The following is a 144,179-nucleotide window of genomic DNA, read 5'->3' on the forward strand; positions in this document are numbered from 1 at the left end:
AACAATATCTCTCACAATAGCCATCTATAATAAAAAATTAAAAACATTAAAACATATAAACTTATAGAAATGAAATAAAATGGAGCAACTAAATAATATACTAACCTCTACAATAAAAGCTTACTAGAAGAAAGTGATTAACAAGCTCCTCTGTTTCACATAATTCAAAGAATGAAGAGAAATTGTTGTGAAGGTGTAATTTACATAGCACTAGTTGGTAAATTTATAGACTTTCAAAAACTCCTTCCTGTTTGCCGATTTAGGTGAGGATAGATAAAAAAGGGTTAAATTTAAAAAAAAAAATATAGGTAAAACTCCCCCCATTGCCGATTTAGGGGGGAAAAATTAAAAAAAAATATAATTTCTAAAACTTCCCCCATTGCCGAGTTAGGGAGGGTTAAATTTAAAAAAAAAATATAGGTAAAACTCCCCCCATTGCCGATTTAGGGGGGAAAAATTAAAAAAAAATATAATTTCTAAAACTTCCCCCATTGCCGAGTTAGGGAGGGTTAAATTTAAAAAAAAAATATAGGTAAAACTCCCCCCATTGCCGATTTAGGGGGGAGTCGAATAAAAAAAATTAATTTATTTGAAATCGGCAACAGGGTTGCCGATTTAGGTGAAAACTACACCTTCTTCGTAATATTTTCAAAAGGTGCATTAAAACCGTAATTTTTCGGTCAAAGTGCACCAACTGAGTAAATTTCCCATCATACAATAGTAAGTTCATATTCATTATGGTACTCTTGTAACATTTGTCCCATGGACAGAACAAGATGGAATAGGATTTTTATTCTATTATTTTTTGTTCCTTAGAGCGGATCAAAATATACATGTATAAAGTATATCAAACATAAAACAAAACCATATCTTTTGTTCCATCTATCCTATTCCGACACATTTACAAATTTTTACCTTGGCCAAGTGCTTCAAGCTAATGAAAGGAATCTAAACTCATTCAAGAGTGGCTTCAACAGTTGACACATTGGTTCAAAATTCCCTTCATGGAATTACTTGGTGACGGGCAATAAAAGATTAATGAATGTGTGTAGAACTAGAAGCAAAACCAACACTTGTAACAGCATAGGCATAAGCCAGGTTGTGAGTTGAAATGAGTGTGATAGTGATGGTTGATAATTCAGACCGTCCAAAAAATTTGCCTTTTCATTGGAAGTTCCTTCTGGTGTTACATTCATGGCCATGTTGGTCCCATTATAAAGTGTGGCATCAGCAGAGGCATAAATGCCTGTTTCTGCTGCTTCTTGGGTTTGGATATCAGATTCAGTTTTTCCCTCCTCTCCCTTGAAATCCTGTTCTGCTTTCTCATCGATGGAGTTCAGGGTGGTGCCCTCTATTGTTTTTGAGCTATCATCTTGTTTTTCGTTCTCTAAAACAATGTAATCATCACCATCTTCATCATCATCCTTCGTATATGTTTGTATGAAATTTAGGTTCTGTTGAGGTTCATCCTCTTGTGGTTGGGTGCCGTGGTTATCGGGCAAGGCTGCCACACACTCTTCCTCAATCTCATTTTCGTTTGATGATGAAGCCACACTTTCAGGATGAAAATCATCACATAACACAGTTTCCTGGTGAAGATGAATATAGTTTGGTGTCACCCCTTCATTATTGGTGTTAACGTCAGAGTCTGTATTCTCCTGAAATAAAAATAAAATTTATGAAATTTATCCAAACTTTTTTTGTAACTAGTACAAACTTAAGTGAAAGAAGAAGGATGAATTACCAAAATCAAAGCTTGGTTGATGCTTATATCTGATGACACATAGCTGGAGCAAACGCAAAAGTTAAATCACACAACATATATAAACATACAGGTACATGTTTGTAATCAAACAAATGACAAAACTTAAAGTTGTTTTCTGTGTGCTTCTGGTGCCTGGTCTATTGAAAATATGATACAGTCTATCAACACAAATATAATTTGTAACAATTAGAATAGCACTATGTTACCATGCAGATACAGCATCCCCATCATTGTTTGGTGTGACTCCATTTTCATGATCATCATTGTGATATTGGCTCTTGCAGTTGTCCACCAATGATAATTGTTGGGGTTTGGATTCAGGGTCAGTGACAGAAACCTTTGTCTTTGCCTTGATTCTTTTGGTTATAAAAGAGTGAAGAGAGGACACAGCTACATAACCTGCAACTGCCACAGCTCCACCAAGCACAAGAAGCCCTGCAATCCCATTCCCACCACCACCACCACTTAGGCTTCCCGTGAATATTATCTGGCTGTTCTTCCTTCCATCTTTTTTTCTCCTTCTCACCCTTTCCTCTACCATTGATGTGTCACACTGAGAGAGTAACCAAACAGATTCACTTTTGTTGTCTCACAGAAGAGATTATTAAGGCAGAGAGTTGTTCACCAGAAATTTGATGGAGCAATGTGAAAAGAATGACAAATTTCATTAATATATCCTTGCCATTTTCCATGTAAAATAAATGTTGGTTCAAAATTTTGTACAATTAATTTTACATTGATCTAATACTTTTGAGGAATGGAGATCTCTATTCTAGATTGTGTCTCCAATGGTATCGTTCAATTAAATAAAAAATTATAAAAGCATAATTATATTAGTTGGTGTAATTTGATTGGATAAAGATAAGAAGAGACAAAGTTTCTTGGGACATGTGATCTTTATTCACTTTTGAGTATATATCATTTTCTTTTACATGTGGCAAACCAAAATTTCAATACATTTTAATTATTTTTTAATTAAATAAAATGAGAAGTTATGAAACATTTTTCCTTTCATATCTAATATGGGAGGATTTAGTACCAGAGATCTCAACTTAGATAATTTCACATCCACTATAAAATAAGATATAGAATACCATTAAAATTGAGTATGTACGATAAGATATAGTAATATATTCATTTAGAATCTTTCTAATTAATATTCTTAGTAATGATCCTAATTTCTAATTATTAAATGAAAAGTATTGATTTTTAAAATTGTTTCTATAATATAAATAGTACAGAGGGCAAAATTGTTCTTACTTGAATGAGCTTCGGTCCCTTTGAATGCAGAAGCTCTTGGTTAAACATAAATAAAATGGGAAGGGGATGTTTAAGATTGTATAACATTAATAGTAAATTATGAAGCGTTCAATACTTTTTAGATTATTTATAAAGCATTGAAGGTTAAAATTGAATATCATAAATGCTGTAATTTATTTAATATTCACTCTATCTCCTTATTATTATATGGGTGGTTCTTTTATAAAATATTCTATATTTTTTATACAATATTTTTTTTCACTTGCTCATTTAAAAGACTTTTATTATTTCTAATTTTCTTGTTGTCATTCAAACTCTCATTTAATGAACAAAATTAAATGGTGTTGATATTATATTTTTAGTAATATATTCAGAAAGTCAAGAAAAATAACTACTTTTTTTGGTACTTAGAAATTAGTTTGAATTATATTATAATAAGATAGATGATATTTTATTGTTTTAAAATACTAACCTTACAAGAAATAGTATGAGTGTTATACATTTTTTTTCGTGTAGGTCAGTCTAAGTGGTAAATCAGTCTCAATATTGGTAAAATACAATAATTATATCGACCATGCAGTTATATTGAAAAAAATCGATCAAAATTAGTCATATTGGCCGATTTTTTAATTGAATCATACTAGTCAATTTCATTTGAAATTATTTTTTATGAAAATAATTTATTTTTACCAAAATGTTTGTTCGGGAGATCAAACGCACCATTAGTATATTTTTATACTTCTAAAACATGGTTTAACATCAAGCAATACATTTTTGTTTTAAAATTTTGTGTAAATAAAAGTCGTTATTGTCTTCTTTACTGATTTTTTCAACATTAATGTTAGTAAAAAATACATATATATTTAATTTCACTGGTATCGTTTTAATCAGCGAACCACCAATTGAATCATTATACCGATGCCCCTGACAAGTTTAATAACCGGTACACATCTTTTACTGGAAAATCTATTTAGTCCACCCATAATAAAGTTGTTTTCATACAATATTTCAAATCTCCATTTTTATTTATTTTGTTTATTTTAGAGAATTTTTATGTTTATATTTACCTATCTGGTTTATAAGTTCAATTGTACACTGATTGTTATTTTTTATTTATCATTATTTAATACTTTATTGGTTAATGTAATAAATGAAAATTTCATTACAATAAAATAATAGAAAAATTATTTTTTGCATTGTCAATATATCATATATATTATTCATATTTATTTATTATTAAGTTTTAAATATATATATATATATATATAAATAAAAATATATAGTGAATAATGCATGAAAACTATGTACCTAATCATTATTTATATACTACACTAAAAGCAGTAAACATTAAGGGACAACTTTTTAGAATTTTTCTGTTTTCACCTCTTTAACCAATCAAATATTACAAAATAATATCAACATATTAATTTTTGTTTTTAATTAAATCAAACTTTCTAATTTGCTTAGGACACGGTAAGACATGTGATCCCCATCCAACATTAATTGAATGAAACTTTTTATTTAAAAACGTTAGTTTTATCCTCACTTGATTGAAATTAAATCTTAGTTATAATTCTCAAAATATAAGATCACAATGTTACACTTTTGCTCAATAGTGTATTGATTCATATACTTATATTGATCTTTCATTTAAGTTATAATTAGGTTGACATTTCTTACTTGGTTAAGCCGTTATTAATTCATTTGCTTATAAAAAAAACATCTACATTTTTGTCTTGGATAGGAATATATGTCACAAATTATATAGTATTATTTTTTCGGTTTTTCTCTCATATCATTAATACAAGAGAAGATGAGAAGATTTGGGACAAACGTCATCTTCTACTACTTACCACAGGAAAATATAAACAAAAAATATTTGTGATCCCTAGATGATATGTTTCCTTTGAGAAAGGTGAAGAGTCAACCGCGATCAGTGATTACCAATTGTTCTTTGCTTCGGCTTTCCCATGTGTTTGTTCCCAGTTGCAGACTTTACTTTTTTGTTGAAGAACTCACCACCTCTAATATAATCAGATATGTTCTAGTGCTCTCTCTCCGCAACAAAACAGAAAAAGAAGATAACAAGATAAAGGAGCAGTTTATGGATTTTTTATAGAATTTAATTTATAATAACTCGTGAATCAAACTGTGCCTAGAAGTTTAGAGATTGAGAGGAAAAATAAGAGCTGAAGCATACCCAAATCTATTAGTATTATTGAAGAGTTAGGATATTTAATATTCTAACTGGAGCCACAGTACAAGATAGAAATTTCACACTACACCATTGTCGTTGTCATGTTGGAACCACACTCGATCTTATAAAATCATATTCCTTGTTGAGCTAATTGTCAACCATCCTTATTAACCATTAATATAATTATCCCAAAGTAAAATCTACACATTACTAATATCTCATATTTATTAGTAAAAAACATTAATCCAATCATCTAATTCCCTTCAGAGATTGATGTAGGTGGTGGTGTGGTGAAAACAAAAGGCCCCACAGTGTACAATTTCATGTTCTTGTCATGAAGAAGACGATAAGAATGAAGAACAGCACCACTACTCCCTTTGTTTACATCAGTGGCATAAATGCAATTATCCGAAGGAGATGCATCAAGGAAAGCCCTACACTCCTTTAGCACCCATTTTTCTGTGACCTCTAATGGAGACAACGTTGCAAGGAAATAACCCTTCGCGTTGGTTGCCTCACTCAAGAAAGAGTACGGTGTCGTTTCAAAACCATATTCATCAACAACCTCACATGTTATTCTCGTCAATGCACCTATGAATATGAAACAAGGAACATGTTATTATCTGATATATAATGTTTAATCAGTTTGACCTAGTTATGTGGTACCATCACAATACATGTTTATTAAAATTATGGAACCTAGCTCTACTGCCAGATAAGATATATATTTAATCATAATACATGAAACTGGCACTTAAGATTTTTATATTCATTCTATAATTTATTATTTTTTCCAAAATATCTCAATTAAATTAATTTAAGTTTTCAAAGTCTATTCTATAAGTTGTTATTTCTTTTTAGTTTTGAAGATTAAGTTCATTTTTTAATGAGACAGTTACGCAAATAAAGAGGTTTGTAGTACTTTTTTTCATTTTGAACCAAATTAAAACATATACTAAAAGTTTGAAATTTGATTGAAACCGGGAGAGTTGTGAGAAGAAATTTGTATTCGATGAGATCAAAACCAAGCATAAAATAAATACGGAGCAACTTGAGAAAATGGTGAATTTAATAGTTTTACCCTTAATAAATTTAGTAGATACTTTAATTAACTAATTAATTACCTTCAAGTGGGATGAGTTTAGAGCCAGATTTGCAATAAACAAGGCCTTGAACAACTATGTTTGTGGATAAAAGTTTTTCTTCTTGCAATTTTGGTTTCTCCGCATTACCTTTGGTGCCATAGTAGCCACTAGCGGAATTACCTGGGACTAACATGGATGCAAGAAGCATAGAAATCATAAAGAAGAGATGAATAGAGGCCATTTTCATTCCTAATGTAACGTTGAAAACTGGATGGGTTCACAAATTAAAGAGATTGAATGTATATGTCGTAATATATAGTATAGGTATATGGAATCTTTAACGTTGTGTCCATATAATTAAATATTAATAAGAAGTTGCATGTCGATAAAATATATTTATATAAGAAGTAGGAGTTTATATGGATGCACGATCATGGCCTGAATTGCATGTGAGAAACATAATTGGATTACTTTCTTGATTTGTTGTTACATTGTCAACTTAATATATTTTAAATTCCAATCTGATGATAAAATCAAGGAGGCTGCCTTAGAATTATACTTTTGGTGAATGATAAGGAATTTGGGGTTGTTTTGGTGAGAGAAATGGAAAATATTAGATTGGGGAAGCGCCACAAGCAAGAATGTTTGATAAGCTAGTGTTATTCGCCACTGGTTAGGAAGCTTGATAAGAATTCGTCAATGGTGGCCACAACCAACAATGAAAGGTTTTAGGAGAATTCTCTCAACTAAAATAAACATAAGGTTTTCTCAAAATTAAACTTGTTTTATTAATGAATACTAATTATATTTGAATACTAAAAGATAATATCATATTTAATCAAATGTGAAATGCAAACGAAAATCCTAACTAATCCTAAGATAATGCGAAGATAATGAAATTTAAAATCCTAAATTATCAAATAGATAAGATCTAATCCAATCTGGTTGGTTTGTTGAAAAGATAATGTTTGGCTAAGTTGTTAGTCAAAACAAATCTATCTTTACTTGAATCCTTGATTGTAGCTGTCCAACCTCTTAACGTTATCTCCTTTAATTTAATTAATTTATTCCTAAGTCTACATGAGGATGAATTTTCATTTATTCATAACAATAAAAATAACCTAAGTTTAAAATAGATCCTAAGGACATAAATGATCTTCCTTCATGTAATCTCCAGGGTCAATTGAGTCTTTTGTGACTTTCAAGATTGTTGATTTAGCTTTGGTCCTAGTCATAGGACCTTCATGACTTCTCTTTCTCTTGGAATCAAATGTTGCCCTAGGATGGTTTACATCATCCCCTCTCCCTTAAAGTGAATTCTTCCTCGAATTGTCTTCAATCTTAACTTTCTTTCTATTCGTGCCATAATCTTTCGAAGAATGGCTAAGTGTAGAAAAAATTTCAACCTTGGGGGTAGGAACTTCCTCAAGTGTAGGCTCGACCAACACCTTGGCTTTAGCCTCACTTTCCTTCTTTTCTTCCTCAATCTTAGCCCTTAGCCTCTTTTGATCCCCATGGACTTGTTTAGGGCTCAGAGGGGCTAACACCACCTTGTGACCATGGTGCATTAATGAGACTTTGTTGGTGAAATCATGATGGCTAGTTTTTTTTCATATTGCCATGGTCTCCCAAACAACATGTGGTTGGCTTCCATAGGGGCCACATCACATAAGACCTTATCATGGTACTGCCCTATGGAGAAGGGTATCATGACTTGTCTATCCACAACCAAATCACCCACATCACTTACCCATTGGAGTCGGTAAGGGGTGGGATATGGTTTAGTTTCAAGGTCTAGCTTTGACACTAACCATTGGAGTCGGTAAGGGGTGGGATGTGGTTTAGTTTCAAGGTCTAGCTTTGACACTAGCCTTTGGCTAACCACTTTAGTGCAACTACCTCCATCAATGATCAACATGCATACCTTGCCTTGGACCAAGCATCTCGAGTGAAATAGATTATACTTTTGGTCCTCTTCATGCCTCTTGACTTGGCTGCCCAAGAGTTCCCTCATCATCAAAATATCACCATCAGACATGAATGTATCATCATCACACTCATCTCCACTAGATGGTTCAGATTGGGGCTCAATGACACCATTAGTGATCACCATTATCCTTTTTGTATGACATTGAGAGGCAATGTGACCATGGCCAAGACACTTGAAACACTTCACGTTTCTAGTCTTCCCATTGGTCTCCACGGCTGGTTGGGTGGTTTTGTGGCTGCCCACGACCTCCTTGGCCATAGGGCTCTCCATTCTATGCTCATCTTTCCAAGAGTGTGACCTTGAAGTACTAGAGGAGTACTTAGACTTATTCCTCTTAATTTGTTGCTCTACCTTCATAGCCTTTTGTACTAGATCATCCAGCTCCACATAAGATTGCAACTCCACCACATCTTGGATTTCAAGGTTCAATCCATGAAGAAATCTAGCCATTGTTGCTTCACGGTCCTCATTGAGGTTGGACCTAAGCAAGGCTAATTCCATGGCTTTGAAATACTCATCAACTGTTTGGGATCCTTGAGTGAGCCTCTGTAGCTTGTTATGGACATCTCTGTGATAAAAACGAGGCACAAACCTCCTCCTCATTACTCTCTTCATCTCAACCCATATGTTAATGGCTACATCTCCACATCTCACTCTATCCTTTTGGTGCTGATCCCACCAAACCATAGTATACTCTTGACTTTCTTTTCCTCTGAATAGTTATGGCAATTAAAGACTTGTTCCATCTTTAATTCTCATGCCAAGTAGGCCTCTGGATCACTCATCTTTCATGTAATCTTCAGGGTCAATTAAGTCTTTTGTGACCTTCAAGATTGTTGATTTGGCTTTAGCCCTAATCATGGGACCTTCATGACTTCTCTTACCCTTGGAATCAAAGGTTCCCATAGGATGATTTCCATCATAATCATTCAATGTGAAGGTGCACTGCATCGACTATAGAAGCTTACAAATGTCTCTGTTTCTATTTATTTTTTTGGTTATCTCTGTTTCTATTTTTAAACTTAGTTTCAAACTGTGAATGATGTATTATTCTTTTTACTCTAGAATTTCGCTTCTATATATTCAGATTGCGAAATTTTCAGCCCTGTTTGTTTTCTTCATATTTGTTGTCACTCCGGACCAATTAAGTGATTCAATTATTCAAAATATTAAATGAACACATTGATATAAAACATGGTTTTAGATTTTGATTATAAGTTGTAAGATTATAAACTGAGAAAAAAATAAACCACTTATTTTTTTAACATACATGATTAGTGGGCTGTATGGGTGGGTTAGCACGGCCTTATATGATAGTTTGGGTAATCAATAAGATGCCTAATAGTAGTTAAAAGAGAAAAACAATTAAATGTTGCAAAAAATAATAATCCTGTGAATAATACTTTCAACCACATTCATATATTGCTTTTAAATATACACACCCAGTTTTAAGATCAATACGTAGTTAATAGTTGGATGCCATTTCTATCATTGAAAGACACTCATTCATATCTAACTTTTTTATAGTTTTAAACTTCAATACAAGAATACAACGTATTAAAATATATTGTTTTAGGGCATCAACATTTCTTAGATGATGTTAGATACATTAACCTTAATATCTATATTATATATAAAGAAAAATATGGTATAACTTTCACCATGGTGTAATTTTTACTTTCTATTTTGCCCTTCACATTATTTAATTTTTACAAAAAATCATATAATCCTAATTAATCACCACCAACACATTAATTAACCATATCTCTCACCTTAAACTATACATTATCATAAAACACACAAAAATTATAATATATAGTACATTGAATATAACAAATATATTCTAATTATAAAAAATAAAATATATAAAAAGTGAATATGTAATACCATGCAATATTGATCTGCAGGCATGGAGTGCCTATATACACGCTAGTAGTAATGGGAATAGTTTATAAAAATCGGCTTAAATGAGTCATTTTTTTGGGACCAATGCGAGCCTCTTATTTAAATAATTTTACATTATAATTGGGATGAATCGGTTTATTTAAGTTTAAAATTGGTGACTATGATAATCAAATCAGTCAAGTTGATAAAAAAATATTTTTTTTTAAAACAACCAAAATAACATTGTTTTGAGATACAAAAAAATGGTTTTAACTTGTTTATATTATGTTTGTTGTTTATTAATTTCTCTTATAATAAAATTGATGTTTAATTAAATTTTAAATTTATTTGTGGACCTTTGTTGCAAATTAAAGTAGAGTTTTTTGTTTTACTTTTAAAAAATCAGAGACAAATCTTTTTGGGTTTATATTTGCAAAAAAATTCAAATAATTATTCAAACAAGACTTAATTTATAAAAGTTCTGTAGAAAATATTAGTGATCTAGAGTGAGCATTCGAAAATGGCCCATGATAACCCTAATGATAGAATTTTAGAAATAAAAATTATAGTAGTGAAAATAGAATTGGAAAAGTTTTGGAGCTACACAACTTAGAATAATTTGCTTCTTATTTTGGATGCTTTACAAATGAAGGGTGAGTGCCTATTTATAGACTTTCTATAACACTTATGAATTTCTAGATGATTCCACAAGTATCTAGTATACATTTTTCTCAAGATTTCTAGATACTTCTTTAATTATAATACTAAATGTCTATAATAGAATATACTAGAAGCTTAGGATAATTCTAAATATTATGATGCAATCATCACTACTTGTTTCTACACAAGTGTGGAAGCTTCTAGAAAATGGGCATCAATATTTTATCACCTAAACCTAAAATGTGTATGCACTCCAAGACAAAAAAAAAAGTAGAAAATTGGAAAAGCTAGGTTAGTAGCTAGAGTAGTGCATAACATATTCTAAGAGAAAGAGAGTGACAAAGGAGGAAGATGGTTTGTCTAAACTTCAGAAGCATGTGGCTACTAGCGTCCTCAAGTGTGGGAGAGCCAAGGTTTTAACGTATTGAAGGGGTTTTCCATATAATCAAGATCTGATATATTTTTTAAATATTTTAAGTTTTTGTAGTAACTGGACCTCATTTTTCATATAGCTTGATTGATAAATAATTTAAATCTACATGCCATGATTGTGTCCTTTGCACTGAGAGGAGGATGAAATGCTTTAATTTACGTAAGTTTAAATCAGTTTGAGGCCAAACGTGCGAAGAACAAGGCAAGCTTGAGAAAGGAAACATGCTCGCAGAGAAGAGTCATTGGCCCAGGTCAGTTGTTTAATCATTTTAAATTATGTTTGTGTCTATAATGAATTTGTAAATCATTGCACCTGGCTATTTACTGCACTAGGAGGAATTGTCACTGAAATTGGGATGAAGCATTTGACCCTTTCTGCTTCTTCTCTAAAATGCTTAGGGTCCTGGAGAGAAACCATCAGGAGCACCAAATCCTCCAGCCGCAACAGCCACCCTGCTTGCCCAGTGAGTATTAAAATGGTTTGTTTACTCTATGGGTGAGCCTGGGTCGGCCGGGTTGGGACGAGTTAAGGGTCATTTTTTGAACCCAGACCCCATAAGCTAATCAGATCTTAAATATCGACTGAGTCAGCCTTTAAACCCAACCCAACTTTACACCCGATTAACTATAATGCACATTTCTCAATATTATTTATTATTATAAATATGTAAATTGACATATAAATGATAATGTATATCTACATTAACAATCATGTATATATGATAAAAAATTAGAGAATCAATGATACTTGCGACCAAAAGGTATCATTATTCTCTAAACATCTTAGTAGAAGCAGATACAAACATGTTGAGTGAGTAACCATGAGACGGGTCGGTTCGTGCTTGATCCCTACTCGACCCTAAATATTGATTGGGTCTATTTTTTGAACCCGAAGAACTTGGTCCTAGATCCGATCAAACTCGACTCTACTCGGGTCCGATCATGATCGGGTTGTTCACCCCTAGTTTACTCCATGCTTATCTCTTTATTGTGTGTTAAGTTGTGGCATAAGCTAACCCGCGATTATATTATCTTTTCTGTAATAGGATTTATTCCAAGTTTATCTTTAATGCATTTATTTCTAATTTTACCTTGTCTATTGTGTTCACTCATCAAACGCAACAATCTCATCTCTAATACATAAAGTCTATTCTTTACTTGTCATTTTATTACTCAGTCTCATATTACATCACAATTCTTATAATCATGCCATAAAACTTCCTCTTAAACTTGAGTAATACCTTCTTATCACAAATGACACCTGACACCGTTTACAATTTCACTTAAATTGCTTGAATCTTGTAGTTAACATCTTCATCATTTTTCTCATTGTCTTGAATGGTTGACTCAAGATACCTCAATCTAGTGACTTGTTTATGATATTATCCCAAATCTTCATTTTTATAGTAGAGTTTTGTTCGCATCTTGCTAAATTTACACTCCATATACTTCGTCTTACATCGATTTATACATAAGTCATGTACTTCTAAAACTTCTCTCCATAATTATGACTTTCCATTTAATTCCTCTCTAGAGTCTCTCCGTTGACATTATCATTCACAAAGAGTATGCATTTTGGCATTGCTTATTGGATATGCTTGCACATCCAAGAGTAAGATAAACAAGTAGAGGCTTAATGTTGGCTCTCGATGTAGTCTTGTGGTAATATGAAAATATTTTGAATCTTCATTTTGTGTTGTCAAGTTAGTTTTGACTATATCATACATATCCTTGATTGCTCGAATACTTGCAATGTAAACACTTTTCTTCTATAGAGCATTCCATAAAAGTTGTTTATGCACCTTATCTTACACATCTTCTAAATCAACGAAGACCATGTGCAAGTACCTTTGATATTTTTCCATCAATCGACATACTAAGTATGTAGCCTCCATGGTCGACCTCCCGAGCATAAAATCAAATTTATTTTCAATTATGTTTGTCTCGTGTCAACCTCCGCTAAATTATCCTATCTCATAGTTTCATAGTATGACTGATGAGCTTAATCTCCTATAGTTCTATCTCTTTCACTCATTTGATATCTTCTTAGACCCCATAATCTCGTTAAACAATTTTATCGGTCATCTAATGTCTTGGTCTTCTAAAATCTTTCAAACCTCCATAAAGTATATTATCCACTCCAACTGCTCTGTTATTTTCTATCCTTTTTAAAGCTTCTTTCACTTCTAAGTCCCAAATTCTATGATAGAAGCAAAGATGATGCATGTTACAAAAGATCCATGGCCTCGTTCTATGAACATCTCAATGTTGGCCAATGTTCAATGTACTTCGGTGATTGTGATTTGTGATCACTCCTGTGACACTAAACATTACATCACTACTGAAAATAATAGAAATAATAATTGGTTAATTGCATGGTTAGAGAACTAAGAGTTTTCTCCATTTCATTATTTACCTACCTCATCATTTTCCAAGTTCCCAATGGCGCTAAGTGCAGCTGCCCTAAATTTGAGATCTCAAATTTTTTTTCAGCCACGCGTATCCTCTTATGGGTTTTTTTTACACATAAGATTTTATCTCCAATTTAACTTAATGAAAATTACCATATACCATTTGCATCAACACTCATTGGTTGAGATATTAATATTTGATTTTAAATTTGTCGTTTCTTTAAATAAGTGACTTTCATCAATTACTCATTTTAAATATGCTCACAATTTGAATTTTATTTCAAATAATAATTGCATGCTTGCTGTTTCAAATAGACAAATATTATAATTCAGAAATCGCTTGAAAAATAAAATAAATGCAATAAATAAAATATTTTCCCTTTATTAACTTTGCCTCTTACTCTTATTACAAATTTGGAGGGAGCTCTTCTCTCAAGAATACCAATTTAAGGAATCAAAATAAGAGGTTACTGGATTGACACTTCTCAATCTAATTATTTGAAGTTAAGCATTATATGCCGATAAATCAGACTTCAGATGGGCCAAGCATTTTCTCTGGCACCACAAGATTGTCGAACTCTTCAGAGGTCAGTACTCCAAGCTTCAATGCCGCTTCCTAAACAATCATTTCAATTTTGATGTTTCAGCCAAAATTGGACATCCAAGAATAGCACATAGAAATCACTAAAAATGAAAGTAAAATGCTATATCCTTATATACATCATTAGTTCACTACTATTTGTGACAGTTAAACCAATACTAGTAAAAATTGTTCAGCAAGAATACATGCAGAATTATATGCTCAAATACATAAATTGGTTAAGAATTATAAAGGAAAAGGCTTGGTTGTTGTTTTAATCAAGACAGATCAAATATCCAAGACAAACTGAAAGATAACAATAACAAAGCACCATCACCTTAAGAGTAGTCCCTTCTTTGTGGGCTGTCTTGGCAACTAATGCTGCCTTGTCATAACCGATTTTCTGGAACATGCAAATTCAATTTATTTTCAAAGGAATGTAAGATTTACGAGGTGTCAAGAATAGATCATTAGAAACATACTGGGTTCAAGGATGTAACAAGCATTAGTGACTGCAACATAAAGGTAAAACAATAGTAAATTAGCTAAGGGATCAAACATTTGGTATATTGGCATGATGTTAGATTTGTTTCAAAGAAGTCATCAAATCACCTCATGGAGTAATTTTGAAATCCTTTCCCTGTTAGCTTCAATACCGCTGACGCAATTCTTTTCGAAGGAGGCAGATGAATCTCCTAGCAGTCTCAGTGACTATCAGAAATCAAAGAAGTATTTAAGTACATCATCTACTAGGTAACGCAGAACCAAGAAGGATGTAGTATCAAACTAAGGTTTTTGCTGATCTAATATCAAGAAATAAATCAGAACCATTTATGATATATAAATTAGAAACAAGACTGTGGATATTAACATACATGCAGGAGACAACTGGCAATCAGCGGTTTGTACACATTAAGCTCAAAATGACCATTCGATCCACCCACTGTGATTGCAACATGGTTTCCGATGACCTGTAATATGTAAATCATGGTACCAATTTAGAAAGTGCTAAAGTCACCATAAAATTAAAAATGCACTAACTTTTTACAAGTACAGATTACTTGAAAGGAAATACTAAGTCCCAGGCAAAGTAGAAACAGCTAGCTAATCAGTGCTCAAATTAGCCATAACATCAAAGTATGTTTATAAAATGAAGTGATTTAATCTCTACCTGTGCACAGACCATTGTCAGAGCCTCACACTGAGTAGGGTTAATCTTCCCCTGAAACAGAATAAGGTTGTGCTTCAAGTCAATTCCCAATTGTAAGACAACAAAATGAATAAATTATTGTGAGTAACAAGATAATGAACACAGCTACTGTCCTGAATCTTATTCCATATGTTGTCTCGTACCAATGAAAATATAACAACTTATATCAGTAACAAAGACATTCACTAAGCATGAGGTACTTACAGGCATAATGCTGCTTCCCGTTTCATTTTCAGGAAGAATGAGTTCACCGAGCCCGCAACATGGACCACTATAATAGGATATAATGTAGAAACTCAGGAAAGAATGTATATATATAAAAAATAATTAAAAGTTTTCTATCAGTTTTTTATAACTTGCAACCTACCTGCCTAGTAGTCGTATATCATTACCAACTTTCATTAAAGAAGCCGCAATTGTGTTGAGGGCTCCACTACATTCAACAAAAGCATCATGGGCCTGCAAAAAAGGAAAGTGTGAGCATGCTGCAAGCCAATATTTTTTGCTACACTTGAGGCAACATTAATGGAAGAAGTTAGTGGAATGGAAATAGCATGCAACAAATTGAAAACAAAGAAAAATAAGTTTTAGCAACAAACCAAGGCCTCAAACTTATTTTCTGCTGTGACAAAAGGCAGATTTGTTTCCTCAGCTACCGCTTCTGCTATCTTAGCATCAAACCTGAATATCAGAATACCAATATCCATAAGATCTCTATATAGAATGTTGTCCAATTTTGAATAATGGCAACCGTGAAAAATTAAAACACAGTAGTGAGAAATGGGCACACACATCTATCTAGGTAATATCCATTACTTTTTAGTATCAGATGATAGAAAGAGAGAAGATCATGGCTGATAAAAAGTCCAGATCAGATGGAACAATATGCCAAAAGGAATGAAAAGAAAGATGCTACCATACTTGTGTTGGTAGACCTCAAATAACAAAGTGGAAATAATACACTAAAAAATTACAAGAGGAAAATAGAAATACAAACATTAAGGTATTGGAAAAGCATACATACCCCTTCTTTGTATTCAATCCAGTCCCCACAGCTGTACCACTCTGGGCAAGCTGTTCACATAACATCTGTATTCAGTCAGAACTTCAAAAAACAAATGAAAGAACAATTAATTAATGTTCATATGAAGGTGTCTAACCTGATACAGGTGTGGCAAAGTCGCGATCACTCGATCAATACCATACTTCACCTGTCGATAAAGGAAAAGGTAGCGAGAAATTGCACTCCTCAAACTGTAAGATTTTATTATCTACTCAACAATGGTTAACAGAGTAGACAGCAAACTTACTTGTGTGGTATACCCACTAAACTCCTGTCCTAGAGTCAATGGTGTTGCATCTTGAGTATGAGTTCGTCCAATCTTGACAATATCTTTGAATTCAATTGACTGGTAAGATTGTTTATAGAAAGGGAAAATAAATTAATTGAGATAAAACAAAGGCAAAGTGATCAATGCCCTTTAGGAAAACAAGTACAAAGCCTTATACTTGATAGATTTCGAAAGAAAATCAACATAAAAAGCAAGAGAAAACTATAAGCTCAAAGTATGACAATATCAAGTTATCACTCAAAAATATAACCAAGGGAGTCCTCTTTTGGCAACATTAGTAAAAGGGAGGGGAAGCTGCATCTTGGTCATTCATTATATGAATATGAAAATCTAATAGTTCAGAAGTACTAACAATTAAAATCACGTGAACCATTAGATTTTCATAGAATGAAAGACTAAGATGTGACCGATATATTAATCCGACCAACTCAATTTTCACATTTACATTACAGACTTCAATATAGTGCTTAAGACACACGTTGGATATAAAATTATAAGGTAGAATCAAACCTTTGCATTTAGTGCATCATGTAAGGTTTTCAATTTGGGGATTAGCTTTGAGTTTATTTCCACCGCGGCTGCAATGTGCATTACCTGGAGGGAGGAAAGAAAACAAAAAGTTGCATGAATTTTTCTAAATAGCCAGCCAATTTAATAAGAAAATTGAGAAGACGAAATTGCTAAAGATGTACAAAAAATGCTTACAGTTGGGAATGTATCATTGGAAGATTGTGATCTATTGACATGGTCATTAGGGTGAACAAACTTTTCGCCACGCTTATGTCCAAGTATCTCTGATGCTCTGTTTGCAATGACCTTCAAAAAATGTATACAAATTTTCTTTTTAAGAATGGGGCCTTTGGAAGAGTTTATACAAAACCTATTTGAGCTTATAACTTCTAATCTTTTTCAGTTTATTGCAATAAGCTTATCAAGGAAAGCTATTAACACAAGTTCTTTTAATTGAATAAATGCTCAATTAAGTTGTTTATGTAAATACACCCTATGTATGTCACAACAATTATTAAATGGGTTAGCAAAGTTATGCATGTCAAAGTATCCATAAAGTTTGAATAAAATAGATTTAGAAATTGGAACTTATTCACACGCAAAACATTTCGCGGAAAATCAACGATCCGACACAATTGTTAGATAACAGTAGTCGGGTTCCTAAATTTAATGACGGGGATTCATTTTTTATGATATGTGGTTCTGTACTTCTGTGATATGAGTACATAGGACGCAATAAAAGATATGCTGAGTTGATAAGCCCTCAAAATACCATGGGTTAGAGACAGTTATGGATTTAGAACTTAAAAGGCAGGATGTGTAACATATGCAATAAAAAATTAAAATGTTAAATAAGGATGAAAATATTAATGTAAAAGTATAAATATATTTAATCAAATAAATTATATATTTCATAATTATTACTTGTATCATTTCACATTTTAAAATCGTTGATTAGTTGTTAATATTATTAAAGACTTTTTGCTAAATATAAGTTATTAGACAGTCATTCGTCTATACATCTTCTATTCGATTATGTAATCTATTTTTTTTAATAATTTTCATAGTTCAAAAACTTTCTACAGTAGTATTGCTAACGTTAAAATAAGATAAACTAATGTGTAAACAATGTGTTTTCCACTTTCAACCAACTTATCTTAAAGATTGTTGATTCCTTTCGAGGAAGCAAATTCATTAATGTTATGCATGTCAATGATATAAGTCTCAAGTTGATTATAAAAATTATCAAATCAGTTGAACATAAGTCACTTGGATAAAACTTTATAAATTTAATCAGTTTTTCATATCAAAACTAGAGAAGAAATCGACACTCAAACAATACATACAAAAAAGTAACTGAGTATCACCATGAAGTTCCTTAAGTTGCATATTCATAATATTATAAAATAATTCAACACAGTAATGATCAATTGTTTTTATGAAACATCTCATTTACAAAAAAAAAATTATGATTGTAGAGTTATAAATAAAAGTGTAATATTTATGCAATATTGATGTAAAAAATTATATATATTCACTACATCATTCACTATTTATTATGATTATTTTTAAAGAATAAATGATAATTAAATATAAATAGTGTATGATACAATAACAATGTATAGAACTTGTAAATTATTAGTATATACATTTTTCCTTATAAATAATATACATGTTTTTTTCAAAAAAATCCATGGTATGCAATTGCACACCCGAAACCAATGTAGTACCGTCCCTAGTTAGAGATATACTTAGTTGATATGTTCGGTATGTTTTTATATTTATATTATTATCAATGACTATTAATTAATAATATATTTTAAAATATTTAAATTTAATTTTCTTTAATTTAATTATATATTTAATTTGGGTCACCTGTGATCTAATATGATTAATTTCATATTCACTTAAGTGTATCACTTTGATTAGAAAAAACAATAAATAATTTATTTAAGTTTTTAGAAAAAATAACTCAATATTCTTTAAAGAGATAATCTTTTATTTAGATGGAGCTCATATAAGTAAAAAAATATATTGGGTTGTCTCATATCAAAACTCTAATTTCATTCTAATATCATATTGGCTTGTTATGAAGTTGCCTTATCTTCTTCATTACCCTTGTCTCTGCCATGATTGTTGCCTCCTCTTTTCTCCTTCTCCCCTTTTCTGTTTTTTGCTTGAGCAATCAACTTCCTTCTCAAATGTGGTTGGAGTTGCCTCATTAAAGATATGACGACTTGAAGTTCATAATAAAGAATATAACATGTCCAATGGTATTCGCTTGGGAGTGAATATCAATATACGAAGCGGAGTATAGTAGTTCTCAAAAGTGCGCACCATAAATCAGTACTCGCGAACTGATTTGCGGTTCACTAACCAAATTAGTGACTGTGGTTTCTATGTGTCCAAGGATCCATAAAGTTTGAATAAAACATATTTGAAACGTATTCATTTGAATAATATTCCTCGGAAAATCAACAAATATTTTCAAATCATAACACAACAAGTGGAAAATGGAACCAAACCTCATTTGCATTCATGTTACTTTGAGAGCCACTTCCAGTTTGCCATACAACAAGTGGAAAATGGTCATTTAATTTTCCCTCTGCCACTTCTTGTGCTGCTTGTATTACTGCTTTCCCAATGGTTGGATCAAGCCCATACTCAATGTTCACCTACATCAATATTCAACAATTCTTCATACGTAATTCAGTTATTCACTCATTGATGAAATCCACGTCTAAATTAACACATATTACCTTAGCAGCGCATTTCTTCAAGATTCCAAAGGCACGAATGATGGGTTCAGGCATGCGTTCACGGGCGCCACCAATATCAAAATTTTGCAGTGACCTTTGGGTTTGCGCACCCCATAATCTAATAGTGACAAGTAAATTTAAGTTAGATCAATAAATAAATAAAAATAAGGGATGACAAAATGAAAAAAGAAAGAAAACCAACTTATCGGAAGGGACTTGAATGTGACCAAATGTATCTCTTTCTTCCCTATACTCCACGTTGTTGTCGTTGGATGTAATGATATATGGAAGAGCACGAGCACGATCAAGAGGAGTAGGAGAATAATAATTAGCCATTAGTCAATTGGAGCACGTGACACCACAACCTTCTTGTTGGATAATTAAATATTATACATAAAAGAATGAGATTGAGCTACATTATTTGATGCATTTTATAGGCTACATTATTTGTTGCATTTTTATAGGCTAAGTGTAAAAATTTGATTCAGTTCAATTGTTGGTACAATTTACATATCAAATCGAACACAAAGATACAATTCAATTCACCTCAATTAACCCCAATTTTTATTACAATAACTGAATCAACTATTAATGAATGGTTCGATTCAATGTTTTTATGGTTTTATATTTATTTATTTGTATCTATTGAAATTTCAAAATGTACCACAAGATATATTGTTTGTCCATAAAATAAAAAATTTACTAGTAAAAAATTGAAACTTGTAATTGCTTGTTAATAATATAATTTAGTAAGTAATAATATATATATATAATATTAATATAATAACAATTTTTCAATTAGAAGATAGGTTGTAAATCATCATAATACTTAAAAAGTATCATATATATATATATATATATATATATATATATATATAATGTAAATAGTAACATATATAACATTAATATAATAATAATTTAGTAACATATATAACATTATAATTCCTATAAAATTTGTATATACTATACTTTATTTAGTAAAATTTATATATACTATACTTCATTTTTTAGAATTATGGTTACATTCAAAAACAAACTTTATTTAGTGTAAAAATCATCATAAATATGAGACATATTTAGAAAAGGGAATAGAAATTGAAAAAACTAAGGGAAAATGAAAGAAAAAAAAGTCATATTTATGAGTTATAATAAAATGGAGGGAGAACACAAAGAAAGGAGGTAATGTGGAAAGAGGATAAATATGATAGTAAGCAAAAAAGGGAAGAATCTAAAAAATGAAAGAAACATATGAAATATCTAACAAAAAAGGAACATATAAAGAAAATAAAATGTTAAGGGCAAAATGGAGAATGTTAGATTTATGAGTTATAAAAGAAAATAAAACAGAAAGAAAATGGATAACATGAAAAAACTGATAGAAAGCTAAAAAGGGAACAAACTAGAAATGGAAAGAAAGAAACAATAATGGAGGAAGAATATAAACATCATTATGTGTGTCTGATCCATTCCCATCTTTCTTAGCCACTAGACATGTGGCTAGAAACCATTGGGTAGCCATCTTCATTGTTCAAACAATCATGAAATCATAATCCACAATAATAGTGATCATTATATAATTATTGGTGCGGAAACCTGCCAAGAACTTCACTCCCTCTAGCTATAAGACCACCTACGACGACAAACAATTTTTTTATTCTTATTTGGATTTTGCATGTTATTTTATAATTTATATTAACTCACGTGAAATAAGAATAACATTTATTTTTTTCTCAAAATGACAAACATCATTCTTATTTGGTTCTACAACATTTATCTTTTTCACACAACATCTACTTCTCTCCTCACTTTCTTTTAATTAAGAACAACCAATAGTTGTTCTTATTTATAAACAAAAAATAAGGAAAATAAGAACAATACAATAGAGAACAAAGTAAGAATGTTCTTATTCTATTAGCAACTATATTGTCGCAATTGCCAACCATCATTGACTCATCATATACAATCATTGCACTGGTCAATGCAAAGCCGTCAAACACACTATGAAATCATGTGTTGTTGAGGCATCATTTTTAGCATTAAACAGTCATTGTGACATGTGGCAGATATTTTAATATTTTACTTCATATATATTATTTCTTATTTAGTATTTACCTTTTTTATAAAATAAATAATTATTATTCATTTAAATATTAATTATGATTTCTTTGTATTTATTTAATTAAATATTTAATAGATATTTTTACTAAAAATTAATATTTTTTGATAAAAAGTGGAGAAAAAAAATAGGATTTGATAGCACGGTTGTGATTCATGTTGTTCCTCTCCTAAGTGGAAAGGGATGTATGATTAGTGTCAAACTATTGTTGTCAATTCAATTTTTTCTCTATAAAAATTAAAGTATTTTAGGATTTGTTAGTATAGATACCACATTTGTCTTCTCTTCCTTCATGCTCCAAGCGAAAGTGATATATATAACCATTGTTAAACCTTTGCTATTAAGTTTATTTTCAATTTATAAAAATTGAAATATGTTAGGATTTGATATTACCATGCCACCTATGTCCTCTTTTTCTTCCTACTTCATGCAGGAATATAGTGAATGATCAACGTCAGACATTTGCTGTTAATTTTACTTTTATAATAATGATTGATAAAAACATCAATTTGTTCATATTTATTTTTTTCATTTAATGTTGTCACAATTTGATTACTACCTTCATATTAAGAGGAAACATTATAATTTATTATCACATTCACTTTCTAGCTATAGAATAATAATATCTCTTTATCACAAAGTATTATTAATTCTCTAACTTTTTCCTACAGAAATACATGAATTAAAAATATTTACATATTGTAAATATAAAATTATCTTTAATAAGTCACTTCTACCATTTTACAAAGTGTTCTATCGGTGGAGTTGATATATTAACTATATTTATTCATTACAATAATTACACATACTCCTACATGTAGATGTTGTGTATTGATATTAATTGCTAGTAGAAAGATGGGAGATAATAATGTAAGTTTCAAATAGAAAATTTGAGTTATTTGGTAATAATAATTGATAAGATGTTCTAATCAAAATATTAATATTGAATTTATTTTATTAATATATTCAAGGATGATTCTATTATTAAAGTTAATATATGTGCAATCCAGGATCGTGTCGGCCGGTTTAACCGTTAAACCAGTGAATTGATCCTTATACCGGTACGATATAATAATTATATCGGTTATACAATTTTACTGGTTATACAATTATACCTGTCAAAACTGACCAAAACTAATTAAAATTGGTCATACCAACCAGTTTTCAATTAAACTATAATGGTCATATCGGTTGGTTTTTATTTTAAACTAATTTTTAAGTGAAAATAAAAAAAAGTATTGGTTTTTTATTGATATTTCAGCATTGATATTAATATATTATATATATATATTTAATTTCGTCGGTATGCAGTTTAGTTAGTAAACCACTATATCAGTACCCTAATTAGTTTGATGACTTGTATAGTATTAATAACACTGAATTAGTCACTAACAATTGTATTTCATATTTATTTTTTTGCAAAATTCTCACATTGAAAAAAAGAAATAAAACCATTCATTTTTTTGGTACATCGGAAATAAAAAGAAACAAACTACAACAAAGATAATATGTCCATATGGAAGATATGAACCCCATCTAGAGGGACAGAGTCCCAATGTCTAACACTACAAATATTAGTTTGATTAATCTTGGACATAAAGTCAGCAAACATATTCCCCTCCCGCCAAATATGGTGCAATTTCACAGACCAGTCCTTCTTGAGAAAGAGACGAATGTCATCCACAACCTCGGCAACCCTCCCAAGACAAACATCCAAACCTTTCGAGAGTATATGAACCGCCTCAAGACAATCACTCTCCAGAATAACATTACTAAGACCCATATTCCAAGCTAGTTTGAGGCCATGCTCCATTGCCTCCAGTTCTGCTAAAATTGGCATGCCAGTACCAAAGCTAGCAGAAAAGCCCAAAATCCAATTGTCATTGTGGTCTCGCACAACACCGCCACCTCCCATCTGCTTGCTTTCTAGGTTACAACTTCCGTCCACATTAATCTTCATGGTTCCAATTTCTGATTTGCTCCACTTAATACTCGGAGTAGGATCAATAAAAGAGCATGTGCTCTGAATGCTCTAGTCCCTAAATTCATGATGCACCTTTTTGACGACTTGATCAACATCCCAAGATGTCTCCTCAAAGACTGCATTGTTCCACCACCTCCAAGCCCACCAAATACCTGCAAGAAACACACTTCCCTGCACAGAGCTAACATTAGTCCAAAACCAGGAAATGAAGGAAAAATCATCCCAAAAGATGGGACAGTTGAAACCCAATCGTCTGCACAAAGCTGTAGTGGTCACACAATCATGAAATAAGTGAATAAGAGCTTCATCCTTATTGTTACACCTATGACAAGTAGGGGTACTAGACAAGTTTCTCATGAAGCGCAAGAGATTAGTAGGCAGAGAGTCATGAGCAGAGAACCAACAAATAAATTTAACATTTTCAGGGATCTGAAGTCTCCACAAACGGGTCCAAGCAAAACTAGAATTATCCACCCATTCCTTATTCTTTAACCACCAATAACCAGAATTGGCGGAATAGCAACCCGAGGCATAGTTCTCCCATATCCAGCCATTTAAAGCATTAGGGTTCGTAAAAACCGGGATGTTATCAGTAATAAGAGGTGGGAGCATCGTATATAAACTCCTGAGATCCCAAGAATTGTCCTTCTAGAGATCCCTCACACGAATTTGAGTATCAAAGATGTGGACAAAATCCATCAAATTGCAAAGTTTACTCATACCTATCTAATTATCATACCAGAAAGAATAATCCATATTACCAAGCTGGAGGATAAACCCTTCTCTGAGTTCATCAGTTACTTTAATAATACTCTTCCAAATAGGAGAATCCGACTTCTTTTTGGGAGAAAACAATATTGAACAATCCTCAAGATATTTTCTTTTAAAATCCTACACCATAACTTATTACTCTGATGGATCATACTCCAACTCACCTTACCAAGGAGGGCATTATTAGCAGTGTGGGAGTTATGGATCCCAAGCACACCATTTTTTTATGATTAGTGATTACTTCTCATTTCACAAGATTTAGACTTTTCTTATTGGCATCACCACTCCAAATGAAATTTCTGGATACTTTATCAATCTCATTACACACACTCTGAGGGAGCCACATGCTCTGCATATTATAAGTGGGAATGGACGTCAGAACAGATTTGACAAGACATAATCGACCAGCTTTATTTAGAAGGCTCGACTTCCAGGAAGTCAAGCGTAACTGCATCTTCTCAATGAGCGGATTAAAATCTGATCTACGAAAGCATTCATTCATATTACATGCATATTTCCCCATAAACAAAAATCCTAAATCAAATCTCCCTTATGTAAAAACACTACTAAGAGAGTTAGTCCTATTATCTCATGAAAAAATATATAAACATTAAAATTATACTATTCATTGGATGATCATCAATTATTAGAACGATGGATAAATTTTTTACCAATATTATTTTTTAAATGACTTAAAAGGGCATCATATAATATATTAAAAATGAAAATTGATAGATAAAAACATTACATTTTTACTATATTTGTTCATATATTCCTTTCATTCAAAGTTGTCATGTTTGATTACTCCATTCATAATAAGAGGGAAAAAATTTAATATTCTCTTATCATTTTATAATCTAGATATAATTGCTAGTAAATAGAGGAAGGAACAACATCAAGTTTCAAATAGAAAAATTGAGTTATTTGGTAATAATAATGGATGAAGTGTTTTTTATCAAAAATATTAATATTAAATTATTAAACTGATATAGTATTAATATACTCAAGGATAATCTTACTATTAATATTAAAGTTATCATATGTGATCGAGTATTTTGAAGGCTAAATGTTCAAACTCTAAATGCTATGAACATGCATAGGTCGATAATTTGTTCAGTAACAATTGCATTTCATTTTTTTTGTAAAATGCCGACATTAAAAAAAATCATTCATTCCTATTACATGCATAATTCCCCATAAAAAAAATCCTAAATCAAAATTTGCTTATGTAAAAATACCATGAATGTATCATGCTTGAATATAATTAATGCTAATAGATATTGGTCTCAAAAAAAGTACAAATATTAAAAATTTAATATTCATTCAATGATTATCATCTATTAGAATGATATAAAACTGACCAAATATATATATATATTTATTTATTTATTTATTGGAGTGGAACTATCATTTTTTTGAAAAAATTAAGTATAAAAATGAGTGAAAAATTAAGTATCCTATTATATTTTGTTTGTTAATCATAGTTTATTATCAACAATATATATATTATATATAAATACTTAAATACTATATATAAAGGGAAAACATGATATAACTATTATGATATAATTTTATTTTCCTATTTTGCCCTTAAACTTTTTATTTTCTACAAAATAATCATGTAATCATCTCTCTAATGTTATAATAAAACAAAAAGTTATAATATAAAGTATCTCAATAAAAAATACAATATTATACTCAATACAAAAAAATCTAATTCTCCAAAATAAAAAATACACAATTTAAATAATTAACATCGTAAAAGTATGAATCTGAGCTAACAAACACGAAGTGTCTATCACCATTAGTTCCAATAATGGCCCAAATAGAAAAGAAAAAATAAACCTGAAATTTCAAATAGAAAATGTCGAGTTACTTGGTACTAATAATGGCTCAAATAGATTTTTTTTTATCAAAATATTAATATTAACATGATATTATCAAGGACGGATGATTTAAGGGGCAGGTGGGGGCAGCTGCCCCCTGAGTTTTTTTTACCTTCTTATCTTATGAAATATATTTGTTGTCCTACCAAGTGTGTTACTTTAAGTGTCATTTGTTGTGGTTGACCAGAAAAATAATTAATTATTAAACTTTTAAATTATAGAAAATGATACATAGAGTGACACCCTTTTTGGAATAAGAAATATATTTTCTTTAACTATACCTAAATGATGTCTTTATACAAAAACTAGAAACTCTTTGAAATTTAAATATTTCTCAAATTTGTAGCTTGATAAATAAATATTGTGTAACTTGTATGATTATTCTAAAAATTATACGTGATGAATCAAACTTTTAACATACAGATAATGATATTGCTTATAGTAATATATTTGATTTGAGTGCGTAATGATTTACACTTGATAAAAAGATTATGTATGTATTTGTAATATATATTCTAAGAATGCTTATATGTCATTTAATGTTGATAGTATATGTATTTTTTTGTCCAAATATTTTATCTTATGAATTTTAATGAGCAACAAAAGATTAGTTTAAAATGTCAATTTGAACATTTTTTCTTGGAGTCATTAGTCGTCATTCATGTTTGAAAATTTCTAAACCATTGTTAGTCGTATAGTGTTTTATTAAGTTATATGTTTTATCTTGACTATTGACCTATAAACAAAATTACATAGTAAGATAACAAATGAATTTCTTGAATACAACATACGATTTATATGAAAATGAAATATTTGAATTTTTTACTCTAGTTCAGTTATGTGTGTTTTTTTTTTAATTTTTCATTACTAAATTAGTTTTAATTGTAAATAGTAACTAAATATTATTGCCCCTCATAAAGTTTAGATCAAGATCCGCCACCGGATATTATAGTAATATATTCAGTCATAAGCTTACTATTAAAGTTGATAAATGCTAAAATTTTATGTTATGAATATGCTTAGGTTAGTTGTTTGATCCTTACCTATTTCATTTCCTACTTTTTCTCATAAAAATCTCATATTAAAAAATGAAAGAAAATTATCCATTGCTGAAAAGAGAACATATCTCCTTGAGTAAAAACCAACTATCTTTGCAATAAGACCAAAACAACTCATATTATCATCATTGCAACATTTTTAATATGGGTTATTCCATGGTCCCACATGACTTTTGAGTTATTCAAAGAACACAACCCGTACGTTCAATTTTTGATATTGCAAACATATTTTTATCCTACGTTCAATGTCACAAATGTTCTCCACCTCCTTGCCTTAAATCAATAAATGAAAAAATAGATTTGACCTGAAGCTGCAAATCAAAGCATTGTTACAACTTTGGCCCTTGCAGAGGCACTTTGGAGTTTGAAATTTTTACATCACCTAAAGCTATAGTGTAAGGAAAAGGAAAGAAGAAGAAAAATGTAATGGAGCCATAGTATGAGCACTGGGCATTATTGCTCCAGTATCTGTGTAAATACAAATTACAAAACTTACAACAACAAAAAACACTGCTCAAACTCTCTCCTGGATTAAAAAATGAAGAGAAAATAAAAGAATAAATCACCCACATGTAAAATAACATGTTTACTTTCTACTCCCACTCCCTGTCTTGCATTTCATGTCAAGTGGAGCTGGATGCTTTCCTGTTCTATGTAATACACCATTTGTTTGTTTCCTTGAAGGTGAAGGACGAAGAGAAGAATTGATACCATTCTTGCTGAAAATTTTGTAGGAATGCTATTAATATCCAAAAGATAAAATAGGCGGCTAATGCACAAGGCTCTTATAGTAGGGTGGTATGTAAATTCAGTTGAGATTTTTCTTTCAGTTTTCAATATCTATTTGGATATTAAAGAGTAAAGAAAGATCTAAAATGAGGACATAATAGGATGGAACAAGACAAAATATGATATTTTGTTATATTCTCTTTGGTTTCATCTCTTTCAGTGGAACTAAATTGTTATATTTTTAGTCTTTTGCATAGTTAATATACCATACATAGAACACAACCGGTATGTTAGGTCCCATCCTGTTTTTTCTCATGTCTATCAAAGCATATTCATTATTCAAAGAAGACCATTTTTGCATTACCTCAACTCTGGGCTTTTTGCTGACTTTGAGACAAGTTTTCTAGCCTTTGATCCATTTTCACCGGCTAAGGTGGTAAGTTTGGAATGATTAAGTTGCCAAAGTAAGTCAGGTTCTGATGAATCACTTGTTGCAGCATCAAGATTATCCATGCTATCTGACCCTGAAATATTAAACTGGTTGCCTGCCAAGAACATACTGTAGGATTGTTGTGAGTATACTTCGGAAGAATCTTGGAGATATTTCTGATAAAAAACATCAGATATGTGTCCATTATCTGTTTCCCAACACTCTAGCATGCTCTCAGTTTTGTTTACATCTAGCTTGTTAACCATCACCTTATCAACCCACTCCCCTGATACAGTTTCTCTATCATCCTCCCTGTATGTTGGTACAGGACTTTTAATTGGGGGCCACGATGGTGAATTTGCTGAAATCTCATCAAAATCAAAGCTTTGACTCTTTTGCCTCAACGTGGTATTACTGTGAAGCTGCAGGATCAATGGTTAAAACTATATCAGTGTTCAACAAGGAATAGCAATATACTAACAAACTTCGCAGGATCAATTTTTCTTGAGGAGTGATCACTGTATGTATGACTATTAGTCAAATATCATAACAGCGAGTGCTATGGACTTATATTCTCTCCACCTAATAGCCAAGTAAAATGCGGGCAATTATTTGCTTCTTTTGTTACTCAGAAGTCTAAACATCAAATGTTTTCTATTTCATGCATGAATTAGCCGGCCGGCAAAAGTTGAAAACAATTTGGGAATTGTACAATTAATAAAAATGTTTTTGTTCGAAAATCAAATATACCGAAATTGAATATTCAATGGGATTGCTCTTTTCTATTCATCAAACCCTTTGCAAAAATAGGGAAACTATAATTCTTTTATCAACAACAAGAAAATGAAGTATACATGCCTCTAAGTTGCCTACATCAACCATTGGTTGCCGGCACCCAAGATCACCAGCAATGTCTGCACCTCTTTGGCTTGCATGATAAGGTGATAGCTCACTAGCCTTCTTCGTCCTATATTTTCTAGAGCTGGCAGATGAGGAATGGTCTGGTTCTATTTCTGTTCTTGCCAATTCTGCCTTAAGGCTAACAATCTGAAACACAATTCAAAAGTTGAAGTGGAAACCGGAAAGATTCCATATGTTTATTAAGAAGAACTGGAGAGGTCAATGTTGAATATCAACCTGTTCTTTGAGCTCTTTTACATCAGCACCATCCTTGTTTACTCTTGCAGCTCCAAGTTCAACTGTAGCAACTCTTTCTGCAAATTTTAAGGTGCTAATTGTTTCTCCAATAGAATCAGCCTCTGGACTTATGTGAACAAACATAAGTGTCTTGGCCTGTCCTCCTGAAATAAACCCAACCAACATAATGAGCAGCTCAAATTTGTAACTCAGGAACATAAAAGAAAATATAGATATCTGAGATATAATTACAACTACTCTCTCTATTAGAAAAAAAAACCTCTTAAAACCTTACCAAGTGAATCTTGGAGCAATTGCGTGAGTTTGCTATTTCTGTAAGGAACATGTTGGTTTCTCTGAGCAAGGGAAGCAATGACATCACCCAAAGCTGAAAGAGATTTGTTAATGTGTTGTGCCTCTTTTAGTCTATCTCCTGTGGCCTCAGATTTGTCAACCCTCTCGCTTCCTGCCAAGTCCACCAGATGCATGCACCCACGTAAGAGAGTTCCAGATGTCAAGTCTCTTCCTTGAACATGAACAGTCAAACAACTGCCGAAATGATAATTTAAGAATCTGATCAGTAACTCCAATAAAAGTGGAAACATGAAAAGGGGTGGATAACATGACAATGAATAGGATGTACGTGTGAGATCGGCTACTACGGTCATTAATGGCTGTTGCTCCAACTGTACGGTTCCTTTGCCCCAGGTTCATTAGTTCAATAACATCTATTGCTGATGATACTGGGACCAGGCTTGCATCTGGTACGCTAAGCCCTTTGTTTGAATTACTACGAATTTCTAATGTATTAATTGGTTAAGGGCAAGCATCATCAATAAAGGCTGTTTTCATCTTAAGCTTAACCAATATTTAAAAAATCAAAGCAGAAGCTAATTATATACAGATTGTATAATTTTAATGTAGTTACTAGTAAAAGGATATCTTTTGTTTGTTCCATCAGTAACCAATAGATCTCTGACTTGCTCATTGTAAATCTCAATCATTTGAACTGACACGTCATAGTGAAAAGTTTCCTTTCTTTGATCTGCTGTAAGAAACAAATCACTTAGAGCTCTGTAATTTACACCTTGGCTATTCTCTGTGATCTCTTTCGGCCCAGTCTACATGTCAAAAACATAAATCAGAAAAAATATTATTAAACTTCTGATTTTTTAGGAGACAACTTTAAGTGTATTTACCATAGTGTAAGTTTTTCCTGATCCTGTTTGGCCATAAGCAAATATGCAAACATTAAAACCATCAAGAACAGACCTAATGAGTGGCTGCATATCAGAGAAGACCTCCACTGCAACAGAAGAAAGGAAATTTTTTCAATCACTCACTAAAATATGCGATCCTGGAAATAAATGAAACTGAAAACCAAACCAACCTTGGCCAGAAGATGGTCCAAAGATTTTGTTGAAGTTGAAGGATCTTCGTCCTTTCCCATTCTTTGAAGGAATATTAACTGTGATAGTTCCATCTTCTATACTATCCACAGTGTTCACAAAATTTGGTCTTCCAGATAAGAAGGGTCTTACTCGACAGTACACTCTAATACTTCCTGATCAAACAAAATTACACCCACCTTAGTTTTATGATAGGATAAAATCCTTGCAAGGGATAATGAGATTTATGCTTAAAGCTACCAGCCAATAAGTAATCTTACCTTTAAGATCCTGGATTTGATTATATAGTTTGCGGTTTTCTTCAAGAACTCTGTGATATCCAGAAGCAGCATGAGCTAAACCATGAATGTGCAAGCCTATAAAGAACAAACGGAAAATCAAATAAGATGCAGTTTAGGAAACAATAGAGTGAAGAACTTCAAATAAATTAAACACAAATTTGTTATGAAGATATTACCGAGATTGGAGAACTCCTCATGAAATTTCGTTTGCATGAACTGCATACCAGCTTTTGTGGTGTGAATTGTATGCTTTAGTTCCTACAAAAACACAAAGGATGTATTTTACTAACAAATTGAAAATTTGCGAAGTTAAAATGATTAATATTAGATCACAGCTGCTGTATACATGAATATCTCGTTGCTGTTGATCAAAGAGCATCTGCTTCCTCAGAAGTTGTCCTTTTGTCTCCTCATCATCAACATGTTTTTTATGGATGAATCCCTCTTTCTTTGTTACCATTGGAATCTTGTTCTGCACCTAATCAATTAAAAACTAGATGAGCCTGAGAACTTTCAAGTTTCATGGAATATGTTAAACATTAGGTGACCTACTATTACCTTTTTATCTTCCGTAACAAACTTCGATATAGATCCAATGCTTTGAGAAGCAGCAGCTCTTGAAGTTACTTTTGTCTGTAAATTTCATGAAAAATAAATAATCAATAACAGCTTGTCATGAAAATCAACTTAAGCATGAACAAATCCCCCCTCCCCCCCAACATTGGAGTAAAAAGCACAAAAAAAGACTGGTCAATCACCAAAAACTAATGATGTTACTATAAGGTAAAAAGTATTGTACCTGTTCACATTGGCTTGCGATGCGATGCTCAAATTCTTCTACAACCTTATTCAAAACAGATTCAACCAACTGTCCAGGCAAAAGAACAATATAACTATAAGCAAGTAAACTAAAAAACACTCACTATTATGGGTGTCATGATTTAAATGCTGTGTCTATAGATTACTGCAGCAGTGCTACATGGGACTCAGCATTTTTATGCAATTTTTTTTTGACAGAATAGAAATGGGCCAACAAAACTTTAAGGGAGAAGCCCAGTGACAATGTTAGACACCTTCACAGTTTTCAAATACATTATAAGTAGTAGATGCTCATGTACAATGTAGCACACTTATGCTCCACATGTCTAATTTAATAATTCTGATAAAATTTTGTTGTGAAGCACATAATAACACAATAGCATATTCCCTTACCAACGGAACTTCTTCTGGCTTCTTATCTAATAGAATTGCACGAACAAGCATACTCAAGGAATAAGAACCAGACTGCAATCGTAAAAAATCAAGAGAAAAAAATCCATTTAGTTATTCTTTCTGTTCAACTAGACAAATCCATAAAAAATATAACTAAAAAAATAAAGCTTACTGACCATTTTATTAGAGTCAACATCAGAGTTGAAACCAGCTAGAGATTTTTCAGTCATGGAGGAGTTCCTTGACAAGGAATTAGTAAACGGCTCTGAGTTTTTTCTCTCTAATGTTTTTGTAGAGGTTGTTGGTTTGATAGTCCCACCAAATTTCCACACACCATTAGCCCCAGTCTGTTTCCATTCACTATAGGATTTAAGGGCCAATGCACTGTTCACAACCCTGGCTGATTTTCCTCCCTAAAACATAACCAACAAATTAGCAGAAAAGCAAAACAATGAATTACTAAACTTCATAGTGTGTATGTAATGTTGCTAAATGCTAAGGTATCATCTGATGTTGATATTATAGAAAAATTGTTACATAAAGATGTGAAAAGTATCTGATCCTTTACATACTTGTTCAAGATCAGATGCCTCAAAGGTAGGAATTCCAATTTCCTGGATAGCCACCAAAAAGTTCCTCACATTTTCAAAATACTGAAATGCTGATAATGGTCCCTTATCAGGGATTAATGCAGAATCAACAGGAGTCTCCACAACCTTAAAGAAACATATAATATACATACATTAGAAAATAAACCATGACCAAGAAAATAGTAAATCAAATTAGGATCAAACTCACCTTGGGCACAGCACCAGGTTGAACCTTGTTAAGAACATTGCAGAGGATGATCCCACTTCTCAGACCAAGCCTAAACTCTTCCTCAGATGGCTCTGCTGGTAAATCTTTAGCTGCAACAACTCCAACCATTTTTCTCAGCCACCCTGCTGCATCATACCTTCTGAATGCTGCATTTTAAACATTTCCCTGTTGAGTATAATTTAAACATAACCCAGATAGCTTTATTACAAGGAATTGGCTTATTGGCATGCATCACCATCAGAGTCAGAGAAAAGGATTATAATTAGGCACATTCATGAAAAAGCTTTTGAATAGCATTTCAGAATTAAAATGCATAGAAGCTACAATTGAAAAAGCTGAATTTTGAAAATAACCCAGATAAAAAAACGGGAGATTACCAGCTTCTTCTGCTTTTCTAGACTCCAAATCAAGATCTTTGAGGCGAGTACTATGCTGTTGAAGCACATCCTCTACCACAGAAGACAATGAAAACGATAATGCCGCCATAACAAAAACACCACCACCACACACAGACAAGAGAAAATGTTCTACAAAATCAACTCAACAACAGAGAAGAAAGAAAGACAGAGAACAATGGTTGATGAAATAAAAAGTGGTTTTTTTCTCTTCTGTCTCTACAATGATGATTTTATCTTTGATGATGATGATGGTAAGTGTTGAGTGTTGTTGAGGTTTCTATCTTTTGTTGCCAATTCAAACACACACATACACACTCAGATTCTCTCTATTACTCTTTGCTTTTTTTTCCTCTCTATATACAGATAGAAAGAGAAAGTGGAAATCACAGAACACAAAAATGAAATAGCTCTCCCTTTTCTCTTTCTCTCGAGTATTCCACTTTATACTCTCCCCACTACTTTATTCATCCCGAGCCTATGTTCCAAACCTCTCTCTTTCAAATGTTTTAAACTTAAAAAAATTGATTTTTGACTCATTAAATTTATCTTTTGAGATGAAATGAGATTTTATAATACTATACCAATAATTTATTAGTACCACTTCCTAATTTACTATAATATTTCTCTCACTTTTGTTTAACTGGTCCTGCATTTCACCTCTGCCTTTTCTCCTCCTAAACAATTTCTAGACAAACCCAATTAATCACTCATAAATCAAGATTTGTTTATATTGATTAAATTGTTATTATCTTAAAATTAAATTTCAGGTTATATGTAAACAGATTTGTTTAAATTAATTAAGTTGTTATTATCCTAAAATCAAATTTGAAGGGGATAAATAAAAGATTTATTTAAATTTTAGGAACAATTTTTATATATATAAATAATGCAGTATTCATGAATAAAACATTTGAATCAATCCAAAACAAATTAATTTACATACCACATTCAGATTTAATTTTAGAATAATAATAATATAAACAAATATGTTAACAATTTATTACCTGGTTACCTAACTTATAACTATACACTCAAAGCTCATAATAGTAAATTAATAACAATATTGGAAGGGTATTGACTATCTTGGAGGTGAAGGGAAATTGGAAAATCTGAAGGCAGTTTTTTTCTAGCTAATTTGTGTTGGATATTTTTCAACCATAATGGTATTTATGATTGGATTTTTTGTTACAAATCCTAAATAAAGTGATAAACTACTTACTCCTAAGTGAACGTTTTCATTTTGCAAAGAATGATTGCCGCGCTTTCTTTATTTTTTTAAGATTAATTTATCCAACAAAAACAATGAATTTCTCATCAGGAAAATCATTGGTTATTTTGCACAAACTTGTTTTTTGTAGTATACTCAATTACAGTTCTTATTACACAGTTGAAGTTGTTTAACCAATTATAGTAACTTTAAAACCCAAAAAAATCACCAACTATATTATACTACAGCAACCAATTATGGAACAAATGCATATATGATATTAGTACCATCTTGGTATTTGTTAAGTGACCAACCATAAATGGCCAATGTTTTAATACTTTTATGTGCTCCATTGAGACTTAACCTGCCCTTATCCACCCACTAACTTTATAAATAAATCAACTTGTGTTCATGAAAGGTTGCCAAAGGATTTCGTAAAATAAAAAACTCAAATATATAAATATTGCACTATAAATAAATAATGCGTTTAGGATATGATCATGAGTCCATGACCCTCTCCTTAATATCTTTTGTTGTTGTAACCTCTTTAATCTACATTTCTTTGTTAAACAAATTTAAATGTACAATGTCATGACATGATGATAGTCACTTACACCATGATCATGGAGACGGCTACACTTTATTATTCTATATAATCTAATGCCTAATAGAATTTTTAAAAAAAATTATTGTTGAGGAAAAGAAAAGCAAGTACCACGTCCTGCCTAACTTAAACTTAGAATAAAATCCCTCTTTTGGGGTTCAAAATAAAATAGTCAGTTGCTTCAAAATTCTCTTTACGAAATTGGGATGGAGGTGGTTGTGTTTGTCTATTTCCTTAATGCTCATCCACAAAACACCACTTTGGTCAATCAACTTTGTAATTTAAAATCATCATTTTATTCATTGTTTGAATATACAAGAATTTAGTAGGTCCCCAGTTAAGGCTGGAATTTCAAATTAATAATTGTTTTCTAAAATGATGACCTAAGCTTGTAATGATAAGATGCTAATGTTTTTACTTTCACTAATATTTTTATTTGCATTAAAATTGAACAGAAGTAATTGGATTGATATTATCCTCCGATTATTTATATATGTATTATAAAATATATATAAAAAAATAAAAATAATAAAGATTCCATATTCGATATGAAACTTTTTGTATTTCTATGTTCTTATTCAAATTTATGAATAAGACTAAGGTGATAAAATCATACCTCCTTGTTTAGGCTCATTAATCTATGTATCTAAATAACATATTAACTAAGCCAACCTTTGTCATTATTATTAAGTTAGAGTTCTCCTTAGAGAGTGTCATATCATTGTCACTAGTCAGATCAAGCATGTGGCTTTCTTCTTATGAAGTTATTTAACCCGAACATTGAACTTAATAATATAGGCTTCAATGTTTTTATCATCATTGATGGAATGTTGTTGTTAAGTTTTCAAGTCATGAAAGTGGTATGGATAGACTTAAGAGAACTTACCACATACAAACACTAGCTTGAGCAAGCAAGTTAGCAAGGTTGAAATTGAAGCAATCCCTCACAATTAATTTCACATCAATATAGTAGTAAATAAGTATACTATTATGATAATAAATAAATAATAATCCATTGGATAGTAACTTCAAAATGAATGGGGTATGCACCAATTCATTTGGTAGACAGAATGTCTCTTTCGGTTAGTGAAGTTGTTGGAAAACACTTACCTATGTAGCCCACCTAGCCGGTGATTGTGTAAGGCTTCAAGTTTTAAATAATGCAACTAAAAACAGACATATTGCAATGTAATGCAACATCAGATCTGTGATCTTCTCCAAAATAATTAAGTTTGTTACATATGTTTCGGCCACCAGCAAAAGGATAGGGCATAACCTTTGCAAAGTTTGCACTAGAGTCCAATGGTTTGGATGGAGGCTATAGCTTAAAAAGTATATGCTTTTTAATAGGGTGAAATATCTATAAACTTTTAATGTATTTGGGTTATGAAATATATATTGAGATGTTTTGAATTGGTCTCTAGCTAGTCTTAAACTCATTTTATTATAAAAAGTTTCTTATCAACTATTGTCTTTTTGTTGTAAATTGGAGGATTTGCCGGCTAGATACTTTGATCCTCATGTTGGTGCAAACTGCAAGAGTGGTGATACTTGACGCCAACTTATTAATTAATTAATAAACTAAGGTCTAGACTCTATACTTGAGAGGAAGACACTGTTTACTTTTTTTGGAGGCGGGGTCACTTTTTAATTCAATCCTTTCTAATCTACTTGTTTATTGCTTATCATTCATAAGAGCTCCAAAGAAAATGTTGAGTCTACTTGTTAAAATTCAAGAAGGTTTTCTTTAGGGGAGTTATGAAGAGAAGAGTATTACAACAAGAGTTAGTTGAGCAGATATTTGTAAACAGGATAATTTAGAGTTTTATGAGTCCAAACACCTTGTTTAGGTTAATTTGGCTTTACTTAGGAAGTGCAAGCGGTTTATGTTGCTAGGTTTGGGAACTCAACCTCTTTTTACTTGACACAAGGGATGATAGGGTTGCACGTGGATGGGGCTGGGGGATTGTGGCGGTCTAAGCGAGATATTTTTCCGACCAATTACAAATAGTGACACATAAATTGATAATTTTTTAGAATAGAAAATGTTCACCCTTCTTCAATTTTGTATGCAACAAGGGTGTCCCAAACTACCATCTGAAGACTTCTAATTAGTTTGAAACTGAAACACATATATTATTTTGCAACAAATTATTTCATATATACTATACAATTCAAATACTTATTAGCATGCTTGCCAACAATGTGGGCCCTTCCTGGTTTTTTAGAATATTTTGATTAACTTGATAACCAAGTTAAGTATAGATTGTGATTACCCATATTATATTATAATATATATATATATACACACATATATATACATATATATATATATATATATATATATCATATTCAAAGAGGGGCACATAAGCATCTTAGGATGTCAATTAATATTGATATATATTAAATATATCACAAAGATGATAAATCTCTTTCTATGGAGTTCTAATGTATTTGTGTTCTCAAGGCTTTGAACTTGTGATTTTTGTTTAAAATATAAAAGTTCTATAAAAAGCGATCCAACACAATTAGTACATAATTATTTTCGTTAAGCATAATCTTGTTAGATTAGATTATTGTGGTATGTATGGAAAAAACTTTACCCATAGACATAAATTTCATTTTAGAGGATCTCTAATCTAAATAAAAAAAATGACTATTGGTTAGGAAAAGAAAACAATGATATGTTAGTTAATCTACACACTACTAATGAATCACCACTAGCCCTTTCATACGAGAGAGTAGGGGTGAGCAGGGCCTGATCCTACCCGCTCTTCCGGTACGGCCCGATTATGATTAAGCTCGAATATGGTCAGGTCTAGGGCCAGATTCGGGTTCAAAAAATAGATTCGGTCAATATTTAGGGTCGGGTAGGGACCAAGCCCGACCAGTCTCGTCCCATGGTTACTCACTTATCATGTTTGTATGTGTTTTTACTCAAATGTGTACAGAGTAATGATAGCTTTTGGTCGAGAGTATCATTGATTCTCTAATTTTTCATTATATATACATAATTATTAATATAGATATACATTATCATTTATATGTCGATTTAAATATTCATAATAATAAATAATATTGAGAAGTTTTTATTTAAAATAAATGTGCATTATATTTAATCGAATCTAGGGTCGGGTTTAAAGGCTGATCCGGTTGATATTTAGAATCAGGTTAGCTTCGAATTTAGGGTCGGATCCGGGTTTAAAAATAACCTAACCGATATTTAGGACTGGGTAAGAATAAGCATTAACCCGTCCTAACCCAACTCATGCTCACCCCAAGAGAGCAATAGACAAGAGTCCCTCCCCGGAAATATAAAACAAAAACAAAGAATTGAGAAAAGAAAGAGATAGAATCATAGAAGCGAGGGCAAAATTGTAAAGTGACATGGTGCATCACCGTAACGGTCGAAATATTCAAACAGGTGGTTCGGAACCAGAGCAATGAGGTTCGGAAGTATTATAGTTCAGTTAGTTAAGCCCACGTATATAGCAATCTAAGACATAACTCTGAGTTCATTCAGAAAAAAAGATTAAGATACACGAAGTGGGGTCATGGTTTCATACGTGGCGCCTAACTCTTGAACTGCCGGCAAAACGAAACGTGCTATGCAGTATTGCATTAAAAAACAAATTCATTTTTTAATGGGGAAAATTTCAATTATTATATAATCCACACTAGATGGACATAACGTGGAAACATAATTGTTAGTGCTATGTAACATAAAACAATTTTCTAAACAAAATAAAAAAAAACGTTAATTTAGATTACATATACTTATAAAATTTTGGTGCGACTAGTCCTGATAACGATGGATGAAATTAATCAATGAACAGTAAAAGCCTAAACGTTATGTTTAGATATTGTTAACCAGGTCAACACCCCATGTCTGATTTTATGAAATTCCAAGCCATGAAACATGATGATTTATTAAGCCAAAATTTTGAATTTTTCATGTATTGATTACGCCACATATTTTTTACTTTTGGTATTTTTGCCTATATTTTTAGAATAATGGTGAATATACATATCCAATAGTTGAAAGATATGATATATTTTTATTGATGAATTATTACACATTATATTCTTAATGGAAAAAGAACACAACATCCATAGAATCACAAGTTTTTTCCAGGTAAACACGCAAGGTACTTGAAAATTGCTAATCATTCTACAAAATAGGGTACAAAAGTAGTTAATTGTTTGATTGTAATTTGAAATGCTAATTAATCTAAGAAACAGTTATTATTGAAAGGTAAAAGTTATGTGTTATTGCTTTTTTCTTTATGATTTTCACATGTTAAGTGAGCCCAGGTGGTACCATAATACATGATTCCATTATACTCATCTCTTTGTAAGGTTCACATCACTTTCTTTATGGTGCCGAAATGTGCAAATTCAAGCTGTCACAATTCTTAAGATGGCAAGCCACATCATACCATGAAACCACATGCACCCTCATTTTTCTGGAAAGCAATGCTCTATTTAAGAAATACTCTCTTAATATCATAGCTTTTTTCTATTTTTTTCCTTTGAGATATTTTATAAACAATGATGGGTTTTTTTAAAACAAATTAAACCCATGTATTGATATGTTAATATACAATATAGAAGCTAATTACTAGGACCAGTTGTTTGACAATGTTGAAAGAGGACAAAAGTGTGAGCATTACTGCAATCTGGCTGGTATTCCTCTTTAGCCTTTTTATGATATGTTGGTGTGTAGTGTATACCTTTTGGCCATGATTCATGATCCATAACATGACCCTAGAAAATATAAGAACATTGTCACCTACTCTATTTCATCATAGCTGTGACTTTTGGAGGGGTAACTTTAGGCTGAAAATTCATTTTTGCTATCATAGTTAAAGCATTAATCATCATCCTTATTATTACTATCATATACTTAATATATTTCCATTACCCTTCCTTGGGAAGATTACACCAGATATGAATTGCATTACACACACAACATTCTAAAACAAAAACGATGTATACTCTAATCTTTACTTTTAAGGAATAAAAAGAGTTTGTTACGTTACCAAAATGTGGCTAGTGGTTGGGTTTAAATTCATTCTTTGAAATGAAAATAAAAGGTTAGTTGTATAATTAATTAATGAAAAACTAGATGGAAATGGTATAGAAAAAAAGTTATTCTATCTCATTCTTTCTCATCTCCCCCATAAGCACCACACTATGTAAAGATGTGGGGTAGCCAGCATTTCAAAAGGAATCATAAAAGCATAGCACTCCTGGTTGCTTTGATGGGGTTAGGCATTTTGGCCCGACCAAACTATGATGAAGGTTCAACTCAAAGAATAATGTCCTTCCCATCTTGTTCCTACATCAGGGCCCAGCTATCTTTTCCTCTTCTAATCCTATGTACTTGTGTAGTATGATCCTGATGAGATATCATTTAGTGTTTCACAAAATGTTGCTTCATGTCGTGTTATAATTCATTGGTCAAAAAATATCAAGTTATTAGATTTGTAAATCAAATAATTTTATAATTTTGTTCCTTGATTAATCAAATGTGAGGACATATGGAGACACAACTGTATTAGGGACGATAGATGTTTTTCCGATATGGAGATGTGGTAGGCCAATGGGAATGTAGTTTACCACCAATGTTGTATTCATATAATAAACTCTAAATCTATGGTTAGGAAATAACATTAACCAATCTTATGGATAATTTGATTGATGGTGAAATTAATTGAACTTGTTTTGTATGGTCGAAGTACTGAAATCTCATTTAGGTTGAGAATGCAATGCAAGAGTAGTTTATGATAACTTGGAGATCACTCACTCCCTATATGAGTCATATTCAGTCCAACAAACTTGATGCTCCATATAGTAACATGAGGGGTGAAGATGTTAAAATACAAAAGTAAGGACAGAGATCACATATTTCAAACGATGTCTCGGATCAATCAAAATATTACTTTCTATTTTTTATTTTTTTATTCATGTGAGAATATATGATTGATTAAACAGTATAAATGTCCAATCCTATAAACTTTTTGGGCTCTACGTATCTGGCACCGAGTGAGGGGATACGTTATTGAATTCCTTTGAGAAAATGCACCAAATCAGGATCCAATATACTTTTTCGCAACATCTTGCTTCCTATGTCACAACAGCATTACTGCACTCACAAAACATTTAGTCTCAGATATCAACTAGTGCATTTTATTCCATCTCCTTCACCTTATCTGAAATGAAAAAATAAATAAAAATCATGCTGATATATACGTCCAAGAAAGTTACAAGTAAAGCAACAGTAATATTTCCTTTCTTTCGTTCCTTTGGATGTGATAGAACATGACAAAAGAATCCAATACCAGGGATGTGTAAAACTTTGGATGCCAAAGAGTGGATCCTAATCCTTAGTCTTTACTCTTTAATGTATACAGTTATAACCCCACTTTATATTCCACAGTGAGTTGTCCAATTATGGACCATCATTGCCTTAATTTGCATAAGACTAAAAGTTAACTGTCACTACAGGGTTAATTCGAAAGCTTTTTATTATGTTGTTGAGAAGAAGAAAAAAAGTAAAAGGCTTTATTTGGTAGCATGTTCTACATTAAATATGATATATAAATTGAGTCAATTGTTCTATTGGGGAAACAGAAACCATCCCGGTCTGAAAGATAGCATGCTTTGCAAGGAAGTTTATTTAGACTCTGAGATAAAGAAAAACCTTAGTTTAGTTAGGCATCAAAGTGACTTTGATTATGATTATGGCAACTCAACTCGCCTAATAACATTTTGGATTGAGTTTTCTTCCTTTTGTAATAACAATTTTATCCAAAAAGCTTCAGTAAGTCCCTGTGAACATTCTTTCGGTTTTCTTTAATACCTGTTGTGACAGTTAATTGAATTTCCTTGTTGAAAAGAGGGATAAAGAAAAGGAATATATTGGCTAGTGAATTCTAATGCCAGACAGGCAGCCACAATAAAAATATATGAAAAAGAAATAGAAAATTGAACAACATTTTCTGACAAGGTGACAATCAAATCAAACATGCAATCAGTTGCACCATTCTTTGACACACTGTAGAACTTTCACTATTGAAGGAACATATATGAGTTTATACACAGCAATTGACCTATGAATTTAGATTCCTAGATGCAGCAACATGTTAGAGAAGTTTAGCAGGATCTTATCATTCAACAGTGTCAATATACCACTAACATCTCTATCTTCATTATCAGTTATCACTAATATATAACAACTATATCAGTCCACCTACCTACCAAGACAATATTGTACATCTTTGATGAATGAAACACAGCTGAATTTTGGTCTATTGGTGTGGGAAGAATTAAGAGAAAGAACAGGTTGGTTAGATTAGCTCATGTGTTGGAATCATTCTACTGCTAAATATTATAGACGACCACCATGCCATCGTCACAAAATAGGAGGACAAGGATCAGAAGGGAAGCGTGAAACAAGAAAACGGTTTATCATTTCAAAGCTGGTGAATGTGATTGCAGCAGCTGGTGTTGTCCTCAGTAGGTTGATGGCACACCCACGGTAAAAACCGGAAAGGCCCTCTTGTTGAAATATCTTTCTAATACAGTCAGTCGCACCAGAGTACCGCTTTTCTGAGTGGTGCCCTTGTTCTTGAAGTCTAGAACGAACAACCTGCAAATACAATACAAAAATATTTGCTACTTCCTGATACTTGATCAGCTCAAAGAATAGAAATAGGGAATAACAAATTTTATAAAAAGGATATTTCAGAAAAGTAAGGTCCAAATGTTACGATAAATATTTCAAGAAATGGCTTAAAAAATGCAGTGAAGTAATATTATTCTAAAATGCTTTAGACAATGAAAATAGATTCTTAACACTTTTTAGTCAACTGATTGGCAAGGTAATTTCATTCAAGAGGCTAAGCAACTAGAAGTATAAGGTGCCTATAATTATGCACAAATATCTCACCTAATCATTCATTCAATAACATACTTCATGAGGATATGTCAAAGTGGACGCAAAAATTTTGGAGACCGATGAAGCAATTGCAACATCACGTGCGCCAAGCTTTTCCATTGCTGTGTCATCTGATAAAAAAAAACAATGGTCATATTAACCAACTGCCAAAACTTTAAAGTTGTCACAAAGAACTAGAACATTCATTAACTTACCTTGTTTTGCCAAATAAAATTTTATTTTCTCATAAGTGGGAAACTGGATGGCAACATGACTGATACCAGCCAGAGCAGGTACAAGGCCACTTTTACGGTCAAGGATATGTCAGATGTCAATACATTTTAAATTATAAAGGATTATACATTGACCATGATGATCCATTCATGATAAGCAACACCAACCTGTACAGCCCTCGAATGCCCTCCTCATGAGAAATTCTTCTTAAAGCAGATAGTGTGCTCTTGTATGGCACAACACCAGGTCTCATTCCCTGGGTCTGCAATAAAATAAGGAAGCAACTTACTATGTGAAATATACACACATGCAATGATGATGAGATAACAGGGTAAAAGAAAGTCATGTAGCTTTAACAACTCCCCATCCTTATACTTATAGTAACAGTATAATACTTATCCCTATGATCTCTTCCACATCTGTAAACCCTTTCTCCTACTGTGATAACATGATCCACCCAAGGCAAAAACTTCTAAATTAGCTGGATTTTAATGAGTTCGTTATTTTTCCCATACAACGGATAGATGTTTTGTCATCTTGAATGGATGTTACACTGAAAACCAAACAAACTATGTCCAATTTGTGATGCCTTCATTGCCTTCTCATCCCATGACCACTTTTGATAGTTGTAGCAATTGTATGCTCAGAATGAAAAGGAAATTCAGAAGTATCTACTACCAATACATTAATCATAACATCAAAAAAATATTTTGCCTCAACAAACTCCTAATTACATATATTTTAAGCATTTAATGACCATGTGAATTATGTTAATTATATGTGATAGATTCATAGCATAAGCAAATTGAAGATAATAAATATAAGGTTCATCACGAACTTAAAAGAAACACACTTGGAGCCTAGTCTTGACAACCCAAAGTGGATTTGTAGCAATGGTAGTTGCAACTCCAGCCCCAGAAGCAGCTACCACATTAGCTCCAATTGAAAGATGGTGACTTTCATCTGCAGACATACCAAAGCCATTACAATTTGTACATTTATACAAATGGATATACAGACACTCAGAGGCAGCAGCAAGAGCACACACAGAAAGAATGAGATAAAGAACATGTTGGCAAGCTTAAAAATTCAACAATGAACTAACCAGTGGAAAGCAGGCTCTTGAATTGCTCATATATAGTAAAATAAACCTGCAGGTTTACAAATAGACACATTTCAGAATATTAATGGTGTACAACAGTATTCAGCTTTATAAATAGTGTAGACAAACTTAACACTACGGGCATATGGCATGTTTATTAAGGCTTTAAAAAGTGATCCTTAAGAAATGATTCTATGAGAAGCTGAAAATTTTAGCGTATCCTAAAAGCTGAATTTCATTTATTTTGGATACACATTTTTAGTAAAGTTCCAATCAAATAAGCATAAAATGTCAAAGGTAATTCTTTTATATAAAAAGCACAAGCCTCAACAATTGAGCTCATATGGATATGCAGAGAGGCCAACAAAAGGATACGACCAGATGGTAAGTTAAATAGACCAGGCAACAAGAAATTCCAAAAGGCATCAGCTTAAAGATCAAAAGATCCCATCAGTATGATTTGAAATTAAAAACCAGGGCTGATCATCACATGCAATAGCTCTACAGAATCACACTTATTAGTTTTATTAGGTTTAGCATGTACTCAATAAGTGTTACTCTGGTTAATATCCAATTGTTAGTTAGCATTTTAATAATTTTCCACTGGTGTCCGAAAGTTAAGTAGTTAATCTGGTCTATGTGTGTGCTATAGTTTGAGATATTCCTAATTCCTAATATACTTGTCTTTCATTTATTTTATTATTAGCATGTTATTTGGCTTGGGACTTGAGTACTATTTGACCCCAAGTTTTTATTAGTCCTATTTAAGTTATGCAGTCAAGCACCAAAGAATAATCAATTATCAGTTGTAAAAATTATTGCAGCAACATTGTTCCCTTGTTGATTGAGTAACAATGCAAGCATACCAATCATACTCTGGGTGTGATATCTAGGTTATTATCTACAACTTATCAACTTTTTTCTTCTTTCCTTTTGTTTCTAGTCTGTCCATATCTCAATCCAAAAGCATTCCTCCAAAACACTAGTTGATTCTTGGTTAAACTTGCCTTAGATCCATCAAACCTTTAATCATATCTTGCAGGTATTAGTCACCAGCCACAGCACACAACCAGCTAACCCCCTAATCACCACTCTCTTGGCCACTAATCAGCCTTTCTTTAGACATGAGACGTACCTTTTCAATCCAGCAATTTCCAGTCCTTATTTCTTCCAAAGAAACCCCAACCTCCAAGTTGTGAAATTTCAAGCCCACTTCTTTCCTATGCCATAATTCATAAATCCCATTAGCTTTTGTCCAATTCCTCCAATATCCATATAAACATATGGTACCTTGTTCCATATAAAGCACCAACTCTAGCAACAAGCCATATCCTACTTCCCAAATATGTGAGGATATCAACATCATCCATGAGCCAAATTATATGAAATTCAAGGAAATGAGTACTATGCTTAGTCTGTTATACTTCTCTCCATATCATTCTCAAACCTCCTCCCATCCTCTTATAGAGCTTCCTAATTGCACACCACCTGCACTAAAATATTCCAACCCGCATGTTACACATGCCTAGACCATTGTAATCCATTTTTCCTCACTTCATCTTCCACCTAAGCCAACCATACCCGGATAACCGCCCTGATTTACTATGTTTCTTTGTAGGCATATTTCATTGCTAATTTGATACCAGATACATAAGAAGATTCTACATATTGGAACAGAAATTAATAAATTTTCCAAGAGAAATAGAAGAATAGTTATTGAAAACAAGCATTGGCACTCACAGCCCAGTTCGGAAGTAAAGCCAACACAGTTGGGGCTAGCCCTCGGTACATGCCACGCAAACCCTCCCTTTCAAATATTTGTTCCAAAGTACCAACAATGAGACTGCCTGATAACAAAGAGAGCAATCCGGTTACAATAAAATATTGGGGGATGCAATATTCATCTCTAGTTGTCCTTGTCATTATATCAACAAATCTAACAACGATGACTCAAACTCTAAAAGGAAAATTCTTAACATAAGGTGCACGACTTCAAAAATGAATTGATTTTCCAATAAAGTAATAAACTGTATGCAAATAATGTATAATGTATTATATAAGAAGCACAATGACATCAACGCATACCTTTAACATTTGAATTACGAAGCTGAGGGGCCCCTTGAACCTGTAACCGAGTTTTGATAACATCTAAAGGGCAAACAAATGCAGCAGCAATAAATCCTGAATCAAATCAAATTATAAAAAATATATATTAATGATGAACAAAAGACTTTATAATGATAAAAGTCATTGGATTATAAGATTGATATAGAAGAAAAATGATACCTGCAGCAGCACCAGCGCCAGCATTGCAGAGGAAACCCTTAGAATTAGGGGAATGTGAATTGGTGGAATTGGACATGGTTATGATTGGTGATGGTGAATTGTTGTAAAAAAATAGTAATAATTGAAAAGGAGGAGTCCTCTATTGAGAGGGAGAGGACAAACCAGAGTTGCATGGAGTCTTAAGAGGGATTCGAATTCTGGTTTTGGTTGTTACTTATCCTGGAAAATGAGATTAAATTAGAGAGAAAAACTTCTATGAAACATACATACAATACCAACACCAACCAAATGTGTTTATGTTTGTTGGTGTTATTATTTACGACTAAATTTTAATTGGAAGTAAATTTTTAACGTGTTGTTAATCTCTAACTTGTACGTCTCTATACAAGTTTTTCTCTAAATTATATTAGATTATGGTTCCATGTGATAGAAATCACTTGGAAGGGTTAGACCACGTCTTCTTTCCAAAAACATGTGTCTTTACCTACTACTTTGATTTGGTTTAAAAAATATATTTAACTTAAAAAATTTAAGAACTTAGTATTTTTCTTGGCCAATTTTAGTGACACGTTGAATAATAATTTTTTATAGAAGATGTCATCTCTCTTTGAGACACGTCAAATTTCATTTCGATTCAGTTGCATTTCCTTTATTTTCTTTTTTTCCCTTCAAAACAAAAGAGAATGATTCACTTACTCCAATAATAAATTTTAAAAACTTACTCTTTATTTTTTAGTCATCAATTCTAGATGAATCTAATGATTTATAACTCCTTCCTAAAAATGTTAGTCTATTTCAATTTGTATCAATATTTTGGGATGTATTGGAGTGTTGGCTATCTTGTGTAGGCTTCAATGTTTTTTTTACTTTATTTCATTGTTTGTTTATGTTTGTAATGATTTATTTTGGTTATTTAAGCTTTACTGTTTATGTCTCGTGAGGATAGTAAAAGTTTCTACTTAATCAGGTGTTCATGTTTGCCAATTAAAATTAAAATCTAACTCGACCTGATGGGCTTCTATCACATTGAAAGAAATAAAAAACTTGGCTTAACCACGATATGACTATGAGGTTTTTGTTTGAACTTTAAGATGCCTTTATATAATCATAACTATATTAGACATCATATTAACATCTATTTTCTTGGACATAATTAATGCTCACAACAAGTTTGATTAATAATAGCCAATGTGGTTCTCAAATACTTTCAAGTTTCTTTCCTGCTGAATTCTACAAAATTCATTTTCTCATGTTAGACCGTAAAACCTTATGCAAAGGTGAATATATAGTTCAATGTCAAATCCCCAATTGAGGGTGAAGGCCATTTCGAGGAGGAAAATAGTCATTCCCGCACATCCTTCTTCTAATACAATTGTGCATAGCTACTTTGTAATAATTTAATCATAACCTATTATTGTTATCAAAATGAAAACTAAGAGTAAAAAATATCACATGTTGATGAGAAGGTGACCATAGAAAACATGAGATCAATGATAATGAATAATTAATCGGAGATAGTGTGCATCACAATAATTGATTAGAGATACCCCTTTCTTATCTATAGATCATTTTGTTGTGATGTTGCTTAGTAGGAGTACTCAATCCAAATATAAAATATCAATTGAATTGAATAATTAAAGCAAATGAATTTATACATCAATTTGCAAAAAAGACCTCAAAAATCTTTACCCCATAAAACTAGTGCCATGTGAAAACCAAATATTGATTTCGTGTTTTCTTCTGGTCTCACATTAACTATCATTACACCAAGGACTTGTTTAATAGTCAAGATAAGATATATAGGATAGTTTCTTCTATTTTGTTACACTCCAGAGTTTGGTGAGCCAACATAGTGATATTTCATCATATTAGTTAATATTTTTTTTTATCTTGTGGGAAGAGTTGTGTTAGAAATTAGAATAACAATACATTTCTTCTTCATCATACACCTCATACTTGAACACCAACACACTACCACCATTGTGATTATCACACTAATGTTATAATTACTTGATTTGCACAAACACCAAATAAGATAGGAGAGTTTATCATTCTCTTATAGATCCTACTTCTATCATGTTCTCTATCACATATTTTTCTTTCCATTAAACCGCCCCTAGAAGATAAATCACATTTTTAGTTTCATAATATATTATTTTTTTGGTTTCTTAATCAATGTTAATCGCAAACAAAACTAAATAAAATTATTTGGACTCTATAAGACAAAACTAGTTTATATGCTTGTAATTTATATATTGCAACCGGTTGAAAGATGTGAGAACTTAGTTGAACACTTATAACATTGTAGCAAGTTGATTGGATGAGAATTATCTAACAAATTAGTTGTACAATTAGTCAAAATTTGTTAAATAACCAAAAACATATAACAAATTGATGTACTATTAATGACATTTATTATTTGATATAAAATGTAAGAAAGGTGATGTTTAGGAATTATTGATTAATATAATATCTATGTATTATTAGAGTAAAATTTTATATATACTCAATATATCATTTATTATATAATAACTCTTATCGTAGAGACAAAACGTACTTATAGTCTTCCTTACAAATATTTCTTAAAGCTTGTCAACTGAGTCAATAAATTATAATCTTAATAACCTCTTGTTACCAAAACTAATGAGGTCAGTTTCAAATCTCTTACCTATACAAGAATCTAATTTGTGATGAATTTATAAGTACATATGTGAACTTTGAACGAGAGACTTTATAACCTAGTATTATATTTTCTTAAAATAAGGTTTGTGTTAACCAAACATGCTATTGATAATGTCATTGATTTTTGTAGATTCCAATTATCTCCAAAATATGTGTTCAAAAAGTCCCCACTAGATTGTAAGTATCAAAAACAGGCAAACAAAAAACAATGATAGGTCCTATTCAGTATTCACCCTCATCTCCTTTCCACACTCTCTACTCACACTATATATAAAGAGACACAAACCATCATCAACTTTTCATTCTCAATTCAATTTCATTCCAAAACCCCTATTAAACCCTCCAATCCCAAATATATCACTCAATTCTTGCATAATGTCAAACACTAATGCTTTGGCTCCTTCTAGAACCCACGGTTCTGACCGCTTCTATTGTCCTCCTCCTGTTCGCAGAAACCAGAAACTTCAACAAATTCAGAGACCCTTCAACTCTGATACCCGAGTTGACTCAGTTGAACCGGATTTGCGAACCGACTCTCATGACTCGGCATTGTTGCGGCCTAACTCGGTTGCATCCTCTTCCCCACCGATCACGAATAGTTACACTAATTTCGATCGAATTTTGGAATCACTCACCCCTTTTGTCCCTGCTCAAATATCATCTGAGGTAGTCGATGGAATCTTTGGTGTATTTTTTCGTGCTTAAATCATCAAAAACTGTGGAAAAATTTTATTTTTTTTATGATTTTCTCTCCTCAGCACTATAACCCACTTGCGGATTTCTGTGTCATGAAATTTTGAATAATTTAATTTGGGTTGAGTTCATTGTATTACGTGTCTTGTTTCTCAGGTTACTTTGTTTTATTGTCTCTATTGGTTTTGATTGAGCTATCAGTCAATTGTAACTGTAGAACTTAGTTTTGAAGAAGCAGTATCTTGAGTTGACTTTTGAATTGTTTGGTCAAGCTGAAATGTTAAATTGGTCCTTCAAAGACATAAACGTCACTAACTTAATCCTCCAAAATTAGGGCACTAAATAAGTTCCTGAACGTTTAAAGTTAAGTCCTAAGAGATTCGAAGTCCCACAAAATATGTTCTTACAAGGACCAAGTTTTGCCTTTTGGGAACTTATTTGGTTGCATTTTTATTTGGAGGACCAATTTAGTGGCCCTTGTATCCTTGGAGAACTAAGTTGACATTTTACTCTTTTGTAAATTGTAGGAAAGGAGTCCTATGTCGGAACAACGTATGCTACCCCTCCATGTGTCACTCAAATATTAAAAAACATTCAATAACTTCATTTCTTAACTAATTAGAGGGAGTTAAGCAGGGAGGTTGGTTCCTCACATTTATCCCTTTACCACCAATGGTAGATAGGAACCGAACTGTCTCACAGCGCTTTAAATCCAACTCTCGTACCACTTGAATCAGCGAACAGTTAAACCCTTGGTACAAGGAGTGGGACGACATATGTTATCTTGTTATGTCCAGGTTGTTTTGTGAATGTGGCTTATTTTGTATGCTTACTTGGTTTGTGCTTTCAACGTTTATTTCCTTGTTTATGTTGTTAATTGAACTGATAGGCTTTTATTTTGTTGCACAGCCTGGAGTGAAGGGACATAGGGCCCCTCAATCTAACTCAGATCCTTGGTTCTTCCTTGAGGACCTCTGGGAGTCTTTCACAGAGTCTAGTGCATATGGAGTAGAAGTTCCACTAATAATAAATGGAAGCGAATCCATTCAGCAATACTATATCCCATATCTGTCAGCAATTCAACTATACGCGGAGGAGAGGTTGGTCCGTTTAGCTTAATATCCACTCCTCCTATCTGGCTTGTTTTCTCTTGTTCAATGATACTGCTAGATTCTTAAGATATTGGGAAATGTTTTTTCTGAGATGACTGATCCAACAACTATAATTTTGATGACCTTACTTGAAGTGCTGCTTCAATGAAGGCAGATTGAGAGATGTGACAACTTGGTTAGCACTAAATGATTTTCTTCACTTGTTAGTACTTCTATGTTCAAAGGACAATTAATTTTAGAAATGAAAGATGGTTGACTTAAATGATTACAGTCTTTCTAAATGCAGTTCACTTCAATCACATCCATATGGCATTGTATTATGTTATTGTGTGAGATGTGAAGTTCACCCAAGTTGTTAGCACGATGACATGCAAAGTTTTTGCTGCTATTATCTTGTCCTGATTTCTTTGATAAATAATTGGCTATTGTGAAGCTAATTTGTAAATTGGTGGTCTAGTTACGAAGCTGAGGTCTCTAGCTCATCCGGGCAGCTTGTATATGAATATTTTGAAGGAGCTCTGCCACATCTCCGCCCTCCTTTTCACAATAAAGTAAGTCCTTTCTTCTCAGATCTACCTATTAGATTCTTATTTTTCTCTTAATTTTGACACTACTGATATCTTTTTCATCTCAGATTTCCATTCTTGCTTCTGAGTTTCCGAACCTAAAGAAGTATGGGAGTAATGATCTATTGCCTTCTAGTTGGTTTTCTGTGTCATGGTAAGTGTCAAACAATTATTCTGTTGTTTTCATTTTAAATTATTGCCTAAATTCCGCCTTGTCCTTATAACAGATTGAACTTGGGTACAGGTATCCAATTTATAGAATACCAGTTGGCTCAACACTGAAGAGTTTGGATGCATCTTTCCTCACCTTCCATTCACTGTCAACTAACTCTAGAAGTATATCTATCTATCTCTTTCATTCTAACAATTAACAATACATAAATACTGAAGTTCCGATTTATTGAACCTGATTTTGTATCTTCTTAATTGTCACAGGCAGAGATCAACCGCAGCGTTCTTGTAGTGGCAGGATGGTTCAACCTGTTGATATATCTCTTCCCATTTTTGGATTTGCTTCTTATAAGTATAGAGGCTCAGTTTTGTCTCCTGATGGAGCCTCTGAATTGGTTCAAGCGAACTCTCTATTGCTGGCTGCTGCTGATTGGCTACAGAGTTTACAGGTCAAACATCCTGATTACGAGCACTTTGTTAGCCGTAGTTCACAACGGAGATGACTAGGGATATGATTCGACGTATTCTTCTACAGACTAAGTGAAGTTCCTACTAGAGTTATAATGGCAGGTGATCAAAGTTAACTACCAAGCATGAAACCCTCTGACTAACCATCTTGATTCAGCCTCTCCTTATGATTATTTGAAGCATCTCTATTGGAGTTGCTATATACACATTTACGGAAGTTTATGATTTGAGTCACTTGAAGCCTACAATGTCCCTGAAAGGCTTCAATTTCCCTTATACGCCTAGAGAGTTAAATTTTGGAGCCTTTTATTTTTTTAAAATTCCATAATACCTTCCTCTTTATATTCCTCAACTCCATACTCTACTCACACCATTCTTCTTTTTTTTATCAAACCACAAACCTCATAACCTCAAACCCACCACCATCTCAGTCCCCATACTCCAAATATTTTCTTTTTCGTTTGTTACTTTTCATTTCCGACTAACCTATGTCGGAAGTGAAAACACCTTCGACAACCATTAGTCGGAAGTGAAAATTACAAAGAAACATTTTCAACAATTGTTGGTAGGAGAGGATTATACATTATGACAATGTGTTTGTCAGCTTGTATAATTTTATTAAAAAAATATATACTTCTGACAATCATATGTGTTTACCATTAAGATTTTTGCATCAGAAAACAGAAAAAGGTGATGAGCTAATGCAGCCACTTCGAAGGGACATAAGATAGTGTCCATGACAGCATGCGTGCCTAGTGATCTCATTCATATCACTCACATTCTCATTTTTATTAGCTGACACCATTATCGGTGATGAAAATTTTGAGGTAGATATCTATCTATAGTGCATAAATTATGTGTTAACTGGGTCAACCTACTGAAAGGTTAACTTTTAAAGACAGGAAACTGATTACTCTGATTTTGGGGTCCAAAATACCTATTCTGACTCTTGGTTGTCATGATGTATTATTTCAGAAATGCATTCCGATGACCCAGTTGGAAAAATTGCTCAGAATTGTTAATGTTGTATAAACAAACAATTTTCAGATAAAAAGAATGTACGTTACATTAGATTACTGGTTATTCTACATCACTGCATGTTAAATTTATACCACTGCATGTAGCACTAGCCTTTCTTTTATTATGTCTCAGTCCTGGGATCAGCTTTTCCCATATTATTGGATCATTCATCATTTACTAAGGAAATATACGTTGCGGTCACACAACATGGAGTATGATTGGTCCATTTTAGAAGCTCTTGAGATTTTACCGAGATTGTCGCTCCTGCCCCCTCCCATATTGGTCGTGAAGGAGACAACCTTGTTGTTATGGAAATGGGACATTGGCAATAGATAAGAATGTGTTTGTGTCATTCTCGGCCAGCTTGCACCTTGGATGTTCCTCCAATTCAGATGTTGTTGATTTTTAGTTCCATGTTTCTGTCACGTCTCTGTTACATTAATTGATGGCTAACATTAACGTCTGAACCAAAATTATGTGAGGCACCTAACATTCAAAGCAGAGGAAATTGGAAGACAAAAACAAATCAAAATCCACTACTTTGGTAGTGTTTGTAACAAAAGCCATAACCGCGTTATGCTATAAGCATAATGATTCACATTCTCTGCAAGTATTTTTAAAGCTGGAGTTTGGTGTCAGGATGAGATTACTAGAGGTGAATCGATACTCTTAAATATTCATTTACATCACTTTCACCTATCATAACTATTTTTAAGCCTGTGATTAAAAATATAGGTAGCTAGTTAATAGAAACATAGAATTGTGAATAGGAGAATTAAATGTCAATAGTTCACACGGCTATTAGTACTCTTAGTTAACAATTCACAATGTTTATTAACTATAACAATTTTGGAAGATAAAATTTTAAAAGAATGATTAGTTAACGAAAACTTGGACACCAATAAGGACTTGATCAATAGTTGGATAAATCTAGACCTCCAATATCATACGATATTAAAAATTGAGATTCGATTCTTGAGAGTAACGCTTACTAGAAGAGTATGTTTCAATAACGATAAGCATATATCCTCATCCAAAGAGCAAAAGATCTTGATGAGGAAAAAATACAAAAACAATTTATATGAAAAATCAAATTTCTAATTGATGGAGTGAAAAATTACTGCAGGTTTGTGAGGAAAGGTCTGGAATTATATCAATGAGTAGCATAGTTACATGATTTGTAATGTTGAGTTTGGTGTGTAGTAGTACTCTTATGTGATTCATGATTTTCTTATATTATTATTATTACAAAAGTCTTTTATAGAGAACTCAATATGTATATCCGATACACACGATGCATAGTAACTATGGTAAGTACCTTCCTTGATTAAGTGCTCATTAAAATGATCAAAGTTGAGGTCCCCCTAAATGCAGACACCTATATGGTTTACAGTTTTTAATGTCTGGGTACCTAAATCAATTTTAGTTCATATAAGCATTTTCAAACACGACCCACGTGAATGATGCATGAACTACATTGTGACTTGTGAGTAGTGATATTGACTGTTGTTAATTGTATTATGTAAATGAGTGCATTAATAATAAGATATTTTTATATTTTTATATTTTTATATATAATAAAATAATAATTTATCATTAAAAAACACACAATAAATAAGTATTTGTCTTTCCATTAGTTGAGATGTAAATAGTGGGGGCAACTTAGTGTTGGTGGACCAGGAACATGGAATGTCTATGGTCCAGTGTGCAACCAAATTAACTCTCGCCCACAGGTTTATAGCTGTAAAGGTTCCAAACCTCTCTTCTCTTTTTTTTGGATACTATTGTACTTCTCTTCCTCTTCATTTTGTTCTTTTCTTTGGCTTTGTAAATGACTGGTTAACATCCCAAACTCTGGAACCAAATACGCCACTATTTATAGGATCTCAACTATTATGTGTGGTTACAATAGAGAAGTCATACGAGCGAGAAATCTAGATATTTTCGAACTTCATTCGGAATTAAGAGTAAGATAATTCTCATTTTCTTTAGAGTATCTTTTTGCCTAATTTGCAAGAGCTCTTGAAGTACTGTTAAATGTGAATTAGAAAGCCTCCAATAATATATATTTTGACCTACACATTAATTAGAATCAACCAAATATCATGTTTAAGTGTCTCTCACATTTGTTACCGGTGGATAAGTCATTCAGCATATAAGTTTTGTGGGTTAAAAAAAGTGGTTGGTCACGGTCAGGACAGAATAAGTGGAATGCTCACAAATTTGTGTCTCTGTCTCAACAGAAAAATTATTCTTTAAATACTTACAAAAGAAAAGGGAAAATATCTACCAAAATAACAAAACTACTTGAAGAATAATAGTACCAATTATAGGAAGAAGACTAAAATTTAATAAATCTTATGCTAGAGTTGGATACTAACAACAAATACCGGTCTATGAAAAATGATCCTCTTTCATTCTGCGAACACATAAGATTTAAGTGCATAAATGTTATTTGTCACCATTTATAGCCTCAAACAACATGTTCGACACACATTATATACATTTTCATTGGTTTTTTATTGGACTATCCGGTAGAGATTTTCTAAATCGGAGGGAATGCATTAGTCATTGTGACAAACCTCCGGTATATCAAGCAAAATTTCTCCATATTTTATTCACTTATATTTTTCTCATAAGCAATATTCTGAAATGGTAGGGTAACACTATATGGCATGATATTTTAGTGGTCCAGTGACTAGATAGTCCTCTTAAAAGCATATTCGTTGTTCTAAGAAAAGTCTTCTACGTCTACCCATCGTTGATGTTCCAGGAAGATTTTAACAAGCTATTAAACAGAGAGAGAAAATTCACCAAAATTTTACCTACTCCTTTACGTTAATTTAGTTCTCATACCTAGCAGCCTAGCGTTTTACCTTTATATGCGAATGGTTTAAGGAATTACTATAATGATTGTTAACTGCATCTTGCTACTTTTTCTTCTTCTTTCAATTAGGGACTGAGAGGCTTATAAAAAAGACAGAATATAGATGAAACATTATTGGAGTTTAAACTCATTCATCATTTATAAATTAACTATTAAATAAATGAACCGATTCTCCGTGACTTCTTGCAACCTTTTCTAATGAAACGTAGATTTATTAAAATTCATATAGATTGTTTAATGATCAATAAAAAGTAAATTTGATGAAATTATATGGTTTCCTTCAATAAATCTTGATTAGAAAATTGGAATTCTCAAGAGCTGGGCTTGCTCGTGAAAGATCCCACCGACAGATTACCAAATTATTTGAGGACGCATTATTTGTTAATTTGATGCATAGCATTAGCATTTATTGATTGATGATGGGGGCACTAACTTGAGACAAGGACCAACTTGAATTAGGCCCAGGTCAAATAAAATTGGAAAATGATGACATCACCACTTTTATTTATCACAAGACTTCTTACACATTATTTGTACATATTGTTATTTTCAAAATGAAAATCAATAGTTATGACATAGGTGTAAAAAGAAATTTTGGAGAAAAAAGAATGTGATAGTATCACTGTAATAAATTAATCACTCAATGGTCTAAATTTCGCTTCCATCGTTATTAATTTGCCATTTTAATATTATCCTATGATATGAACTTCTAAAATAAACCAAGAACACATACACCAGGATGAAATGAGGAACCAATTGATTAAGATTGGTTATGGGGCTAAAATCCCGTGTACCTCCCAGCAGTCAGAAAGAGCCATGAAAAATCTTTGACAATTTGCACCCAATGAGCGACTTTTATTTACCTTCAAATTTTTACTGTAAAACCCATGAAAGAATCTGCATATTGACATTGAAAAGACAAATCAGGTTCCAACTCCATCCACGTGAATTAACTACTTTTACCCATTCAGATTTTGGTGACAAACAATTTTTACTAGGAATAATTTATTTTGCTTCATAAAGTTGAAGTCATTCCAAATGCTAGGAGACAAGAAAATGAACATAGAAAATGCATAAGAATTAATAAAGGGGAAAATGGTTGGTTGTACCAAGAGTTTTTTTAGTAGAACAAAGTACCAAGTGGAACTAATGAACTATGTTTTTTAACTACCCCATGTCCATCTCCAAATTCTAGCACTAGTTCAAACATATAACATAAAATCAAAACAATAAAAAAACGAACACCCTTTTGATTATAATAGGCCAAGGCATAAGTTGCAACGTCCTAATCTATTATTAGAGGTATATCATCTTGAACCCGACACTAGACCTTTCTTCAATAATTTAATCTACTATCTAAGTATCATATAGCCTCCAGCTAGCAAAGCCCAAAAGCCAACGATGTTACTCAAATATTCATTATTCCCATACAATATTCACAACCTACTTTAGATTGCATAATAACTTGAGATAAAAAAAAACAATTGAGTGATAGCCTCCACTCCAACCGATCACATTATTTTACACAATGGCTTCCTTTCTCTTCAAAATGTATCTCAAAGAAAATGAAATAATAAATTTAATGTAGCTCCCAAACAAGATAGAAGAATCCAATTAACGGACCACGTGTAATCCCAGAGGTGAATAGGAATCGGTCCCCACACCCTCTCATTAAGCAGACAGTTACAGGTAACAATGACATCAACAGCTTTCAAAACATATAACCATTGAACTTGAATTGTTCAACCTCCTAGCTATGCTTCCATCACATTATTTTAAATGAGATTATTAAGATAATGGAAGATATAAGCAAAAATACAAATTGGCAACTATTCATGTGGTGGATTACAAAGGACAAAAATGAGAGTTGAGGAAGATAGTTCACAAATGTTCAGCAGAAGAATCACTGGTACCCTTAGGTTAGCCTTTAAGCTTAGTTGGCAACGCAATATATCCATGAAACCCATTGGATTGTTTCTAATTCGATATAATATTGCCAGCAAATAGCTTCATATATCTATCACCGTAGACGTGGACAACTAAGCTATCCAGCAACACACGTTTCTTCCTGCTTCTGCTTATCACGTTATTAATTAAAAATAACTAGAAACCACAACAGTTTTAGCTTCTATTCTCAACCAACCACTTCCCAACACAAACTTCACTGAAGAGGGTAGAATGTAATTTTTTCACATGGGAACCGCTAATACCCACCAACCAACCTCAAAATCACATTAAGAGGATCTACCACCGTGAATGATTTTTCGTTCTAGTTTCCCTGCTTATTTTATATATGTTTAAATTTCTCAAATAGATTAAAGAACATTTATTCTAATGCTGAACTTCTATTACTTATCTCAGAACACATGGTGAACCTATCCACATGTGGTCTCTGGTCTCCACCGCTTGCAGTCAAGGTCATTCATGGAATAAATCGTAAAAAATTCCAAACAATAAAACAAGAACCCAACCTGACACTACTCAAAGAAACAGTTTACAAATTAAATAATGTTATGTTAGATGTCAGTTGCATTTGTTTAATTTAATGGGATTATTGAAAAGCTAAAAACCATCGTTTTTTTAATCTTCTTCAAACTCAATCCAAGAGAGCAGCTTTTTCTTAATGTTGATGCGCGTCTAAATGCTGCAGTAAGCTTGGTTCATTCATCAATTACAAGGTTACTTTAAATCATATCTTTATACAACTGATAGTTAATTAATCATGATTAGGTGAAATAAAAAATTATAACTATAATTGGTTGGTTAATACTAAAAAGTGCAAGTAGACAGTTTGGGATAGAATACCATTTGCCGATCAGAATATCCAGCTGGTTTTCTTTTTGCATTTCAGAGAAAGAACCACATAATAGAATAACAGAGTACAACTACAACATGAAAAAATGGCCTGAGAAAAAATATAACAAAACTACGAAAAACTAATGAATGTGTTCATAGAAAGGAGAATAGAGGGAACAAAATATTAATGAAGAAATAAAAATTGGGCAGTAATTAAATTTAAATAAACAGAAGGAAGTGACAAGAGTAATGAATTTACCAGCGACTACCCCTCATTGAGTGTGTCCGTACAAATCGTATGGGGCCCAGAGAGCATCGAGCGGGCAAGGCCGCTTCGAATCTAACCGGAGCCACGGCTTTCCGCTACCGGACCAGTGAAGAAGACTCACCGGACCGGCGTGGAGGTCACGGCAGCTCCCTCGAACATTATCGCCACCCAAACCGTGCTGATTCCAACGATGCTCAATTGGCGCCACGTGTCCCGCGAAAACAAGTAGAAACGGTGGAAGCGAACCAAGCTCATAAATCCTATGACTCTTCTGGATCTCCATCCACCTCTCTATCCTGCGCGTGTACCCCACTCTCCTCCATTTCACGAGATCTATGACCATCACTCCAGTATTAAAGTAACACGGCCTCCGCCCTGCAAACGCGGCGGAGAATCGCCGGTCCGACCAGAACCCCGCCGTGAAATACTTAGTGAAGTTCGCGTGACAGTATTCCGGAGCCCCGATCGTCGAACCACCCAAACTCGTAGTCCACAATTTCTCAACATCATCAACCACAACGAGATCAGAATCTAAATAAATCACTCTGTGAACGCAACTTTCAAGAAGATCTGGTAAATAATTTCTCGCATAGTTTAACGGTTGCTCCAACGCTTGTCTCACAGAAGTTGAGATCAGATTCTTCACAATATCTGGATGGAAATAATACACCTTGAATTTCAACTCAGGGAATGTGGAACGAACTAGGGATTCAAGATTCGTCTGAGTGAGCAAGAAATGGAAGAAAATATTATCAGGGCACTGTGAATGTTGCAAGATTGAATGAACGGCCGCGATTGAGCCTCGTAGGTATTCAAGATCGAGGGTTATGGCCACGTGTACCAAAGAAGGGTCACACACACCGGTTCGATTGTTTGAACCGCATTGTTCGGCATTGCGGAATGTAGAGGCTTGGCGATATGAGAACCGGTCTAGGTGATTGGAGCGGATTGCTTCGGCTGGGTGGAAAGATTGGAGAGAAGGAGAAAGAAGAATGAGAAGCATCGCAGCAGAACAAAACCCTGAGAATCTCATTAGCCACAACATCGTGAACCCCCTTCTCTTCTTCTTTCTTTTCCACTTGAAATTGAAGCGATCGGTGAGATAAGAAGAGAAGAAGGAAAGGGTTACTTTAATGTCAGCCAGTATTGTGGGAATAAAGAATGGAAAGGATTCGGTGGTGGTAGTGGTGGAGGAGGAGGAGAAGAGAGAAGACGACGGAAAGAATTTGATGGTGCACCGTCGCGCTTTCTCTACTCTCTTCCTCTCTTTATCTCTCTTTAATTAATAGATGTAATGTTTTTTAAGGAAATAATAATACTCGTAATGCATTATTATTACTCAAAAATTGGGAGTGAAGGGTAGCGAGTAAGGAGGATACTACAGAGAGATGCAGACACGGAGATAGAGAGAAAGAGAGGCCTTTTCTTTCTTTCCACCTTAGCCTAGTATTTGGGGATTGTTATTTCCCTTTTCCACCGTACAAATGCTTCACGGCCCCAAACACACCATTATAATATTTACCTCATTGCATTTTAGTCCTTTGTTTATTATTGTATTTTATGAGTTTTAATCCTCCAATTTTTTGAAGTTTTGCGTTGTTAATTCCTACTTTAATTTTGTTACTTAAATTGGAAAGCTGTTTTTTTTACTATGTGCTCATTATTTATATTCATGAATCTCTCGTCATTAACATGTATCCAAAAAAAATGAATCTCATTAATATTATTATATCAGTTTTATTATTTTAGTAATTAAAAATTCCCATTTGGGCTAAAAATAATTAAAAAAATGGAATGGTTAAAAGAAAGAGTATGAGTATAAAGAAAAAAATGAGAAATTGAGTTAATTGTAAGAGTTATTTGGTAAAAATGAATGAATCAGAAGAGGTAGAAAATATGTTTTTATTAAAAAGACAATTTTATCTTTATAAATAATAATAAGTATTTGATAATTGTAAATGCAAAAAACTCTCATCCTTTAACATTTCTTCTCACGTAGATCTTATCACTTTTATTTTTTCTCTTTATACCTTCTTCTACTAAATGAGAGAAAGAATTTTATTCTCCTTCAAGTATCTCTTTCTCTTTTCTTTATTAGTTTGTTCTCTCGACATAAATGCATCACTAATCATGTACAATTTAATAGAGGGTAACAAAATTTATAATAAACAATCATTCCACTACATCACAATATGAATAACATGAATTTATATATGGCAAAACAGACAATGCATATGGCATTCCTACATTTTTGTGTGGGTATGGCATAAATATGCACACTTTCTATTAGGCAATACGGCATTCTGCGCACGTAATTGAAGAAAAATATGAGAACTCTAAATAAAATTATAATATAGTTTCTTTCTTTCAAAAAATTATGATGTAATTTGTTTTTTTTAACTTCATATAAAATATCAAAAAAAATCTCTTCAACTACTTTATTTAATTTAGTTATTTTATTATGAGTTATTATTTTTTAATTATTTATCAATGCCTAAAGGCCACCCACATGCCCATTAGCCAACTTTAAAATTTGCTGTTAAAAGATACTAAATGCTAGTATCCGCTTAAATTTTGCGAACACAAATAAAATGGTTAAACCTTTTAGTTTAAGGCCAAAAAAATTCCAAGAGGGAGCCAACAAGATAAAATGAAATATGATTTTTTTCATTATTTTGTATATTAAGGAAGTAGTGCCCCATTTTTTAATTTCAGTATATTATGCATAATATTAGTATTATAATTAATAGAATAATGATTTTAGTATTATAATTTAAATAATAAATATTTACCTAACAAGGCCAAATACAATAAATAAATAAGTAGTTAGGTTTTTATGCATGATATTAGATGTCTAATTTTAGAGGTGCAAACAGTTCTGGATTGAAATGTGAAATCCATAAAAATGAACTGAATGAAATTGAAAAATATGGTTTAGTTCAATAGTTCTATTCTATGAATTTTAAAAAAAAACTATTTCTAAATAGTTTGTTTTATAGTTCTACAGTTTGGAACTTTGAAAACTAAACTACAAAACCAATAAACAATTTATAATTATCAATTTCTATCTTGAAGACTATTATAAGCAAAAAAATAATTAAACAAGTTCTTATAACATTTGAATACACCTAGATAATATTTTTCTCGTAATAACAAACTAATAAAATGTTAGTGAGAAATAATAATGAAAGCTAAAACTTAATACATGCGACAAAGTTTAGCATGTTCTATTAAAAAGGAAAGTGATAAACTGAACCCAACCATTAATAATTGATTCAATTCAGACGATGAATAATAACTTAAACCGAACTAATAATCTCATTTGTTATCCTTATTTTTTGAAAGAGGATAATTTCTCATTACCATTAATTGAAAACTCATAATAATAATAGGAATGTTCTTTTAACGAAGGCCAAGTAAATGGGGGAAACTATGAGCACGTATCTCTTCCCCAAAGGGAATTACCTTTTCAAAAGACCAATTGTCACACTCTTTTCCATCCAATTGATTATACTCAGAGCATCGTCAATGGTGCATTACTTATTGCTTATTTTATATATGTGTACAATTTTTCATAACTTCATTGACTCAAGTTAAAATCCCTTCCAAAGATAAAACTCTTATTTTTTTATATTAAATTGTCCCTACAAACTTTTCTCACATTTATAATTCACAATAAAACATATCAAATATATAATTAAAATAAAATGGTCAAAACCAAGTCAATTTAATATAATAAGAAGAATTTGATTAATAATTATTTAAGATGCTTTAAAAATAAAATTCTAAATAATAAAAATAGAATTATTGAATTATAAAATATATAAACAAAATTTATGATAATATGTAATTAAGACATTTTTCAAAGTTGACTTGTCTAGTAGGATGCTTTTAACAAAAGTAGTTCATCCCTTATATATAGCATATGCAAGATAACATCCCAAATCATATGTATGATGATTCACAACATAACATACCTTAGAGCTCACACATTTCGAACATCATTAAAAAATGTTTAAAATTTATGCATTATAGTAAAGTTTTTATTTAGGAGTATATCATCTACCGTTTATTGATATTATTTTTATTTGAAAGTCAATGATAACTAACATGTGAGTGATAAATGGTTTGCTGATAGTGTAAAAAACAATTACACAGTTAATATATACTGTTGGTACAGTGGAAGTGATCGTTGTGCAACATTTGTCACAAGCAATCAAGTAAATGACGAGTAAATAGAAGAAAAGAAACAAGAGAATTTGTTAACGGGGTTCGGCCAATTATTACAAACCCTAGCACACCTATGGGCCCATCTGCCCATGTGGTGTTTCCTATTAGGTGTTTATATCTGGTGTACATTATAATAAGGGACTTGAGTTCAATATATTAATTACTCTACTCTATTCTAATTCTAGACAATATGAGACTTCATATAATAACATGTTTCAAACATTCCCACCATGTACATATTAAATCCTTAAAAATATTGGACCAGTTTAGTAATATCTCTATTTCAACTCGCAACATCCATAAAGGTATACCAAATCCGCCGGACTAGGTATTTGAACTCAGGTATGGGTGTGTCATTATTCATTACCCTTTCATTTGTCATGTGAGTATGAGGTACAAATTAGCACATAACTATATTACTGGTTCAAACTACTTGCTTTGAAGGTGTTAGCATTAATCCCCTGACTCCATCTTTAAATTTAATCCAAATCCTTATAAAAATTAGTTGTATAGATTTTAAATTATTTTTAATTAAAAAATTATAAATTATCAAACTTATGATAATCTTATATTCAAGTATTGGATTTTTTAACACTTAAGATGATCGAGACACTTTTAAATTGGATAGATGAGTTCACATTCGTAAGTTTGTTAGCTTTTTAATTAGTTTATATTATCAGGATGTCCTCAAAAAGGGATTTGTCCTTCAATTGATCATAAATATTTGTACATGAAAATGCTGCCAATTCATAAGCACAAGTATCATCTGATGAGTATCCCATTTAAAAATGATTACTTCTTAATTATTCTATCCGCCAATAATTGTTAGTCTAATGCATCATTATTATTATTAGTTAATTACAATTAATATTAAATATAGATAAAAATTATAAGTGTATGAATTTTATAGGAGGAGAGATATACTTACTTCAATAGTAAATTTTTTAAACTTGTTCCTCATTCTAGCCATCAATCCTAGGAAAATCCAATTGTTTGAATTAATGAGTAGATTTAAATTATTAGATATTTATAAAATTGATGGCTAGAATATTGTCAGTGTATCATTCAACATTTATTTTTACATAAATAGTGTATAGTTGTTATACTCTTAAATATATTATATTTAAATACAATGGGACAGGTCCGAATAATGCAATACCCAGATTTATCCAGACTCATTGTCATTCGTAAATGGCAGGAGGTGTAAATAAAATAAAATGTTGAAAATGAGTCTATTATTTCTCAGTAGAATAGATAGTTAATTTATTTAAAAGTATATAATGTTTTATATCCTTTTTAAACTTTAAAACCCCAATAATTTAATTAGATTTAATCCAGTTGACTTTAGATCTGGGTGTTAACCTTGCCATTCCTCACTGTGTGTTAACATCTGAATTCATTTGTTTATCCCTCATTAATAATTTCTTCTGTTACCAATAATTGAATTTAAATTTCCAATTCATAAAATATTCCACTTTAAATATATGCTACGGTCAACAGTTTCAAATTACAAACTAAAACAATATATATTTTTAAAAGGATGTAATTTATCACATTTAATATTCATTTTTTTTGTTTACATAACAAATATCTTTCTTTGATATAATTTTAAGGATTTAATACGTATACTGATAATATAAGTGTTTTTTATACTGCTAATAAATTATCTATCATTGTTAGTTATTATTAACTCTTACTCTTAAATAAAAATAATGGAAATGGATAGGGTAAAGTTTTGACTTTCTAATTTTATTGTAGTCGAAAACATTGGATAGTGCATTTCGTTCTTCCACCAAAAGCTTTTATTTCAGATTAGGACTCCAGGCGTGCTTAAAGGGAAGTAGATATTATTTGACCAACCACTAATTTATAAATTAACTTAATTTAAATATATATATAACCCCCATCTTTTTTTTAAGTGATTTTTTACATAACAAGGGTGCTATACTGTTATTCTATAAATAAATAAGTTTTTGTTTGATTGTGTCATTTAATGGTTCACCTTGTTATTTGACTTCATTAAAAAATGTTACGTTTTTTCGTATAGGACTGAAGTTTGAAACATTTTAATCTTAATCATAGTATTTTCTTTTCCTTGTAATACTTCCTCTCACTTATTTTGGTAGAAATAATAACAGTCTCTTTAAAATTATTCCGTTTACAATAATTATAGATTTATAATTTCTAGATTGTTTCCTGGACATTATAATATTATTTTACTTAAGTATCGACAACATTATATCATTAGTTTTTAAGAAAATATAAATAGTGTATTTTAATTTTTTGGGTGCGACTCCTAAGTGTACTAATTTTGACAATTAAATATGAATAATTAAAATTATTATACATTATTTAATAAATTCATATTAAAATACATTCATTAGTTTTTCTATGGTTCTACCCAACTTTTGATATTGTCTTTTGTAAACAATGTAGGCTTCAAGAGAAATGGTAATTTGGGCTAACAGATGTGCCCTCATAATCCATGTCTATATTTGGGTGTTGATGTCTTGTCCACTTTAAATATGGGAAGGATAGACTTGTGGGTCACTCGCTATGCAATTAAAAAAATACACAAAATAAAAAATTATTTTACTACCACAATTTTTAAATTACACATAATAATTTAATAATTTAAGCAATTTAACATTGCATATCTTTCAAATGCAATGGAAAATAAAAAATAACACATAATAATTAAGATTATAATGTCTGCAAGTAGTCCGTTATGTCCGTTAAAAATGCGCACGAGTGAAGTGAGTATTTTGGACTGATGATATATTGTCCTTGTCATGTCTACTCAATAAATGCGAGCGAACCCCATAGAGATATCCTAAATGTCTAATTGTTTCATCATGGTTTCAAGACACGTCATGTCCGCCCACCTATGCACATGTCCTAGTCAAATATCACGCAAGAGAGATCTTGCTAGTACATCTATCAATCATGCATAAATACCAGACATATTTAGGTAAATAATGACATTGACAAGACAAGCTCTCAACAACAATGTAGAGGTCCACTGACCTCACCCACAGGACTGTCACGCTATCTGAACAGTAATGTCACACTACATGCACAACTAGGGATGTCAATGGGTACCCGGACCTGTAGGTGCCTACAAAAATACCCGCAATGGGTTGGGTTTGGGTCCATATTTTTGAACCCGCGTTAATTGAGACCCGAGATTTTAAGACCTGCTATTGGATGAGTTTGAGTTTGGGTAATGAGGTACCCAGACCCACAGGTACCCGGACTCGCTATTCCTTCATATATATATATTGTTAATCTATAATGTTATGTTGTTAAAGATTGTTAAACGATAATGTTAATAATATTATGTTGTTAAGTAGTGATGTGATGTTATGTTGTTATTTTATATGTATAATCTGATATTTTGTTGATTGAACAATTCCAATAAGATCAATTTTACATCGTATATTAAAATAGTAAATTTAAAATGTGTTTAAAACTTTAAATATTTTTTATAACTTTTTCTATTGTTGATTATCTAAATAACACATAAGATTGTAAGAAACAAACACAAAATTACATAAATTGCTCGCAATTATTTGTAACGTTTTTTGAATTTGTGGGTACTCGCATATCTGCTGGGTACCCAAGGACCCGTAGGTAGCAGACCCGACAAGTATCATCACGAATTTGGGGCCGGTCTGAGTACAAAAATGAAGCAACGGGGCGGGTCCGAGTAATGCACTATCCGAACCCATCCAAACTCATTGCCATCCTTATGCACAACATAGACCTTTGCCACAGAGTTGCTCATGTCGTGTACACCCTGCATTGCCCCATACCATATGACAAGAACAACTCTATTATATGGCTATAATAATTCGGACATGTTATAAATCAACCATCATGGATAAAGCATTGTACAAGCCAGAGTAAGGATGTGAAGAGACGCCCGACACAAATAAAGCAATTCACGCTTGCCTAGGGCAGGCCTGACATGACAAAATGTTCAGTCACACCAATAACATCTAACAAATAATATTTCATGCACAAACTCCTCTATAAATAAGAGGAGACCCCTCATAAGGAAGTTAACATCTCTTACTATCTTATATTTTTTGATCTTATTCTCTATACATACATATCTCCATATAGTGACTTGAACAGTAGAATATCTTTTAAAGTACTCACTCTAACACCCTTAGACCAAACTCATACAACATTCAAGCAATCCCTTGCCTATGTCCAACATTCTAGTCCCACAACCTCCATAATGAAGAACACCAATTATAGGCTTAAGTGTGAGATGAGCATCAAAATACTATCCAACTTACTTATTATATATAAAGTTATTCATGTGTGAATAATTGTTATTGTGAGAAATGAGAATAATTAATATTAATCGATAAATCTTATTTGAACATTCATGATTAAAAGAAATGATCATATAATTAATAACTAACTTTTTATCTGCTGTATAATATATATATATATATATATATATATATATATTATACAGCAGATCGAATTTGTTTTATTTTTTGTTGAATATTTTAATCTTTTATTTACTTAGTTTCAACACATTTAAAAGCTGGATATAGCTTTTGTTTAGTTTTATAAATTATCGATAGATGAAAAAGGAAAGGGTATAATAAGATGAGAAATTGGAACTGAACTCGCAATTCAAATTCTGCGCATTCGGTAAGTTAGATTGTGTTTGGAATGAAGGAAAATGAAAGATTAGGAATTAGAGATAGTAAAAATGAGCGTATAAGCTAAAATTATCCTTGTACTTTAATAGACAAAAAATGAAAGAGACAAAACTTAGTATGACACCACTCAAAATAAAATTCTCACTAATTTGGGGAGAGAACAAAAGAGAGAGGTTTGTCTTTTGCCAAATTATTAAAACTTCCTTCTCACTAAAATTGTTAAAAACAATTGAGAAGTTGAATTCTTGTTAATCTAAAAAAAATAAAAGCATATAATAATAAAAAAATAATTTTTTTCATTAATGAACACTAATAATACTAAGTTAGACAAAAGAAACTAAATGTTACATAAAAAGCGTCTCACACGTAGTAGTAAATAATGAATCCTTTTCCTTTATGAAACCTTTTTCATCCACCAGTCCATATTTGTACAAACAAGCTTTTTGTTTATAAAAGTTATTGGGTCTGTGAAAGAGAAGAGAAAAATTAAGATCAAAATGTTAAAAGTAAAGTAGAAAGTTAAATATTTCTGCAGTGAAATAGTAAAAAATCAGTAGTGGAATAAAATAAACGAACAAATTACTAATATTTAAAAAATGTGAAAATACATTTTTGAATTGACAAAATTGGTAGTAACAGAGGAGGGCCCGCATAATCTAATGGAGGTTGTTTTACTACACAGTGTCGTGTAGTTTAAAACGAAATTCACGAGGCCAGGCTGAGTGAGTGGTGCTGTGTATATCTTACTTTTTCTGTATTTTTTTGCTGATGTTTTAATATTATTTATTCCGTCGGAAGTTAAATATAATTTGACAAAAAATACACTTAAAACTTAATTAAAACGGAAGAGAGATATATGACTGAAATATGAAATCAAAGTAATAAATAAGGATATAACTAAAATATATATTAGTTGTTTTGTGTTTTTAAAATATCAGAAAATATGAAACAATACCAAAAAATCAAAAGCTTTGAAACTTAGGAAATACATCAAAAAGAATTATGTGAATTTCATCATCTCTCATCAAAATTGAAAATCTAACCAAAAAAACATAATTACTGTTGCTGTCTCTATCCTTAATAGTTGGTCAAAGGACTGAAACCAGTATCTTTGCCAGTTGGGAAGATATTTAGCTATTAATGTTTTCTCCCAATTATAGAGTTCTGTGGAAGAGGAGATTTACCATGCTCCTTCAACTGAACACCACAGCTGTCGGGTCACATATGTCATATGTGTTAAGAAAGAGAGAGAAAAAAGTAGTGGGCAACATTATTTATACATGGACAAATTTACATGTGTGGTATATCTTGACTGAAATATTACAGTTTTGATATATATTTTTTATTTATTACATGAACGGTGTAGTTTTTAGAAACTCGGCAATGACATTGCCAAGTATCTTTATTTTTTTAAATTTCCCTCAAACAAACTTGGCAATAGGATAGACGTTTTTCCACTTTATCATATTTTAATAAACTCATCTACGGTATTGTATTGGAGTTTATCATTTTTTTTAAATTTCCCCTATAGCTAACTCGTCAATTCTAAAAGAGTTTTCAATTTTTTATTTTATTTTCTAACTCAAAATTGGCAATAGGATTGAAGTATCTTTTTTTACTCTCTCCAAAATTGGAAAGCCTATTGGAGTTTCTATTTATTTTATTTTTCCCCAACAAAATCGTGTTCTACATTAAAGTTTTCCAACAAAACTAGTAATGAAATGAAATCTTCCGAAATTGTATTCAACATTGAATTAATCTCACACTACTACATTTTCACCATTTCTCAGAGCTACACACTCAATTCAATCAACAGTTACAAAAGAAAACACACAAAAATATAATACAAGTTATTCAATCATGCACAAGAAGATGAAATACAGAAGCTTGATAAAGAGCTTGAAGAAAACCTGAAACACAAAAGTAATAAGTAATAAAGAAAAGAAAAAGGAGAGAAATGTTGGATGTGGAAGAAGAGATAATGGTTACCTCACGAAATTGGAGGAGACCGAGTTAGCCTAAATAGGAGATGGCACCGTGAGAGAATTCAACGGCGATGATGAGCTGAACGAAGCTCATCTTCTCGGACCGCATCAGATCCATCGACGACAAGTTATCGATGAATTTTTCCATTTTCCCAGAAAACTCAATGAAAATGGATATGAGATTCTCCTATTTAGGTCTGAGTGATTCCAAAAACTCCTATTCAGTTGACGAGTTACCTTTAGGGAAATTGAAAAAATATATAGAAAACTCCAATGTAGCCGACCATTTTGGTTGGGGGAAAAATAAAAATAAAAATAGAAATTCCAATGGAGTTTCTAATTCTAGAGAGAGTAAAAAAAGTACTCAAACCCTATTGAAAAAAAATGAAAACTCCTATATGATTCACACGATTTAGCTTGAGGGAAATTTAAAAAAAATTTAAAAAAAATGGAAAAATCCAATGTAGTAGACGAGTTTATTAAAATATAATAAAGTTGAAAAACGTTTACTCTATAGCCGAGTTTGCTTGAGGAAAATTTAAAAAACAAAGATATTTGACAATGTCATTGCCGAGTTTTTAAAAACTACATTATTCCCGTAATAAATTAAAAAGGTGCACCAAGACTGTAATATTTCAGTCAATGTACACCACACATGTAAATTTGCCTTTATACATGACTATTGATATTTAAAAAAATGTGGATAATTTTAACATTTATCTCCCCCATAAAAAATATGTTCTTATGTGGTAACATGAATGTCTTTATAATGACAAAAATATCAACCTATGAATACTCGTAACCAAGACCCATATAATTATAAATTTATTTTAATTAAATATTATATATATTATAATTTTATACTATTTTAAGATTATATATTTCCTATTTTTATTATTTAATATTGAATTTTAGTGATAGAACTATAGCGATAATTTTATTATATATATATATATATATATTATATTATATTATGAGGGATCCGTTTACATCTGAATTAAGTTACATAAGTCACATTCAATCTTAGTCATTTATTTTCCTAGAAGCAGCAAATGAGTGAAACTTAAAAATTATTTAAGATTTCTCTTTTTCTCTCTCATCACTTATTGCATTCACTCATGTGATTCGTTGGGATCTAAGAAAATGAATGATTAAGATTGAGTGTAATTTAACTTGGGTGTAAACACATCCCTCATTGTATATATGAGTACTCTTAAATAGAGTTATCTCTCTAGTAATATAGAGGAAAATGCTATATAAAATATGACAGAAAACAACATAAAATAACAATATATCCTTCTATTTACACTTGTAATGATATTTTTATCCTTTAGATTAAATATAAAAATAGTATTTCTCGTTAATAATGGACATCATTCTAACTCTCTTAAATAAATGTGGGTATGAGCAAAAGAAAGATTCCTACTAATATTGCAATATGGTCAATGTCTTTCTAACTTTGTGGATCGAGATCATTTGTCTTTAACAATGTCTTATTCCCCGTCTCAAGCCAATTATATATAAAATGAAGCACTCTGATTAGCTTGGGATATGGAGTGAAAAACGATTTGGGATTGATGATCTCCATCCAAACTTCATAGTTGTCCACATTAATGTTACCATGTCATATCAACCTACCAAAGAATGACAAACAAGTGGATTCAGTTTAATTTCTTGCAAAATGCTAATAAAAAATAAGAGTAGGTGTAATTAATGTGCCTATGTGTAGAAACAGTATTATTAAACTCGGACTGGTTATCGACTCAGTTAGGCTATTGAATCAATGAATCATTGGTCGGATTGGTGAGTCATTGGTTGAACCCGTTGACTCGGTTTTCATCAATAAATTTCTAATAATATTATTACCTAATATAATATTGTAAAAAATATTTGTCATAAAGGTAACCTGTACATAAAAATTAATTACCAATTATCAAACATTTCAATGTCAATAGTAAAATAATAAAGATGCAATAATTTTAAGTTTTCCATCATATCCAAAGAGACAAAGTTGCTTCCAAGTTAGACATCTCTTCTTCAACAAATAAATCAGAATCTTCTACCACATTACTTTCATTTTGATTTGAATTTTCCATGGTGTTGTTTTGTCTATCATCATCATCATCCAAATTTAATTGAACTGAATAAAAACAACATTTTAATATAATATAATATAGGAATTAACATTAACATAAAGTAATATCAAATATGTACCAAAAAAGTGATATCAAATATCAAATAATAAATCATAATATAATCAAGGTACATACCATTATCATCATAAATTGGTTCAATTGTCATATTAGCAAGATCATTACGCAATGCCTCAACCACCTCAACAGTTAAGAAAGGTGGTGACTCCTCCATTATCCAATTAGAATGGTCATCAACTACTTCAAAATTGATGGGGTCATAACTTTGATGTCTTAGTCGGTTCCTAAGTTTAGTAATTTGACATTTTGACCATATATCAATATAATAAAATGAAAGCAAATCTAGTTATATATAGAAGCAAGTAATCATAATTATTGTACATTTGTTGAAGCCTCAAGTTGTAACGAACATATACAAGATCATTTAACTTTTGATGCTCTAACCTATTTCTTTTATTTGAGTGAATATGCTCAAAGACACTCCAATTTCGTTCACAACCAGAAGCACTACATGTTTGACTTAAAATATGGATTGTCAATTGTTGCAAATTTGGTGCACCGCATCCATATGATTTCCACCATTGATCTAAAATAACAAATGTAATAAATTTAATACATATACTCATATTCATAATATATTGAAGTAGAATTATAGAATATAAATTAACTATCAATGACTAATTTTACCTGGTCTCATTGTAGTTCTTTCACGAATAGCAAATTATCTTCCAAAATCTAGTTCAGAATCTTTAAATATTCTCATCTCGCTTGTCAATTTAGTATTCATATTAGTATCTCCATAAGAACACCTTTCAATGACATCCAAAATGCCAGATATTGTGGATTTATGTTTTTCAAATTCTACGAAGTTGAATCGGCAAGCTGGATTTAACCAATATCCCGCAACATGAAGATTCTTACGAAGTTAAGAATCCCAACGACTATCTATGATGTTCAAGTAAGGTTCCACTTTCTTTTCATTTCTTTGGAACCTTTTCACCATCTCTTCTCTTGCTTTATAAAAATCTAGATAAAGAAAACCCATGGTAGGTTTATCTTCACTATCAACAAGACGTAACAAACAAACTAGTGGCTCAGACGTAACAAACACACTCTTTAGTGTAAGTTGAGCTCCGACAGTTGTTCTAGGCATAAAAAAACTCACCAATGTGTCCAATGTTTTCCCCCCTTTGAGATCCAGAAGATAATGTTATGGCAATACCTTCCACTCTATCATCACTTGGATTACTTTCCTCGTACTCTTCTTGAGTTTTTCTTTTCTTGTTTCTGCATTCATCAATATTTTGTTTCATTTGAAATTTCACATCTGCATGAACTTTCTTTCATTGCTCAACTTGCCCTCTTTCTCCAGCCAAATAACTCTTGAGCCTATTAATTCCACCACCTCTGATAATCTTTTTACAATAGAGGCATGATAAAACAGTTTTTCCATTAGTTTCAATAATTTGTGTACAATGCGCCCAAGCTAAATCTGATTTCTGTCTAACGTATCTTTGAGAGGAATTTTGTATTGATGCTTGTGAAGAAGGTGGTTTTGTTTTGTGTTCATTAGACTGATTAGAAGACATGTATAACAAAAACATAACAAATAACAATAACAAATCATCATATAAAATAACTTAGCAATATAGAAAACTTATAAATATAAGCTATATGATGAAATAACCAATTATGTATATGACTATAACAATTAGAAATTGAGAAAAACTTATTAGTTATTAGTATTATATTACCCTACTATTGTTATTGTTAATTATTATTACTAATCAAAATTGTCTTCATTGGAGTAAATTATGATCATAAAACTATCATTGTTACAACCAATAAAGAATGCATCATGCTTTATTGAATATTCATTTGCATCACATTGACATTCAGATAATGATAGATTTATCGTTCATATAAAGAAAATGCTACATGCTTGTAAAGAGACTATTTATTGCTTGTTAATTCTCATCTTTGTTATGAACCGAAGTTTCCACATATGGTGAATACTTATCCGTAATCAAAATGACAAATTTATTCAAGATGTCAAAGTCAAAACACTGCCACTTTTATCAGTTTTATGTATAGCCGTGTATAGTTTTTTAGCCATGTTAGTTGAATTTCAATTTGTTTAATTATTGAAACAGTGACATGCAAATAATTGAATTATTGAACTTCAATAATAAAGGCATACACACGGTACAGTGACACAGGCAACATATAGTAAATATAAGATAATTATTATGGGTAATGACACGTAAGTCATAGGTTATTGATAATCAAAAGTGCAAAATACTTGCACTCACGACAGATTGCAAATGGCACTATGACAGTTTCACAGGTTTATGACAGCAAAGATGAAAAGAGGCAATTCCAAATTAGTCACTTGTATGCCACTAATCAATAATTCTAAAATTAGGGTATTAGTTATAGTTTTGAGGTTATCATTCATAAAGGTGACTCGCCGGTTCAACCAAGAACCGACTGAGTTACTGGTTTTTATATAATTTGGCCGAGTCAAGCCGGTTCTTCCCAGTTCCTGTGCATAAACGATCTGATATGTGGCTCGAACCGGTTTGGAGGCCAGTTCCCGGTTGAACTGGTTGAACCGGCCGGTCCGAGCCAATTTTTACAACTATGTCTAGAAAGCGTTGGTCGATAGTGTAAGATCTGCTAGATCTCCAGAACAATAAAAAAATATTCAATTCTTGAAAATTACACCTATTAGAAGGATAATCATATATATCAAAAGAGATTAGTTCCTTATTAAAAAGTGAGAGAATACTCTAGTACATAAAAATGTATGTGTATACAAATTGTAGTGTTGAAGTACTTTTTCAAATAAAATAATGCTTTCAACTTTTAAAACTATAAATAATATAACAAAAGAAATAAAAAAAAACAGCACATAAGAATTGAGGGAGTATTTAATTAAACTTTTGCTACCAGGCACACGAATTCATTGAAGTATAGATTAATATAAAAATAGAAATAGTATGTAACAAGTGTGACAAAACTTGGGCCATTACAAGCATTTGTGACAAACTACCATACATTGTCGTTGTAAAGTATTACAGTACATATTTAGCATGCAAATAACGTCTTTATAAATGAATAGCAGGAAAAAACTGCGATCTACGTGGATATGTGGTCAAGTTAATAGCATACCTAAAATATGTTGAAATAAATAAAGTTGATAGGGTCAATTCAAGCATTAGTGACACCAATCTACATTACTTTGGTATAATATAGTGCAATGGAAAAAAAGGTATGTAACATAGACGTTAAAGGTATGTAGCCGTTGGCATTAGTTTCTTCCTTGATTTCGCAACCCACATAAAATTCCCTTTCTTTAAACATTTTCTAACTTGGTCCATAAACAACTAGATAAGTTTGCATTCCATTGTTAAAATGGTAGGAGCCATAGATCTTCTTGATGAACAAGAAGGAATGAAATTTTTTATTGAAATTGAATTTTACAAAGTTGCATTGGAAGAAAATACTAATTACCTTAACGAAATTAACTACCCAACTAACAAAAAGCTCAACTATTTTAACATTCTCCCGCAAATTGGAATGTATCAAGTGTTCCAAGCTTGAAATAATTGTAATGAACATCACACATACTTTAATATCTCATCTTGCTGGTGAGCAAATTTTCGTCTCTCAGTCTTGAAATCTGAATGTTAAGCAACAATGACGCTTAACCACCACCGGTGAGCGAATCTTCGTCTCCTAGTCTTAAAATCTAAATGTGAAGCAACACTGACGCTTAACCACCATAGGCAGAAGCAACTTCATCCAAAGCTTAACTATCTATTTTGACAGAACCTTGACCAACCAAACCAACCATAATGGCTGAAAAAGAGAAAAATGGATCTTAATCTTAATCATAATATGTTACTTCAATGAAGAGAAATACACACTTTAATAATGTTGTGTGTTTATAAGAGTGGTAAAAAATAGAATAATAAAGAAATAAAGGTAATTGGGGTAATTATCATAATTGATGATAGACAAATTTTATAGTATCAAAAGACTCATTAGAAAGCTCACCAAACTTCTAGTAAATCGTTGGTTGTGCACTAGTTACTTCCCTTCAAAAGCATGTGAAACTCTTCATCACTTGTGCGGCTAATCACATCAATGATGCAATTCTGAGATGTTGAGACATGTGAAAATGAATTGTAAAATAAAAACAACCATCCTTTATAGATGCAAGACATGTAGCACCATCCAATTATGGTAGTTTATCTTGTTTGTTTAAGAAGGAACAATTAGAACCTTCACCATATGTAAGAAAGCAAATGATGTGACGTGTTCCTCAACCCCACATGCATGGACAAGGAAAACAATGTCTACTCTTCCAAGGCACGTGTCGAACCATTTCTTGGATAACAAGAACATGAAGCCAATGGACAAATTGTTTGATAAAATAAATGATGCAATTTTTAATTTTGTTGAGATGTAAGAACATGATTTAAAAAAAACTGGTCTTTCTGAGTCCAAGAAGATGATTCAAGATGTTGTTTTCAAGCTCGAGGAGACACTAGTTATTAATCCCAGAAGCATGATACTCTTTGGTGCTTGGGAAATGCCCTCACTTCACAAAACATTTTTAATTCCAGATCAGGATGAGGCCAAATTTTATTTTGATAAGGCAGCTGAGTACTTCCAACAAGCTGTTGATGAGGACCCTACAAATGAACTTTACCAGAAATCGTTGGAAGTGGTTGTCAAGGCTCCTGAGCTACGTGTAGAAATCCATAAGCAAGGGTTTGGTCAACAGTTGCAGGCTGTTGGACCTTCATCTTCTTTTTTAGGAACAAAGATTCTTCTTTGGCAACGGTTTTAAAACTCTCCAAGAATGATTGTCTTGGTTGATTTTACACTGCCAAGACCCAAAAACAGATGCACAAGATGGAAGCAAGATGGAGAAAGAAGAGGATGAAATGGACGAAGTAGAGGCGCGGAAGCCATGAATGCGATAATTATCGCTCTAATACCATGTTAAAATGGTAGGAGCCATGAATAAGAGAGATCTTCTTGATAAAAAAGAAGGAATGAGAAATGTTATTGAAATTGAATTTTGCAAAGTTACATTGAACTATCTATATAAAAAGAAGAAAATACTAACTACCTTAAACAAATTAACTAACAAACTAACAAAAAGCTCAACTATTTTAACAATGATTAATATTATACCATAGCCGTTGTATATTCATAGGACATTTAATGAAATAAAAACTTTATCTATTGATTATATACTTCTCTTAATTTAGTTGACTTAGAAAATACATACTTGTGTATGTTCACAATTAGGCTATGTTATTAAAAGCATTTAACTAATTAACAAACTGAGTTTTGAAGAGCATGCAAGATGTTTAGTACTAGATATTCTTTAGGTCTATGACAGACTTCAAATTGGTGGATTATCTATAAATTTAATGTTTGCTTGGCCATAGATTTCTAACAAGACAACTACCATCCAATCAAACTAACTTTTTTTATAGGAAAAAAAAATTAAATTGTAAGTTTAGTTGACTCTTTAGTCTTTACTAATATTAAATACCAAATGGAGGTTAATAATTTTATTGATATCATGACCTCTGACTATTTGATGTCTGATGTGAGGTTTTAATTTGAATCATTGCCAGTTTGAAGACTTGCATATATAATTTTTAGCATTCTTCAACTATTCATATATATATATATATAATTGTAAGCATTCTTCCACCAAACCTTTGAGTATTTGACAATGAAAGAAAATTTTCATTATAAGGACATGATTACAAAATTAAAGTATGATTAGTTTTAATGTAAAAATTATTTATACGATTGTACATTACCCATTACTCAAATTATTTATAAAAAATCCTAATAGTCTAACCATCGTATCTCCCGGAATATATATATATATATATTAAAAGTATCATATAATCATATAATTAGAGTATTGAGCATTATGTTTTATTATTGGCAATGACCATTATGTTTTATTATTGGCAATAAACATATCTTATTTAATTGTAATTCTAAATTAGGGAAGAATATACTAACTAATATTGCCATTCTAAATTAAATTTTATTTAAACTATTTTTAAACGACGAGTTCATGTTAATATTTAAAACTTATCTACTATCTTTTACTATATATATATATATAAAAGAAAAGAAGGGGCTATTGAAAGTACTAAAGTGGACACTCTACATTTGTGACAAATGTACAAAACAAATGTTATTTTTGTCAATTTGAATGATTGTTGTAATCACAAAATTAGACACTATTCATTTGTGATAAGTGTACAAAGTAAAGGGTTTTTTGTAAAATTGATGGATTGTTGAAATTCCTAAAGTAGACACTCTTCCTTTGGATATATTTGACAAATGACTTTCAAATTCTGAAAAATAGTCTTCTTCTTCACATTTTCTCTACTCAAATTACATATTATTTCTCTTTTTTTTTTCTCCAAATTTTGTTCATTAAATCTTCTTCCTCAATCTAAATCAACTCAAAGGTATCATTTTTTATTTTATACTTCTTCCTTTTCAAATGTTAAAGCGACTCAGAAATATGATATTATGGTCTTTACATTTTTACTTCATCATTCTCATAACTATTTTTTTTCCAATTTTTGTTCCACAAATCTATCATCTTCACCAACTCACGTGTGATTTTACTTTTTTATTTCATCTTTACTTCATCATTCTCATAACTAAATTTGTGCATTCTATTGGTAAATATCAACATATTGGTACTTACTACTTAGTAGTATATGTAATGGTTGTAAGAATATATTTGTCTTAACTACGTTTCTCATAACTAATTCTCATTTTTTCTAGTTTTTGTTAAACAAATTTATGATCTTCAACTGTCAAACCAACTCAAAGGTATAATTTTATGTCCTTCTCATTTTTTTCTTTGTTGGTATATATAATTGGTTTATTATATCAGTTTATATATGTACATTATTTTACTCATACAATATTCTTTATCCCCACAAGTTAAAAAATTTAAACTTCTTCAACTTTTCACTCACTTACACCAATAATGTATTACTAGATAATATCTTTTTGCCTTCTAAAAAAAATTAATTTTCCTCACATGACATTTGTTAAAATATTTTTCCCTATGTGGATATTTTTCTAAAGCAGAAAATACGAATTGGTGATGTTCTTTATTTCGCCATTTGCAGAAGAGAAACCTCACATACTAGAATACAATGATTAGAGGTTATATTCACTATCTAAGTAATAATAGTTTCTTTAATTTTATTATGTGTTTGTCCTTTTTCATTCAAAGTTAATTTTTTTTAATATCTAAATGTGTCAACCTTATATTGGTAAGAATAAATCTTTAATCTTTTTTCCTGTCATCATCATAAATAATTTGTCATGTTTAATTGTTGAACATGTATATTCTATCTAAACATTAAAGTAATTTGATTTGATTGTGATAATCAATTCTTTTGATTAATTTATTTATGATTCCCTAATTTTAAGCAATCCTAATTATGGATATAAATTTGCAGAATTGTATATAATAAATTCGTGGAATATATTTATATCTAATTCCATTTATTCTATTTTGTATGAATTTATGGATGAGTTACAAAAATAGAATATAAATTTGTAGAATTATAACTAATAAATTTGCAGAATATTAATTGGTAAATAATCAATTGGTAATTACACTTTAGAATATGAAATTATTAGGCATAATTACCTTTGAATGCCTTTTATTTCGTTAAATATTAAAGTAATTTGATTTGTTGTGATAATCAATTGATTTATATTTTGAATAAATTATTTATGATTTCCTAATTTCAAGCAATGTTCATTATGAATATAAATTTGCAGAATTAAAAATAATAAATTTATGGAATGTTAATATTTAATTTAATTTATATTATATTTTGTTTGAATTTATGGATGAGTTCCAAAAATGGAATATAAATTTTTCAAATTATAATTAATAAATTTATGGAATATTAATCGATTAATATCTATTAGGCTATAATTTTTCTCGATTCATTGAATATTAATTAATTGAGCATGTTACACAGTTACTTTAAAATTGGAAACTTAATGCACAACTATAATTATATTTATGAATAAATAATTAAATAATTCTATTTTTAATGGCATAAAGAAATAGAAAAATTCAATTTTTTGGAGCTGTTACAAAAATGACATTATGCACAATTAATCAATCAAGTTAAACGGTAAAATATATTAAGATGGCGATATAACAAATTAATTCCATAATTTATGTGATTTAATACATAGCATATTACACAATTACTTTAACATTGAAAACTTAATACTTAGTTACAATTGTATTTACTAAAGAAACATTTAAATAATTCTATTTTTATGTTGTAAATTTTTTTGGTTCAAATAAAAAAAATAGAATTATTGACAATTAACAATTAAATTAAATTTTTAAATATAATAATTAATTTTATACTCATCAAATAAATAAATGTATACGATTAGTTGACAAACAATCTGTACAATTATGACTTGTATATAGGGGATGAATCATAATATATCATTGACCATTATAGGACAATAATTGTACAAAATTATAAATTTGTTTTTCCTTAATCAATATCTATACTTATATCTTTATTTCCTACATTGTTGGAATTTTCAAATTCAATCTTATTTTTTAGTTGAATTAATTTTGACAATTTTATTTTTAGAAATCGTTGAAAAATCTATTACACGGGTTTCCTATAATGTATAAGGATGAAATTATAAAATTTTAAAAATATGAGAATAACTATTTAAAAATATCATGGATATGCAATGTGTAAAAAATAAGGCATAATATTGGCTAAAATTATTGATATTAAAATTAATTTTAATCATTATATATGATTATAGGAATTTAGAATATTAAAACATCAAATCCATATTATAAAAAAAATAATCAACCTCAATCTAAAATGAAGATAATAATATTTGTATTTGTATTAAAATTACTGAAAAATAATATCTTTGATTTGATTTAATTATGATAATATAATTGATTCTCCTATCTGTATTCTATTAAAAACAATCATAAGATATAAAAAGTTATATGCATTATAACACATATTTTATTTATATTTTGTTTGAATTATTTATGATTCCTTAATTTTAAGTAATGTTCGTTATAAATATATTTTATTTACAGTTTAGTGTTTGACTATAATATTACAATATAATGTTATTATAGCAATATTAAAATAGTAACAGTAGGAATCATAACATATTGTTTATAGTTATTTTAGAGTAAAATAATAATGATATGTATTTTTATACTAATCTTATTTTATAATCAAATAATAATTAAATTATAAATTTATTAATGATTTTTTTAATAAATAGGATACTACTAACTATATCATGTTATGTCTAAAGCTTATCAACTACTTTGATATTAGACAATTGTAACTATCTAGACTACATTAAATGATTATCATATTAAGGATAATACATCACCTGTAAAGTTATTCAATAATATTTGGAACTAAAATGGAACTCGTGAAGAAAGAAAACAAGTATGAGACATATGCTTAAGATATTGGTGTTTGAAAGCGCTATTTTAATAGTTTTAAGATCATATAAGATTTTTCAGACATAATAACTTCTTTTAATTATTTTCAAAAATATTTTAATGCATAATGATAGATTAAAAAATAATTTTTTTAGCAAAAAGTAACTTCCTTCAAGTACTTTTCCAAATTCTCCGCACTTCCCTCTACAAAGTTAATCGACTCATATAAAAAATCACATAGATGTACATCTTGAAATGTAATGAAGGTGTAGTAGAGTCTAGAATCCAAAATACAATAACTAATTTGTCATCAAGATTTATAAACCCATGGTAGATTTTATAGATTTTGTTGTTATGTATATTGTAAACTTAGTTTGTGCATTCATTTATGTTCCTTGAATTTTGTTGGTTTTCACATTTTTAGTTGCTGGAAACTTTCACGGTATTCTCTTTATTATCCAAAGTCCTCGCATGTAATGAATATGGATGACAACGGGCACAGGCAGGCACGGGTAATAGCTATCCGCTACCCATTTCAAAATAGAAGAGTAATACTCATACCCGCCCGTATCCGTACCCGTACGGGTAACCGTGTGCGGGTATTCACGGGTATTTCTAGGTACCCGCAGGTTTCCTCTATTATAAATAAATTTTTACTTCTATTGTGTTTCAAATAAGATGAAACTTAATTATTTTTGTACATTTTGATTGAATATTTGGCAAAAATGCTAAATTTATTGGTGTTTGTGATTTTTGTTCTCATTTCTTTAACAAAAGTATATTTTTTTTGTAAAACATGTGTGTTTCTGCACATGTAATAATATTTGTAGGGTGTTTCCCCACCAAACTCAATAAAATATACAAAGTAAAAAGAAAAAATGTACATAGTGTAATAAATGTTAGAATAATATATTTTTTATTTTAATTAAATATAATATATTAATCATATAAATAACGGGTACCTGCGGGTACGAGTACCATAATACCTATACCCGTCCGTATGTACTACATGTATTTTTAAAAACTCGTTTATAATACCTGCGGGTACCCGTTTGTGACTCGTACCCGTGCCCGCACGGGTTTTACCCACGGGTACGGGTTTTTTTGCCATTCCTAATAATGAATTACAAACAATTTTGTAGAAACAAAGATTTTGAACTGAAGTATAATTTATTCCGATTCAACATGAACAATGTTAGTTATGTCATTAAAATTTATCACTTTAAATTGTTCGTTCACATCTATTTTTTGCTTTTATATTTATAATTATTTTGACTTATATGACTATTTGTTGTTTTAACTCATACAAAATACAACTTCAATATTTATATTGTATTATTAAACTAATATATGTCTCTATTTAACTAACAACTTAGGTCTTTTACTTAACTATAATATTAAATATATTTTTAAAACCAATACCAAATGCCTCGTGCAAAAGGAACGGGTGTACTCCTAGTTTGCTATTGAAATGAATTGAGAATATCAAATTAAACTTTCCATTCTACCTCAGGGCTACAAATTCTTGTCCTTTAAGCAATGAAGTGTGGAGAAATGACAAAGTCAAAAGGTATGGGCCTAAGAGCACAGAACCTCTTATTGACCTTGGGCCTTGACACTCCATGAAATCCACCATCCTTTTCACGTGTTGAATTTAAATTATTCATTATTCGTTTTCTTCTTCTAGAAATCCTAGTTTCATATCGATATGGTTTGCTAACCATTGCCTGAAACACAATTTAGTTATATTACCTTACTTATTTGCAGTTTTTTTTATTTCATTACAATTGATTTTATCCCATACTTCATTATTTCTTCCACATTTGCATTTTGATTTAACAACAGTACAGAAATGGTGGGTAATGTACTTGGTATACCAGACATTTTTCATTTATGCTATATACGTGATACTGATTTATGAAAGGAGACAAAATGAGAAATTTATAATTAGGAATTATCAAATTATAATTTGCAAAAGGGGGCTAATTTATCAAAATGGCGGAAGCGACCGTTGCGCAGCGTTGGCCATAAACAATCACATAAAGACATAGAATAAATAGAAGATAAGAAACAAGAGAATTTGTTAACGGGTTCAGCCAATTGTGTCTACGTCTCCGGGAGTGCTCAGCGGCTACCAAGAGATCATTAGAGAATAAGGATTACAAACCCTAGCACACCCATTGGTGTTTCTATTTGGTGCTTATATCTGATGCACATTATAGCAAGGGACTGAAGTCCAATATATAACATTAGTTATTCTATTACTGGACAATGTGAGACTAGAGACTAATACAATAACATATTTCAAGCATTCCCAACAATCTCCATCTTGATTGAAATAGAAGAATATATTGCTTCTTACGAAATCTACACAAAAATCTTCACTTTAGCGAATATATGATTCCATCTTGTTCAATGTCTAATTCTCTTTAACTACTCCCCTACAGCATAGACCTTCTGAGTATCCTTGACGATGTTATAAAAAACTGAGCTCTCCAAACTTGTAGTGCAGCTTCCCGTACCGCCATCAAATGGAACACGCCGCCTAGCCACCTATTGCTAGGAACATTGGAGCTTCCTTGGAAAGCTTCAACCGCTACCACCATTGTCTACTCCGACAATCCTAGTTCAAAAGAGCTATTAAACTCCACCATAAGGTGTATACCCGCAACAGACACTTTGCGTCATTTGTGTCACATCATTGCATCCAAGCCAATGCCCATGTCACACTTCTACATCTCTACCAATGCTCGTGTTACAACTTGCATCAAAGCCAATGTCCATGTCACATCCTACATCAAAGTCAGCCAGCGCCCTTGTGCTTTTGTGGATCTCCTAATAATTAATATCTTTCACTATAACGTCACACACGCCATTATGATATTCTCTTTTTCATCTTCAATGAGAACATTCTCTCAACATCTAGATAGATATTGTTAGCATCTAACTCAACACCTCTGTTTCTATCTCCACCTCGATCCTAATCCAATACATTAACTTATGGATTCTGGACCAACACATACATCGCCCACACTACAGTTCTGTCATGTTTCCTTATTCTTCAACTCATCTACTCTATCTTTGTCATTACCTTTGACGCACCTTGTCTAGCCATCACGCATTCACCCTCTTTGGCCATTATTTGACGTATGAGTTAAGAGTCATCTATCAATTATCTCTAATACCAATTGTTGGTACAGCGGAAATGATCGTTACGCAACGTTGGCCACAAGCGATCAAATAAATTACATAGAATAAATATAAGAGAAGAAACAAGAGAATTTGTTAACGAGGTTCAACCAATTTTGCCTATGTCCCTGGGAGCGTTGAGCGGCTATCAAGATATGATTAGAGAATAAGGATAAGAAACCCTAGCACACCAATGGGTCCATCTGCCCATAGAGTGTTTCTATTTGATGTTTATATCTGGTGCACATTATAACAAGGGACATGAGTCCAATATATAACATTGGTTACTTTACTCTATTCCAATACTCAACAATATGAGACTAATACAATAACATATTTTAAGCATTCCCAACAATATTTCACCTAGGCTAAGAAAACAATGGTTAATTGGTGCTAGGTTCAACCTTACTTACGTAATGTTATGGAAAATTTTTACAAGACTTGGACATCGGTTGACAATCTTCTATATACCTGAAATAACTTAAATGGGAGGGGTAGCATATTATTGTTGTAACTCAAAGAAGGTTGTGAACTAAGTACAAATATTAGTAATCACATTAAGAAGGTGGCTTACTACTCGATGATATAGTAGAGTTTTTATTTTTTTGTATAACCAAGTATATCTTATCACCCTATGAATAAGATATTAATATATTTTGGAATGTATGATTGTATCTTTTAATAAGTGTTGCCCATAAGAATTGAATTTATAATCTATTTAGGAATTAGGATATAAAAGATACTTACATTACTAATCAAGACTTTGTTGGTCAATGTAGTAAAGTTTTAAGAGGGCAAAGTATACAATCTTATTAGAGTTAAGATCCTCTCCATTAATAGGATTTGGATCACCATTCTAAATAATGTCTCATTTACTATCTCAATCCAATCATATATTGCCATATAGATAAAAGAAAACTTTTAAAAGCAAAAAATAATAAAATGAAGCATTTTACTTGGCTTGTGACATGAAGTAAGACTCCATTTGGGACGACTGATCTTTTATCCTTCATTAATGGAGAGACAAATGTTTCAAAAAATAAAGAGAAATACAATTTTCAAAAACACAATTCATATATTAGCTATTATTAACTTTCAAACAAAGTATTATAAATCAATGATAAATGATGCGCTGACCATGTAAAAAACTTTACAGTATCAAGTATATAGATTTTAAACTCTAATAATTAAATAATTGTTTTGTAAAAAATATATAAGTATTGACATATTAAAGAAATTAACACGTCTCAATTTCCTTAAAAATATTCAAAAGATCCTCCAATAAAAATCGATGTTTTCTATTAAAGACAACAAATAACTAAAACGGATAGCCATTAACATAACACTATCAATTAATAACTAAAATGTAAATAATAAGAGAACTAAAAGAAGGTGATGAGAAATTTATGGAGACTAGCAATAAACTGAAATTACAGCACCAAATATGCATGGCACATAACATGACTGGGATCCATAACGAAAATATGAGACACACTAACCCCGTACATTACACTACAACACCATACGCCACCGTTTTATGCCACATTCACCGCCGTCAAGATATTTCTGATGCAATTCTTGCAGCGTCGCGAGCCACCAACTGTTCCTGCCGCATGATGAGTGATTTATAGATCTCAATTATCAACTTTTCATCATACTCCTTCGGTGGTGGGCCCCTCACGAACCCATAACCACCACCCCAAAGGGCCCCACCGCCTAACCCGGACGCAGGGGAGCTCATGCTCATGACGCGCGTGTTCGCCAAACCCAGCATCATCCTCACATACGCGTCCCTAAACCACGCCAGAAACTTCTTCGGTGAAGGGATTTTGTTGATTCTGATCTTGGTTGTGATTTTGATCTTCCACCTCCATAATCGACCCTTCCGGGTACGGCTTGAACTCAGCTCTACTACGTTGGTTCTACGACCAGACCCATTTAGCCTTTGGTATCTTCTTCTCACCCAGTACTGTTTCAAACCCTTGCACACGCTAACTGTGACGCCTTCCATGGCTTTAGTGGTTCCTAGTTGTTAGTGGTTTTATTCTTTTTGGCTGAAAATGGAAAATGAAAAGAACATGGGGGTGGTGGTGGGGATGGGGATTGAGGAAGGTTGGTGAGAAAGTGAAGAGGGGATATAATTAAAGCAGGTACATTGCAGAGGAAGTATGGAAGACAACCAATTCATGCATGTATTTGTAACATGCCTTTAATTTAATAATAACCATATGAGATCATGTGGCATGTAACAATTTTTTTCCAAGGACTATGATTTTGCATTATTTTTCAATTAAAAAAATAAAAATATTATCTTTTTCTTCTTAATTTAGTAGAGGAGAGTCGAATATTGCATATGTGTTTACTCGAACCATATATATTATATATTAAGTTTTTTAATGTGTTATATTTATTATTATGTCATTACAAAATTACAAAACTTTATGGAGGTAAATGGTAGAGTATGAGGACCACATCCTTATTTTTGTTAATACATGCCTAAACTATCATAAAATACTAATGTAAAGATCTAAAATTTTATGTTTTTAGAAAGGTGGGTAAGAGGATGCCTAATTTTCTTATAAACTTGATTTTAGGAGAATTCTTTTTTAGATGAAATGTTGATTTTTCCATAATCTAATGTTAATGTTGGTTCCTTGCTCCATACTTATTTCTTAACAGTAGATTAATGATGAATATAATATATTTCTTAGTTTGCTACAATATTTTTAATTTAGGGACATGATCATAAAGTGCTCCCATCATACTCTTTCCTTTATGGAATGTAATTTTTAAAAGAGGGATTCACTTACTCTAAGAGTAAGTTTTTTAAACATATTTCCTATCCTAGTTATCAATTATATGGAAATCAAATTGTTTGAATTAAGGAATAGATCTAAACCATTAAATTTCTCAAGAATTTATAATTAAGATGAAAAACTTACTCTAGGTATAAGTGCATCCCTACTCTTTTTAAAATAGTTCAATTTCACATAATATTAATTTAAGTTCATTTAATCATCCAAATAGAAATAATATCAAAACAAAAGAATATTTCTTTAATAAATTAGTAAACATAATTTAACAATATTTTTAATTATTAAACTAATATATGAGATATAATTCCTAAAAAAATAAATGAATAATTACACCAGTATTATGATAAACTTCACCCATACTCTATCATCGGTTTCTTCAAGAGGATATTCTCTTCTTGTTACTTTTCATTTAGAAGTTGAAGAAAATAATAATTACTCTTCAAATATGTATTTATCATCAACGTTAATTTAATAAAAAGGGAAAGTTAGTGAGACAAAGTTAATGATATTCATAATAATATTCATAGAGCAAAAAGATAATAATAGTTACTGATGAAATAAAATAAAAAATAAAAAACAGTAAAGAGTTTTATGTGTTTTGTTACATTAATTTGTTATGCTAGTTTGTATGATTGTCTGAAAAGATAAATAACAGGAGATAGAAGCCGTATCTATTATCTAAGTATGAAGTAGAAAGCGTGAATAATTATTGGTTGGTCACTTGGTTGAAGGAATAATATTTATTCCGATTCATGTTAGTGTTACTTACAAAAAAATTTGTTTAAAAAACTAACCGTACTATATTTATAATGTTCTTATGTCAACAAAATTGTCTTATCTCCTTATGAGTACATAGAATGAACATTTGTGCATAGAAAAGAAATGGTTGATAAATTTGTGGGCCAAGGTAGAAACTAATGAGGCATCATCTTATTAAATGTTATTATACTAGAAGAAAGTAACATATATATTATTCATGTTACTTACATTTATTATTATACATAGGATAATTAATATAAAAATATATCATTTTCGTTAAATATACTTAATCTTCACAAACTCCTGGATCATGCTTCGTTTCACGCTCTTTAAGGACCAATAACTAAAAAGAAAGCATGCTTTTCTCTTGTCACGGAAGAAAAAAGAAAGAACCCCGTGACTCTAGAATGGACCACCAGCACGAGGTAGGGTAGGTGTAAAATGTTGACTTTTGAAGGATTAATAATTTAGAGATTATTGTAGCCTGAAATGATGAATGCGAGAAGAAAATGTTGCACCCTTCATCACTTTTGGTTGGTAGTGGTGGAAGGGAGTAATTAGCTGGCTAACAAAGATAACATAAACTTTATATATTTGGATTTTTTTCCCATGTTCCTATTATCTAATTGCATTACTGTTTCATCTTTTTTCCATTGATATGTTGATGCTTATGATGGAGAATTTCTCCATCTATAATCCTTAGATTGAATGCGGAGGAAATCCTTATGACCATTGTTTTATTCCCACAATCTAATGTTTATGTCCATACATAAACCTAAATAGAACAACCATGGTCCAGACCGAAGAAACTCCAAATGAGTTCATGGGGAAGATGAAGAACATACCTTGTTGAGCCATTTCCGGAATCTCGAAGATATGAGGGTACGACGATCTTGCAGATGTTAGAGCCCGAATGGTTTTCCTTATGCTTCTCTAGAGGGGAATAAGAATGCATTTTCTTGAGAGTGTGCCTTATGGTGAGAGTTTCTTATCTTTCAAGAAGTGATTCTTGAAGAGGAGAGCTTGTCTTATATCTTGATGTGGATAACTAGGATACTATTTTATCCCCATGGATAACACTATCCTAATTCACATTTATTCTCCTTATATACACTTATATTATCAAATCAGAAATTGCCTGAAGGTATCTACACTTATATATACTTATATTATCTCATGACACATATGCTATTAACCACCAAATTAATTACTGAAGATTATTTTATATTTTGGCTAATTACATAATAATCATAACACAATCATAGAATTATATTTGTGACCGAATAAATTGTTAGAAATTTCTTTCCAGGCAGCTTAACATCAATTCAACTAATTAATACCAGCTCTGTTCACTATGTTGTGGATAAATTAGGTAGGTACGTGTGCTACAGGAGATTAATGGTTATTAATGGGGTTGAGGCATAGATGATAGCTATATGGTCGGGGAAATACATGTAATTAATAAAGTTTTGTTATATTCTTTAACAAAAACATTATTTCATCTTTTAATGTCATAGAATAAATATTATAAAATATATTTAATGTTTTATAAATACAAAAGGAACATTATATTTTCTTTATGTAGTATGGGCGTCTACTGCATTCTTCAAAGCTATTAGACTATGCATCAATATTTTAACGGTATTCTTCTCTAAACACTTAACTGTCAACTCAAAAAACATTTTTCTTGCTTCGGTAACTCTTGTTTTATATTTTTACATTATTTAACTATTCATCGTATAATATTAAAAACGGTAAAATTAATATGATCAATTTTTGTATTCTCCTTCAATATATATCATATTTGAAATCTTCTTTTATATCTCAACTCTATTAGCAATATTTGAAATTTGGAACATTCTTGTACCAAAAATATATATTGGAATATTCATGTGAGAAAGACTCTCTTTTGGTAAAAAAATCGACCCTTAGCTACAAACCAGGAAATAAAGGAATTCTTTGGTATGTTTAACTGAGTGGATATCTTCATCACCTATGCTCCATTTATATAAGGATGATAGAATTATTCATAATCTAAAATTTATCCAAATTTATCTAAATTAAATCCATCCGTCAGAACTAATGGATAATGTTAATAATGGATGGATCCAATGAATATCTATGAATATATTCATTTGGATGGATACCCAATCCATCGAAAAAATAAAAATAAAAACAATTATTTTTCATAATTAATTCAATTTTAATATAAAAAATCTCTCTCACCTTTCTAATCTCACACACATTACAAAAGTTGAAAATTGCAATTGTGATTTTAAAAAGTGATTATAAAAAAAGTATAAACAATTTTGGCCTTAGTGTTTTACCTCAACATCTTAATGCAAAGTATAAATATATCATTTTGGTTATTAACTAATGTGATAATATAATAAAAAAATGACATATTTTAGGATGATGGACTGTTGCATACAAATTATGGAAGTCCCAATTATTATAGGTGTAAGTGGTTTTGGTTTAAACCGATGAAACCGAACTGAACCATAAAATATGGTTCGATTCACGGTTATGTAAAATTTGGAACCGTTAGAACCGAACTGCAAATTAAAAAACAATTTTATTTTATATTTGGATGGTGAAGCTTTAAAATTATGATATAAAATATGATTAAGAATTTAGGATTAGTAATACATATTAGCTATAAATAAGATTAAATAGAAAAAATAAATTAGTAAACAAACCTAAATATCTATTATCCTCTGAGAAGATAGAAAGAAAACTAAAAAACTATACAATTTGTCATTATTCATAGATGGAATTAATTAAATAAAGAAATTAAGGAAGTAAAAGAAAATAAAGAAATAACTTATATTACTAATGATGTTGAGTATTAGGTGTTACAGTTAGACTAAAATATTGCTACCAAGTTTGTCATTCTTAAATTTTGTTGGACATTGTCGAAGATTTTGTAGACTAAAATTTTAAGTTTCTATTACATTGAGATGTTAAATTGTTATTGTTTTACTGGAAAAAGTATTAAATAATTTATTACTAATGTGTGTAGTATTCATTTACTTGACTCTATACTTTGAAAATTTTGTTCAACTATTTCTTAAAGGATTTTCTTTAAATAAGTTAAAAACCAAACCATTAATGAATGGTTCAGTTCCTAAATAAAATTTGCAGTTAATCGAGTAGAACTAAACTATATTTTTGTGTTCGATTCGGTCACTAAATTGCGTCAAAAATCGAATCGAACTTTTACACCCCTACCAATTATGTTGCACTAGAAATTCTTGCCAATAAGAATGATTATAAAAAAAACTTCACAAATTCACCTTTTCAAAAGTGTTTGTTAAACAAATTATTTTTAAAAAGTACATTTTTAAAAAAAAATCACTTTTTAAAAGTAATTTTTATAAAAAACACTTTTAAAAAAATTAAAATTAAAATTTAAAAATGCTTTATTAAATAATAATTTTTAAAAGATTTTTTTATTTCAAATTGCTTTATTACAAATGTTTTGTTCAAATTAAAAAAAAAAGTAGGTTGGATATTCATCCATTCAATCCATTAAAATGGTTATATGGATAAAATGAATTGATTAGAATCGATTAAATATAAATGAATTGGATAATTTAAAAATATGATATAATGAATTTATATGAATTGATGGATAGTTTTCTATCCATTCATTAGGATCAAAATCCATACAAACCCATCCAATTGTCACCCCAAATTTATATCCATCCCTAATAATAGTCAAGGATCAAGAACAACAATGGTAATTCCTGGACCTAAACTGGACTAAGCTTCTTGAAAGTGGATATTCATACGTAGGGGTGTTCGCGGTCTATTTGGATCGGGTTTTAAGCAAAAAATCATCCGATCCAAACGCATAATTAGTATGCGATCCGGTCCATTTATATTAAGATGTCCGATCCAATCCGGTCCAAATATTATATGCGGTTTTGGTCCGATTTGGATCGGTCTTTTTTTAGATATTAATATATAAATCCCTTCTATTTCAGCCTACAACACCAACAAGGTAACAACCAGAATAATAAAGAAAAGTTTGATTTTTTTAGTAGTAAGATTAGAAACATCAATATAGTCTAATGATCCAATCATTTTCAATAATTCCATGATCCAATTAATCAAAAAAAGTGGCAACACAACAACAAAAAGTAAACAACAAAATTAAGGATTATGCAGTGAACATTCAACATCTATCTAGTGATTATGGAGGAATGAGGAAAAATTATTTCCACTGACATCTTACTTTTCCTCATCACAATGGAGGAATTGGGGATTTAGGAATGAGGAATTAGGGACTCTGCAGTGCCACTGCCTATCTCGAATACTTTAGTAAAAATTAGGAGATACACTTAACAATATCGGTCCGGTCTGGATCCCTGACGTGAAACCGAAGACCGGACCGGATCGATCGGTCCCTAAAAAATAAATCCAATACGATCCAAATAGATTCAGTTTTTGCGGTTTCGGTCTACTTTGAATCGGTTTGCGGTTTTTGTTTTGGACCGGTCTGGATTTGAACAACCCTAATTAATAGGCTTGTCCAATAATGTTGGCTCACTAGGTTAAGTCCTTTTACACATGTATCTTTTGATTAGAGATAGAAAGAAAATAGGGGTGTATATCTGCTGTCAGTGTGTCATTTCATGTACTATGAACTTATGATTGGTTGAAAAAATTATTTAAGTTAAATTTAATTATTAATTATTTTTCTGATCAATGATAACTTATGACATATGAAGTGATATAAATTTTGAGACAAAATATATGCTCTTAAAAGATAATGCACATGACTAAATAGGAATATAAAAATTACTTCATTAATTTGTAGAAAGTGTTTTAGATTTATATAGTAGTATAGATTTAGGCATTTAGCTATAAAAGTGAGCTTGAATTTCAATTTGGGATTAGATTTTGGCGGTTTTACCATTGTAGGTGTTATTGGGCCATGTCATTTTAAAGTGGGCCTGCCAAAGTCTTACCGTGTTCCTAGTCTTTCCGAATTTTCTGCAGCGTAAACCTTTTTGCCAAATCGGGGTCCTTCCACGGGATAAAGTGCCCCTATTAATTGTTTTATGGGAATGTTAAGGGTTGGCAACGATTCAAAATTTTCACTTCGTCGAATTTTATTAAAATTTATTGCACAGGTTGACGCCTAATAGTTATCAGTTGTGAGTGCTTCCAACTATATCCGTCTAATAAAATTGTGACACATATTAAAAAATAATATATAATTTTAATTTTGTTTTTTACTATTTAAATGATCTTAATAAGTGTTATAATTGTATTAGATCAGGATAGGGTTTGAGATACATTCTTAGGATAGATGATTTCTATTTGGTTGATGCAACAGGAAATGAGGTACACTGGCCTTTGTAATAGTTGAGATCTTATTCTGGTGTATTTTTGTTGGTTTCCTTCAAAAGAAAGGAATATATAATCATAAGGGATACAGTTCAGATCACATTGTTTCTATATCAAGCTATCTGTTTTACTTTGAATCTCATAATTCGCTTTCGGATACAAGAAAGTCTATGTGGTAAGCCATTCTTTAATTTAATGCTATTGGATAAAAGTAGCATGCTGTAAACAACACATAAAAGAGTAACTAAGACTTTCTAACTTCTCATCAAATTGTTTCTATTAGAGAATAACATGTATAAATTGCATGCAGAACATTACTGTCAGAAATGGGATTTAACTTTAGTTTTAGTTCCCCTAGATACATTCTCGATTGTCTAACATCCAAATAAAAAAATATAACAAATTGACAACTACAAGCAGAATTGAAGTGTTACCTCCATTCTCTAATATTGACAAAAATTCAGGGTGAAAGAAAATAATAAACAAACGAAAATAATATAATCTCTGTCTGATACTGTGTGCTATAAACTTAAAATATTCTTTGGAACTTTCAGGGATATATGTCATGTGTTCACATCTAATGAGGAAGTATATTTGGTTTCTTGTAATCGAAGCAAAGATAAAAGAGAACCCTACAAGCTATCAAATAAAAAGCTCTCAAGAAGTATTTAGTTCTCTCTTTCTTTGCAAAAGCAAACTCATCAAAGAAAGGCTTATTGTGCCAAATAAATTGGTTTATAGTTTCTTCTTCTCTATCCTATATAAGGCACTGAAATCTAAGTGCTTTTCACTCCTCAAAGATCCCATTTCCTTTCCTGGGTCCAGGACGAGAAGAATGGCTACTGAGAAATGCAATGCTAAGACTTCAGATGCCAGTTTCACCATGCAGGAGGATTCTATTCAACTATCATCAAGTGTTAAACGTTTTGAAAATTGTCACTTTGAAAAAGCGCTAGCATACAGAGCAGTTTACGGTGGTAGTGGTAGCCGTGGCAGTACTGAATGCAGTGGAAGCAGAAAAGCCAGAGACAATGGTGCTAAGACATTGCCAAGCAGGCTCAGCAAGGTCTCAGTTGCTATCGATTATGCAGATAATTAAGTACCTTGAAAATACTATGTCCACTTCTAGTAGCTATATTCATATGATTTAGTGCACTATCTGTACCATTATTTACATGTATGGCATTTATTTATATGTAGATTTTAAAATAGAAACTAGGATAGTGTGGTGCACACAAGTGATTCTAAAATCCTTTCGTGCATAGCAGAAATATATCATTCACAGTATCATGTCTAAGAAACCACCCATAGTGGCATTTTTTACTCAATGTATTTATTGTGTTTTTTTGTTCACTCTTGATTTGAGGATAAGGTTGTCTCCAACCATGTCCCAAAGTCTCCTAAATCAATCACAATATATCTCATTAGTTAAAAATATTAAATAATGATGATTTTGTCTATTTTTATTTCATTGTTTGTTTGAGACAAGTTTGTGGACATCCTTACTTTGAAGTATCACCGGTCCCAGTTGTGTGATTATTAAAGATAATAAGACATTATGTGTAAGTGAGGAACGAATGGAAGCTTCAGAGTGATTAGACTTAACATTATGAAGTTTTAGGCTAAGATACTCAAGCAAATAAATTGATCAAGTAATTGTTTTATCTTTGAAAGAAAAGAGTTTTCTCTAAAGTGCAACAATTTTTGTAAATAATTTTGTAAACAATACAGAACACCGTTGGGGAGAGTCAATTTTTTCTCTGGATGAAAAGTTTCAAATAGTTCTCAGATATAAATTGTGAGTGTTGCTATGGTTAAAAACAGAAAATCTTGGGGGAAGCTGTGTCATGGGCTTTTAACCCTGTTTTGTAAGTAATTCATTTGAGCGTTGATCCATACAGTGATCTTTTGGGGAGCCCAATGATGTTGGCAAAAAATATGCTATTTCATAAATCATTGATATAACTATTAATTAACTTTAATTGAAAAATCAAAACAATTTCCTATAAAGTTATCCTATTGATATAGGGGTGACTCACCCTCCACCAAACCATATATCATTGCATCTAATGATCATACTTTCCCAAATTCCACTTTCCAGTGCCTCTTGGTTGGTTACTCAAAACATGCACCCACACAATGACCAACAGCTATGCCAGACACATCTTCTTTGTTTTATTTTTGTCCAGACAAAGATAACTTTGATATTTGTAAACAATATCCAAATGGAAAAGTCATGGGTTTATCATTATAAAGGGTTCAAAAAACAAGTCCAACACTGTCCAGTACTTTATTATAGGAAAATGTGAATTACAATTTATTGTATTAAAAAATAAGTTAAAATAAGGACTATTACATTTTTATTTTTGTCACATCATTCTCTCCAATAATGAGTGGTTTCAAATTCTAAAAAAAAAACACGTTCTTGCTCTGAAAGTCTGAACTTGTTCAAGTATCAACCAACCACTTTAAAAAAGGGTTCAATGTTAGTTTAATAAGAGCAGATTTCAACTTTCAACCAGCTCAGATAGCAGCATTTCACACTAAAATTAACAAATTCCCACATTCCTCGCCAAAAGACACGTTTCCATGCTTCCCATTTGATGTTTATATTTTTTACATTAAAAATTCGATACCTTCATATTAATTTATATCTTTCATTATTTTTCTTGTAATGGTATAAAACATAAGATGTTTATAAAACATTTTCCTATATAAACCTCTCTCGAAATTCTAACTCAAATCACCACTTCCATATATAACTTAACTCCGCTCTAACCATAACCAGTAACCACCACATCTCTCTGGCCTCCATGGATGGGTACGGGTACGAGTCGGGTCTCCGGTCTCAGATAGTGAGCGGGAAAAGCGGTTACGGTTGGAGTCAAAGGTATGGATCAGATTTAGGAACGATTCCAGGTGAGGTGACTCGGTCGAGTCACAGCGGAGCGGCGGTGGGGAAACCTTGGAGTTTCGGTGATCCGGAGACAAAGAGGAAGAAGAGGATAGCAAGGTATAAATTTTATGCATTAGAGGGAAAGGTTAAGGCTACGTTCAGAAATGGAATGCGATGGGTCAAAGATAAGTGTTCTCGGATTGTCCATGGCTACTAGCTTATCAATCACTCACACTTTTTTTTTTTAATTTAATGTGTATTTTGATTTTTGACTTTTGACTACTATTGAGGAGGATAATGTATACAATATCACATCCTCTTTTCGGTTCAATCACATATTAAAAGATGAATAGAAGAGAATTTTATAAAACAAAAATGAATACTCTAATTAACTCAAAATAGTTAATGAGAGAAAATGTGACATCATTCATATACAATCGTGATTTCTCCATTTGCCATGACTCCACTCAAAGTTTTTCATGGGGAAAAGATAAATGATTTATGCACGTTGTTTTGAACCATCTGGCTCTTGTGTATGCAATCCATACTAAACACGTTATAATTTTTTTATAACTTTTAAAGAAATTTGATGGATTGGTAATTGTTTTCTTCGCATCATTAAATTGACCTTTCTAATTGTTGTAGAATATTTAAGGAACAACTTCTCCTATATTGCCGGAAGCTCATTTTGAATTAATGGTCCGGAATTTACAAATTAGATTTGATATATTTTTTAGACGGGCTCAAATTTTACTTTGGGCAGTCTCAATACATGTCCTACATTTTCTTTATATTTTTGACAATTAGATATAAGTTATAAGTTTTCTTGCCTTAAATTGTACATTTTTTGTAATATGCTTATATTGATGTTATTATTATGGTATACCTATTGTAACGTGTAGTTTAGTTTGACTTTCATACTTCAATCCTATGAGTTTGTCATGCATATATGATGTTCAAATTTATCCATTATGTTAGCATATATATTGGGCTAGCTGATCCGGTTTCAACCTGGAAATTGTGGAATCATTATTTGAATTAGATTTAGGTTCAAACAAATAGCTCTATTGAACTATGGAACCGAGTTTGGATCAACATGCCTAATCCAAAAAAAAGCCTACAACAAAAGTATATTAGAAGTAAAAACTCAAAAGTTAATATTGCGCAAGGAGATACTTTACCAAATACTGAGGCATTAAGGAGTTCAGGGATGGAAAGTTTACATCATATGATACATTTAAAGCATTGAAAAATTAAAAGTTGTAGTTTTTAAATTGAACTTTCTAATATTTTCATTCATCAGACAATGTTATTAGGACACTCATTAATACGAATTAGTTTAAACAATGTTCTTATGTGATTCATTGGCAAGACTTGATTATACTTATTGGTTTGCAAGGATGCGGCTTGTGGAACTCTCAATTCAAAGATTGTAGGTGTAAACTTCTTTGGTGATGAATGGACCATGAACACCTAATTGGAATGTTTTAAACTCTTGTCGAGGAGTATTAGACTTGATTGATTGGAGTACCATTCTCCATCATTTTATTTCTTTATTTTAATAATATTTGTTTGTTTGGAGATAAAAAAGAATCCTCATAAAAACATAAAAATGTTATATTACGATCACACAAAATACTAATAGTCTATAAAACATAATAGAAAAAGAAGTAAAAAGGCACAGGAAAATGATAAGAATTATTGCAAAATAATTATTTCAAATTAAAATAGAATGAAAGAAACATAAAATTAGTACACTTAATTCATTCTTCTCTTTTAACATCATAAGAATGATATGCACTACCAACAAGTGTTAGTTCAAGTGGTGATTGCCTCCAGTGCGATGAAACTTAGTAAACCAAAAAAGAATGATATGCACTAAACCATCTTAAACTTCTTCATCTTCCTGCATTTTTCTATCTCTATTCTTGCACTCATATGTTCTTCACCAAAATTCCCTTCCCCGCTCAACCTTCACCCTTCCTCATCCATCAACATCGACTTTATTTTTGGGTTAAACAAAGAACTTCATATATCTATTTTATATATTTAAGTTCCTAGTAATATAATCTTACAAACAATTAAATAAATAAGAAGAGAAAGGGTTTCCCGTTTCAATGTTAGACGTGAATGAAACACCATCTTCAGCATGTTAAGCCTAATGACCTCATACTTATCTCCTTGTAATGTGGATCCATGATGTCCAAATTTTGCAACTTCATTTCTAGGTAAAACTGAGCAATGAATTCTTCTGCCTTAGCATCAATCATCTCATCACCAGTACTATCTTCTTCCACCATCACATTCTCTTCCTCTTTATGGTTCTCATCATCCTGAACCATTTCATTTAGCCCTACCGCCGAAGCATAGCGGCTACTCGCCGGAGAAGGCGAATTGGCAAAATCAGACGCAGAATCAAAACCATCCACCTCGTTATGATGATCAGTGGTGTTTTGATTTTCATATGGCAAGGTGACAATAGTGTTGGATTTGGCATTAGGAGATTGAATTGGAGAATTGTTGTTTTGTAGGTGCAATGGTCTCATGGACCCCACCAGCTTCGTCCATATGCTTCTAGAGCTATCATCCACAGGGAGAAGTTTTGATTTCCTATGATGACCTCGCATCATAAACAATGCCACCTTGAAAATGTTCTTGTTGCCATGTTTCTTCTTCTGGTTCACAAGGGAGGGTTTAGTTTCTTGATCATGAGGGTGGGCAACTATTGTGTTTGGGTTACTGCTTATGGTTGCGTTATCTTTTTCAGATTTTGGTTCCATTTATTAAATAATAATAAGTGAAGAACAATAACAAGGTTGAAGAATAATGGAGGAAAAGAAGTAACTTGATGTTGTCTTTTTCGCCCCACTGCTTTGTGCTAAAAGCAGGGGTGAAAATAGGGAGGTAGTGCTATGAGAAATTTAGGGAAGAAAACAAGTTTAAATACTACTATGGAAAATTTTCAAGAGCCATTTTAAGAGTCAGCGCGTGCATGCATCAGGGATAAGTTGTTTTTTTTTTAATCTAAAGATGGAACAACAATCGTGTGTATTAAAATGAATATGTGCTTGTGTCTCTGGCCAATTAACATTTACCAATTAATATAAAATATTATTTTATATTTTAATTTTTTTCTTTTTAATCAGGTGACATTAAACCAAAATAGGAAATTGGAATAGATTGATCATTTTGATTGGTTGGTTGGTAAGTGGGATGAGACATTTGTTTTGGAATGACGAAAGTACCCTTATCGACATTGAAAGGGGTGATTATTATTTGGAACAATTCTAATATTATATTATTCAAGGAGGAGAGACAAAATGGTAATTGTGAACGGTGCGTGAGAAGAGAATGTACGTAGAGAAATTTTAGGACATGCTTTCAGGTGGAAGAGAGAATCGTGGTTTCTGTTTTGGGACACAATAACTGCTATACCGTTAATTTCTGTTGCTCTATTTTGAACTTGTCGTTGACCAAATAAAGACATCGTTCTTCTTCTCTCTCTTGCAACAAATAACAAATAAATTTGAGTTACAAACATTATTACTGAGCGAAATGGGGAATATTCACACTGGGCCAAGGTTTTTTAGAGTAGTTATACACACAACTCCCCTCTCTTATTAGTTACTTTTCTTTTAATAAAAAAACAGCTTTCTATTTTGAAAAAAATAGAAAAAAAATGATTCGGAAGTATTTTTTAAAACAAAATTTATTCTCCAATTTGTTTTAGAATACACTACAGAATGTGTTCGAATTGTGAATAACCAAACATTTGTGTTAATTGCATAATGCATAATTGCTTAGTAAATTATCTGATGTAATAATAGTATAACAAACTACTGTCTTCATCCAAATTTATTCACCTAGCATTTACATTACCTTTTATTATTAAAGTTCAATATTTAAGATTTATACTTTAAAAAACTATGATATAGTATTTTTAAAATAATTTAAAACTAGCTAGGAGGGTTCTTGCTTTGTGGCAGCGATTAGGGAAGGATGAGATGAGGTCGATCGATATCATAACATTAATTCTCAGTCATAATAAGCAATGTGCATGAAAATGATAAAAACTATAATAAAAATGTAGCAGGCATTTATTAGTTTTTTTGTTTTTCTATACCTCCCATAATAATGTGCATGGAAATCCTGCACAATAATATTTTTTTTATCTAAATATAATTCATGTATCAAATACGGATCAATCTAATGTTTAACCCAAGCATTACTATTGTAATTTTAGAGGAGCTTTAACAATCACGTTTAACTCAACATTACTATTGTTAAGACCAGCATCATGTTTGAGGATATGAAAACAAGCATGCAATTTGATTCACTTACTACTGTTAGTGCTTTGTTTCATTAAAGCTCCCTATTTGCTCTATTACTATTTCCAGCTAAGGAAAACAAAAGATGTAGCTGGAAAATTTGATAGTTTGTGACTTTGCTTCAAAACTAGTTTACGTCTATGTATGACATCAAGGTTGTAATATAACTGGGCCTGGTCTCTCAATTATTAAACCACCACACCAATATTAGAATTTGGATCCTCTACTATACTAGATGAGATAATAACAAGTGTTATTTAAAAAAAATTGATAGCTCAAAATTTAAATTATTTGTAATTAATGTTTATTTTTAAATCACCAAATGAATATAGATTTCATATTCTTTACTGGACTTTTTAATATTTGAGAACATCCCAACTCGTAATATTCATTCCCTCACAGCAACAGAAAATACTTCAGTATCCTGTTTTTCTATATTAAGAAATAATCCTCCTTTTCCAAGTATTTGAACAGAAATTTTAACCACTTCTATATTCCTTCCATAGTCTTTGAGCTATATATATACGTGTAGAATATTGTCATGCCTACATAATATATATATATATATATAGTAATGTTTGCACTACAATTTTAATCAAAAGATGCCCTTCCTATAATGTTAACCAAGGATTTAAAAATAGCAATTGTAATAGTGGATTTAATTTATAGAGTTTGTTGAAGTTATATATCACTCCATCAGTCCTAATATCTTGGTAAAGAAATGGGAATTGTTTTCTCCCAAATCAAAGTAAAAATAATAAATCTTAAAAATTGTGTACTATATTTATGATTAAGTAATTAAGGAAATAGAATATGTGTTTCATTAGTAATGAAAGAAGAAATTTTTTTTATATAATATCTTGAGGGAATGAATGTATTTTTTAAAGGATATATCATATATGTATTCATAGTAATAATATGAAAATATGTTTAATATTTATTTATATTAATAAATAAATTACGTATTTTATCGACTCTTATTCAGTTATTTGTGTTGATTATTATCAAGATATTGGACAAAGGAGAGGAAGTACTATTTTCTAATGGAAATTTCTTATTTCATCTATGCTGATGACCCATATAATGCAATAATTACAAAGTGAAACGGGAACTTAGTTCACATTATGATCATAATTAATCAATAAAATATAAGAAAGAGGAACTTAATTAGTTCATATTATGATCATCAATTATTCAATTAATTAATAATAATTAGTACAGCTCTGAAAAGGACAATACACGGTGTTGGAGTGAAACCCAGAAGAAGCTTCCTTTCAAGTTTCAACCAATAAATGGTTGTTAAAGCGCTTTCTTGAATGGGAATCTAAATGTTTAATAAGACCAGTTACCAAAAGTTTGCTTGCATAAAGTGCCTAACCTTTCTGTTGAAAAATATGAATATTTAATTGTATACTGTGTTTCGTTCTGTGATTTCAGTTTGAAATTAAATAAGCACAAACGGCACTCAAGTATATTCCAACAAAATTCAACTAAAAGCTATCTTCATTTTAATTTTGCTGTGGGACCCTCGTCCTTATTTTTTTTGTTGCTTAATGCTGACTATATCATGTGACCAAAACACCCTTTTCCTTCGATGTTTCGGTTTCAATGACTTATGTTTATCATATAATCACTTATCAGTAAATTAAGTTGCAAAGGTGATAAAAAAACAAGGCAAGGTGCCACCGGTTGGCAAAATCCATAGAAAATTTAAAGATGGTTTTGATTTAGAAACCTTAGCTTGCAACATGTAAAAAGCAGGAGAAAAGCAGAATTGCTCAATCATAATATTGTTAGATAATATTCAAAATCATCTCTCTACATGATTATATTAGTATTAAATTATTCTCACAAAATTATAATCGTAAAGATTTAATTACATATTATTGTGTTAATAATATCATTAAAGTGTCTTCTTAAATAATTAGCATGATATTTAAACTCTTTTAATTGCTTAATTAAAAAAAGAAGATTGGGCAAGATCTGTGTATGAATGATAATTGATAAGTGATACAAAGGAGGGTTAGAATACTCAGAAAACAAATTATATTATGGTCTGCTTATCTGTCCACCTGATTACAACCGCGTACAGTGTATCCGTGTCTTTAACAAGCTGGTAGTTAGCTTCATATTTCATGTTTCAACCTTTCAAATAAAATTGAAAACCAAATAATTTCTCTTTCCATAACCACACTCTACGCGTCCATAATTATAGATATATAAAGAGCAACAACCATATTCCATAAACCATCAAAAAACATTTTCCACATTACTTCTTATAACTACTACACATACATTATTCCTCTTTTTTGTTTTAATTCAATTCAATTGCATTATAGAAACTTGGCATTTTAGTGATACTATACATAATACAATGTCTTTGAAGAAGCATGATGTTACTCATAGAGCATGGAACCTGCTACGTTTCTCATTGCTATGGGCTCGAAAAGGTGGCATGTTTAGGCGCAAGGTAATGATGAATCAGCTTCGTCTAGTGCCAAAATATTTGAAGCGCCTTGGCCACACAGCACCAACATCACAGATTAACTACTTTGAACGAGAGCTTTCATTTGATGAGACTCCTATTTTCCATGTCAAGATGCATCGTCCATCATCAATGCGCTTCAGTTTGCCTCACATTCCATGTATAAACCCACACGTTGATTTTGATTATGATTTTAACGACAACGACGATGATGCTATTGAATATGACAATGGAAGAAAAAGTGGTTTGATCGTTCATGATGAAGAATACTGTCATGGTTATGAAGGATGCAAAGAGATTGGTTCCAATGAAGAGGAAGAACAAGAAGGCATAGATGAACGAGCGGAAGAGTTCATTGCTCAGTTCTACAAGCAAATGAAACTGCAACGCCAGATTTCTTATCTACAATACAATGAAACGCCCAGAAAAGATAGCAAATGAAGATTCACTTCTGTTTTCTGCATGTTACTTTGATTTTCCTTCTGATTTTGAGTTTTGATGCTATTTTTTGGTTCATGACATATCATACTAGAATAGTGAGATACATATGTATTGCGGGACATTGTAAAAACCGGGAGCTACCCTCGAGTTATTTACATTTATACATTTGATTCCAATAAACATTACAGGTTATTACTCTGTTCAATAATTAAACAAAAATGTGCTACCATGGTTGATGCATGTCTCAATCTATCTTCTACCTAATTCCTATGCATTGTCAAAAACGCTTTATCATGGCATTAAGAAAGTTAGAAAGTTAACACCATAATTTTCTCCATCCATAATTACTTATACTGTACAGTAGACAGTAGTGCTGTATTATTAGATCAAGTAGGCATCAAGTATAGATCTTGTACATCAAGTTGTTCACATTTTTCTTGAAAATCATTTTTACAACAAAAGAATCACTACACAAGAAAATAAAGTACATATAGATTAATTATTACATGATACACGATTAATGGTTTCAATCACACCACCATTATTAATTTGGAATAAAATTATTTAATATTAGATCATCAGTACATCACCATTTACATCACCAATGGTGATGATTATTATTGGTGTTGGATGATGTAATAATTTGAGTTAAATTATCTACTTAATCCACTTAAACTGTGCCACTTGTCCTATTTTGTTTTTTGTTTTTTTTTACTATAAAAACATGTAAGAGGTTTAAAATGCCTCCAAGCTGCCAACCCATCACATTCAAAATAAAGAAAAAAATTAAGAGATTAAATATAAGGGAAGGAAAGAGGGATAATGATATGTTGTCTCAAACACTGTCTCAGACCAATCATATTATGCTATGTTAGTTAAAGAAAATTAAATATTCATAACTTTATCAGTTTTGCTTCATTATGATTGGGCAAAAACGTGATTAGAGACATAATTTGAGATAACATATTCTTATCCAGGAAAGAGATGCAAAGGCTACACGTGGAGGCGAATCTATAGAGGTAAGGGAACATAGTATTATGAGTACTCGTTAATAATATGAATTTAATAAATACACACCGACAATATAAGTATTTATAGTATTAGTAAATCATTTATCATTCATATGTTAAATATTATTATTTCTCAAATAAAAATATTAAAAATCAATGGTAAATAATATATTAATAGTAGAAAAAACTTTACACAAATAATGCATAGATTTTAAACTCTAATAATATATACAAGTAAACTAATTTTATGGTATTGAAGACCTACATTAAAGATATTTAACCAATTTAATTAATCAAACCACCCAATCAAATCAAATCAAATTGTGTGATATATAATTAAGAGAATGATTCATTTATTCCCCATCTTAACATTAATTTTAGGAAAATTTAATGGTTTCAATTAATGAGATCATTAGATTTCCATAGAATTAATAGCTAGAATTAACAGTAAGTTTAAAATACTTATTCGTGAAATTAGTGAATCATCACCCTATAATTAGTAATTGCATATAAATGGACAACTAATACTTATGTATCATTAACAATTAATTAGACCCTAACTTGATTTTTTAATGGATCCTCACCTAAGACACTGGCCCCCACGGAAAAAGGAACCGCTCAGATTCATTCGTTAATAACGAAGTGCATTCTCTGCCATTAGATGATACCAGTTGGTCAACACTTATATAGAGTTAATAATTTTGCCCCTTCCATTAACTCATCCAATATGCACATCAGTAACTTATGGGCTTATGGCCATTCCACCTTCTTCATTTTTACACCTCATCCGTTTGTTAGCAAAGCAAAACAAATTTTGTGCAGACACTTCAGAGATGACAGATAAAATTCTTTGCAGATGCTCATTTGTTCAACATTTCTCACAACAAAACCAACTTAACATACCTTTCCTTTTTATTATTTATTTATTTTACTGTATTTATTCTGCTTACCGATCCTGAATAAGAAAATATAAAAATAACAAGAAACATAAAATGAAAACCATATCCTATATTTGAGGCCGGGTGAGCTCAACAAGGAAAGACAACATCAAAGAGGGATAGAGAAGCCAGTAAATGTGAGGTTAGTTGTCAGCTGAAATGGGAAGTAACTTTTTAGACTGCCAAATCTCTGCATATGGAATAATCACCAAATCCTATTTCTGCAATAAAGATTGAAAAGGATGAGGATAAAGAAATCTTACATTAGAAGATATGATGACACCTGGTCATGCCCCAAATTTGGAAAATGATAATCTCACATCACTTTTCACCCACACTCATTTTTAAAATCATTGATCAAAAGACTTTTGCTTTGAAAAAATGATGAATAGATATAAAGGAGTAAAAAGGGTGTCAGAAAAAGAAAAAAAGTGATGTAAGAATATCTACTCCTCATATTCATTCATTTAGTGAGGCCTAGCCAAAATGTGCTGATAACAGCAAAGGATAAAGACCTTCTGACCCATACAGTGTAAAAATGCTTCCCGCCAAGATTGATTTTATTGTCACAACCACAGATATACTACCATTTGCAACCTCCTTTTAAGCATCTTCTTACCATTAAGTTAATTTAATATAAAATGATTAATGTAAGAGTTTGGATCATAAAATGAATGAGTGTAGCTGTTAATAACTTAATGTTGCCCCAAGCCCCCAAGTGGGAGCCTGAGCACTAATATGCATGAGAACCAATCTACACAAGCATGGAGCTGCACACATAGTCAACATTATGGTTTCCCTTAGTCCCTCCACATCGACACGAAAAAAATGTTTGCCCATTACAAAACCAGTTTGTATACCTTAGAAAAATGTTTGCCTAACTAACTGCCATTCGGATGCTTAGAAATATGTGCTTCCAACTTCCCTGTTGCTGCCAAAATGAGACCTACAGGTGCAGCAGCAGCATACAATATTTATCAAGACATTAGATATTATCAAAAGACGAATGGGAGAACCTGATAAACTATTCTAGCGTTCTTTCATGTGAGGACATTTTCATATCTAAGAAAAACTCAAGTATCAAACATATGTGAATTGCAATAGGTATTTGCAAGCACTAAGCAATTGTGTGATGTGAGCAAGATCAGCACCCACCAACGCGTGGCTTGCTGTAAAGGTTCAAGCGGACCATCTCCTTACCGCAAACTACGTAAATGGCTCTTGTACTTTATATAGTCCGACCACAAGATATAAAAGTCTAAATTGTAGAGGCAAGTACCTAAAAACAAAGCAGAAGGTCTTCCTGGTCGTGATTTGAATTCGGGATGAAATTGCACACCCACATAGAATGGATGACTTGGAAGCTCTAAGATCTGAACAAAAGAAAATTTCTTCAAATTCAGAAAATAATAGTATTCTCCATGAAGCAAATCAAGAGATAAAATAAGTGAATTCTGTAAAACGGCACAATATAAAACACAGATACAAATTGCAACCATATCCAATTGAAATAGACAGTCTGTCAGACTCTCAATTGTGGTTGTAGTTAACATTCACAACAAAACATTACCCAAGCAGAAAATTTACCTCCATTCGTTTTCCACTTTCATCCTTCCCGACAAATTTTAGCCCAGCTTCTTCTAAAGTTCCAATAAGATCTGGGTTTACCTGTGCAATGTCAATGCTAAATTACAGGACATGTAATACATGTGTCTCTTGAGAGAGCATCTCGTCACCAAAAAGAAGTTTCACATGCCAAACCTCGTATCTATGCCGATGCCGTTCATCCACGTACTCCGAATTGCCATACCTAGATATTAGGAACATGCGAGGATGTTAGCATGCATAAAGTGATTGTTGAGATCATACTGTAGTCATAAAATTGTACAAAACTGCAGATTGGAGTCTGAGTCAAATAAAACAACAAATCCAGCACACAGAAGGATCAAGGAGTTAAAAAAGATATGGTTGGAAGAAAGAATATATTACATACTACCAAAAATTTCCACAACACAGGGTCACTATTTTGGACCCATGTACATAAACTTAAAGGATAAAAGGAAACTTCAAAATAACTCCTGGTGCTAGAAATCAAAACCAGTTATAGTCATACAGTCATTTGCTGTTCTCTAACATTCTCTTTCTTTTATTTTCCTTTTCTGGGTAAAGGAGATAGGGGAGATTGCCAGTTTAGCCAAGACTGCAAATATGAATTAACTCATCCCTTTCCTTTCAAAAAACCTCATCTACAGTGAGTGTAGAATTGAATGTCAATCATTTGAGATTAGAATGATATCAAGTAAATTCCAGACAAGTCCTAAATTCACTAACATCAAAGCATCCCTTGATCCACAATAACCACCACTCCACCAGTATATCAGGACTACCAGACAGGCCCAGAAACTAGGAGCCTGAGATTTAATGCTTACTGATGCTGCCAGAGGACAAGCAAGATGACATATTTCATTAACGGGTTGTGTACCTATTCTTTACTCATCATTCATTTATCACTAAAATATTACTACATACTGAGATGCTACATCACATACAGGTTGGAGGTGATAGAATCAGGTGCCTTCAAGAATGTTTTCCGAGATCCAAGCCTCATGGTACTTCCCATATGTGTTCGTGAACCCTGTACGTAGCACAGAGGCATTAGAAAAAATCTTTTGAATTAGGGAAAGGGGCCAGAGGGTGGCGTGACCAGATATGCATACCTCTGGCATGAAAATCACAACAGGATTTGGTGTTTGGGCATCAAACTCTACGCTGTTTGCTCTTTCCCAACCCAAAACCTAAGAATGAATGTCAAATCACAATAAATAAAAAATGCAGTCATGGAGAACTAAATATGACATCTACATAAATGCTACTTACTGATCTAGCAAACTCAATTACAGAAATTTGCATTCCCAAGCAAATCCCAAGGTAAGGGACATTATTCTCTCTGGCATATTTGGCAGCTAACATCATACCTTTCACACCACGATCTCCAAATCCCCCAGGAACCAAGACACAAGCTGCACTCTGCAAGTGTAAATTTCCGAAATACGGCAGTGACTTCAGATTCAAATGCAAAATATCTTTCCTTGAATTGTATGTATCCAATTTCAAAGATAGTCTAACAATTTCATCATAGATACCACAAACACATAAATAAAAAGTCATTATTTTATCAACCCAAGTAAACAAAGCCAAAAATCTAGCAATAGCACATAAACTAATAACCCAAGCCCTAATCATTGCCCATCATACTTCCCAAATATAATTGACTAGATTTACATAAAGTGTGCATGATTCTGGTCACTTACCTTCAGAGTCTCCCATGCAGCAGCATGTGCTTCTGGTGCCTGAATGAGTAGAAAACAAAATAGGGTAAAATAAGCCTGACAACCAGCACAGTGACAAGAAAAAAAATTCAAATGCACTTTGAAAGAAATTAATACAGATTTTGCACTGTCATCTTCAAGGTCAGAAGCTGCAATCCAGTCAATTGATGGCCTCAACGAGCGCGCAACGCATGCATGCAAAAGTGCCTATAAACAAACCCCCCATTTAAAAAAATGTTCAGCATATTTCAATGACATAGCAGAAGCAGGTTCATCCCTTATTTACACTTAAGATTATATTAAACAATAAAGTATGCATAAACAATAGTAAACAACATTTTAAAAATAATAGAATGACTGATTGAGCCTAACCCCAATCTTAGCTCGACCGGACACCCTATAAAGGGTTTCTCAAGTCATTACAAAGGGTTCTTTGGCTCTACACCCTCCAATGTTGAACTCAAACATGAATATAAAAAGAATGTGAAAATCAGATGATTAATAGTGAAAGAGACATAAAGAGCTTGACTTAAAGCAAAACATAAGCAAAAATTCAAGGAAAGATAAACACTAAAGGAAAGATAGAACACACCTTCACAACAGATAAATATGAATCTGTTAGACCAACATACTTTCCCACCATTGCAATCCTCACCTGTAAAAGGCAAAAATGCTTTCATTGTCAGGCACAACATATTATAATAAATTTAGAAAGAGCGTAAAACTAAACATATAGTACTAACAGATTCAGTAAGATTATCATATGCCTCAGCCATCTTTGTCCATTGTCGTAAATCAGGAGGAGTAGCATTGCTGAAAAAATAATTTTGAAAGTGACTTAGATTAGTGTTTTCCGTTATCAATATATTTTTTCAAGGTAGTGGAAAACAAGTAACAATGTCCAGATTGGAGATCATTTCTTCCTGTTTCACTCCAGTTATTGTGGAGGACAAGGGGAGGCATTATTTGACAATATTTTAGGTTACTCTTAGGGACACAGCAGCATGGCGCTGATCATGCTACTAAAGCACAACTGTTGTTGATGGCTTTGTGCTATAGTAGTGCTGTTATAGACTTATAGTATCATGTGCTTGACTTTAAAGGCTGCAAAGGAGATTATCAATCACTTTAAAAAATTCTTCTGTCCCCAGGTTTGTTAACCAAAAGACATATTTTTCTATGTTTATAAACTCTTTTGCTCATGTTTTCTCTCTTAATATCTTGAGTGTCACAGATTTCATCCTACGGCTTGAACCTACATCAATCGGGCCAGATATGGGTTCAATCTGTATCAGATCACAGCAACAATTGGTGCAAGAATTCTTGGATTTACCCAACAGGTACCTTATATAGGGAGAATGGTGAAGCGACATACATAAGAAGTAGAAACCTGTACAGAGATCAAGTTGCAGACTTGGAGCTAATGTGAAGAGTCCAAAAGGTGACCCGGCCCTGTAGCCAGTGAGGAGGTGGTCTAAATGAAAAACCATTATAGATTGGAATGCTCATGCAATACATGGCTTAGCCAGATGACATTGGAGAAGAACAACAACAACCAAGCCTTATTCCCGGAAGATGGGGTCGGCTATATGGATCAAACGATGCGATCATGCTCTATCGAAAATCATGTCCATTGACAAAGTATTGATCTCTAAAGTCCTTCCTAATTGATTCGCCTATGATTTTTGTTGCTCTCCCTCTGCCTCTAGCAATTGTACTAACCTCCATTTGATCTACTCTCCTTACCAAGGGTTCTACTAGTGTTCTCCGCACATGCCCAAACCACCTAAGGCGAGGTTCTAACATTTTTATATAATAGGTGAAGATAGACTAGCTGAAATTATTGAGGATGAATAAAACATAGGGTATTCACTTGATAAAGGGCATATCAAGGACAGTTGCCCTCATTTGACCATTCAAGATACTACCTAATTGGTGGAACTGATTATGCTAGATCAAGAGAGGAAAGTTACTGATATCCCAAAAGGTCTATGTGATAGAAGCTTTCATAGTAAGGCAATTATATAGAAGACTGAAGTCTTTAGGTATATTGATCACATAGGCTTGATCAGTTGCATTCAGATTTTGATCTAAATTTAATTGTTAGCTAAAACCACTTAAAGATGCAAACGAAATGAATTGAAGTTTCCCACAAACTTAGATAACAAGTTAGGACGAATTTAAAGATCTTCAAATATAGGACAATTTTAAGATTAACATAAAAGTCCAATCCCCAAGTACAAATATTTTTTGAGAGGAACAGATGGATGACAAATGGGGAAAATAACAATTATTTGTTGGATTTTTAGGCAACTGCAGCATGGTACTTTGCAGCATGGTACTTTGCAGCATTCTTTAAGTCCTATTTATGTCCTTCAGTATATTTTTGTTCATGGTACCTACAACAGGTGGGACTAGACTGGGATTTGATTAATTTATGTTAAAAAATGGGCTTACAAAAAGATTTTATATTAATTTTTTTAATAACATAAGCTTTCCCTAATTTTACTTAGTCATTAACCAGAAGGAAGCCCTCTCTAATATGTCTTACAGGTATATTTTGCTAGTTCTTTTCTCTGCCAATATATCTGTAATGCTACAGATTATATGCTAGAGTTTTTATCCTATACCAAGCTGCATTCATGACAAATTTTGCAAGCAATACTACTTAGTGTTTGGGAGTGATAGAAATAAAGGATAAATCAAAAACTCACCTGAGTAAGTTAAGCTGCTGCAAAATTGAATGGTGAGCATTTTGGTTCTGAAATAGCAGCCAGTCATTAAAAATAAATAAATACACAAAATATAAACCAAAGCAGTCAAGTTTCAATGGAACCAAAAACTTATTAGAAACTCACCCAAAGTAAGAGAGGAATGTGCCAAATGTTTGGTACATCATGGATATTCAGAATATTATTAATCTGTGAGATCATGCAGAAAATATACATCAATAACTAATAACATGAAGCTTCTTGGAGGACAACCCAGCTAGGTTCATCAAAAAGGCAAAAACTTACTGGAACATGGCAAAATTGCGAAAGTTTATCCTTGGTACTTTGCAGAAGAGGCTGCCATATTCAACAACAATGTATTTCAGCTACTAATAATAGCAAAAGTAAAAAATAGTCAAAACAGAAGGATACATTTGAATAACCCTGAAAATTTCCTACCAAGTTTAGTGAGAAGAAAAGTTGACATAAGGAAAATATAATAATCACTGCATTTTCCTAAATATAGAATTAATGAGGCGCGAGAATACTTCATAACACAGCTGCCAGGTTGTAACACCATGATTTTGTTATTGAGGGGAGTAAGAGCAATGCAAAACCATGTCACATAATAAATGTCAAAACCAAATAAGCTCATAAGTATATTGTGCCATAGCATGATAATCAGCTTGAGCACTTGATCTTGTCAACTACAATATTTTCTTGCTTTTCCATGGAATCAGTTTTCCTCCAACAAAGACATGGTACTTAATGGTTTGAAAGAATAGAAGTGGGGATTCAAATCCAGGAAACAGTCTCTCCGCTTGTCGGGGTACGTCTGCGTACATCTACCCTTCCCAAACCCCATTAAGTGGAAAAAGATAAAAGGGCCAAGTGGTTAACTAAATCTAAAACATATGAAAAGGATAAAAGGCCAAGTGGCCAACTAATTTCAAAAACAATGTCAACATCAACATTTGTCCCTGACAGGGCATCCACACCCTTATGACAAGGAACTAATCATCTTCAAGGTATTGTGGTTGCTCTTCCCAGCAAGTATCGTCATGATTAATTAGATGGATCATCAAACACTATCACTAGAGAATTAGGAAAACCCAATTTTGTTGATAACATTCACCCAGACATTTATTCCAAAAGAACCAACTTCAAAGGTCAATAGAATTCCATTACAGAGAAAAATACAGCATGCATAAATTAATTACCATACGCATAATAATGATCATAATTATATCTGCTAAAGGTGGACCCCAGAATTTGTAACCAAAGTTCATATCAACAATTCCCTCAGCTTTGTTGGTAAATCCTGATTTCATCTATCTAGACCATAAAAAATAATTCCCTCAGCTAAAAGAAAGAAGATAACAGTAAAATGTGCATGCTATGAGCCCATGATTAAGCGAGCGAACAAATAAAAGCGTTATAGAGATTAACAATTTTTAATTCATACACATGCCAAATGGTGGAATGATATACCTCAGCAGAGCGACATGCTAAAAGATGAGGCGTCAAGCCCAATGCTCTCAGTTCCCGGACACTATGCTGTGTAGGCTTTGTTTTCTAAAAACATAATATTGCACCCAACATGAGGAAAAATAAAAAAAAAATTATCTTAAAATCTTCTACAGATGCAAAGGTAATTAAGCATTACTTGCTCTCCTACTACACCCAACACTGGTATCAGGCTAACATGGATGAGGCAGAAGTTGTCAGGCCCTGAGGAGAAATAATGGGAATAAAAATGTAAATATAGTATGACGCATCAAGCTGACATATATAGGGGGAAACAAAAGTTTCAGAAGTAGAGTGTCTCAAACTCTCAATTAATAAAAACATGCAACACCATTATACATAAATGAATTGTGAAGTACTGCAACAGCATTATATCAATATATGTGAATGAATTTATACAACTCTCCAAAAACATCCTGTTTGCTCAAATTTTTGGTGATGTGGCAGTTCTCTAATTTTGCCCATTCATGGAAGTCATGCTTTAATGGATGTGCAGTCATAGGTAACTGCACTGATCATGATTAAGGGAAAGGTCTCTCATACCACATGTCCAATGCTGACTTGAGCATTTGAGTCCCTTTTCAAGTACTCATCTAAGGCGCGCCCCGAGACTAGTTCTCAGCCCGGTTCGGCCAAATCAGGCGACATAAGGCTGGTTCAATCCGAAATCCTCCTAGACGCATCATCACCCCTCCATAGTCCATACTAAATAACAAATAGTGCTAGACTATTAGTTTAATAGCAAAATCTGTTGACATACCCACTGAAAAGGACAACTGCCGCAGAGCCTCGATAAATGGCATAGATTCAATGTCACCTGCAGAAAGACAAATATACCTCGCATTATTGACAAAGTGGATAAAGCAATCTCAGCAGAGGCATCACTCTTTTGAAAAAATCAAACTCACCCACTGTGCCACCAAGCTCAATCACACAAACATCTGCTGGCCCCTCATTTCTGTCCACAGGAATCACAGCCACAGATTCAATCCAATCCTTAATTGCATCAGTGATGTGTGGAACTACCTATTTTAATTAAAATGCCAAAAATTCAGTAAACTGCTCTTAATCATACAAATAACCAAATAACTATCAAGCAACAGTCAACAAGTGATGGCACGTGTAAGGTGTATCACCTGAACAGTTTTTCCAAGATAATCGCCTCTACGTTCCTTCTCAAGGACAGACTGGCAGGAAACAGATACAATGATTAAGCCATGAAAAACCACACGAAAAAAATGACCATTATTTCTTTAAGCCTTTTCCCCAAACAAAAAAGTGAGTTTTTTTTCAAACACAAAAAGTGACTATTTTGATTAAACAATCAATAACACTTCCACGTTTGTTGGGTTGGGCTTTTACCCACACACAAAATAAAAAGACTGAAATTCAGCTTTTTTTATAAGCTATATACTATCTTTCAGCATCTCCAAAAATCACTTCTTTCCAAAACTACTTTTTGTGTAGGATCACTTTTTAAAGCCGAAACAAACAAACAGTTTTTCGTTCCACGAGAGGTATAAAAACAGGCACCTGGTATATTTTTCCTGTGGTGATGTTATTATCCTTTGTAAGCGTGACATCCAAAAAGCGCTCATAATTTCCCAAATCCAAATCAGCCTTTCCAAATTCCAAGTTAAAACAAAAACAAAAAGTTAAAATCAGTTACGAACAAGTGAACAACCTCCTCGACCACAATAGAATTAAAGTGAAGCACACGGAGAGAGTACCTCGCCACCATCATCAAGAACAAAAACCTCTCCATGCTCGAATGGAGACATGGTGCCAGCATCTATATTCAAGTATGGATCTGCACAAAAATAGTAGGTGCATGTGTAACTGAGTAAGAAATAAAAAACGCCGTATTGATAAATGAAAGAGGAATAGAAAAGTGGTGAATAAGGGGAAGGAACCAATTTTGATGGAAGTGACGCGAAGGCCACATGCTTTAAGGACGACGCCGACGCTGCTGGCGGTGACGCCTTTGCCGAGGCCACTGACGACTCCTCCGCTAACCAATACATACTTCATTGTTATGTTAGGGTTGAGTTTTTGTAGGCAAGGTGTTTGGGTTTATATCCGAGCGGGAAGGGAATGTTGATAGTTGATATGCCTGAGAGTGAAACGAGAGAGGGGCCACAGGAGCACTTTTGTAAGGTGTAAGGTGTAACTTGAAACTTGTAACTGAAGCCGTGGGTCCTTTTCCAATGCAATCTAATCAGGAATATCATATTTTAACAGTTTCCGTTTTATATCGATTTTAGGAATAATGCTATAAGAAAGTGAATAATTAAAGTTATTTTCATAATCATTTTAAAAAATTAATGCATTCGTATTTTTTTAAATATTAATTGTTCTATTAACAGTGATCTTAACATTGTTGTTGAAGAAATAAAAATATTATTACACTATTATTTCAATATTTCTTTCTTATTTTCTAACTTTTGTTTTTAAATAAAACAATTTTTAGTCAAATAAAATAGAGGAAGGAGTAGATGTTATGAGAAAAATGTAAATATTATGAGTCTCGTATAAAAATAAGAATGGTGTTTATTATTATGAGTAAAAAAATAAATGTTATTATTATTTCATGAAGAGTTGTAATAAACTATAAAATAATGTCTAAAACTGAACATATTATTTATTATTATGGTTGCTCTAAATTTAATAGTAGATATTAATTACTTTTATTATTCACAGTAATAATTATTCTTACTTAGAATAATTTTCTTCGTATATATATATACATTCTAGTCAAACATCATACTTTGACCCTGAGCCATTTTAATGTTTTTCGCATAAGTTTTCTTAGTTCTATATAATTATCTTTCCTAACATATTAGACATCTTCACACATAAAAACGATATTTTTTCCATATGTTTTCATTGAAAATTTTGTTTTTTTTTCTCTTCATTTTTCTGTATACACAAGTCAAAAAAATGTATGCCAAGTCACTTAAAACTTAATCATATTGGCAATGGTTTAATGGTTAGACATCCAAAATTTCCTAAGACTTATTTGAACCAAAAAATTAGGAGGCCGGTGGTAACCTAAAAATACTAAATGGAGTGGAGCATGGGTTTTGTCTTTTTCAAAATATAAAAAGTGTGTTCTAAAAATATAATTAACTTTATTGGAAAGTCATGTTTAAATGTACCTGTACTGGTGGATTTAGTTTTTAGATATTATTTTTTTATTTGGTTTTGGTTTTTAATCGGGAGAAAAATGTATGCAGTCAAACTTTAAGAATTTTATACGTTGTTATTTCATCATTCACTATTTATTTTTAATTTAATTGATTTTTCAAAAAGTAATATAGATAAATTGTAGATAATATAGTATTGTGTATAAATCTTTATACCGAGTATGCATTAATATTACCCTCAAACTTTATTATAGATAAATAGATTATATTGAATTTTAGAATAAAACAATATGACGAGTTTTCATCGCGAGTATATTTGATTTATCATAAAGATATATTACTTATGGTGATTGGTTGAAAAAATACATTGAAGTTAAAAAATTAATAATTAAATATTTTTATTGCTAACTACAAACATTAACATATGAAGTGATAACTATAAAATACGGAATGGTCTACCTATTTTAATAATAAGTTTTAAATTTAGTTTACATCGTACTCATTAATTTTAGGAAAATCTAATAACTTAAATTATTGAGTAGATCTAAATTATTAGATTTCATAAATTTGATAGTGGATGAAGAGTAAATTTAAGTGGATCTCACTCTTATAAAATATATTTGTAAGATAGTTTTGAAGTAATATTAAAAAATGGGAGGGATCAACTTATTATAATAGTAAGTTAAACAAACATATTTCACATTTTAACTATCCATTTTAGTCAATTCATTTGAACCATTAGATTTTCATATAATAAATGATTATGATGTGCAATAGGTTTTTTAACTTACTCCCATATTATTGTGAATCTCATCATTATTACGGTCATATATCTACTTCATTCTCTTTATACATATTAGCGTGTTGACAGACACTCGAATAAACACAATTAATATAGTATTATAAATAAATATGAAATTAAAAGTTATAAAATATGAAATAAATGTCTAGTAGTATAAGTATATATAAAAATGAAAGTATAACTTATACAATAAAATTAGAAGTTATAAAATATGAAATAGGAAAACCCAAAATAACTTCATGAAAGTTAGGTTAGGTTTTTCCTTTATTAAGTAGTATAGATAGGTTAGGTTTTGACTTTAAATATAGTATAGACTATTGATGATAGACACTTCGTGCCTGCTCATATTCATACTTTTACAATGTTAATTCAAAATTTATATATTTTATTTTGAAGAATTAGAATATTTTTTGCATTGAGTATACTTTATATTATAATATTTTGTTTTATTATAATGTTAGAGAGGTGGTTAATAGGTTTGTGGTGATTACATACTTATTTATAATTATATGATTTTTTTCGTAGAAATTAAAAAGTTTAAGGGTAAAATAGGAAAATGAAATTACACCATGGTAGTTATTTTATGTTTTCCCTTTATATATAGTATAAATATTTTGGCTTTATATATAATTAGTGGTGATAGACACTTCGTGCCTGCTCATATTCATACTTTTACAATGTTAATTGAAAATTTATATATTTTATTTTGAAGAATTATAATATTTTTTGCAATTAGTATACTTTATATTGTACTTTTTATTGGAGATACTTTATATTATAATATTTTGTTTTATTATAATGTTAAAGAGGTGGTTAATAGGTTTGTGGTGATTACATACTTATTTATAATTATATGGTTTTTTTTGTAGAAATTAAAAAAGTTTAAGGGTAAAATAGGAAAATGAAATTACACCATGGTAGTTATTTCATGTTTTCCGTTTATATATAGTATAGAAGTATAGATTCCCTTTATATATAGTATAGATATAGAAGTATAGATATAGATATAGATATAGATAGTATAGATATTATATATAAATGTACTTATATATATTATACATTTATTGGAAGAGACAATTATATACTTCAAAAATAGATTATATTCTTATCACAAAATAAAGAAATCATTTGCATAAAAAAATAATACATAATTATGTGTTGTAATATAAAAAAACATGCACCAATACATCTCAAAATAGATGGCTTTTTTCATGTTTGATTATTATTATAAATTTTGTCATTTATACACTTATATGGTGGGAGTTTATTATTATCAATATATTATCTATTATCAATATGTACTTTTTACATGTCAACTCACATTTTTAATGTAATTAAATATTCAATTTTCATATAATTTATTTTATTAATTATAATATTTTTTTACTTAATGATTTTTGTTTATAATTTTTTATTACATATACTTTAAATTATAAATTTTTTTGTTTTTATTTTGTGGTAATTACCTATTATTATATAGTGTTTTTTTTTTTGTAGAATTAAGAGGGGCAAAATAGAATTATTAATTACAGGACTCTATATATGGGTAGATAGAAGAAGATATAGACAATAGAATAAGTATATAAATAATATATAATATGAAAGTATAAATACGTTAATATTATTAAGTTTTAAATAAAAATAAGAGAATAAAATATCTCTTGGTATAAATTATCTTTTCCGACTACTAAAATTATAATATGTGTTATCTTTAATCATTTTCTATAAAAATATTTATAAAACTAAAAAAATACATGTCATATATTTATTTTATTCTGGAAAAATAATTGATACATATAAAACAAACTATTCTATCATCTTTCAATCAGATCCGACGCTCGAACTAAACACGTGACATCCCTAACGGTTCGTTTATTTTATCTTATCTGGAAAAAAAAGAGAAAAACTTTTGTTTCAGTCACAACCTCGCGCGTCAGAAAATGAAAACGTGAAACTTTATCGTTGCTTTACACAAAAAAGGAACGTTGCAAAATTGCAACAGTGAATAGTAACTACCCTTAAATAAAGTGGAATTATAGTTTCAGATGAGAATGGGTTCAGATTTGAATTTAGGAATGGGAGGGTCACCGTCATCGTCATCACCTACTGCAAAACGCACCAGAGATCCCGAAGAGGATGTTTATGTCGATAATCTTCGCTCTCATAAACGTTACCTGACCGAGGTTTCTCTAATTTATCCTTTTCTCTTCTCCTGTTGTTATCTATTTGTTTATTTAAATTTTTAACTATAGTTTAATTTAAAGATGAATATATTAGACAAGATAACATTAGAAATAAATGCATTACAGAGAAATTTGGAATAGATTATTCCGTAGAAAAGATGTTAGAATTGTGCTTCTAAGTGGCTTGTACATGTGGAGGGGACCATTAGAACTTAGAAGCCCCGTAAATAGTAGATCAAATGGAAGTCCTCGGAACCTTAGAGAAAATGATAATGATTAGAGAAGGAATTAGATATGAATACTTTGTCAATTAAATGATAGAAGTATTGAAGTTGTTCGAACCGACCCATCCAATGGGATAAATGCTTGATTGTTTTTGTTGTAGTTTAATTTAAATTCTAAAATGTTTGGGACTCTTCATAGCAATTTATGAGAAATGGCATTTGATTTTGGCGTTTTTCACTGTTGTTAGGTTATTGTTTGTAGTTGTATACGTATCAAGGTGATCCTTCGCTGTTTATTTCATTAGGTTGATAAAATCTAGTTATCAAATCTCAACATTAATTGGTTAATGACTGACTTGTAATTTAAATGTTGTATATTGTTCAAATTTGACAGACTTGGCTTGAGATTCTTTCGTAAATTACACACTGCTTGTTTCCATAAATGAGCTGAACCACAATCTATATAGTTTTATTTTATTAAGAACAATGTTGTTGCTTTTATCATATATAGACTCAGCTTGAGCTAGATTGGCTTCCGTGTAGGATATTTGTAGTCCCAGACCAAAAAAAAATATAGATATATGTTTAAATTGCACATCAGGAGAGTGTCGAGATTTTTGTGTTTTTTTATGCTAGTGATTTTAAATTTGTTCATCTATTTTGTGGTTTCAATTAAATGAAATGAACTACACTTTATTTTGAGTGACTTAATCTATTGTTTGTCTGTCCAGATTATGGCATCCAGTCTTAACGGGTTGACAGTTGGAGACTCACTTCCTGACAATGTCATGGATTCTCCGGCCAGGTCTGAAAGCATGTTCTCTCTCAGGTATAAATCATGGGCATTTTTCTTATTTAATCACACTACTATATATTCATAGTCCTAGTTTGAAAGTTTATGAACAGCTATTTTGATGGATGAGGTTCTTTGTAGCATTTTAGCTGCAAATAAATGTTTGATATTAAATAAATTTGTGCAATGTTTGGGCAAGCTTTTTAGTGCTTGTTGTGAGTTTTGTGTTGTTACAATTAATCTATATGTTTTGGTAGTGTATGCTGGCTATGGAAGTACCATGTTAATTATAATCTTTTCATCCTCCATGTAGTTAATATGTATTTTCCTTAGCATTTTAAGAGGATTTCTTTTGTGATCATTCTCCTTCATAGAGCTCATACTTGTGAGTGTGGTTGAAAATCACAACATCATCATTCTAGCCATCCATAGATGTAGCAAATTGGTGCGTAGCCCTAATTCTAGCTGCAACAGATTTGGAAACTATTTTGCTCCACAGTGCTGAATTAGAATTGAGTGTTGAGATCAATGATCTCCTTGCCATTTCCGAAAAAGAGCATTGCAGAAAATTTCCTCCTTATGGTTTTGTTGCCAAAGAAACTTAACCCTCTGAAGTAGCGAGAATGCCTTTATTTGTGTGTGGTCCATGGTCATGCACTATATGTTCACACTGATACATCTATTCCCCATTTCCCCTCAAGCTAAGCTATTGTGTAGCCTTATGTGCCCCAGAGTCCAAATAATCCGACCTTTGGTTTTTGTGGTTTAGAATGCCTAGTGCGCCTCTTGTTGCCCCTTATGTGGGATATTTGATGTTAAAATGGGAAGGATTGGTAGGGACTTGAATACAACACCGGTTACTTTCCAGCCATAGCAACTGTTTTCCCCAAAGGATTTTTAGAGAGTATATTATCATAATAAATTTTATTTTAAACAGATTGTAGCAACAACACAATTTTTCTCGTGAAGCATGAATACGGCAAAGTAGTTTTAGTACCAATCTTGTATAGACAAAAGCTTATGCAGTCTAGACTCAGACGTGCTTACAACCCCATACGGTGTTTTTTTATTAGTTTATGGTTCTATTCCAATTTTATAATAAATGTGATTCAGGCTGTAGATGCTTTTGAATAATGTCATCAACACACGGACAGAACCTGTTTACCTGATACTTCTAATCCTCACTGTATTTGCTGTTGTTCACTGTCCTTCGTTCTAAACTATGACATATATATATATATATATACACGTAGACATCTTTTATAGAAAATGATAATTTGCTAGTACCAACTTCAAGCTGTCTTTTGTATATAAAGAAATTTATCTTACTCATTAATTATCACCTAGTCTTTCGAATAATTACTTTTGTGGTATTTACTTTTAGGGATGATATGTCTTTACAATATTCACCTTTGTCAGAAGACTCTGATGACTCAAGGTCTTACGACGCCGCAGTGCATAGTTGCTCATCACAACCTGAGAGTCTTACCAGTAGTCCAGTTTCTTCTCCCCACAGGTACCAAAGATCACAGAATGTATTATTATCTTCAGCACCTTCTACTAGTTCAAGTGCTTCCCATGGCTCTACTCTCTCGACCGTTACCTGCTCCCAGCCCCGTCAGCGAGGGACAGACTCTGAGGGGCGCTTCCCATCATCTCCCAGTGATATATGCCACTCAGCTGATTTAAGAAGAGCTGCACTTCTACGATCTGTGCATATGAGAACACACCCTCCCGGCTCTGCATCTTTGGAGCTGCCATTTAGTTCTGCCCGAGAGCCTGTCCCTAACCTAGATACTGAGGAACAGTGTTGCTACCCATATTTGAAATCTATGGATGATGAGAGAGAGTATCAGATTGAGGAGTGTTCACCAATGAGCATTCCTGAACCCGAGTTTGACCATGATAACAAGCCATGCAGGGTCTTAAATATGAATGTGAAAGCATCTGATCCATGAGGTTAGTTGCTAGATTTGGGAGTTTTCTTTGGTCTCTTTTGTCTCCAATAGGAGATGATCATTTATGTTTGTTGCTAGGTTTTACCAAAGGAAAGAACTGTTGGTTTTCACCTTTATAGAAATTTATTCTCGCATGTTTTAATTCACTGAGATGATGGTGCTTGGCTCAATGGATTCGGCTACCATATTAGGGACTGCACTGCATAGCTATGGGGTATTCAAGGGCTTGGATTTGAAGTGGGAATCTGGTATTGGGAAATCAGTAGTTGAGGGCTTGAGGCTGACTGAAGTGCTATTATTTGCTATGCTTCAGAAAGATAAGGTGTAACAGTTTGATTTCCAGGATTAAAGAGTAGTCTTCTAAGAACTAATGGTTGGTATGATTTTCTGACACACTAAGAGAAGGAAATCGGGCTGCCGTTGGATCATGTGTTGTGAGTTGGTGCATCCTTCTTCCGATTTAGCAAGCATCATATCATATCATCAAGTTTATGGGTGGGTTTATTTTTTTGGGTGTATGTCTTCACACAAATTATTCTCCCATTCCAACCCCATTCTTATGTTTGTCTGTTCTTTAGTAAGTATGGAGTATATTATACTTCACCCCTTCTAGTTCCTCTAGAAGACATTAACCTCAAACTTGCATAAAAATGCACTCCACCCATGTTGACTTATTGACCGTTAACTTAGTAGATTCTGTCACAATATTTTATTCAATTGGTAAGTATCCATTAACTGGACGCTTAACAGGCAAATATAGAACTCTTCTCAAGCCTATGAGCCTGCAGAATATTCTGAAAATGAACATATCATGATTCCTTAAAAGCAAGATTCCATGGAAAATCCATTTAACTATACCTGTCTCATAGGTTGTTGGTGTTGGGATATGGATGGTATCATGATGCAAAATATACTGTGACATCTATACTCACCAACTTCTCTGGACATGAAATCCATTACATACGGACCAGATTATAGAACTGAATCACTGATCATGCATATGAATATCATCAGCAGGGCTAAGTTCAGGAAAATTCCATTTGTTGCAACTTCCAAAATCTGAAGCATCTCTAAAATTATCCAGTGCATCAACATATCTCTTATTATCCTCATCCCCAATGAAGTTTTATCTGATCTCAAATTGACAGTTCAATAAAAATCTTCACCAACGATGGCTGAATACTCTGTTTTCAAAGTCTTGATATTGAACTTCTGATCACATTGTGGCCAATTTTGTTAGTTTGCAGAGATGGAATAATATGCATACCTACTTTTTTTGCAGTAGAATTATATACATTAGAAATCATAAAAACGTCACTGTGAATGCTTGTAACATGCTCATATAACATAAAACACGTTTCTATCATCTTCTCCACTATCATATATCAGGTTCCTTCTCAATCATTTTGTCAAGGATTTTTATCAAGGTTTCCAACAGTCTCATTCTCACATGCTCATATCACCTAAGACATAATTCTATCATCTTTTATATAATAGAGATAATCTAATTTTCTTACTAATGCATTCATTTTTTACTATATTATCTTGTATGTCCACTCATTCACAAATATTTTTATCTCTACTATATTCAGTTTATTATCCTGTTCGTATTTTATCACCGACATTTAGTTTCATAAAATATCGCAATTCTTATAATTGTGCACTAAAAAATTTCAGCTTGAGTGACATATTCTTATAAGATATAGCATCTGATTCGATCAACCATTTCATCCACCCACTTAAATCTTTACACATGCTCCAATTTCTTGTATGTATGTTGGTAGAAGCAAAATTTTACACTTAGAGATCTGACTTGAGAAGGTGACTACACATTTTTTTAGACAAATGGTTAGTTTGGTAGACGATTTAAGAATAATGAGGGGCAATGACATACCAAAATCTGAAAATGGGATGGAAAAGCAAATTTGGATTCCCAATTTCTATTTCTTTTAGGTGAGAAGGTTGGATTCCTACTGCATCCATGCTTTTCTCTGTCCTCTTATTTTGCAGTCAGGAATATCTTGGGAAAAGGCAATCATACTTACATAAAATATGCTATATCAACCATACATGGGATTGTAAGGTAATGAAACTTGCCCATGCACGCATTGAAAAAATGTTTACCTCAAGCTCACTCTGGAAAAGCTTTCTCTAGGAGCAACTAAACTCCTCCTAATTAAGATTGGGTATAACTTTACCTTGGAGTAATTCGTTTCTTGGTTTTAATTATCACGGTAAGATGATAGCCATGTAATAAAATTTGGAATTGTAATGTAAAACATTTATAGCTACCTACCATCATCTAGAGAAAGAAACATACTGTTAAATGTCTTCTACCAAAATCGTTCTCAATAGTCTTTACTAAGTAGGGAGAACATGAAACATAGAACAGTCCTCTTCCCCCAAAATCGCCATGCAGAATAGGTTCATTATAACAGACTCAAATAATCACAGGTCTCCATATTGAAAGTATCTTGGCAACACTGATATCAAAGGCGATCATCAGAAGGCACGGGGAAGAACACTATCGTCCATGAGAGATTGTTAGCGCCACCAAGTTAAGCATATGTTGACAAGATATTTTTCTTCAGAGTGAGCTCATCGGCCTTGGAAGGGCTGATAGACTGCACCAATCAACACACACAATGAGTATTACAATTGTGAAGTTGTTTCAAATAATTTGTTCACTTCAATTCCTAATCACATTTCAAAAAAAAAACTTATCACATTTATAAGAATCCTTTCCAGAAATCCAAGTAAAAACATAATTCCGAGTGGCCAACTATCTCATCTTCCATGATCATTCCCAATTTGTAATATCATGTGATTATTTAAAGCTTTCAAGGTTGCTTTGACTGGAGAAAATTACCTTCTGAAGTATGCGCTGTAGCCGCTGGATTTCGTTCTTGGCATAATCAGATCCTTTCTCCAAATAACTCTTGGTAGCTTTCACGTAAATCTTCCCGTGCCTACAAAAACAATAGTTGCATTATTGCACCAAGTTCCACACATAGACTACTTTGGGGAATCAGTACAGTATTATGTGTATATATATATATTTATATACATGCAAATTTTGTCCTGGTCTTACGGAGGGGAAAAGCCCCCAAGTCTCTCACTTGTAATTTAAAAAAATGCAAATTCAGTCACCCTCGTACAAAATATAGTACAAAAAAAATATTATTATAGCAATTTTCTAGAAGGGTGTCTTTAACTTACCTTGAAGCAGAACCCTTAAGCTTACCAGCCTCCTCTTCAATTTTGGTAAACACAGCCTTCTTCTCTTCATCCCCTGCAGCTACAAATTCTTTTACCAAGGCATCCAAGCTTTCAACTATACCAGCCTATACAGAAATATAAAATATATGAACAAGATACCAAATAGAACAACCCCAAAACCACCACCGAATAAAAATAAATAAAAAAGGAAGCTGCCTTCCCCCTCTTTGATCTAAAATTACTAACTTTTGATGTAAGCTGTCCATTTCCATCTCGACTTGTTCCACTTTTCTCATTGATAAAAGCAACAAAGTCGTCCAAGTCTCTTCCCCGTCCGTATTCTTCTCCGGCTTTATTGTTCTTAGGGAAGAACTTCAAGGTAGGGAATCCACTCACACCATATCTGCATAAACATCATTCCAGCAAACTTCAATTATTTATCATAATGTGGTCTTCCACCTCTGCACTCTACATTGGCATCATTGTTTCAGTCTTGTTATTATAGCTGCAGACTTTAATCATGTATCTTGTGAGAACCATTAAAACATCCTTTGGTTCAGTTCTTATATTTTCTTTTTCCTTTTATATGAAACTAAACTGCATATATGAACGATAGTGAAATATAATCCATGACCCTGTGCCAGCATGGAGAAAGATTTATATTTTTATATATTCCACTGCATTATGACTTGAAAGAAAAGCAAACACGCGTGTCCCTTTGCAACATGTGTATTAGTCTGGATAACCTCTAAATTAACCTTTTCCTTTATTGGACTTCACACTTTATCCATACAGATAATATGAAAAGTTACTTTTCTTACCAAAATAAATCAGATAACTGAAACTTACTTTTCAGCCAGATCCCTATATTTATCAGCATCCAGATTTGCAATGACTACATCTTCCTCCAATTTGAAGGCTGTGGCAACTTTCTCATAAATCTGAACAGAAAAGAGCATTGGACAAGTTTCATATTATTGTTTTAAAGAAGTGAAATGCCCCAACCGCAAATTGATAACAAGGAAACCTTGAACATATTCACTTACAGGAGCAAGGCTTTTGCAATGTCCACACCTGGCAGAATCAAAATAGTTTATAAACACTGGCGGCAGTAATTGGGATTTTCACAACACTCAATGGGAATGGAAGCGAAAAGGAAACTAAGTCTCCCAATTTCAGATAAATAGAAACAAATGGGAATTAAAGATTAAAAAAGAGGAAAATAACAATAAGAAAGTTATTTGTGAGTACCATGGTGCATAAAACTCAACCAAGGCATCTTTTGTTTCATCCAAGACAACCTCATTAAAGTTTTCAGCTGTTAGCACCACCACATTAGATGGAGCCGTAGCAATCTTCACACTGGTTCCTGTAAAGCCAATTCTAGAGTCAGGAAATTCGCTACATGTGCAAGTAGGGAAAGCATAGTAGAAGAAAAAGGCAAAACCAAGATGTTTGATGCCTATTCTCAGCACTACCATACAGCAACAACCAAACTTTAATCCCACTAAGTGAGGTCTATCATACTCAACACTACCGTAAAAGCTAAATAAACTAGGCAAAATATGCAGATTGAAATGTTCAAAGCATGATGAAACCCAAACTTCAGTAGCTTGATAAACTCTATCATTCATACAAATTTTCACACAAAAAAATAACTGTGTAAGATATTAAGATGGCTAGTCTGTGAAATGACGAAGTCAAGATACTACGTTTCCTTAGATATTATCTCAATGCTTTTTCCTCCTGAGATATTAAAGCATGTACCTCCTTCTGTATTTATATACTCCGCAAGTGCTTCTGCATTGCGTGGTCCTTCATACCTGTAGAAATTTTCCAAAATCAACTATTCAATGCAAAAGGAAGGATATATGTGAAAAACCAAGATAAAGAACTATACAAACTGAGATATAAAATCTTGTCGATGTTAAGTTTTAAATAGCCAAGGTCTCCTCACTTTTTGGGTTCTAGGGATCCTTTTGGGAACCATTGAATTGTTGGGTACCCAGAGACACCATATTTGCTGCACAAACTCTTGTGCTCATCACAGTCCACCTACAGCACATTAAAAGTATGATTTGTCAATTTAATGTCTAATGAGTTCATTGGTTTTTCAATGAAGGTCAACAAGAAACCATAACAACGTACAAACACAAACAGCATGAGTAAAATTTACTAAACACTATCACTTTTATGGAGGTCCCATCCCCAAGTTTAAAGATTACTTTCCTATGCATATAGTTCTAAAGGAAGGGGGAGGGATGTTATTTTGAAGATTCAAGAAGAAAACTTGAGAGCTCAACAGCAGAGGAAAAAGAGTCCTTGCTGAATTACATATTAAATGTTAAAAGTTGTAGGCTTGTAGCCTAGTCTTCAAGGTTATGAAGATAGGTATATAACACCAAAATGCTCAAGAACGTAATTACCACTAGAATCATAGACAGATAAAAATGCTTGAAGAATAAAAGATACATAAAAATACTATGTTGACTGATGTAAAAAAATGCAAACAGTATTCAAAGGTATGAACTCAGAGAAGACCAGCATGCTGACCTTGCCAATTACAACATTTTTGGCTTTCTTGAAGCTGGAACCAAGCTTTTCATATTCTGGAGCAAGCTTTTTGCAGTGCCCACACCTATAGTGGCAAAAGAGAGATATAAGTGTGCATCATACTTTGTTGGATAACACTTTGTAAAAAAAATGATTAATTAGAACTTCTGATTTATTCTTTGGGCAGGGTTGCTACTTGTTTGATGGCACATGGTTCAGTAAAGGAAAGACTTGTTTTGAGACAGATTTTGGGAACGCTTGTGCATGGTTTGTTTAGAGGAGTGATAATTGGAGGTTTTCATTATTTTCTTTTCATTCCCATCTCTTTAGAAGATATCCTGTCCTCTTCCCGGTATTTATATTCTCCTTCAATGGATTCAATTATGTTTCTTCTGTATGTGTGCATCAACAGAATATCAATTAAATAACCACTGCTATCAATTAAAAGTACATAGATTTGTTAGATATCAATGTTATTCCTGTTTACAACTTTTTTAAGAGCTTATATTGTCTTACATTTACGTGTTTATTTCCGTCAATCAATCCTAAGTTTGATGGTTCAAATTTCATAAATTAAGGTAATCTCAATTGCACATTTGCACCTTTTAGTTCCTCTGATTCCTTATCTTCCAATTATTCGATTTAAAGAATCAAAGAATGTAATTAACCTCTATTAGATTAAATAATAGACAAAGAAAAGCTAATGGTCCTAAATTTTTAACCTAAATCCCTCATAAAAAAGGTTAATAATGAGATGAACAAACTAAAATACTCGCACTAAATTACCCGAATCAGAGAATTATCAGGAACATTACTCTAGATTCGATCTAGATGAACTAAATTGCGTCAAAATCGAAAACAGCATCATATCATAGATCGACAAGTTTCACCATCTAGTATAAAAAATATACGATTGAAGCAAACCCTAACGACTTGAAAAAAAATGAATCCATCATGGATCGTTAAAGATCGGTGTAGTAATTACCAAGGAGCGTAGAACTCAACGAGAGCTCCTTTGTCTTGACCTATTTCCTTCTCAAAGTTTTCTTCAGAGAGCACAACGACGTCGTCTGCATAGGCTGATACGAATATCAGAGCGAACGCGATCGCTGCAAACGTTGTCGTTTTAATCCAGATCTGAGACTTCTCCATCTTCTGGTTCTTCTTAACTTCGTTTTTCTCTTGGTTTCAGCTTAACGAGTTTCTTTAATGTTTTTATGAAGTTTTCTAGTGTGTGATGGCGTAGCAGTATCGCTACTCTGCTTCAGCACGTGGCATCTACTCTAGGCAAATCAGAATTGCTCTCACCTTTGTGACGTTTGGTTGTTGACGTGGCACATAATGACTGGCGCATAGTGTCAAATTCTAAAGTATCCGAGACACGTGGAAAGCGGGAACACGTGGTAAGATACCACTGAATTGAGAAATTACGTCATCAATATATCGAACTCTGGTTACGAATCATACTACGCCAAATCACTATAATGATGAATGTTACAAGCCAATTTGACTGAGAATCGAGATCCCATGAAACATTATCTAGAACAGAGAATATCTAAGCAACAAGGAATAACGTTGTTACATTGAATAATTTGAATGTGGTCACTAATTAAGAGTATCAACTTCTTGAGGACCAATAAATGTAAGAGTAATGTAGAAGTCGAGTTTCCCCTTACATGCCCAACCATATGATAGGCATTGAGAAGTCATGAACCTTCTTGGAGACTTCTTAAGGGGATATTATCACCCTTATAGAAGTCGTGAACCATGCATGATGGAGACTTCTAGGTATTGTTGTTTGCACACTTGGAAGTTATGAAATACAATAAAAACTTTTAAGTGATGTTGTTTGCACACTATGAAGTTGTGATCTCATTCCACAAGTTCTAGCCATCCAAAAGTCGTGATCCTACTCTGCAACTTCTGAAGAGGAAAATATCAAAATTATGAAGTCTTCTCCCACTTCCACGACTTTTATGCTGAACAAAATTAAAAAATATAAATCTTACATTTACCACAAAACTTCTTAATTTGTCTAAATGATTACTAGTATCCAAACTTTTTAATCCACATAGTTGGATCCCTTATTTACTTTTTAATTTGGTACATACCACCATAGATGCAGTAACACTTGTTTTTAATTTAGTTTAGATATAGAACTTGTTTGAGGTGAGCCAATGCCAAAAAATACTTTATGCAAATTATTTACAAAATTTCCTTTGATGAAATTAGTTTGAATCATGGAGAATTAAGGGACGTCTCCTTGCAAGACCCTTGCAAGATATAGTGAAATAGGGGAATTATGATCGTATACACATTTATATTGTCATAAGATCTTCGAGCAATTCCAATAGTTGTCTAAGGCCATATATGTCAGCCCTTAACAATTAGCGTATAATATACCAACTTAGCAAATATTGTTGTGGAAGCATGGAGTTGTATCTTTTATCCTAAGTGAAACATGTATGTTGACCAAAAAGAAAATCAATATAATGAGTTGGTAAAATTTGTTAGAAAAAGAAATTATACACTGAAAGTAGTGTATAAGTTTTATAATTGTCATTTCGTTACCAACTATTTATATTCAATTATCATAGATTTTCCAAAAAGTAATATAAATAAATGATATATGATATATTGAGTGTGTAAGAATTTCTATTATAACATTGTATATATGTTAGACTCAAATTCTTATGGGAAAGCTTTTGAGTATGGAGAAAAAATGTTAGCTATTAAAGTTTTGAGTTAGTTAAGAAAATATGTTTAAGATAATAATTGACAACCAAAAGATAATGTCGACAAATGGGGTATATGCTAATAATTGGAGATGATCTTATGTTAGGCTCCTAGCTACCTACTACCCTACCCTAATAACTACATTGCAATACAGTATATTTGTACGTACAACCTATTAGTTTATTAGATGAAAATATCGTTGAGACTTATACGAGGTCTTGGAAGAGGATTCGATAAGTGAAATTTCATTAAAGAAGGAACAAAATTACAAGAAAAAAGAATAAAAGAAAAAAGAAACAAAGTAATGAAGGGTGATATAAAAGTTAACCGCATCTACCAAGAAGAAAAACTTGTATGGAGACGAAACCATTAAATAATAGCATCAAAAACCATAAAATATATTTATATCTAAATATGATATCTTACCTGCGTTTCCATATAAGTTTTTTTCCTTACCAAAGACCTTGGACTGCCCAAAAACAAAACAACTGTCAGCCCACCTGCTGAAAGAAATAATAAAAAACTAGCAATAACATTCCAAACTCAAGAGCAGATTAGTGTACCGTTAAACTATGACATAACATCTTTTTATCTCTCCTTAATTCATATCTAAGACTTGAACTTTATTTCGTAGAAGAAAATTAAGATAGAGGGGGAAGGAGACGACAAATGATTGAAATATACTTCCAATATTTGAATACTTACTCACATTTCAAAAGAAAACCTGTCTACTCAATTTTGATTGTGATCATTGGTAAACTTGACCTATGATTCAATGCATGTTCGAGGGTTAGTTTTTCATCTATTTATGTTCGTGGAATACTTGACACAGAAAACACATTTTTATTTGAGATACAACAGTTTAATTATTTGAGAGTATAGTGAAAGGGATATAAAGTAGTGATGTAACAATAGTGAGTAAGAAAGAGAGAAAAAGTCCAAAAGAGTCTTACATCTAGTCTTTAATTTCTGAGACTTGTGCCAAAACTCTTCACAATTTTAGAAAAAAAACTTTTATGAAAAAATGATGTTACTACTGTATAAAATCTTATAAAGTTCAATTATGATTTTTTTAAGGGCAAAAGATAATATTATTAAAAAAAAAGAGTTACACCGGATTCAAAAGTTCAATTATGATTGTGTTAGACAATAGACTCCACCTATACTAAGTTACTAACCATTGAGTACTGCATATCATTCATTTAGTAGTGTACTAATTTCACAGGTACAAAACAACAAATTATAAAGAGTGGAGATACACTTATTCAAAAAATAAGTTTTTTAAATTTATTTCTCATCTTAGTCATCGAATTTAGAGATATTTAATAGTTTAGATCTACTCACTAATTATTAGATTTCCCTAGAATTGATGACTAAGATAGAAAGTAAGTGCATTCATCCTCAATTATAAATTAATCCTTAAACATTATAAATATTAGTTAAAACGGTAATTTTTAGAATATGTTTTTTTGGAATATTTTTACGCAAACTATATTTACTCGTTTTTTTTTAGAATATTGGAATCTGTATTTTTCATTTTTATTGATTTAATTAGGGTACATGTGACACATTTTAATGATATATAGGAAACTAAGTGTGCATGGGGATCAAATTAGCATACTTATATATATTTTAAGTTTTTCTTTGCTAACTTACTCCGATAAATATCATTAACACTTGCCTCACAAGTCACAATGGAACACTTGAGTTTTTGTGGAAGTAAAATGTATTTTTGAGAGAGATATTTCTTCAAGTGGCGTTATACCTCAAAAAATTGATTTCTCTGTGATCGAACGAGAGAATAGTACATATTTGAGAAATATTATTTTATATTTTGTATACAGATAATCATCTACTTTTTTAATTTTTATATATTTTAAATTATAAATTAGTTAAAACATTAAAACAAAAAAAATAAAAAATATAATAGGACATAATATTCCGTAGTTCCCTGCACGTCTTAGTTGCCAACCAACCCTGTCGGTAGTTGGAATTCTACATAGAATATTAGAATTACAAATTAGAATATACTGCTAGGAGCTGTTGAAATTTATGTTGAGGATTCATCTGTGCCAACCATTTTCTATTTTATTATTAATGCCACGTGTTAAAGAAAATAAAAGAAGTAATTTTGGACTAAAAAATAATTTTATTACTCCTTAACGTATTAATATTTTCAATGCAAAATTATCTTTTAATTCCCTTGTCAATTGACGTAACGTTCCCGACGTAATCAATATATATACCTGTTTTAGAGAAAATAATTGCAAACCCGGATGAAAAGAAATAGTAAAATGTAATTTAATTGTGCTTTTTAACATCATTGAGAGGATTATAAGTTAGTTAAGGAATTTATTTGAAGAAATAATTTAATACATAAATTTGTTTGGTTAAAGCTACTTTTTTATTCATTTATAAGCTGTGATATGATAGTTTATCTGTTGCGAGCTTCCACCTCAAAATTTAAATTATTTTTAATGCTAAAAAATAGATCAATATATTTGTCAATGAAAATAAAAATAATAAATATTATAATTGTTATAAATAATAAATATGTAAATACGATTTTATATACATGTAAGAGTCATTCGTATATATGTTATTATGCCAATTTTGTAAAGTTTACACTTGACTCATCTAAATAATCAAACTTACTTTTGTTCTTGAGTTTGTTTCATTAATTAAACAAACAAGTTTGATTTAGTGTATTGTACATATCTCTATTCATCAGTTACTCTCATTTTCCCCTTCTTACGCCGCAATACTTGTTATAGTTTGAAACATAGAGAATATGGGACTCAGGCCCAGCCACCTCTAGAATGAGGAACCTCTCATTCCATACATTTTTACCCACTTTTGTAATAAGACAATATTTTTATCCGCCAAAAACTTTTATCTCTAATACTAGAGAGTATCCTTACTCGTCACCCTAAGCATAGGACGTATATTCTTACACACATTTATGCTGTGCCTTTCAACCACCTACCCTTCTTAGCACCATTTAAGGCAATTTATTTTGTAGTTGTACAAACAATCTATTAACTCATATAGCCGTGCATAAAAGACATATATAGAATAGTCAACAGTCTACTACTAACTCATATAGCCATGCATAAAAGACATCTAGAATAGTCAATTTTACTTAAAAGTCATATAGGTTAAATACTAGTTCAATTCAGAATCAATCGGGTTCAATTGATCAAAATCAATCGTTATAATCAATTTGACTACTTCTAATCGAATTAGATATCGATTTGAATGGGAGGTTTGTCCTTTATAAAAGCAAATTATTGTTTTGAAATGTTACGGTTTAGAATCAATCAAACTTAGGTTTGTTCCGTGACGAGGGATTATTCTATTACAAAAAATATTAAACACCTTGAAAATTAGTTTTATATAATACAACCATATCTTTAGCTATGTTGAAATATACCAATATATTTGTTACCTGATATTTAAGTTTTTTGTATGAATTTAATATGTATATACTGATAATGTAAGTGTTTTTATATTGTCAAGAAATTGTCAACATTCATATGTTAAACATTATTGACTCTCAAATAAAAGTAATACAAGAAATTAATGATGAATGATGTGCTAACACTATAAAAATTACAATGATGGTGCATGTATTTTAAATTCTTTCTTTGTATCTTGAAACTTAATTATAGGGGTGATAATTTATGATTTATAATTGTAATACTTTAATTTGTATGTTTTATTATGCATATTATTGGTAGTGTGTCTTACTTAATTAAATAATGTATGATGTCATATAATTAGTACGAGAAAAACTATGTTTAACATGTTGTGTATATATATAACAACATCTTACCTTTCTTTATAAATATTTAACTAATTGACTAGCATTATATAATAAAAAAAGTCTGGAGACAAGAAGTACGGATAAAAAAATCGGGGGACAAACTTTATGCACATAAAAAAATCAGTAAAGATTATTTGGCTAAAATTAAGTAAATAGTATTAAGTATTAACTGTTTTGTTTACATTCCCATAAGTATTTAAAATTTATTTCACATCTTAGTCATCAATTTTAGAGATATCTAATAATTTAAATTTAGTAATTAAATAAATAATTATCAGGAACGAAATAATCCTTTAAATTTTTGAAGTCCCCTTTATTTTACTTGCAAAAAAAGAACATTAGGAAAAAAAAGGGAAAAGTGACCCCCAATTTCTTCGATTACGAAAAAAAATTAAACATTAGTTTCTAAATTTAAACCATTAGATATCTCTAAAATTGAATTCTATAAGAATTAATAGTTAAGACGAAGAGTTGGAATAAGTGGATTTCGTCCTTTTTTTTCTAAAGTGTTATTTATAGGCTCAGATGATACCAAGAATGGGAGATTATAACTACATACACTAAAAAAAATTAAGGGTCTTCATCTTTTGTATTTCTAAATTGAATAAATTTAAAAATTATTCATACTCTCACGTTTAATCTTTTATTCTCATTTTACACTTACAAGTGTTTAGCCCTTGACTTTTTACTGTTTAACTACATTTGAGATAGTTGTAGCAAACACACATCAGACATGAGGAAAAGTAGACAACAAAAATGCATTTAAGCAATGTAAGAACTGTTCAAAAGCCTTCATGAAACTTTTGGAAGAGTCTTATTGATGGATACTGTACATTCAACCTTTTTACAACCCAATATAGCAAAAAATTACCAACAGTACCAAAGGAAAAGTAATTCATAAACATTAGCCTAATTAAAAGGAATGTGAAACTTTCTTCTCTTTTAAGAGAGAAGCCAAGCAACCATGTCATTTTGTTCCTGAAGATCTATCTCACCCAAATTATTGCATTCACTTTCCCATTCATCATCTTTCCACAACCAATTCAGCAAATCTTCTTTAGATTCCTTTGCATCAGACTCATTATATTTATCATCATGATTAGTAAATGCCATGATGTTTTCCCAGTCCAAATTATCATATAACCACTCACCATTTTCATCATTTAAGGTGGTAGTAGTAAGGTTCACACCATTCCTATTTTGATCCTCAATTGATGACATTTTATTAGGACACACATCTTGTACATCACTATAACCATCGTTCATAGTCACCTTAATTACACCATTGTCCTCACTTGAAATTCCACACGCTTCCACAACACAATTGTCCATGATGTCTTTGTCACCATAACTCAACGACCCACCAACATCATTAATGCAATCTTCAACTTGTTGATAGTGTAGCCCTTCTAACAGGTCATCACTAAGTTGTTTCTCACCGTCAACTAAAATATCATGTGTTGTTTTAACCTCTTCCACGTGAAAAGACAAATCCATGTCTCCAACAACATAGTTCAATAATGAAGAACAATTACTGTCTGAACCTTTTCCATCATAATAGGAACTTAATTCATCACCTAACTCTGCAGCTATTTCTACCGTGTCTTCTACGTCAGGATCCAAGACCATGAAATTACCTTCTCTTTCTAATGATGGGGTAGGTGGTAGTAGAACTTCCAGTGCAACTTCATCATTATTATTATGATTATTATTGTTATTCTGTTTTGGGTGAGTAGTTTCATTAGTATTTTGTTGAAGGACAATGTGTTTGGGTATTTGTTGAGTAGAGATTTTGTTCTTCTTCATGGCCCAACGGCTAGTTCTGCCACCTCTACGCCTTGGAGGAATAACTACATTCGGTGTAGGATCCATGTCTGTCGTAATAGTTGGTCTCCGGAAACTGTAAATTTTGCGACTAAGGTGAGAATTCCAATAGTTCTTTATCTCGTTGTCTGTTCTACCTGACAAGTGAGTTGCTATCAAGGACCATCTGAAAATTAACCAGCTAGCACAAATTAACCTCTGCATTAATTCATATTCACTGTACTGGATATATAAGTGTATACAATGATCAAATGTGATATTATTTTTTTCATTATTCATAATATAAATAAACTTTAAGTTATTGCAAATATGTTGTATAGACAATTGAAGTATTACTACTCTAAGCTATTTATTTTTTTGGTTTTTAGATGCATTTTCATAAATGTTTGTAAAAATAATAGATGAAAAGTAAAAGAGATAAAAATCATTTGACTTGTTAAATGAAAAGTTATTAAATTGAAATGGTTGAAATAAGACTACTGAATCTTTATAATTAAATAGTTGCAACTTGTTGCCACATAAAGTTAAAGAATATTAGTATGGGTGGGGTTACCAAGATAATTCTTTCTTCGTATATTTAACCAATTAAATTTTATGGAATAATATAAAATTATTAATTTCTATAATTATAATATATTTTTTAATTAAATTAGATTTTTTAATTAGGTGGGACACTAAGTGTGACAAAAATGAAATAAATGATTAGGTGTCACGTCATCTATATTATTACGGACAAAGACAACAGGCGAGCTTTAACTTCTCGTTGGCAAGAAGATGAATTGAGGTTATGTTGTTTAACGTTGTGATTTGGTCATACATTGATACATTAAGGAATAAACCAACTTATTGTAGTAATTATCATGAAAACTACTGTTTAAAACAAAAGTTGTCAGAAACTAAGTACAATTTGCATATCAGTTTCTTGAATGTGTAGAAGTTTCCTTATGTTGTTGGCACTAACCTGTTACCAAAAGAAGCATGCAACTTTACAATGATATCTTCTTCTTCAGCAGAAATGTTCCCTCTTTTGAGATTACCTCTCAGGTAGTTAATCCATCTTAGCCTACAACTCTTCCCACACCGTAGTAATCCTTCAAAATCCCAAGTTAAATGCAACTCAGATATATATAGACGGATGAATAACTCAAATGAAAAAATAAAGGTAAACTTTAAATCCAATCATCAACAGATAAGATGCTATTTTTGGTTTGTTGAGAAAGGAGGGATACCAAAGGAAAAATAATTTGTCCCACTATATTATTAGTTAGAGTTTAAAATTTGTGCATAATGTAAAGTTTTTAACATTGTTAGCATATTATTCATTATTGATTTGTATTATTTTTGTTTGTGAGTCAATAATAATTAATAAGTCAACGATGAATGATCTATTGAGAATGTAAAAAATACTTATACTATCAATATATACATATTAAATATAGTTGTAAGTTTTTTTTTGTCAAATAAACTAAAATTGTGTGTTAATATCTCTCACCACTCATCAAAACAAATGTACCTTATAGTGTCACTTGCTAGCTTGATAGTTAACAAAAATTATGTTAACAAATAATTTCAAAATAGTGGCATTGTCATCACTATAATTTTAAGTTAGCAGTTGTTCAAACTCAAAACAAAAATGCCCCCACAAGCAAATTAATTGGGCTAATAATAGCATCATCGATCTAAGTAGCAAAGTTGCAGAACCAAGGAATTTAATAACTGGCTAGCTACCTGCATTTTTGGGCAATGACCTCCATGAACCTTCACCATTTTCCTTAATATATTTTCTCAAAATGTCATCTTCTTCTTCTGTCCACCTTCCCTTCTTCAACCCAACTTTCTCACAACAAGGAGCCCTTCCCATATCCAATTCTAAAGTACTGTTTTGTCCACTCAACTAGCCTACTTACTTACTACAAAAATATTTAGAAAAGGTGTAGAGTGTGCATTTTTTATGTGTTGCCATTTGCAACATTGCAAGTGAGCAACTCGTGTTGTTGTGCTTTTGGTTCCCTATATAGTATAGAAATAAAGGATTGAAGCTCTGAAGCTGATTTATAGAATATGAAAAAGAGTTTCACACGGGTGAAGCCAGTGATGAAGATACCTGTGGTAAAAGAGTGTGCCACGTTGATCGTTTAAGAATGCTACAATCGTGTCTCTCCAAGGTTCTATAGGATGCTCTTAGGGCTTCCAAGTACCACGTTGGTGCTACTATTAATTGAGGAGGGATCCTTTCCCATAATGGTGACTGTGACGCATGTACTGGAAAAAAAAATGGTATTAATGAAATAACAATTTGCCACTCAGCAAAAGTAAAAAAAAGTAATTTTTGTGGTACAAAAAATAATTTTCATCTCCGGTAGAGTATACTTGTTCCTATTAACCAAACATCATTGCTGGAGATGAACTTTTCTCTAATATTTTCTTCTTTCAATTTCTTCTTGTTTTTTTCTCAAACACACGAACTCTTTTCAACAGATACACCTCATACCATTTTTACCTTATTGCCTTTTAAAAGATATATTTGTAAAAGGGTTTTTGCCTTTTTGGAGTATTGAATGAAAGAGACCTGCACAAATGAAACAAAAGCAAATAAACAAAATCAAATAAAACCTCAAAATCCCAAATGAGAAAAAGGGTGTAACTTTGATAAGAAAGAGATGCAAGATATGAAATACCTTTAGTGGGTCCACCCACCATAATCACAACAACCACCTTCTCTGAACTATCCATTTCAGTAAAAACACAGATCTTTTAGCTCAAAAAAACCAAACATGTAACAGTGTAGAAGACAAGCAATGAATGTGGGTTTAGTTTGAATTGTGGGAAATGGTGGCATGAGTTTGAGCTTAAACTTGGTGTTGTGAAGTGTGAGAGTGATGGTTCCAATACAAACATTGTTTGGTCTCTAAACTTTAGAGACAGATCAAACCAGATGCAATTATTTTATTCAGTCATAAATAAGGAGAAATTAAAATAATAATAATAATAATAATAGAGTGTAAAATCTATAAACTCAATATAAAATTTATGCACAATCACTATATCAACAACAATTCATTTGATTACTTTTTTTTGAAAAATCAATATTATATACATTTTTTTCTCATCATAATGACCTCATACCACTAAGTGGAAGAGAGGATAGGTTTATTATTTTCATTTTTTGTGCAATAATTTATTTAAAAATATGTTATTTTCTGTTTTAAATCTTGTCCATTAAAATTGATGTATCATAATCCTAATTAGATGCAGACTCCTTAAAATCACATCAACTACACAATATGTTAGTACTGATCATTTACATTTTCTTTGGTCTTAGGTCTATTAAGTAACAGATGATTATCTTATGATGTATTAAATTTCATTTTATTTAATCTAAAATTGAGGTTCATCTTATTATTTAGGTTTTATTATGTTATCATCTATAATGATTTTTACCTACCTAACAAATTGTTTGGACAAATCATTCTTTTTCATTTCGTTTACTTCTACTGACCTATTTAAAAGTAAAAGTAGGAAGAAGCTAGAATGTAGCAGATAATGTTAGCATTTGAAATGGTGGTAAATTGGAACAATTGGAATATGTTTCATACGCTGGAATTGTCATTCCTTACTTTTATTCAACTGGGAGTTGGCATGACTTTGTTTAGCGTGATTAAAGTCACAGAATGATCCTTCCTTAATTTTATTCATTCAGGTTTCTTTTCTTTTCTCTTCGCAACCTTGATTGTCTTGGTTTTCATGTAATAAATTTCAACAACTTTTGAAAGTGGTTATCGTTTGAATAGTCTAATTTAAATAAATATCTTTAAAAAAATATTTTTTATTTGAATAAGCATGTTAGTTTAATTTCAAGTCTAATGTTTTCACCTTTTTTATATACCATTCTCAGCAACCTTTCAACATTACAATATATTAAGTTACTCATTCCAATCACCACCCACACTCTTGGAAAATGTTTACCTCAGGCCATCTTTTTAGGTGTCGATAACGTATTGTAGAGAGACATAGGAAGAGGTGATAGAAAAGAGTAGAGATAAAAGAAAATACGAAAGGAAGTGTAGGAGAAAAAAATGTACAAATTATCTTTTAAGTTTGAAAGGTGGCGTGAAAGATGATGTGAATTGAGTGTGAAAAATGGTGTTGGCAAAAATGATGTGAGATAACCAATTTCACTTTCAAAGAACTTATGGTGCTAAATATACGGATCAAAATAACTTTTATTCAATCATATATGATCTTGTCCCCAGTTGTTCTCATATTCAGTGAGCAGTAGAGTCCATATACTATACAACATTTCCCTGCTAACACCATACACCTACGAAAAATCACTTACTTCTTTGGCATTTCTATCAAATTAACGGTAACAATAATAATCACAAAGGTTGCAGCTTTGACCCCTTCCCTTTTCTCTTTTTTTCTTTGGGCTTGTTGTACCTGATCCGAGCACAAATTATATTTTAACCCCAACTATTTTGGTCAAATGAGTTGGTAGCTGTGTTCTTTCATCAAACTTTTATCATGTTATTATACACACATTGAATTCCATTACCAAACTACAAACATGAAACACAGACTCAATTCCATGATATATACATTGGGTAGTTTTATATCTGGGGCATCCTCAAAAAATAAGGAAACACGTCAGCTCTAAAGTAAAATGCAGCTTTGGTGCAGTTCAATAACCTTCCTCCTTAATCATTCGCTGGTTCATCCACCTCAAAAACCTTCCTGAGTTTGTCTTCATCTGATTCAAACACTTTTCTTGCTTGTTTCAGCTCTTCATTCATGGACAGCAGTTCTGTACAGCGGTTAAGCTTTCGCGAATCCTGCATTATATAAGGAGTTTTATGGATACTAGTCAAATGACAAGATTATCATGAATAGGTATACAATTTTAATGATAGTATGATCTTATTTTTTAAATGAAATGTTATGAGAACAAAATTATATGTTAGCTAAGAATCTTCTGTTTTAAGGCTGCATCTTCTGAGGCTGTTCGCCTGAGCTGCATCTAGGCTTGTTTCCAAATTTCTTTTTAACCACTATGAACAATCAACAGAATATGGTCCTCTGGAAGGTTGGGGAGTAATCAGTTCTCTAATAGACTGAGTGAGTTTTTTCTTCACTTTTTAACAAAAGATTATGAACACAACTCTTAACTGGTTTCTAATAACATCAAGGTGCAGTACTGCAGTTCCTCAACTTCATGAACAATTGGGAGGTAATCTTCTTCATAGGGCATCGTATATATCTGGAAACTTATACCTCAGGATTCTCAGCCTAGTGTAGGAAAGGTTTCTTAGTGTGATTCAGCCTACACAAGGAGCCAGAAATCTAACCCTGCCAGTAAGTTGCAACTTTCATAATCTATGGTACTTGCATTTACTCAAAAAAGAATTGGACCAATCAGCAGAAATCTTATGCTCAAGTTTAATGGTACTATTGCTGTAAAACCAAAGACAAGAAGTCTATACATGAGGAGAAGTCAAATAGAAGGTATATAGTGTTCTCTGCAGACCGGCAAGGACAACAGGGATAGGATTAGATCATGGTCCATAGTGTTCAAAGTATCAGCCTTAATCCATGACAGCAGGCCTTCATACATCATGCATAGCGTATAAGCAATTGAAGACTACATACATCGTCTAAAGGAAGACCAGAATCGAAGTTTCTGGTTCGTGAAAGTGTTCAATTTATAATTGTGTCTTGTGAAATCTGATTCTGAATAAGTTTGGAATAAGTACTTATGTAAAGGATGAGCAATTCAGTAGAATATTGTGTCATAAAATAATGGTTCTCTTGATATTTGAGAATTTGGAAAGAACTCCACTTGAGAATTCAAGGTTTCCAATAAAATATAATCTTTTCGTAATAATTAACTGCAATCTTTATTAACAAAGAGTACCTTGCGAATCAAATAGAGGAAATCATCCACGGATAGCTTCCCCCTCTGTGATCCAATATCTTGGGCTTTATGTACCTGGCCAGGAAAACTTTGCTTTAGGAAGGACAAAAGGCAACAACCACGCAATAGCACTGAAACTCAGGTGAACAATATAAAAAACATAAGAAGGTGCTTACCAGGTCTGTGACATATTCCACAACGATGTCCTCCATCAGTGCCACACTTTCAGGAAGTGGCTAATTGTGCAG

General features: G+C 31.7%; 16 protein-coding genes across 30 annotated transcripts in view; 4 read left to right on the top strand and 12 right to left on the bottom strand.

Moving 5' to 3' along the window:
• On the bottom strand, positions 776-2,473 carry LOC109335340. Its single transcript, XM_019571483.1, has 3 exons — positions 1,972-2,473; positions 1,745-1,787; positions 776-1,658 (listed from the first exon to the last, which is right to left on the bottom strand). The coding sequence occupies exons 1-3, from the start codon at positions 2,304-2,306 to the stop codon at positions 1,011-1,013; spliced, it is 1,026 nt and encodes a 341-aa protein (XP_019427028.1). The 5' UTR covers positions 2,307-2,473; the 3' UTR covers positions 776-1,010.
• On the bottom strand, positions 5,466-6,569 carry LOC109335666 (proline-rich protein 3-like). The gene is made up of 2 exons (XM_019571823.1): positions 6,347-6,569; positions 5,466-5,813 (listed from the first exon to the last, which is right to left on the bottom strand). The coding sequence occupies exons 1-2, from the start codon at positions 6,552-6,554 to the stop codon at positions 5,476-5,478; spliced, it is 546 nt and encodes a 181-aa protein (XP_019427368.1). The 5' UTR covers positions 6,555-6,569; the 3' UTR covers positions 5,466-5,475.
• Positions 14,032-20,463, bottom strand: LOC109335258 (fumarate hydratase 1, mitochondrial-like). 2 transcript variants are annotated; one of them, XM_019571386.1, is made up of 17 exons: positions 20,298-20,463; positions 20,096-20,213; positions 19,862-20,011; positions 17,532-17,642; positions 17,337-17,420; positions 16,785-16,883; positions 16,635-16,685; positions 16,499-16,548; positions 16,074-16,155; positions 15,842-15,933; positions 15,679-15,745; positions 15,436-15,486; positions 15,140-15,235; positions 14,877-14,975; positions 14,747-14,776; positions 14,602-14,667; positions 14,032-14,300 (listed from the first exon to the last, which is right to left on the bottom strand). In XM_019571386.1, the coding sequence occupies exons 1-17, from the start codon at positions 20,429-20,431 to the stop codon at positions 14,211-14,213; spliced, it is 1,470 nt and encodes a 489-aa protein (XP_019426931.1). In that variant the 5' UTR covers positions 20,432-20,463; the 3' UTR covers positions 14,032-14,210. The 2 variants fall into 2 exon arrangements, with proteins under 2 accessions (XP_019426931.1, XP_019426930.1); XM_019571385.1 differs by having other exon boundaries at positions 16,071-16,155.
• LOC109336528 (kinesin-like protein KIN-14I) lies at positions 28,348-34,507 on the bottom strand. Of its 3 annotated transcripts, none has more exons than XM_019573187.1 (19): positions 34,305-34,507; positions 33,907-34,073; positions 33,681-33,824; positions 33,285-33,521; positions 33,113-33,180; positions 32,696-32,768; positions 32,455-32,529; positions 32,243-32,374; positions 32,073-32,154; positions 31,876-31,971; positions 31,597-31,770; positions 31,406-31,512; positions 31,149-31,327; positions 30,850-31,011; positions 30,502-30,755; positions 30,207-30,370; positions 29,928-30,116; positions 29,004-29,491; positions 28,348-28,629 (listed from the first exon to the last, which is right to left on the bottom strand). In XM_019573187.1, exons 1-19 carry the CDS (start codon positions 34,411-34,413, stop codon positions 28,497-28,499), a joined length of 3,033 nt encoding a protein of 1,010 aa, XP_019428732.1. In that variant the 5' UTR covers positions 34,414-34,507; the 3' UTR covers positions 28,348-28,496. The 3 variants fall into 3 exon arrangements, with proteins under 3 accessions (XP_019428732.1, XP_019428733.1, XP_019428731.1); XM_019573188.1 differs by having other exon boundaries at positions 32,243-32,368; positions 32,696-32,764; positions 33,109-33,180; XM_019573186.1 differs by having other exon boundaries at positions 32,696-32,764; positions 33,109-33,180.
• LOC109335236 (nicotinamide adenine dinucleotide transporter 1, chloroplastic-like) lies at positions 43,329-47,946 on the bottom strand. Of its 2 annotated transcripts, none has more exons than XM_019571350.1 (9): positions 47,701-47,943; positions 47,500-47,595; positions 47,155-47,261; positions 45,418-45,463; positions 45,166-45,275; positions 44,480-44,574; positions 44,294-44,382; positions 44,115-44,209; positions 43,329-43,790 (listed from the first exon to the last, which is right to left on the bottom strand). In XM_019571350.1, exons 1-9 carry the CDS (start codon positions 47,774-47,776, stop codon positions 43,554-43,556), a joined length of 951 nt encoding a protein of 316 aa, XP_019426895.1. In that variant the 5' UTR covers positions 47,777-47,943; the 3' UTR covers positions 43,329-43,553. The 2 variants fall into 2 exon arrangements, with proteins under 2 accessions (XP_019426895.1, XP_019426896.1); XM_019571351.1 differs by having other exon boundaries at positions 43,711-43,790; positions 44,091-44,209; positions 47,701-47,946.
• On the top strand, positions 50,583-53,935 carry LOC109335199. Of its 3 annotated transcripts, XM_019571311.1 has the most exons (7): positions 50,968-51,048; positions 51,603-51,872; positions 51,985-52,175; positions 52,645-52,738; positions 52,822-52,907; positions 52,998-53,089; positions 53,189-53,935. In XM_019571311.1, the coding sequence occupies exons 2-7, from the start codon at positions 51,852-51,854 to the stop codon at positions 53,425-53,427; spliced, it is 723 nt and encodes a 240-aa protein (XP_019426856.1). In that variant the 5' UTR covers positions 50,968-51,048; positions 51,603-51,851; the 3' UTR covers positions 53,428-53,935. The 3 variants fall into 3 exon arrangements, with proteins under 3 accessions (XP_019426855.1, XP_019426854.1, XP_019426856.1); XM_019571310.1 differs by lacking the exon at positions 51,603-51,872 and having other exon boundaries at positions 50,583-51,048; positions 53,193-53,935; XM_019571309.1 differs by lacking the exon at positions 51,603-51,872 and having other exon boundaries at positions 50,586-51,048.
• On the bottom strand, positions 57,900-70,120 carry LOC109336151 (probable galacturonosyltransferase-like 7). Of its 5 annotated transcripts, none has more exons than XR_002106310.1 (3): positions 60,355-61,854; positions 60,105-60,184; positions 57,900-58,196 (listed from the first exon to the last, which is right to left on the bottom strand). XR_002106310.1 is itself a non-coding variant. In XM_019572564.1 (3 exons), the coding sequence occupies exon 2, from the start codon at positions 61,406-61,408 to the stop codon at positions 60,368-60,370; it is 1,041 nt and encodes a 346-aa protein (XP_019428109.1). In that variant the 5' UTR covers positions 61,409-61,639; positions 70,111-70,120; the 3' UTR covers positions 57,900-58,196; positions 60,355-60,367. The 5 variants fall into 5 exon arrangements, 3 of the variants coding, with proteins under 3 accessions (XP_019428109.1, XP_019428111.1, XP_019428112.1); XR_002106309.1 differs by having other exon boundaries at positions 60,105-60,204; XM_019572564.1 differs by lacking the exon at positions 60,105-60,184 and adding an exon at positions 70,111-70,120 and having other exon boundaries at positions 60,355-61,639.
• Positions 77,936-78,277, top strand: LOC109335409 (mitochondrial import receptor subunit TOM20-like). Its single transcript, XM_019571544.1, has one exon. The coding sequence runs from the start codon at positions 77,936-77,938 to the stop codon at positions 78,275-78,277; it is 342 nt and encodes a 113-aa protein (XP_019427089.1).
• LOC109336152 lies at positions 87,628-88,376 on the bottom strand. Its single transcript, XM_019572568.1, has one exon. It carries the CDS (start codon positions 88,167-88,169, stop codon positions 87,714-87,716), a length of 456 nt encoding a protein of 151 aa, XP_019428113.1. The 5' UTR covers positions 88,170-88,376; the 3' UTR covers positions 87,628-87,713.
• LOC109335288 lies at positions 99,677-100,947 on the bottom strand. Its single transcript, XM_019571418.1, has 2 exons — positions 99,863-100,947; positions 99,677-99,789 (listed from the first exon to the last, which is right to left on the bottom strand). The coding sequence occupies exon 1, from the start codon at positions 100,765-100,767 to the stop codon at positions 100,132-100,134; it is 636 nt and encodes a 211-aa protein (XP_019426963.1). The 5' UTR covers positions 100,768-100,947; the 3' UTR covers positions 99,677-99,789; positions 99,863-100,131.
• LOC109336051 lies at positions 104,599-105,438 on the top strand. The gene has a single exon (XM_019572397.1). It carries the CDS (start codon positions 104,690-104,692, stop codon positions 105,239-105,241), a length of 552 nt encoding a protein of 183 aa, XP_019427942.1. The 5' UTR covers positions 104,599-104,689; the 3' UTR covers positions 105,242-105,438.
• Positions 107,186-116,969, bottom strand: LOC109336048 (CTP synthase). Of its 3 annotated transcripts, none has more exons than XM_019572392.1 (23): positions 116,670-116,966; positions 116,487-116,566; positions 116,290-116,376; positions 115,893-115,943; positions 115,665-115,782; positions 115,517-115,573; positions 114,896-114,960; positions 114,721-114,804; positions 113,536-113,586; positions 113,377-113,439; positions 113,233-113,279; positions 111,262-111,331; positions 111,111-111,173; positions 110,636-110,725; positions 110,501-110,539; positions 110,067-110,216; positions 109,907-109,984; positions 109,739-109,824; positions 108,951-108,999; positions 108,777-108,857; positions 108,469-108,562; positions 108,071-108,135; positions 107,186-107,410 (listed from the first exon to the last, which is right to left on the bottom strand). In XM_019572392.1, the coding sequence occupies exons 1-22, from the start codon at positions 116,785-116,787 to the stop codon at positions 108,071-108,073; spliced, it is 1,686 nt and encodes a 561-aa protein (XP_019427937.1). In that variant the 5' UTR covers positions 116,788-116,966; the 3' UTR covers positions 107,186-107,410. The 3 variants fall into 3 exon arrangements, with proteins under 3 accessions (XP_019427937.1, XP_019427936.1, XP_019427938.1); XM_019572391.1 differs by lacking the exon at positions 107,186-107,410 and adding an exon at positions 107,861-108,029; XM_019572393.1 differs by lacking the exons at positions 107,186-107,410; positions 108,071-108,135; positions 108,469-108,562 and having other exon boundaries at positions 108,777-108,873; positions 116,670-116,969.
• LOC109336050 (cell wall protein RBR3-like) lies at positions 120,611-124,465 on the top strand. Its single transcript, XM_019572396.1, has 3 exons — positions 120,611-120,887; positions 121,843-121,940; positions 123,289-124,465. Exons 1-3 carry the CDS (start codon positions 120,750-120,752, stop codon positions 123,860-123,862), a joined length of 810 nt encoding a protein of 269 aa, XP_019427941.1. The 5' UTR covers positions 120,611-120,749; the 3' UTR covers positions 123,863-124,465.
• LOC109336049 (probable protein disulfide-isomerase A6) lies at positions 126,079-130,848 on the bottom strand. 2 transcript variants are annotated; one of them, XM_019572395.1, is made up of 12 exons: positions 130,620-130,848; positions 129,635-129,719; positions 129,039-129,136; positions 128,849-128,904; positions 128,333-128,450; positions 128,128-128,155; positions 127,931-128,022; positions 127,328-127,484; positions 127,082-127,206; positions 126,732-126,831; positions 126,388-126,486; positions 126,114-126,345 (listed from the first exon to the last, which is right to left on the bottom strand). In XM_019572395.1, the coding sequence occupies exons 1-11, from the start codon at positions 130,784-130,786 to the stop codon at positions 126,421-126,423; spliced, it is 1,092 nt and encodes a 363-aa protein (XP_019427940.1). In that variant the 5' UTR covers positions 130,787-130,848; the 3' UTR covers positions 126,114-126,345; positions 126,388-126,420. The 2 variants fall into 2 exon arrangements, with proteins under 2 accessions (XP_019427939.1, XP_019427940.1); XM_019572394.1 differs by having other exon boundaries at positions 126,079-126,486.
• Positions 137,139-140,187, bottom strand: LOC109335152 (myb-related protein 330-like). Its single transcript, XM_019571240.1, has 4 exons — positions 139,749-140,187; positions 138,982-139,111; positions 137,779-138,186; positions 137,139-137,742 (listed from the first exon to the last, which is right to left on the bottom strand). The coding sequence occupies exons 1-4, from the start codon at positions 139,879-139,881 to the stop codon at positions 137,139-137,141; spliced, it is 1,275 nt and encodes a 424-aa protein (XP_019426785.1). The 5' UTR covers positions 139,882-140,187.
• LOC109335075 (transcription initiation factor TFIID subunit 13-like) overlaps positions 142,503-144,179 on the bottom strand; it is a 5,388-nt gene continuing 3,711 nt past the window's right edge. For both annotated transcript variants that reach the window (XM_019571133.1, XM_019571132.1), the window contains exons 4-6: positions 144,108-144,167; positions 143,932-144,006; positions 142,503-142,852 (exon numbers count right to left, since the gene is read on the bottom strand). In XM_019571133.1, the coding sequence (XP_019426678.1) occupies positions 142,718-142,852; positions 143,932-144,006; positions 144,108-144,167 (270 nt within the window). In that variant the 3' untranslated portion in view covers positions 142,503-142,717. The remainder of the gene's footprint in view (positions 142,853-143,931; positions 144,007-144,107; positions 144,168-144,179) is intronic.

This window comes from Lupinus angustifolius, chromosome LG20, assembly GCF_001865875.1.
Source record: "Lupinus angustifolius cultivar Tanjil chromosome LG20, LupAngTanjil_v1.0, whole genome shotgun sequence".
NCBI lineage: Eukaryota > Viridiplantae > Streptophyta > Magnoliopsida > Fabales > Fabaceae > Lupinus > Lupinus angustifolius.

Coding starts and splice junctions, on each gene's coding strand:
- LOC109335152 (XM_019571240.1), bottom strand. CDS start 139,881: ATGGGAAGGGCTCCTTGTTGTGAGAAAGTTGGGTTGAAGAAGGGAAGG. Junction 138,187..138,981: donor CATGCTTCTTTTGGTAACAG/GTTAGTGCCAAC, acceptor GTTAATTTTCAG/ATGGTCCTTGATAGCAACTC. Junction 137,743..137,778: donor ACGGTAGAAATAGCTGCAGA/GTTAGGTGATGA, acceptor TTATGATGGAAA/AGGTTCAGACAGTAATTGTT.
- LOC109336048 (XM_019572392.1), bottom strand. CDS start 116,787: ATGAAGTATGTATTGGTTAGCGGAGGAGTCGTCAGTGGCCTCGGCAAA. Junction 115,574..115,664: donor TGAGCTTGGTGGCACAGTGG/GTGAGTTTGATT, acceptor GTCTTTCTGCAG/GTGACATTGAATCTATGCCA. Junction 109,000..109,738: donor GATTCTATCACCTCCAACCT/GTATGTGATGTA, acceptor CCTAATATCTAG/GTATGGCAATTCGGAGTACG.
- LOC109335288 (XM_019571418.1), bottom strand. CDS start 100,767: ATGGAACCAAAATCTGAAAAAGATAACGCAACCATAAGCAGTAACCCA.
- LOC109336050 (XM_019572396.1), top strand. CDS start 120,750: ATGAGAATGGGTTCAGATTTGAATTTAGGAATGGGAGGGTCACCGTCA. Junction 120,888..121,842: donor ATAAACGTTACCTGACCGAG/GTTTCTCTAATT, acceptor TTGTCTGTCCAG/ATTATGGCATCCAGTCTTAA. Junction 121,941..123,288: donor GAAAGCATGTTCTCTCTCAG/GTATAAATCATG, acceptor ATTTACTTTTAG/GGATGATATGTCTTTACAAT.
- LOC109335340 (XM_019571483.1), bottom strand. CDS start 2,306: ATGGTAGAGGAAAGGGTGAGAAGGAGAAAAAAAGATGGAAGGAAGAAC. Junction 1,788..1,971: donor GGGGATGCTGTATCTGCATG/GTAACATAGTGC, acceptor CGTTTGCTCCAG/CTATGTGTCATCAGATATAA. Junction 1,659..1,744: donor TCAACCAAGCTTTGATTTTG/GTAATTCATCCT, acceptor TTTTTATTTCAG/GAGAATACAGACTCTGACGT.
- LOC109336051 (XM_019572397.1), top strand. CDS start 104,690: ATGTCTTTGAAGAAGCATGATGTTACTCATAGAGCATGGAACCTGCTA.
- LOC109335199 (XM_019571310.1), top strand. CDS start 50,758: ATGTCAAACACTAATGCTTTGGCTCCTTCTAGAACCCACGGTTCTGAC. Junction 51,049..51,984: donor CTGCTCAAATATCATCTGAG/GTAGTCGATGGA, acceptor TTTGTTGCACAG/CCTGGAGTGAAGGGACATAG. Junction 52,739..52,821: donor GCCCTCCTTTTCACAATAAA/GTAAGTCCTTTC, acceptor TTTTCATCTCAG/ATTTCCATTCTTGCTTCTGA.
- LOC109335409 (XM_019571544.1), top strand. CDS start 77,936: ATGATTCAAGATGTTGTTTTCAAGCTCGAGGAGACACTAGTTATTAAT.
- LOC109336152 (XM_019572568.1), bottom strand. CDS start 88,169: ATGGAAGGCGTCACAGTTAGCGTGTGCAAGGGTTTGAAACAGTACTGG.
- LOC109335666 (XM_019571823.1), bottom strand. CDS start 6,554: ATGAAAATGGCCTCTATTCATCTCTTCTTTATGATTTCTATGCTTCTT. Junction 5,814..6,346: donor TAAACTCATCCCACTTGAAG/GTAATTAATTAG, acceptor TCATATTCATAG/GTGCATTGACGAGAATAACA.
- LOC109336528 (XM_019573187.1), bottom strand. CDS start 34,413: ATGGCGGCATTATCGTTTTCATTGTCTTCTGTGGTAGAGGATGTGCTT. Junction 33,522..33,680: donor AGGCATCTGATCTTGAACAA/GTATGTAAAGGA, acceptor GTTATGTTTTAG/GGAGGAAAATCAGCCAGGGT. Junction 31,513..31,596: donor TGGACCATCTTCTGGCCAAG/GTTGGTTTGGTT, acceptor CTTCTGTTGCAG/TGGAGGTCTTCTCTGATATG.
- LOC109336151 (XM_019572564.1), bottom strand. CDS start 61,408: ATGTTGTGGCTAATGAGATTCTCAGGGTTTTGTTCTGCTGCGATGCTT.
- LOC109335236 (XM_019571350.1), bottom strand. CDS start 47,776: ATGTCCAATTCCACCAATTCACATTCCCCTAATTCTAAGGGTTTCCTC. Junction 44,575..45,165: donor TTGTCAAGACTAGGCTCCAA/GTGTGTTTCTTT, acceptor ATTTTATTGCAG/ACCCAGGGAATGAGACCTGG. Junction 43,791..44,114: donor CTTTGACATATCCTCATGAA/GTATGTTATTGA, acceptor TTGTATTTGCAG/GTTGTTCGTTCTAGACTTCA.
- LOC109336049 (XM_019572394.1), bottom strand. CDS start 130,786: ATGGAGAAGTCTCAGATCTGGATTAAAACGACAACGTTTGCAGCGATC. Junction 129,137..129,634: donor AAAATGTTGTAATTGGCAAG/GTCAGCATGCTG, acceptor AATGTGCTGTAG/GTGGACTGTGATGAGCACAA. Junction 126,487..126,731: donor TACAGCGCATACTTCAGAAG/GTAATTTTCTCC, acceptor TGATTGGTGCAG/TCTATCAGCCCTTCCAAGGC.
- LOC109335258 (XM_019571385.1), bottom strand. CDS start 20,431: ATGGCTAATTATTATTCTCCTACTCCTCTTGATCGTGCTCGTGCTCTT. Junction 15,934..16,070: donor ATAAGTTTGAGGCCTTGGTT/TGTTGCTAAAAC, acceptor CCTTTTTTGCAG/GCCCATGATGCTTTTGTTGA. Junction 14,301..14,601: donor AAGAAGGGACTACTCTTAAG/GTGATGGTGCTT, acceptor ATGATTGTTTAG/GAAGCGGCATTGAAGCTTGG.